A 121,896-nucleotide genomic window follows, 5' to 3' on the forward strand; every position below is an offset into this window, starting at 1 on the left:
TTTCTGTCAACAGTTCAGTGTCTTTACCTGTTAACAAGGACAGTGCTTTTGATGTATACTTAAAATTGTTTCCAACTTTTCAGGTGCACCCTGTGACCCCACCTTCATCCTGGGCTGTGCTCCCTGCAACGTCATCTGCTCCATTATTTTCCAGAATCGTTTTGATTACAAAGATCAGGAATTTCTTAACTTGTTGGAAAAATTAAATGAGAACACCAAGATTTCGAGCTCACCCTGGTTGCAGGTGAAGCCAAGTCCTGTACCTCCTGAAAAATCTTAGAGCCAATTTTTCGCCCAGGTCTAATTCTAATGGTGAGGTGACAGAATAAGGGTCTTTGGAATGGAGGTCTATGCCTTTGCTAAACAAATTGAAAAACAAAGAGCAAATGCTGAGTTAGCTCAAGCTGCTTATCTCCTTATGAGGTGATGTTCTTATTGACCTCCAGATAGCTATTCTCATAAATTACTTCAATTTGAGAAGCACGTGTAGTCACTGATAGAACATTCTTGCACTACCCACAAGTTCCTGTAATGTCAACAATTAAGTCCATCTTCATTACAGTATTGGGCAGAATTATCTTAGCTTTGACAGAGGATATTCTGCTAAAGAATATCTGGGGTAAAGCATCTGCCAGGAAGCACTGAGTTCCTTTAGATGTTTGTTGCTTTTGTTTGGATTCTGGCTCAAAAGGGAACAGGAAGACATCACAGTATGAATGGTTTTATGGTGTGTGGACCAGAAGCATTCTCACAATGTTCTCCTGCGTTGACCTGGCACCTCCTGCTCTCTGCCTAAATAGTGGTTATGGACCACAGAGAAGTCACCAACTGTGCAAGTGGTTTCAAGGTTTCTTTAGAGGTCCACTCACTTCCTCCTACTCACTCCATGTAAGAGGTTGGATGATAGGGAAAAGTCTTCACATACGAGCTTTCTGCAGTAAATCAAGTCATCAACTCCCTTAACCTCTGCTGGTATCTAAAAAGTATAATTTATAGTAATTTATATTATATGACATTTCCAATTTATAGGGCAGAACTGAATAATTCATGAATGTGGAAAAGTCACTTATGAACTGTGATCATCTGGGCAGGGTTTTCTCTCTCAAATCTCCTACTAGCATAGAAAATTTCTTTATAAAAAGTGAATCACCTCCTCTTCAAGTTGGACATTTGTCATATATGGGGTTATAAATTTGAATTGGGCTTGCTATGTTATAGTATGTATGTATTTCTTTATTATGCCTTAGTCATTTAATAAATTCTTCTTCTTTTTTTGTAGTTCTGCCATACTTTCCCTATTCTCTTTGATTATTGCCCAGGAAGTCATAAGAGACTAGTGAAAAATGATCACCATATTAAAAGCTTCCTTCTGGAGAAAATAAAAGAACATCAAGAATCATTGGATGTTACAAATCCTCGGGACTTTATTGATTATTATCTGATTAAATCAAAGCAGGTAAGGTATTGATATATACTCATTTATATAATTTTTCAATTATTTCTTTATTCACTGAATACTCAAATATTTGCCAGAGATCTTTAAGTACTCAGGATGGTATCATTTGAAAACAACTTGAATATATATTTTGTGTGTGTATACAAAATGAACCCAGGAAAACATAAAGCGAATTTGTTAACTAGAACACATTTACCTTTATCTTTTCCTGGGAAAAAGGCAGTCTAAATGAGGAGAAAGGGAATACAAAGGATAGGTAAATGGTAAACTAATTCCTATCATGTCATAGTGTATGATATGTTGTGTTCAATAACTTTTGTATTCTGTGTCTTTAACTGCTTTCCCAAATCTGCCCTCATTATGTGGTTTTAATTTTTTATTTACTTAGCACATTGTGCAAGCATAGTATTTATTTGTAGTTATTGTTTTGTGCTTTTAACATTATGGAACAGAAAGAGGATTTAATAAAAAAAGAAAATGTTAATATTTTTATTCTTCTATGAGTTTATATTTAATAAGTATTTTCAGTTTTAAAAGTGTCATCAATTTATATTTAATTTCTTTAATTACTGAGTGTATGTAACATATCTTTTATGGCAGATATATTGAAAAGGATATTTTTTCTTTTTAAAGAAATTTCCAGTATAATTGAGATATAAAATGAGGCATAGTCATATCCACCTCACATTTCCTCTCCATCTCTCCTGTATCCTTCCTACATCAACCCTCTCCCAAGTTTATTCTCTTCTTTTGTCATTCTTTTTTGTTCATTTGTTTGTTTGTTTGTTTATCCCAATGTCCACTAATTCCAGAAGGTGCTCTCCATATTTGTACAGGAATAAGGGCATGCATTGTATCATGGGAAACCACTCAGTGGCCATACTGTAAAAAAAAAAAAAAAAAAAAAAAAAAAAAGATTTTCTTTGTAACCTGGATAGCCTACCTTCATCACTGCCAGAACTTTGAATGGTCTGATTTTAACCACATTGATTTTAACCACAGACCTAATGAGTTCCTGAGGGCAATATCCTTCTCACCTCCAGAAGGTTGCATTTCACTGCTCTTCTTCCCACCCTCTCGCTCTTACAGCTTTTCTACCACTTCTTGAACAATATTCCTGAAATCTTCAAAGAAATATAGGGTTGATAAAGGTGTTAGATTTAGGACTGAGTACCCGGTATCTTATTTTCAGCATTTTGGCTAGTTACACCTTTCTGAATAGACTAATAACCTCTGCGAAAAGAAGCTTTTCTGACCTAAGTTTATAACATCTCAGGTTTATGGGGATAAACATAAACATTTGGATAGCATCCTGACAATATGATCATTTAGCAAGAAACCATCAGTAAATATTCTAGGATCTCTGACTTCCCCATTATTGGGCCTGTTAATATAAATACATTTCTGGGTATGAAATTCCCTGCTATAGGCTTTGAAACCAACCAGAAAGTACTTAGGTACGTTGTGATAGTCACATTTATAGTGAGCCAGTGCAGACCAAGGATGGAGACTTGGTCTGACCAGAGAGAAGGCTCATAAGGCTCCAGAATCAGAGTAGGGATGAGATCTGATACAGGGTAAGGTCCACAGGTGTGCAAAGATTTTCATAACCCTTGGCAGGTGGAAGCTTTGGACCTGGGAGGAAGTTCAGTCTCTTCTAGGCTAAGGCCAACAGACAAAGGAAGTTTCACAACCTTGGGTAAGCTGCTGTAAGCAGGATTAGTTTTGTATTCACTGAGATAAATCTAATTCAAAGAGGAAACAGGCAGAGTAATAGAGATGTAGAGGACAAATGAACTTGAAACTCACCCAACCAAATTAAGCCAATCAAAAAAAAGTATAAGTCAGTCTTATTATTATTGTCACCAATAGTTTGTATTGAACACCCATGAACAATCACCCAAGCTCATGAGATAATTTTGGTTGGGACAAATACCAAGATAAGAGAGTCCCTTTATTATTTGCTGAAGAAATATACTAATTCTATGGAATATGTTCCCATAATACTGACATTATTTTTATTACATTTTATTATTTATATGTACATACAATCTGCCCTCCCACCCATCTCTTTTTTGGTTGGGAGACATTGATGGCTGCTTCTATTTCCTTAGTGGTTTTAGGGCAGTTTGACTATTTATTAGCTTTTGATTTAACTTTGGTATGTGAAATCTATATTTACTTTAACATAACTGTGAAAGCTTAGTATTATTTAAGAATTTACCTGAAGTGACTGTCTTGAGTTCTAATTCTGGCCTTTATACACCAATATTTTTTCTGTAATGTCAACTGAGAGGAAGATCTTCTAAAGAATGTTTAAGATAAAACCATTTAAGATCACACGGACCATTTAAATAAGATTTGGCTGGCAATGAAATCAGAAGGCAGAGTATGTGATCAGCTTCTACAGTCCACACTTTGAGCCCAACACAATGATTTCTTGCAGAGACTGTGAGGACTTAGAAAACTGTGCATGTAAGGCACATACTTATTGTCTTGTGTACAACATTCAATAGTTAGAATGTTAAATGGGTAATAGAAGAGTTAAAAACAAGACCAAACACTATTACTATGATAGAGCACGAGCTTGTGAAGTTTTCCTGTGCAGGGTCAGCTGGTAGATATTTTCATTTTCATAGGATGTACATCCTGCCACAAATGTTAGGTCCTGTCCTTCTAGCCAGAAAATAGACAATTGGATGTGACCTGGCTTTATAAAATGATATTCATAAAATCAGGTCCTCAGGTCTGATTTTCCTTTCAGGCCATAGTTTTATGTCTGAAATTGAGAATTAGGATTGAAGAAGGCATGTTCTTTCTATTTCCTCCCATCTGTTTTCCCCTGGTCTGGCCTAGTGTATCATAAAAAAGGGGAAAATGAGAATGTATAACTTCTCATGATTTTCTACAACTACCAACCAGAAAAATAATAAATGAAATAAATGAACTTCAGCAATAAAAGTAAATGACATGAAGTTCATATTACATAGGGAGAGGAGTGTGTCTGTCGAGCAGACACTAACATAGTGCTACTTAATTTACTAATATCAGTAGTGTTTATTTCACAGTAGTAGACGCTTTAGTGTTACAAATCCCTAAGTCAGGAAATGTGTCTGAGTGATACCCTGACTAAATGTTCATAGCTGTACTCACGATGACACCCCATTGTGGACTCTCCTCAGCTTCATTCCTTGCTTTGACAAATGCACTATACTTACTCTCTCCTTCATCCCATGAGAGCCATTACTGTGTCTTCATGCTACAGTTTGTATGCTCCATTTATTCTTCCTATCTAGACCATGTTACTAGCAGACTCCCATATGGAATGAGGCCAGGTCACCTCACCTTTGTGAACCTACCCTTGTTCCCTACTTCTTCCAGATATTTGTACTTTTATCTTTTTCACAGAGTCAACTTTGTAGAGTCTCCAATAATATCCATTTCCTATAATTCCCACACCCCCCTTTTTTGCTTGCCCAAAAAGAAATTGGATTTATGGGATCCTCTGCATTTAAATGTGTACAATGCAGGGTCTTTAATTCTTAAAAAATGTAAACAAAAATATTTTGATCATTGATTAAAAACAAAGGTCCATATGATAAATATAGTGAGAAAAAGTCAAAGGCATTTGACTCTAACAATTTGGGGCTTCTCTGTGTAGAAAATGAAATTTAGAATCTCTGTGCCTGTCTCTGCAGTGCTGTGTTAATTTGTTCTGGAACTACACTTTCTAGTTCTGTATTGGCAACAATAGAAAATGGTGTGAGGTTGTAGAGACGTTGTTATCAGATGTGCTAGTAAAGAATTTACCAGCTAACTGCATCAAACAATTCTTAGGAAAACCACAGTCAACACTTGGAATTCACACTTGAAAATTTGGCAAGGACTGTGTCTGATTTGTTTGATGCTGGGACAGAGACAACAAGCACAACACTGAGATATGCTCTCCTGCTCCTGCTGAAGTACCCACACGTCACAGGTGAGAACACAGGTGGTGAGTCGCAGCAATCCTGTGGGATGCTGGAAAGTCAGCATTAGTGTCCTGAGTGTTGTTATTCTTAGAGAAGTCTCAGCCCTTATCTTCTGTGCCACTGGCCATAGTGAGAAGGATGACTGAAAGTCTGTGGATGTAGGAAAAGCAATTAAAATCTGATCAGCAGGGTGCTGGAGAGATGGCTCAGTGGTTAAGAGCACACTCAGCACTTCCAAAGGATGCAGGTCAAATTCCCAGCACCCACATGGCAGTTTACAACTGTCTGTAACTCCAGTTCCAAGTGATCTAACATCCTCACACCATGTACATAAAATAAAATAACACAAAATATTATTTTAAAAGGTGATCGTTGGCCGTGTTACTTGCGAGGTGATCTGTGTCAGGCACCTCTAGCATCCTTCAGCTTGTTGTACCTCTACAACAAATCATTAGAGCAGGCAACTTCTTGAATTTACTTTAGTTTATTCTGATAAATCTAATTCTGGTGTACAGAGGTGAAAACTCACTTCACTGAAGAATAAGCATTACTCCTGAGTCTACCTGAGATAATTTCTAATCTAAGAAGTATTCAGAATGTGCAGTCTTTAGAAAGTTATTTCCATTTAGGCAGAAGTTATAGAAAAAGGAATTTTATTATTTCTAAAGTCCATTCCCATGCAACTTCTGTTGAACACATTTATTATCTATTGTATCAACAATATTTTCTTTTAAAAACATTATTGTAAATTATACTACTTTTTCATGTTTACAGTATTATTAAATTACATGTTATGTTTATAAACATTTCTTCACTCAAAAATTAAGAAATAGCATGCTATTTGTGAAAGCAAGACTTTCATGTGACACTCATGTGATCAGTTAACTTCAGGTATTACATACATATACACGATATGTACACAGTTTTTATGCTTTCCTCAGCATAACAGTGGTTGTTGCACACATAGAAGAAAGAAATCCCATCTAGAGATAGAAAAAAAGAGAATGACAAAGTGGGGGAACTTTTATTCTTATATTATTTTCTTCCTATATTATTTATTCATGTGTCATGAATAAACACAGCATTCACGAGAACTATCTTAATTAACTAAAGGCATAGAGGGTTTCTCTCTTTTTCTTTATCAGAGGGTAAGGAGATTTCAGGAAACAGCAGCTGAATGGGACAAGATGAAACTTAATTTCAAGTACATTCAATGTTTTCGTATATATGAAATTCACTTTTTACTTGTGTTCAGTATACATTGAAGTAACAATAGCGTAAATATGAATTACAATAAGTAATGAAAGGGTAGGAGAAAGCAAAAATTGCATCCAGCCAAGAGGGCTCCACAAAAATCCTGAACTACAACAGTGTAGTGAGGAATGAGGACAAACGGGAGGAAGATGACACTGACACTGAGCTGTCAGAGGAACACATAAGCTGTGTTTCTGTAGTCACAGTCTGGGTCTCAGTTTGAAAACAATGAGGAGTCTATGCAGAGAAAAGCATTATAGAAGGAGGTTCTGTCAGATATAGGGTTGATGAAGATCCTTTCCCAGTCTGCAGGCTGTAGTTTTGTTCTGATGGCAGTGACCTTTACTTTACGGAAGCTTTCATTTTCATGAGGTTCCATTTATTGATTGTGGATCTTAGAGTCTGCTGTTAGTGTTCTGTGCAGGAAATTGTCTCCTGTACTAATGAGTTCAAGGCTCTTCCCCAATTTTTCTTCTAACAGATTTACTGTGTCTGGTTTTATGTTGAAGTCTTTGATCCACTTAGAGGTTAGTTTTGTGCAGAGTGATAAATATGGATCTATATGTATTTTTCTACATGTAGACCTACAGTTAGACTAGCACCACTCATTGACAATGCTCTCTTTTCCATTGATGGTTTTGGCATCTTTTTCAATAATCAATTATCCATAGGTATGTGAGTTTATTTCTGGGTTTTTGATTTGATTCCATTGATCCACCATTCTGTTTCTAGGCAAGTACCATGCAGTTTTTATTACTATTGCTCTTTAGTACAGATTGAGATCAGGGATAAAGATACCTCCAGACGATCTGTTGTTGTACAAAATAGTTTTAGCAAATCTGGGTTTTTTAATTTCTCCATACGAAATTGAGAATTGGTCTTTCAAGTTCTGTAAATATTTGTGTTGGTATGTTGATAGGAATGCAATGAATCTGTAAATTGCCTTTGGCAGGATGTCCATTTTCACCATGTTAATCCTACTGATTCATGAGCATAGGAGATCTTTTGGACTTCTGATAGCTTCTTCAGTTTCTTTCTTCAGAGAATTGACGGTTTTTTCAAAAGAGTCTTTCACTTGCTTGGTTAGAGTCACACCAACAACCCTCTATCTAACAAAGGGCTAACTAATATCCAGAATTTATAAAAACCTCAAGAAGTTACACAGCGACAAATCAAGTAATCCAATTAAAAAATGGGGTGCAGAGATAAACAGGGAATTCTCAATAGAGTATACCTCTATTGAGTATATTGAATGGCAGAAAAACAAAGAAATTCTCAAAATTCTTAGACAACAGGGAAATGCTAATTAAAATGACCCTGAGATTTCATCTTCCATACATCAGAATGGCTAAGATCAAAACTTCAAGTGACCTGCAAATCAATCTGGTGCTTTCTCAGGCAATTAGGAATAGTGCTTCCTCAGCATCCAGCTCTACCATTCTTAGGCATATATCCAAAAGAGGCTCAAGTACACAACAAGGACATTTACTCAGCCATGGTTTCAGCAGCTTTATTTGTAATAGCCAGAATCTGGAAACAGCCCAGATGCCCCTCAAATGAGGAATGGATACAGAAATTGTGGTACATCTACACAATTAAATATTACTCAGCAATAAAAAAAACAAGAAAATCATGAAATTTGCAGGTAAATGGTTGGAACTGGAAAAGATCATCCTGAGTGAGGTATCCCAGAAGCAAAAAGACACACAGGGTATATGCTCATTCATAAGTGGCTATTAGACATATAATATAGGATAAACCTACTAAAATCTGTACACCCAAAGAAACTAATCAAGAAGGAGGACTCTGGCTAAAATGCTCAATCCCCTTTCAAAAAGGCAAAGAGGCTAGACATCAGAAGAAGGAGAAAACAGGGAACAATACAGGAGCCTGCCACAGAGGGCCTCTGTAAGGCTCTACCCTGCAGAGTATCAAAGCAGATGTTAAGACTTATGGCCAACCTTTGGGTAGAATGGAGGGAATCCTTTTTTTTTTTTTTTCTGATGGAAGTTGCCATTTATTCAGTGAATATTAAATGTGAAAACTTTTCACATGAAATATCCATGATATAATAACAAAGAAACAACTTGCATCACATCATTCATTCTTTTTTGTTTGCCTTCTGAGACACAGTCTCATGTAGCCCAGACTGACATAAAACTTGCTATCATAGTTGATGCTGGCATTGAATTCCTGATGCTCCCAAGTGGTGACTTATAGACATACATCACCACACCTGGAGGTCTATATGAACAGTCTTTCATTTTTCTTCTGTGAGTCAGGAGTGTTTTGTTTTGGTGTTAGGTCCAGTGAATGAGATTTATAATTCACAAAGCTGTTCGGTTTTTTTTCCAGCCCCAAACATACTTTTTATTTTTAGTTACATTTTATTAATTCTGTATCCTTCTCCCTAATTTCCTCCCAATCCCACCCTCCCTCATCTCCTCCCTGCCCCTTTCCAAGTCCACTGAGAGGGGAGGACCTCCTCCCCATATGATGTGGAGAGGATAGGAGCTCCACAAGGACCAAATATATCTGGGCACAGGGGTCTTATATGAGACTGTTTCTCCAACCAAGGACTGTGTATGGATATAACCTAGAACCTCTGTTCGGAGTAGCCCGTGGTAGCTCAGTAACCAAGTGGGTTTTGCTAGTAAGGGGAACAGGGACTATTTCTGACATGAACTCAATGGCAGGCTCTTTGACCTCCCAACCCCGCAAGGGAGGAGCATCCCTGCTAAGCCACAGAGGAAGGACTTTACAGCCAGACCTGAAGATACCTGATAAAACAAGAGGGAATCTTATGAAAGAAGTGGGAAATAGTAAGACCAGGAGAGGGGACAGGAGCTTCACAAGGAGAGCAATAGAACCAAAAAATCTGGGCCCAGGTGTCTTTTCTGAGACTGGTACTCCAATCAAGGAACATGCATGGAGATAACCCCAAACCCCTGAGCTGATGTAGCTCATGGAACCTCAGTGTCCAAATGGGTTAGTTAGTGAGGGGAACAGGGACTGTCTCTGACATGAACTCAGTGGCAGGCTCTGTGATCATCCCCCGCTGAGGTGGGAACAGCCTTATCAGGCCACAGAGGAAGGCAATGCAGCCAGTCTTGAAGAGACCCCATAGGCTAGGGTCAGATGGAAGGGGAGGAGGGCAGCCCCATTAGTGGACTGGGGGAGGAATAAGGGACAAGAAGCAGGAGGAAGCATGGGGTTGGGAAGGGCTGAGAGAGGGGGCCTACAGCTGGCATACAAATTAAATAAATTGTAATTAATTAAAAAATAAAAATAATCAAACGAGGTTCTTCTTACTAGAGACCCCTTCCTATCCACATTCCCCAGGTACTCCTGGACCTAAAATGGATTTATATTGCTGTGAGTGCACCTTCTTCATTCACTGTGTAGCCTTGTGTTGTGACAAACATGCCACTTCTCCCCTATTCTTACACATCTCTCTGTGACTAACCAGCTAAAGTCCAGGAAGAGATTGACCGTGTGGTTGGCCGACACCGCAGGCCCTGCATGCAGGACAGGAGCCACATGCCCTACACAGATGCCATGATTCATGAGGTCCAGAGATTCATTGATCTTGTCCCCAACAATGTACCCCATGCAGTGACCTGTGACATTAAATTTAGGAACTACCTCATTCCCAAGGTAAGCTTGTCTCTCCTCTGCTGTTCTTCTGTGCTCTCCCTGCTGCCAGGTTCACAGTGAGGTCCAGTCCTGAGTCACACTCTGCTGAGGGCAGCATCTGCTGTTTCAGGAGTGAGAGGGGCTCTTCCCCAAGTAGGGACAGGGGAAGGACAGCTCCACATTTGCTGAGCCTTCCAAATCCTGTTCTGAAAAGCTCAGGTATTCCTGTGGGAATGTGTCAACCCATTGTCAATTTCCCAAAACTCTTTTCATGAATGTCTACCATTTTGAAAGTAAATCTGGAGATAACTGGAGAAATCCTGAATTCTTTGACTCACCACTAATCTCAGACTCTTATTATTATTATTATTATTTTAATTTTGCTTTGCTTTTTTGTGATGTTTTCATTCCAGCAATGCATCTTCAAAATACTTTCTTGGAAATTTCTTAAATAGCAATCTTCTCATATTATGATTTTTTTTTTGTTCCTGTGACCTTCTTTGTAACCTGGTTTATGAAAATAATTGACTTAACAAATTTATTTGATTTCAACCATGCTAATTTTAGTACTTACTACTAATGATTTGTCTATGAATGTATGTGTATCTCTGGTATTATCTGGATTAGTGCTTTTGTATATACTTTTCCAGTTCTGGGATATTAATTTGTGTTCATGATGTCATTCCATGATTTGAAAAATTTCAGGATATGATTGAATGGAACTGATTGCAATAGGCATTGACTTGTTTTAGTCCTGAGAAACACAAAGGAGTACAACTTTAATACTTACTTGTCAAGTTTGATATCTTTTTTCTCATTTTTCATTTTTTAAAATTTATTACTTAATTTTTTGCTTTTTAACTTCTTTAGTTCTTTATATATACTGGATATTAGCCCTCTGTCAGATATAGGGTTAGTGAAGATCCTTTCCCAATCTGTAGGTAGTCATTTTGTTCTGACAACAGTGTCCTTTGCTTTACAGAAGCTTTTCAGTTTCATGAGATCCCATTTATTGATTGCTGCTCTTAGAGTCTGTGCTGTTGCTGTTCTGTTCATGAGGAGATTGCAGGGAATCTTATGAAAGAAGTGAGATTAAGACCTGGAGGGGATAAGAGCTCCACAAGGAGAGCAACAAAACCAAAAAATCTGGGCACATGGGTCTTCCCTGAGACTGATAGTCCAGCCAAATAGCCTGCATGGAGATAACCCAGAACCCCTGCACAGATGTAGCCCATGGCAGTTCATTCAGTCTCCTAGTGGGTTCCATAGCAATGGGAACAGGGACTGTCTCTGAGATGAACTGATTGGCCTGCTCTTTGTTCACCTCCCCCTGAGGGGGGAGCAGCCTTACCAGGCCACAGAGGAAGACAATGCAGCCACCCCTGAAGAGATCTAACAGACTAGTATCAGAAGGAAGGAAAAGAAGACCTCCCCTACCAGTGGACTTGGGGAGGAGCATTCCTGGAGAAGGAAGAGGAAGGAAGGAATAAGGAGGGGAGGAGAGAGGGAACTATAGGAGAGGGATACAAAGTAAAGTGTAATTAATAAAAAAAATAAAATAAAAGGTAAAAAATAAAATTTATTTAGTTTTTATTAATTACAGTTTATTCACTTTTATAGTCCCCTCCTTCATCACCTCCCAATATCACCTTCTTTCCATCTTCTCCACCCATGTCCCTCCCCCAGTCCACTGATAGGGGAGGTCCTCTGCCTCTTCCATCTGATCCTAGCCTATCAGGTTTCATCAGGAGTGGCTGCTTTCTCTTCCTCATCTGAAGATTTGGAAAGAGTTATAGATAAAGGCTAGGAACACTTGGCATGAATTTGACCAAGAAAACATGCACTTTCTTTTCAGATTCTGCACCCATTTTAATGATTTTATATATTAATTATATTTTATCAGTGAATGTACGTATTATACACATATGTATTCATTTAGATTTACTTGGCCACACATTTGAGTTCATGACTTCTCTGTTTTAAAAGCTTTTTTCTTTTATAAAATTTGTAATTTATTTATGGGTACAATGTATCTTGATTATATCAAGTCCTCCAGCCTTGCTTGCAACACCTTGCCAGGACACCTTAATTACATTTACCTTCCAATGTCACATTTTAATAGAATCCATTGAGTCTAGATATGTATGTACATGGGTGTTTTCTCATATGTACATTGGTGTGGGTCATTCGTTGGGGCATGGGGAACTTACCAATTGCCACACACCTAAAGGAAAGTAACCTTTGTTGAGCTTCTTTGGTAGGGGTAGGTTCTCCAGAGCACTTCCACAATCTATGTTGGAATTTTACTTGGCTTAATCTTGTGTTGACCTTGTGTACCTAGGCACAGTTGCTATGAATCCAAGTCTGCAACAGCTATATGCTATCTATGGGACATCATTTCACACCACCTTTTCTTGTTTCATACATTCATTTTGTTCACTCTTTCTTCATGTTCCTTGAGGATTGACAATATGGTTGAGCATACACCCCTTACTTCTTTTTTTCCCCTACTGTTCTCTATCCATGCTTAAACCTTTAGTTCCTAGTATCATCTCCCTGTTGTTTGATATCACACATGTCCTATTATCCTCCTTTATTGTATATATATTTTTTTAACCTGGACTGCAAAACCACAGGTTCCCACACAGCTTCTTCCTGTACAATGCATTTTGTTTAAGCCTTCATCTTGCTGCTTACTTCCCCCATTCATATCACTCCACTACCCATTGGATCCTGCCCCCCAGTGTTCTCTTTCTACTTTCATTTCACCCATATTCTACTACCTGCCCCAATGCATCCTCCACTGACAATCATCTGCAGTTAACTTCCTAGATCCACATAAACCCCAAGTTAAATACAGAAAACAGACATATAGTGTAAGCTCATACTCTCAAATGAGAGAAGACTTGCAGCATTTGTGTCTTTGATCTGGGTGACCTCACTAGATATAATTTTCTTCTCACAAGTAAAACAAGACTTTACATCATATATGTTGAACCATCCCTGCATTTCTGGAATTAAACCAGGTTGGTTGTGATGAAAGTTATTTTTGATATGGTCTTGAATTCAACTTTCCAGTACTGACTTAAAATTGCACTTAAGGAAATTTAACAACCACTGTGACTGACCCCACACTCTAATCCCCTCATACCCATGTTCTCTAAATGCTTTTCAGTTAGAAATGTTCCTGCTCTTCTTTTAGGCAATCCTTTCTATGGATCAGAACACTGAACTATGATGTTTTTCTTCTGTGCCACCATTACTTTAAAATCTTTCTCTGTGTGTTTTTCCAGGGAACAACGGTAATGACATCACTCTCATCCGTGCTGCATGACAGCAAGGAATTCCCCAATCCAGAGACATTTGACCCTGGCCACTTTCTAGATGGGAATGGAAACTTTAAGAAAAGTGACTATTTCATGCCTTTCTCAGCAGGTAATAAAACTCATTACCTTGATTCCAGTGGCACACAGATCTGTGGGGATTTCCACGATGATTCCATAGGGGGCTGATAGATTTGCAGTTTGTGCAGGACCAGGAGCTTGACTTCCAGGGCTCATGCTCTGTCCGTGGTGAGGAGCACACTCTTTGTCAGGCCATGAAATGGAGGCTTTTGATTGTTCATCCATTGTTCAAAATTGGGAAAGCTGGAGTGTAGGGAATTTGTGTTCTTCCTTTAGATACATCCCAGAGGTACCAAAGATACCATCCTAGAAACCAAACTTCATTTCTGCTTTACTCTCTCACCATAAAAATGGAGACTTCTCCATAATTTAAGTTCAAGTCACTTTGCTGTGTTACTCACATCCAGGCTGAACTATGCAACTGTGGCTCTAAAAATACACAAAAGCACCAAAGAGCCTGAAGCATGCTTGGGAAACAGATGAGTGAATAATTCCTGCTAATACAGCTGGACCAGTGCATGGGAGATCACCACACAGCTTAGGGCCAGAAGGTTGCTGGGGAAAAATACATACTTTGCTCTTTCATGTGTCACATTTTGAGCATAAAATAGAGCAATATTTTCATAAAAGTTTTTCTAGCTGCTTCAAATGGCATAAGTCATAGAGACTACACAAGAGAAAATGCAGATCATTTCACAGAAGCCAAGCACTGGAGCAGGACGTTTCCTCTCAGTTTAGAATCTTCCACATCACCATGGGATGATGGAGACCTTGTAGATATGCCATCATGTCCTGCAGTGGCTACATGGCTCTCCTCCTCCAAATTCAGGGTGTGAGCCATGGATATTGGGTCCATACTTGCAACATGTGTGCTACCTTGAGACAGAGCTCCCTTCACTAGTTTTATGAGCTTCATGAAAAATTCACAATCCCCACTCCCATTCACCTTTGTGCTTTGAATACAGGTATAAACAAACACATCTACTTGACAAATAGTTTTCAATGATATGTTTCTGAAGACAATATGATAGATGGAAATATGTCCTTCTTTGTCTATTTGCTAATTTCTTTCCCCTTTACCCATCCATTTATCTAACCACCCACCTATCAAATCAGCAGTTATTAACCTTTTCTTATATCTCTACCAGTACAGTGCATCTCAGATTAATGTTTGTTGGGTATGGGAATAATTACCTTCTTTGGTATTTTTTCCTCCCAGGAAAACGGATATGTGCAGGAGAGGGCCTGGCCCGCATGGAGCTGTTTCTTTTCCTGACCACTGTTTTACAAAACTTTAAGCTGAAGCCTTTGGTTCACCCAAAGGACATCGATACCACCCCAGTTCTCAATGGATTTGTCTCTGTGCCACCCTCTTACCAGCTCTGCTTCATTCCTGTCTAAAGAGATCAGGTTAACTGCCTCCTGATGTATTGTCTTCTGCAATCCCTTTTAGCCCATCATATACTTCTCTCACTATCAGGGAACTCATGTCCTTTATTCCTTCAAATGCTCCTAAAGTCCTCAAAATTCAGGAAACACACATATTCCATTTTGTAGTATCTGGAGTCACTGGATCTGCCATTAAATTCAAGGCTCACAACCATAAATATAAGAAAAATTTTCTTATAATAATTCACAATAATGTATCTTTTGCATATTCTTAATAAAAATATCTTTGAATCATTATGTCTTTGGTCAAATTCTCATTATAGTTAAGGCTAGAAACAAAAGAAGATAAGTTTTTAAAGTTCATGCTGGTCCACATAATAAGAACAGGGCATGTAAAGAGTGAGTGCTGTGTAGAGAGCATGATCTCTGATGTCCTTGTCACACAAGCCTGAAGATCCAAATTTCATCTCCAGTGTACATCTCAACATCTAGGCATGGGGGCATATACTGGTTACATCAGCATTTAGGGGGCAGAGACAAAAGGATCCCTTGGGCTTCCTGGTCACCCATCCTAGCTTAATAGGCAAGCCTCAGGTCTCAGGGGGACACCCTGTGTCACAAAGCATAATGCACAATTCCTCAGAAACAACACCCAATCCTTACTTCTGGCCTCTACATTGATATGCACCTATTCTCAAACATGTACCTAATTACTCACACCTTATCTCCCACTTCCCCAACACAAAGGAGAATGTGGAGAGGAGGATGGTAAGAAAGCTCTTTGGTTGAGTGTGAACTAGAGTCACTGTCAGTATTTGTATTTGAAACAGATAAACAGTGACCAGAAACAGGAGCATAGTGTAGAGAAAGAGAGTGATGACAAGTCACAGGGAGGAATAGACATGCAGGGATGGGGCTGTGCCCTGCTTTGCTGCCAGGAGCCTTTGGTGCAGAAAGAGCCTTTGGCAAGCAAGTGATCTTCCCGGAAACACTGCATCATATATGCACAGCTGACTAATGGGTTTGTCCTGGTGAGGCACAGCCCCAGGGACTTTGTCTCCAGGTTGTTTCCTGCTGCTCATATGCCTTTCCAAGCTTGTCATTGTTGTATTTCTCATATAAATGGCACAGATAAATCCTTACTACATGTGGTCTGCTCTAACTGTTTCCCTCTGTTGGGCAGATTTCCTGCAGAATCAATATAAATATGATTTTATAGTTACTGATTACATTGTCCTGTGAGCTCCATGATCTGGGTCATGGCACTGTTGGCCTTCTAGAAGAGGCCTGCTGACCCCACAAATATCCATGTAACACCACTACCCCCTATATCCTGCATGCCAAGTAGCCGTAAAACACAGTCAATAGTAGTAAACTACATCTGCTCCCCTGTGCTACATTTTCTTGCCCACAACTCTACATGCACCCCCAGTGGCTAGCCCACTCTAGGTAGGGACTACCAGATGCCTAAAGGCAGCATAGCAGTAAACTCAAGAAGAGCCAGAGTAGGAGTCAACTTCTTGAACAGAACACCAACAGCACAGGCTCTAAGATTAACAATCAATAAATGGGACCTCATGAAAATGAAAAGCTTCTATAAAGCAAAGGACACTGTTGTCAAAACAAAACGACTGCCTACAGACTGGGAAAGGATCTTCACCAACCCTGTATCTGACAGAGGGCTAATATCCAGAATATATAAAGAACTAAAGAAGTTAAACAGCAGCAACAAATCAAGTAATCCAATTAAAAAATGGGGTACAAAGTTAAACAGAGAATTCTCTGTAGAGGAATGTAGAATGGCAGAGAAACACTTTAAGAAATGCTAAATGTCCTTAGTCATCAGAGAGATGCAAATCAAAATGACCCTGTGATTTCACCTTACAGCCATCAGAATGGCTAACATCAAAAACTCAAGTGACAACACATGCTGGAGAGGTTGTGGAGAAAGGGGAACCTTCCTCCTCTATTGGTAGAAATGTAAACTTGTACAACCACTTTGGAAATCAATCTGGCTCTTTCTCAGACAATTAGGATGAAGATCCAGCTATATCACTCCTATGCAAAATATGCTCAAGTACACAACCAGGGAGGGAGGGTGGGATTGTGAGGGAATGAGGGAAAGATATAAAAGAAAATTAAATGTAAGTAATATAAAAAATAAAAATTTGATTAAAAAATGAATAAAATACTTGTAAACGACTCAAGAAAGAAAGAAAGACAGAAAGACAGAAAGACTTTCAGTGGTCACTGTGTTACTTTTTTTTTTAATGAGAAGAAAAGATAAGGGTTTATTTTCTAGATTCATGTGGGCTATTAGGATTTAGACAGAGTTGTGGGGCTCTTCTACCAACACCAAGGAGTAGCCCTGGACAGAAGATGTCAGTTGTCCTTTTAATATGTCTGTACCCATTGTGATGGCATTAACTGAAAACAAAGAATTAAAAGATAGACTGCCAACCTTCAGAATGGGGAGGCTTAGGACTTTGGGCTAATGTCAAAGACCCAGGGTAGGGGACACTCACCTTTCCCCTACTCGTTCTAGAGATGCTGGCACATCCACATGAGGTGTCAGTGGCTGCCCATTTCTCCTTCTCTCCTTGGGGTATCCAGGCTCATTTTGTTCTTAGCTGCTCTGGAGGGAAGGAAGTTTAGCCAGGATGGGTGGTTGCAGTCCCGAATCTCCATCTGCTCCTAGTCTTCTAGGGAGACAGCTTTTTAAATTTGGGTGTGGGGTGGGTGGAGCAAGAGGTAACTAAATTTGGGGAATGGTTAGAGGCTTTTAGGGTGAATATACATCATTGGTTAGTTTGCAACTGCTGGGAATGCCTGATTTGCATGAAGAGGAATCCCAGTTGCTTGATGGACATGGCCTTATGAGAGAAGTAATTTAACCTGTAATCTGGCTGCCAGGCTATGTGACTACCTCTCATGTGCAGAGGTGAAGGCTGCAAGACTACATGTTCCCAGACTTGCAAGCCCAGGACTAGTGGGTTACAATCCTAATCCTACAATTCCCAACAGGAGATTTTTTTTTTTCAATGCAGTTTATTCAGGAACCTTGAACAATCCTCGGACCCTGGGGAAAGCCAGCCCACAGCTTAAATAGCCTCTGGGTAGCCAACCCAGGCGTGCCACGTGGGCAATGCAGATAGGTCCACATACATGGAAGCAAGCCAGATCCTCAGCCTTAGCCAAATGTGGAATTGTTCGTGACAGACCCAACAGGAGATTTTAGGGGTTAGGGCATAACTCAACTTCACTCTTGTTCCAGACCAGCTCCTCTGGTCCCACCCTCCCTGGTCCCACAGCATTTCCCATTTACAGGTTTTGAACACTTTTATTCACTTCTTTCAATTTTTTTCTGTCTTTAGCTTTCTTTAATGGATTTAGAAATTTCCTACAATTTATTGTTTGTCTTTCCATGAACTTTTTAAAAGGATTTATTAATATCCCCTTTAAGGACCTCTATTACCTTCTAAGTTAGTTTCAAGGTCTTTTTCTTGTGCTTCAGCTGCGTTGGATTATTCAAGTCTTGCTCTGGTAGACAGCGGGGCTCTGGTGGTGGCATATTGCCCTGGCTGTTGTTTATGTTCTTACACTGGCATCTAGGCATCTGGGTTTCAGATGATTATGAGTCTAGGTGCAGATTAGTGGTTTTTCCTTTGTTGGATGGGGGTTTTGTTCCTTGGTTCATGCTTCCTCTCTGGTCTTCTGACTTGTGTAGTCTGTGCTTAATCAAGATGTCTCCTCCAGATTTGGGAGCAGAAGTTTGGAGTCCTGCATGGTATCTGAACCAGTAAATCCTCCTGGATTGTAGGCTAATAGAGAGCAATGGTGATGGGAAGGGGGGTTGTGGATAGTATTGTTTGTGTTTGGGTAGGGCACAGAGAGAAAGTGAGATCTGTAGGTGGGTGGCTTGCATGGAGTTCTGGTGGTCAGTGCAGCCTCTGGTCTAGCAGCAAGTCTTTGCCTACAGACATATGCATCAATAACAGAGATGAGATGGATGATAGAATCTCAGGTGTAGAAGATATCATGAGAAAGTTGATGCATCTGTCAAAGGAAAAGTTAAATCTAAAAAGTTTCTGACATGAAACATACAAGAAATCTGGGACAATATGAAAAACCAAACTTAAGAATAATAGGAATAGGATGGAGGGGAGGGGCAAGATGGCGGCACTGGGAGGACTCTCATTCTGAGCAGCAGCACAGCAGGATCAGCACAGTGACCAGCAATCAGAACACACAGTCATTGTGTTTCCCAGGTGAGAGGATACCCCACAGTGGGGGTTTCAATCAGCTTTTAACTCACCCGGCTAAACCGCGGAAGAGATCCCGGTTCCGCCAGACGCTTGGCTGCCGGCCGCCAGCCCCAGCCCCAGCCCAGAGCCACAAGCCAGTGTCTCTGGTCACGGTCCCAGACTGAACCTTGGGCACTACACTATCAGAGACTGGAATTTTCAGTCGAGAGATAACCCCAGGGTACAGGAAACGATTGGGACCGGCCTTAGGTCACCCAGACATCCCCTGGAAAAGACTCGGGCGGGTTCCACGGGCACCCTAGGAGCCAGCCCGGAGCCAGAGCCGGGGACCCAGGTTCCAGCACAGAGCCCTGCCTGCCTGCGCGCCTGATTCGCTGCCGGAGGTAGAAACGGCGGGTTTGATCTCAGAGCACTCAGCTCACCCCCAACCTGAAAAGGTCCCCGGAAAATTACCCAGCTTAGGGAGCCACTCGGGCTCCCAAAAGCCGCAAAGGCAGACACAGGCAGTTTCTGTGCACCAGACAGCTGGCAGAGACTGAGCCGCCATCACACAGCTGTGCTCCAGGCACAGGCAAATTTCTGTGGCCAGCCAGCTGGCGGACACTGAGCAGTGTGCACCAGGGCAAAAAAAGACACTAGGAGTCCATGTCTCCAGAGAATCCACGGGGAAGGAAGGAAACTGTACTGATCTAAATCACCCAATCCTTCCCTAGAAAAAGTCTAGCAGTCTAGTGGGGCCGAGGCACCAGCACTCAGCTGTGCTCCAGACACAAGCACAAACAGTTGAGGCGCGCCTGATGTCCAACTGGGTCACAGCAGCTGATCATTAAATTTGCAACAAGAAACCCAGAAACAGGGCAGCTGCCCTCAGGACTTCCCTGGGTGAGAGGAGAACCCTCTCGACTAACAAAGACCACAGTTACCACTCAGGTCTATATCCCTGAGGTGAGCAACTCCTGAAAAAACACCAGCCATCCAGGGACTATACCCAAAAAGCTGAGAAGACATCCTTCAGGAAAAAACAGCTTTCTGCAAAGGGGATTCTCTCCACCACAGGATCCCCAGGAACCACCAGAAAATAACCCCAAACTCCGAAGATAACACAATGGGTAGAGGCCAGCGTAAAAGCTCAAGCAACAAAAGACAGAGCAATATGGCATCTCCAGAACCCAGTTACCCAGGGGCAAGTAGCCCTGGACACCCCACCATAACTGAAATCCAAGAAGATGACCTAACAAGTATGCTCATGAAGATGATAACAGAGGAAACAAATAAGATACGTAAAGACATAGAGGAAGATAAACTCAAACAGAATATTGCCATCCGTAAAGAAATAGAGGAAGCTGCAGCCAAACAGTTTATGGCCTTTAGAAAGGAAATGCTTAAAACACTGAATGAAATGATAGAAACAGAGTTGAAGGAACTAAAAGAAAAACAGGAAAGTAAAATCAGACAGGTGAAGGAAGTAAACAAAACAACTCAAGACCTGAAGATAGAATTGGAAAAATTAAAGAAAACACAAATGGAAGAAATAATGGAAAGGAAGAATCTAGGGAAGAAAACAGGAACTACAGAGGTAAGCATAACCAACAGACTAAAAGAGATGGAAGAAAGAATCTCAGGTGTAGAAGATACAATGGAAGAAATCGATGTATCTGTCAAAGAAAATGTTAAATCCGAAAAATTCCTGACACAGACCATCCAAGAAATGCAAGACAATATGAAAAGACAAAACCTAAGAATAATAGGTATAGAGGAAAAAGAAGACTCCCTTCTCCAAGGCCCAGAAAATATTTTCAACAAAATCATTGAAGAAAATTTCCCCAAGCTAAAGGAGAGGCCAATTAGAATACATGAGGCCTACAGAACACCCAACAAATTTGACCAGAAAAGAAAATCCTCCCGCCACATAATAATCAAAACAGTAAGTATACAGAACAAAGAAAAAATACTAAAAGCTGCAAGGGAAAAAGGCCAAGTAACATATAATGGCAAACCCATTAGAATCACACCTGACTTTTCAACAGAGACTATGAAAGCCAGAAGGGCCTGGACGGATATCATGCAGACCCTAAGAGAACACAGATGTCAGCCCAGGCTACTATACCCAGCAAAACTCTCAGTCCTCATAGATGAAGAAAACAAGATATTCAATGACAAAAACAAATTTCAACAATACCTACAAACAAATCCAGCATTACAGAAGACACTGGAAGGGAAAATACAACCCAAGAAAGCTAGCTACATTCAAGAAAACACAGGAAATAAATAACCTCACTTCAGTAAAACAAAAAGCAACCAAGCACACAACCTGATGACCACAGCCAACATCAAAATCAAGAGATCGAACAGCCACTGGTCATTAATCTCTCTCAACATCAATGGACTCAACTCTCCAATAAAAAGACACAGATTAACAGAATGGATACGTAAACAAAACCCAGCAATCTGTTGCATACAAGAAACATACCTAAGACACAAAGATAGACATTACCTGAGGGTAAAGGGTTGGAAGACGACTTTCCAAGCAAACAGACCCAAGAAGCAAGCAGGAGTAGCCATTCTAATATCTGATAAAATAGACTTTCAACCAAAATTAATCGAAAGAGATGGGGAAGGACACTTCATACTCATCAAGGGAAAATTCCACCAGGAAGACATCACAATCCTGAACATCTATGCCCCAAATACAAGGGCACCCACATTTGTGAAAGAAACATTGATAAAATTTAAAGCACATATAGATCCACACACATTAATAGTGGGAGACTTCAACACCCCACTCTCAACAAAGGACAGGTCCACCAAACAGAAATTAAACAAAGAAACAATGTCTCTGACAGAGGTCATGAATCAAATGGACCTAACAGACATTTACAGAACTTTACACCCAAACACAAAAGAATTTACCTTCTTCTCAGCACCTCATGGAACCTTCTCCAAAATAGACCACATAGTGGGTCACAAAGCGAGCCTCAACAGATACAAGAAGATTGAAATAATCCCATGTATCTTGTCTGATCACCATGGCATAAAGCTGGACCTCAACAATAACAGAAATAACAAAAAGCCTACACACACATGGAAACTGAACAACTTGTTACTAAATGACAGCTGGGTCAGGGAAGAAATAAAGAAAGAAATTAAAGTCTTTCTAGAAATCAATGAAAATGAAGACACAACATACCCGAACTTGTGGGACACAATGAAAGCAGTGCTAAGAGGAAAGTTCATAGCACTAAGTGCCTTCAAGAAGAAATTCGAGACAGCTCATTCAAGCACCCTAATGGCTCACTTAAAAACCCTAGAAAAAGAAGAAGCAGACACACCAAGAAGGAGTAGATGGCTGGAAATAATCAAACTCAGGGCTGAAATCAATCAATTGGAAACAAATAAAACAATTCAAAGAATCAATGAAACCAAGAGCTGGTTCTTTGAGAAAATCAACAAGATCGACAAACCCTTAGCCAGGCTAACTAAAAGGCAGAGAGACATCACCCAAATCAACAAAATCAGAAATGAAAAGGGGGATATAACTACAGACACTGAGGAAATCCAAACAATCATTAGGACTTACTTCAAAAGTCTATATGCCACAAAATTTGAAAATCTAAATGAAATGGACAATTTTCTTGATCGATTTGACTTACCAAAGCTGAACCAGGACCAGGTAAATCAACTAAATAAACCTATATCCCCCAAAGAAATAGAAGCGGTCATCAAAAGTCTCCCATCCAAAAAAAGCCCAGGACCAGATGGCTTCAGCGCAGAATTCTACCAGACCTTCAAAGAAGAGCTAACACCAATTCTCTTCAAACTATTCCACAAAATAGAAACAGAAGGAATATTACCAAATTCATTCTATGAAGCCACAGTCACCTTGGTACCTAAACCTCACAAAGACTCAACAAAGAAAGAGAATTTCCGGCCAATCTCCCTTATGAACATTGATGCAAAAATACTTAATAAAATACTTGCAAACCGAATCCAAGAACACATCAAAGATATTATCCACTATGACCAAGTAGGCTTCATCCCAGGTATGCAGGGGTGGTTCAATATACGGAAATCCATCAATGTGATCCACCATATTAACAAACTGAAAGAAAAAAACCACATGATAATCTCCCTAGATGCTGAAAAAGCCTTTGACAAAATCCAGCATCCATTCATGTTCAAAGTATTGGAGAGATCAGGGATACAAGGCACATATCTAAACATAATAAAGGCGATATACAGCAAGCCTATAGCCAACATCAAACTGAATGGAGAGAAACTTAAAGCAATCCCACTGAAATCAGGGACAAGACAAGGCTGCCCACTCTCTCCCTATCTCTTCAACATAGTGTTGGAAGTCCTTGCTAGAGCAATAAGACAGTTGAAGGAGATCAAGGGGATACAAATTGGAAAGGAAGAAGTCAAATTATCACTATTTGCAGATGATATGATAGTATACGTGAGTGACCCCAAAAACTCTACCAGGGAACTCCTACAGCTGATAAACACCTTCAGCAAAGTGGCAGGATACAAAATTAACTCAAAAAAATCAGTAGCCCTCCTGTATACAAAAGACAAAAGGGCTGAGAAAGAAATTAAGGAAACAACACCCTTCACAATAGCCACAAATGACATAAGGTACCTCGGAGTAACCCTAACCAAGGAAGTGAAAGACGTGTATGAAAAAAATTTCAAATCTCTGAAGAAAGAATTAGAAGAAGATATGAGAAGATGGAAAGATCTCCCATGCTCATGGCTTGGTAGGATTAACATAGTAAAAATGGCCATCTTACCAAAAGCAATCTACAGATTCAATGCAATGCCCATGAAATTACCAACACAATTCTTTACAGACCTGGAAAGGAAAATTCTCAACTTCGTATGGAATAACAAGAAACCCAGAATTGCTAAAACAATCCTCTACAATAAAAGATCTTCTGGAGGTATCTTCATCCCTGATCTTAAGTTGTACTATAGAGCAACAGTTTTAAAAACTGCATGGTACTGGCATAGAAACAGAATGGTAGATCAATGGAACCGAACAGAGGACCCAGAAATAAACCCACACACTTATGGACACCTGATCTTTGACAAAGACGCCAAAACCATACAACGGAAAAAAGATAGCATCTTCAACAAATGGTGCTGGTCTAACTGGATGTCTACATGTAGAATAATGAAAATAGATCCATACTTGTCACCCTGCACAAAACTGCAGTCCAAGTGGATCAAAGACCTCAACATAAAACCAGACACATTAAATCGGCTTGAAAAAAAAGTGGGAAATACCCTAGAACTCATTGGTACAGGGGGAAACTTCCTGAACAGAACACCAACAGCACAGGCTCTAAGAGCAACAACCAATAAATGGGACCTCATGAAACTGAAAAGCTTCTGTAAAGCAAAGGACACTGTCATCAAAACAAAGCGACCACCTACAGATTGGGAAAGAATCTTCACCAACCCTTTATCTGACAGAGGACTCATATCCAGTATATATAAAGAACTAAAGAAGCTGAAAAGCAGCAAACCAAGTAATCCACTTAAAAAATGGGGAACAGAGCTAAACAGAGAATTCTCTGTAAAGGAATACCGAATGGCAGAGAAGCACTTAAAGAAATGGTCAACCTCACTAGCCATTAGGGAAATGCAAATCAAAACAACCCTGAGATTTCACCTTACACCCATGAGAATGGCCAAGATCAAAAACTCAAGTGACAACACATGCTGGAGAGGTTGTGGAGAAAGGGGAACCCTTCTCCACTGCTGGTGGGAATGTAAACTTGTACAACCACTCTGGAAATCAATCTGGCGCTTTCTCAGACAACTAGGAATAGCGCTTCCTCAAGATCCAGCCATACCACTACTGGGCATATATCCAAAAGAGGCTCAAGTACACAAAAAGGACATATGCTCAACCATGTTTGTAGCAATTTTTAGTTTATTTGTAATAGCCAGAAGCTGGAAACAACCCAGATGCCCCTCAACTGAAGAATGGATGCAGAAATTGTGGTACATCTACACAATGGAATATTACTCAGCAATGAAAAATAAGGAAATCATGAAATTTGCAGGTAAATGGTGGGATCTGGAAAGGATCATCCTGAGTGAGTTGTCCCAGAAGCAAAAAGACACACATGGTATATACTCACTCATATAGACATACAACATAGGACAAACCCACTAAAACCTGTGCATCTAAAGAAACTAAGCAAGAGAGAGGACCCTAACTAAAACGTCCAATCCCCATCCAGAAAGGCAAAGAGGATGGACATCAGAAGAAGAAGAAAACAGGAAACAACCTAGGAATCTACCACAGAGGGCCTCTGAAAGCCTCTGCCCTTCAGACTATCAAAGCAGATGCTAAGCTGGATGGGCAACTGTTGGGCAGGAGAACGGAATTTTAGGTAAGAACTGGGAAATAGTAAGAGCTGGAGAGGACAGGGTCTCCACAAGGAGAGCAACAGAACAAGAAAATTTGAACATAGGGAACTTCCCAGAGACTCATACTCCAACCAAGGACTATTCATGGAGATAACCTAGAACCCCTGCACAGATGTAGCCCAGGGCAGTTCAGAGTCCAATTGGGTTACATAGTAATGTGAAGAGGGACTGCCTCTGACATAATCTGATTGGCCTGCTCTTTGTTCACCTCCCTCTGGGGGGGGGGAGCAGCCTTACCAGGCCACAGTAGAGGACAATATAGCCACTTTTGATGTGAACTGACAGACTAAGATCAGAAAGGAGAGGAGAACCTCCCCTATTAGTGGACTTGGGGAGTGGCATGCAAGCAGAGGGAGGAGGGAGGGTGGGATTGGGAGAAGAGGAGGGAGGGGCTTATGGGGGGATGCAGAATGAATAAAGTGTAATTGATGAAAAATTTAAGAAAAAAGGGAAAAAATAATTTAAGAACCTTAAATGACTTTCAAAATTGGAGGAAAACATGGAGTTAGTCAATTGGCATGGAGCACGTCTCGCCCCTGGGGGCAATGGTCTCCTGAACCTACTCAGACCTCAGACACCACCACTGCTAGTTCTAGAACTGATGCAGGATGTTCCAACGAGGGGTTAAGGCTTCTCATAATATTTCCTATAAGCCCACACCTGTTTGTCTATATCCCCCATTTTTATTCATTATTAGCCAGATAGAGCCAAGTAATTGTGGCAATGATACTTGCTTTTTTGCCCAATGCTGGAATGCTAGTAAATTTAGGTATGCCCTGGTTACTCGCATGCCTCACTGGGTGCCTGTGCCCATTGATGCCCCTCACACTATGACTCTCTTCAGACAGAAAAGGGATCTTGGAACTACAGCCACCATTGTTACTACCATCTCATTGACGGCTGTTGGAGCTACCACCAGGGCATTAGCCATGAGTCATACTGGGCAGACTGCTCAGACCCTGAATAATCATTTAGCCAATGTAGCTCATGCCTTAGTTGTACATAAAGGAATTAATGCTCAACTAAAAGGAAGCTTGATGGTGTTCAATCAGAGGATTGACCTCTTGCAGGAGCAAATTGATACCCTATGGCAAATCGCTCAACCTGGCTGTCAATGAAAGTATGCTGGACTTTGTGTCATTAGCACACAACATGAGAATTTTTCCTGTGCTGCAAATCTGTCTAAACAATTGTCGAGCTATATTTTAGGTAATTGGACTGGAGAATTCGATACTACGATGGAGCAGCTGAGAGTGGCCATTGTCACAGTAAATTCTACCAGAGTGGACGCAGGACTAGCCACAGGATTATCAACATGGATTGCTGCAGCCATGAATCATCTGAAGGAATGGGCGGGCATGGGAGTGTTAGCAGGCCTTCTGGTGTTGGTCTCCTTGGTTTGCCTGTGGTATATATGCAAGATTAGAGTCTCACAACAGTGTGATGCAGCCATGATCATTCAGGCCTTTACAGCCATTGAAGCAGGACATTCTCCCCAAGCATGGTTGGATACCATAAAAAGCTAAAATGATACACTCAGGATGCGAGGCTAAGCACTGCACTCAGGGTCAGCCGCTTTGGACCCAGAGAAGAGCATGTCTGATTGCATGCGGGTTGATGCCCCAGGTCCCGCCTCTGAGAAAAAGGTATCGGACGGGTCTGATGCTCTTTGGGTGGATGACACCTAAATGAACATCTGTACAAAGTCCCAATTTATTTCTAATATCAGAGATCAGACCTCTACTCTTGCCTGATGCGTCTAAAACAAAAAGGGGGAACTGTAGAGAGCTGCGGAATGCTATGCCTTAAAGATGGAGCTGGTTTCCGCCTTCCACCTTCCCGATGGTGAGTGCTCTCTGTCACGAACAACTCCATATTTGGCTAAGGCCGAGGATCTGGCTTGCTTCCATGTATGTGGAGCTATCTTCATTGCCCCCGTGGCACGCCTGGGTTGGCTACCCAGAGGCTATTTAAGCTGTGGACTGGCTTTCCCCGGGGTCCGAGGATTGTTCAATGTTCCTGAATAAACTGAATTGAAAAAGAAAAGAATAATAGGAATAGAAGAAGAGAAGGAGGAAGAGGAGGAGAGAGAAGAAGAAGAAGAAGAAGAAGAAGAAGAAGACAATGCCTCCAAGCTTCAATACCCAGAAAATATATTCAACAAAATCATAGAAGAAAACTTCTGCAACCTAAAGAAAGAAATGCCTATAAACATACAAAAACATACAACCCACCAAATAGATTGGACCAGAAAACAAAATCCTACCATCACATAATAATCAAAACACCAAATGTACAGAAGAGATAAAGGCCTTTAACAGAAAAAGGCCGAGTAACATGAAGGTAATCTTATCAGAATTAAACCTGACTTCTCAACAGAGACTATGAAAGCCAGAAGGGCCAGGTCAGATGTCATGAAGACACTAAGAGAACACAATTGTCAGCCCAGACTACTATACCCAGCAAAACTTTCAATCACCATAGATGGAGAAAACAAGACATTCCATGACATAACCAATCTTAGACAGTATCTAGCCACAAACCCAACCCTACAGAAGATACTAGAAGAAAAATGTCAACCCAAAGAGGCTCATTACACTCAGGAAAACACAAGAAACAAATAACCCCACAGCCACAAAACCAAAAGAAAGGAAGCTTACACACACATTCTACCACCACCAACATCAAAATAACATGAAGTAACAACAACTGGTCATTAATCTCTCTCAACAACAATGTCCTCAACTCCACAATAAAAAGGCACAGGCTAGCAGAATGGATGTCTAAACAGGACTCTTCACTGTGTTGCACACAAGAAACAAACCTCAGCAATAATGGTAGACATTGCCTTGAATAAAGGGCTGGCACAAGGTTTTCCAAGCAAAAAGACACAAGAAACAAGCTGGAGTATTTATTCTAATATTTAATAAAATAGAGTTTCGACCAAAATTAACCAAAAGGGAAGGGGAAGGACAATTCATACTCATCAAAGGAAAAATTGCCCATGATGATGTCTCAATTCTGAACATATATGCCTCAAATGCACAGGTACCCACATTTGTAAAAGAGACATTATTAAAGCTTAACTCACATGTTAATAGTAGGAGACTTCAACATACCTCTCTCACCAATAAATGGATCATTGAGACAGACACTAAACAGAGAAATAAGGAAATGATCTTATGTTATGAGTGAATTGGACTTAAAAGATCTCTACAGAACATTCTATCCAAACACAAAAGAATGTAGCTTCTTCTCAGTATCTCATGCAGCTTCTCCAAATTCCACATACTCAGACAGAAAGCAAGCCTCAGCAAATACAAGACAAATGAAACAATGCCTTGTATTATATCAAACCACCAAGGATTAAAGATAGACATCAACAACAACAAAAACAATACAAACTCATGGAAATTGAACAATATTCTACTTAATGACCACTGGTTCAGGGAGGAAATAAAGAAAGAAATTGAAGACTTCCTAGAATTTAATGAAATAATGAAAATAAAGACACAACATACCAACTTAAGGGACACAATGAAAGCAGTGTTAAGAGGAATGTTCATAGTATTAAGTGCCTTCTTAAAGAAAGTGGAGAGAGCTCGTACTAGCAACTCACAGCTCACCTGAAAGCTCTAAAAAAAGGAAGCAAATATACCCAGGATCCAATATTCATCTGCATCCAAGAAACACACCTCTGGAAAAAGATAGACACTCCTTGATAATAAAGGACTGGAAAAAAAGTTTTCCAAGCAAATGGACTCAAGAAGCAAGATAGAGTAGATATCATAGTATCTAATAAAATAGACTTTCAACCAAAATTAATCAAAGAGATGGAGAGGGACACTTCATTCTCATCAAAGAAAAAAATCGATCAGCAGGACGTCACAATCGTGAACATCTATGCCCCAAACACAAGGGTTCCTGCATTTGTAAAACAAACACTATTTAAAGCTTGGATAACACATCGATCCCAACATCTTAATAGTGGGAGACTTCAATACTACACTCTCTCCAAGGGACAGATCATCAAGACAGAAGCTAAATAGAGAAATAATTACTCTTACAGAGGTCTTAAATCAAATGGACCTAAAAGGTGTCTACAAAACTTTTCATCCTAACACAAAAGAGTATATCTTCCTATCAGCACCTCATTGAACCTTCTCAAAAACTGACCATATAATTGGTCACAGAGCAATCCTCAACAGATACAAGATTGAAACAATCCCCTATCTCATATTGAAACAATATGAGACCATCAGGGTCTAAAGCTAGATCTTAAATATAACAGAAATAGCAAAAAGCCAACACACATGGAAACTAAACAACTCTCTACTCAATGATAGTTGGGCCATGAAAGAAATAAAGAAAGAAATTGAATGCTTTCTAGAATTCAATGAAAATGAAGACACAACTTACTCAAACTTATGGGAAACAAAAAAGCAATGCTAAGAGGAAAGTTCATAGCACAAAGTGGCTTCATAAAGAAATAGAACAGATCTCACACAAGCAACTTAACAGCATGCCAGAAAATGCACAAGCACACACACACACACAAACACCCACACACACACGAAATAGACAAACCCAAGAGGAGTAGAGCACTGGAAATAATCAAACTCAGAGCTGAAATCAATAAATTAGAAACAAAGAGCAATTCAAAGAATCAAAGAAACCAAGACCTGGTTCTTTGAGAAAATCAACAAGATAAACAAACCCTTAGCCAAACTAACTTACAGGCAGAGAGAAATTACCTAAGTCAGCAAAATCAGAAATTAAAAAGGGGACATAACAATATATAGAAAAGAAATTAAAAATATTTTTAAGTCTTAATTCAAAAGCCTATATGCCACAAAATCTGAAAATGTAAATGAAATGAACAATTTTCTTCAAAGATTTCATCAAAGCCAAAGCAAGATCAGGTAAATAGGTTAAACAGTCCTATATCCCCCAAGGAAATAGAAGTATTTATCAAAAATCTCCCTGCCAAAAATAGCCCAGGGCTGGATGTTTTCAGGGCAGAATTTTACCAGACCTTCAAAGAAGAGCTGACACCAACATTTTCCAAAATATTCCACAAAACTGAAATAGAAGGAACATTACCAAACTCATTCTACAAGGCCACAGTAACCTTGATAATTAAACCACACAAAGACCCAATGTAAAGGAGAATCTCAGAACTATCTGTCTTATGAACACTTACACAAAAATACTCAATAAAATACTCACAAACCGAATCCAAGAATGCATAAAAGATATTACCCACCATGACTCAAGTAGGCTTCATCCCAGGCATGCAAGGGTGGTTCAATATATGGAAATCCATCAATTTAATACACCACATAAACAAACAAAAGAAAAAAAAAGCACATGATCATCTCCTCAGATGCTGAAAAAGCAGTTGACAAAATCCAACACCCATTCATGTTTAAAGTTTTGGAGAGAGGTCAGGGATACAAGGCACATACCTGAACATAGTAAAGGCAATATACAGCAAGCCTATCTCCAACATCAAACTAAACAGAGAGAAACTTAAATCAATCCCACTGAAATCAGGGACAAGGCAAGACTGCCTGTTCTCTCCATATCTCTTCAACATAGTTCTTGAAATCCTAGCTAGAGCAATAAGACAATAAAATGAGATCAACGGGATACAAATTGGAAAGGAAGAAATCAAAGTATCACTATTTGCAGATGACATGATAGTATACCTGAGTGACCCCAGAAATTCTACCAGAGAGCTCTTACAGCTGATAAATACCTTCAGCAAAGTGGCTGGATACAAAATCAACCCAAAAAAAATCAGTAGCCCTCCTGTATACAAAAAAAACAAAAGGGCTGAAAAAGAAATTAGGGAAACAACACTGTTCACAATAGCCACAAAGGGTATAAAGTACCTTGGTGTGACCCTAACCAAGAAAGTCAAAGACTTGTATGAAAGAAATTTCCAGTCTCTGAAGAATGAATTAGAAGAAAATATCAGAAGATGGAAAGATCTCTCATGCTTGGCTTGAGAGATTAACATAGTAAAAAGGGCCATCTTACCAAAAGCAATCTACAGATTCAATGCAAAACCCATCAAAATACCAACAAATCTTTACAGACTTTGAAAGAAAAGTTCTCAACTTCATATGGAATAACAAGAAACCTAGAAATCCTAAAACAATCCTCTATAATAAAAGATCTCCATCCCTGATCTCAAGCTGTATTATAGAGCAAGTGCATGGTACTGGTATAGAAACCGACTGGTGGATCAATGGAATAAAATAGAAGACCCAGAAAAAAACCCATACACTTATAGACAGCTGATCTTTGATGCAGACGCAGATGCCAAAACCATACAATGGAAAAAAGATAGCATCTTCAACAAATGGTTAGTTTGGCTAAGGGTTTGTCTATCTTGGTGATTTTCTCAAAGATCCACTCTTCGTTTCATTGATTCTTTGATTTATTTGTTTTTAATTGAAAGACTTCAGCCCTGAGTTTGATTATTTCCAGCCATCCACTCCTCTTTGGTGTGTCTGCTTCTTTTTTTTTTCTAGGGCTTTTAGGTGAGCCATTACGTTGCTTGAATGAGTTGTTTTGAATTTCTTCTTGAAGGCACTTAATGCTATGAACTTTCCTCTTAGCACTGCTTTCATTGTGTCCTGTAAGTTTGGGTATGTTGTGGTTTCATTTTCATTGAATTCTAGGAAGACTTTAATTTCTTTGTTTATTTCTTTTCTGACCCAGCTCTAATTGAGTAGCAAGTTGTTCAGTTTCCATGTGTGTAGGTTTTTGCTATTTCTGTTGTCGTTGAGGTCCAGCTTTAGTCCATGGTGGTCAGATAGAACGCATGGGATTATTTCAATCTTTTTGTTTCTGTTGAGGCTTGTTTTGTGACCAACTATTTTGGAGAAAGTTCCATGAGGTGCTGAGAAGAAGGTAAATTCTTTTGTGTTTGGGTGAAAGGTTCTGTAGATGTCTGTTATGTCCATTTGATTCATGACTTCTGTCAGAGTTATTGTTTCTTTGTTTAATTTCTGTTTTGTTTTTCTGTCCTTTGTTGAGAGTGGAGTGCTGAAGTCTCCCACTATTAATGTGTGGGGATCTATGTGTGGTATAAGTATTTTTAATGTTTCTTTTAAAAATGTGGATGCCCTTGTACTTGGGGCATGGATGTTGAGAATTGTCATGTCTTCTTGGTGGAATTTTCCTTTGATGAGTATGAAATGACCTTCCCCAACCCTTTGATTAATTTTGGTTGAAAATCTTTTTTATTAGATATTAGAATGGCTACTCCTGCTTCCTTCTTGGGTCCATTTGCTTGTAAACATTCTTCCAATCACTTACACTCAGGTAATGTCTATCTTTGTGACTTAGGTAAGTTTCTTGTATGCAGCAGACTGTTGGCTCTTGTTTACATATCCATTCTGTTAGTCTGTGTCTTTTTATTGGAGAATTGAGTCCATTGATGTTGAGGGAGATTAATGACCAGTGGATGTTAGATGCTTTGATTTTGCTGTTGGCTGTGGTAGTGTGTTTGTGTGCTTGGCTACTTTTAGTTTTGCTATAGTAAAGTTAATTGTTTCCTGTGTTTTCCTGAATGTAGTTAGTTTTCCTGGGTTGTATTTTTCCTTCTAGTATCTTCTGTAACATTGGATTTGTGGGTAGGTATTGTTTAAATTCGTTTTGTCATTGAATATCTTGCTTTCTCTATCTATAATGACTAAGAGTTTTGCTAGATATATTAGCCTGGGTGAACATCTGTGTTCTCTTAGGCTCTGCATGATATCCATCCAGGCCCTTCTGCCTATCATAGTCTCTGTTGAGAAGTCAGGTGTGATTCTGATGTATTTGCCATTATATGTTACTTGTCCTTTTTTCCTTGCAGCTTTTATTATTTTTAATTTGTTCTGTATACTTACTGTTTTGATTATTATGTGGCGGGAGGATTATCTTTTCTAGTCTCATTTATTGGATGTTCTGTAGGCCTCTTGTATTCTTATTGGCCTCTTCTTTAAGTTGGGCCAATTTTCTTCAATGATTTTGTTGAAAATATTTTCTGGGCCTTGGAGCAGGGAATCTTCTTTTTCTTTTATTCCTATTATTCTTAGGTTTATCTTTTTACATTGTCTTGGAATTCTTGGATGCTCTATGTCAGGAATTTTTTTGGATTTAATATTTGCTTTGATGGATACATCAATTTCTTCTCTTCCATTGTATCTTCCACACCTTAGATTCTTTCTTCCATCTCTCGTAGTCTATTGGTAATGTTTACTTCTGTAGTTCTTGTTTTCTTCCCTAAATTCTTCCTCTCCATACTTTCATCTGTTTGTGTTTTCTTTAATTTTTTTCAATTCTATCTTAAGATCTTGAGTTGTTTTGTGGATTTCCTTCACCTGTCTGATTGTATTTTTCTGTTTTTCTTTTAGTTCCTTCAGCTGTTTGTATGAACATTCCTCTGGTTTTTTTTTTTTAATTTCTTTCAGTGATTTAATTATTTCCTCTCTGAAGGCCACAAACTGGCTGCATCTTCCCATATTTCTTCACAGATGGCCATATTCTGTTTGTCTTTATCTTCCTGTATTTCTTTATGGATGGCCATAATCTGTTTGTCTTTAGCTTTCTCCATTTCTTTACAGATGGCCATAATCTGTTTGACTTTATCTTCCTATAATTTTTTATTTATTTTATCTGTTTCCTCTATAATCCTCTTCATCAGCATAGATGTAAGGTCATCTTTTTGAATTTAATTATATTGGGGTGTCCAGGGTTGCTTGCCCCTGGGTGACTGGAGATGCCATATTGCTCTGCCTTTTGTTGGTTGAGCTTTTACAATGGCTTCTACCCATTGGGTTATTTTAGGTGTTGGGTGTTAGTTTCTGGTGCTTCCTGGAATGCTTGGGTAGGGAGCATCCCCTTGGCAAGAAGATGATTTTTCCTGAAGGAGGTCTCCTTCACTTTTTGGGTATGGTCACTGAATGGCAGGTGTTTCTCAGGAACTACCACTGCTCTCCTCAGGTGTATAGATCTGAATTGTTAGGCAGGGGGGCTCTCCCCTCACCTGTAGAAGTCCTGGAGACAGCTGCCCTACTGCTGGGTTTCTTGCTCTGAGTTTAGTGAGCTGCTGCTGTTGTTACACTGTTTTCCTGGCACAGCCCTCTTGAAGAAGCTGCTGATTCCCTAGCTGTGGGGTTTTCTCCCAGTAGGGAAACTCAGTCTCTGGTGCCCTGGGGCCCATAGTTCTGTCTGGGACAGTGAGTCAGATGTGCAGCAGGTCTCTGGGCTGGCAGCTGGGTGCTCTGTTCTGGGCGTGAGGTTGTGCACCCCACTCTGGGCCAGAAGCTGAAGGTCCCAGGCTGGAGGCTGTGTGCCCTACTATGGGTGGGCAGCTGAAGGCCCCGCTCTGGGCTGGAGGCTCACACCATGCTCTGGGCTGGCAATTGTGCACATGTTGGTCCCCAGGACCTTTTCCAGGGATTGGCTGCGAGACCTGAGGTCAGTCCCAATTGATTCCCACACCATAAGATTTCCTCTCACCTGGGAGTCACAATTGCTGGCCCAGAGTTCAGTATCCTGATTGCTGTGTTGACACTGCTGTCCTGCTCCTCAGAAATAGTGTTCTCCCAGCGCCTCCATCTTGGATCCCCCCCATACACCCCAGGTCTTTCTATCTTCCCCTTTTCCATAAGATTCCCTGAACTCTGCCTAAAATTTGACTATGCATCTCAGCATCTGCTTTGATACCCTGGTGAGTAGAGTGTTTCAGAGGCCCTCTGTGGAAGGCTCTTGTTATGTTATCTGTACTTTTAAGAAGTTTTTTGAGATTAAAATATAATTACATCATTTGCACTGTTTCCTTCTATTGTGTCAACCCTCCTGTGTATTAACATGCCCACATTCTTACTCTTTCAACTTTAAAATTTATATTCCACAAGAGAGTAGTTATGGCAATTGTTTTCTATGACTTTCTTTTAGCATAACACTTCACAGTTCCACTCACAGAATGAGTGAAATCAAAGTTGAATTATAGCACAGCGTTGAATCACATGTGTGTACCACATTTCCTTTATCTCTCAGTAGTAGAAGCCCACTTATGTCTCTACCATTCCTGGTCTATAGTGAAAGTGCCATAATACATACAGGTGTGCAGAGTCTCTTCCATACACAGAAGCTGTTTTCTGTGGCTACAGCAGCGTTGGGATTATTGACCATAAGTAGCTGGAGGTCCTGGATAAACTGGGAAGAAAGCTGATAATACAAAGTTAGTAAAGTGTCTAGTTCTGCTGTCCCAGCTGCCGTAATTCTTGCAACAGCCAAGAGGAGCAAGATTTGAATTGCTTTCTTATCCTGCTGGGCAGCTATTGAGTCCACAACTGGGAATGGTAGTTTATCACCCCCCAGCTCAGGGAAGAGTAACACAAGAGGGCAAACTGCTGACCAACCAGCAGGCAGGCAATGGTAGACCTGAGTGCCACAAAGAATTGAGGTAGTATTAGCAGTAGGGCATTGGGGTTGAGATGAGGTATCAAAGATTATAGTTTTATTACACTCTAAGGAACTTAGCATTCCTACAGAGTGTGTCCCGGATGCCTTGAAATAGCTTGCCACCCCGAAGAGTGTGATATGAAAACAGGTAGGGGGTTGAAGCAACATCAGAGTCAGGGAAGTTAATGAATGGTAAAGTAAGGTTACTTGACAAAGTCACTGAAGAAGCTGTCAAGCAGTAGTTCTTCGTTGTCCCAGGTGGGATACACAGCCAGCAAGCTTTGCAAGGGCCTTGCTGGATCACATTAAGCAGCTTGTAGGCTGAGGTCAGAGTCTGAAATAGGAGATGAAATGGCAGGTTTGTATTATTTAGGAGGGGGGTGTCAGAGAGGCAATGACCTTAGATGCTGGAGCCCCCTGGCAGAATTGAACAGTTCCTGAGTGGAGAGTGAGGATTGAAATAATTAAAGGGAGTCATATCAATACAAGAAAGAAGTTTGTGTAACTGCCAAACTTGTTTTCTAGAACTATTTCCTAATACCAGATATGGTCCAAGGTCACACAAGTTTTAAGGAACTTGGTGAAACTTCCTCTTTTCTCTGTTTCAAGGTGAAGGCCAGGGTGAAAACTTTTTTTTGATAAATAACAAAGCAGCTTGACAAACAAGTAGCTCTCCGCACTTAGAGGAGTGTTTAATTATCTTCTCTACTTCTCTCATCCCCAGTGATTGGGTAGTATACCAGATAGGATCCTGTAGCTGAATGACCACAGGGGATTGGTCCCTAGGGACAGAGGGGTTTTGGATATTCCAAACTTGGAGGTCCACTTGAGAGGCTAGTAAAGGAAGCGATATGTTACTACTAGTAGGTAGGGTAGCTAGGAAAAGAAGGAGAGAGGACACTGTCCAGCTTGGGGTCAGGCGAATGGATAGAGTAAAGGAGATAAAGGCTCCCACTTTGGCTAAAAAGTCCTTTCCCAGTAAGGGAACTGGACAGGTTGGCATCACTAAAAAGAAATGAGTCAAGGGAACACCAGTGAAAATACAATTGAGTGGTAGAGTCCAACAAGGATGGCAAGGCTCTCCACCTACCCTGACAATAGGGGAACTAGAAGAGGTTAGTCCTAATACTTTGTCAGAACTGAGTAAGTTGTTCCGGTGTCCACAAGGAAGGAGATGGGCCATCCGGATATCGTGATAATTACCTGTGGCTCTGTACTAGTGATGGCAGTGGTTGGGTCAAGGGAACCTGGGTACCTTCAGTTGTCTATAGCCAGGCCTAAGATATCTGCCTGAGGGAGATCTGGGAGCAATGCCTTCATATCATGGGAGAAACGGTTGTGGTCAACAACCCAATGTGGTGGCATTTTGGACATGGCCCTGGTATCTCGTAGGGGTTAGGACAAAATGGGGCCCAGTGACCTTCTTGACCACATTTGAAACAGGGACCCCCCCCATGGTCCTCTTGCCTTAGAAGGCAAGGGAGCCTGAGTAGTAGGATGACCTTGGCCAGCATTTTGTATTTTTGCTTGTGGGCTTTCTCATCTCTCCCATGGTATACTTTAAAGGCCAGAGCTAAAGGCCAGACTCCACAGACTCTACCTGTGGAGTCAGAGGTCCTCTCTCCAAGCATTTAAGCTTAGCCCTGATGTTGGGGTAACTGGGAGAAAAGAATAGGTCTCCAGAAGTCACCTACCCTCTGTACTTTCAGGGTCTAGATTAGTTTATTGTATAATGCTCTAGGAATTGAGACACATTTTCAATCTTGTTCTGAATGACCTCCTGGTGATTTTCATAATTAACTGTCTTAAGAACAGCCTTGAGGAGACCAGCCAGGAGGTAGGTCATGATCTGATCTCTAGCTAGAATGCCTTCTGGGGATATTATAATCCCTTTGTGCATCCTGGTAAGACACTGTTTGGTAAACTTCATCTGCATGTTCCCAAACTCACCCGAGTTCCTCGGGTAATAAGTTATTGGTAATAATAATTTACACACGCGCACACGCATGCACGCACACACACACACACATACACACACACACATATAATGGAAGGTAAGACTATAAGGTTTAGTGAGATACTGAAATTCATTAATGAAAATAGAAAGATTAGAGGCATAGGATCCTAGTCTCTTTTCTACTTGAGAAAGTTCAGTTAATGAGAAGAGAACATGCACCCTAACTAAGCCATCCATACCAGCCACCTCCCACAAGGGAAGAATTGAGGCTGGTTCATGCTGACTAGAAGAAGGGGGCTTCGCTATAGAGCAAAAGTAGGTAGCAGGGGGGAATAATAGCTGTTGGTGGGGTGAAAGTGGGTCCCAAAGTAGGACAACCTGTTACTGGGGAGGGGGTGAAGGTGTGGGAGAAGCTAAAGAGGAAGAGGAGGAAGCAGAGGAGTTTGAGAAGAAACCAGAGGTTGAGAATGGTGAGGTGGAGGATCATCTGTGGGGTCAAAGATAGAGAACTCTTGAAGTTGAGACTTTATAGCTAGAAAAAATTGGGTAAGAGAACAGGAAGAACAGAGAGAACATTTGGAACAGAGAAGAGACAACGCTTGAACATATGATAGCTTTTTCCATTTACCAGATTGCTGATAGTAATTAAAAAAATCCCGTAAAATATTGGGATTTAATATGCCATTAATCGGTCAATTTGAACCATTATCTAAGGAATATGTAGGCCAAGTTTTATTACAGAGGTATATGAGCTAAGAGGTCTTTTACTCAGACTCCATGCATACCTTTTTAATATTCTGCAGAAGACATCCCAGTGGGGATGCTGGAGGATCAGATGAAAAGGGCAGTTCCCATGAGGAGGGTAGGAGTCAGTGACCTTCTAGAGGTGTCCCAAAGGCAAGGTTTGACCTGGTAAAGTATTGTCCTACCTGTTCTAAGAGCTCGTCAGCATTGGCCAGAAACCAAGGGTACAGCTACCCATAGGAACCACAGTTTACTTAGCACTAGGATTTTCATAGCAAGTGGGAGAGGGGTAAAACCGTGCACATAGAAGGGGGAAATCTCTCCCAAGGGAAAAGGGAAGCTCTAAATGGAGGTCAGCAAAAAGTCAAGCCTAGCCAATCAACACCATGATTGGGGGTTCCTCCACCTCAAAGGGTGGTGGGAAGTAGCCAGATGCTCAATGGTCAATTTTCCCCTACCAAGAGAAGCCTTTATGCTGACCAATGAGGGGAACTCACCAGTCCATCCAATATTGCGTGCAGAAGACAGCAACCTGGTTGCCGGGAAGTGGGTTGCGGGTGGATTTGGAATGAAATAGGTTTCCAGCAGTTCCGGTGTGGTGCTGACAACCATCATGTGAAGTGTCCAGTGGAGGCACCTATTCCTGGCTAATGAACCAAAGTTACACAATAGGTATACAAATCATGACATGTGGCTGGTTTCATGTGGGGGGTTTATTAAGGAAAGGGAGAAGGGGTCACAGAGAATGTCTCTTGGCAGGGAAGGAGAGACAGAGCAATATGTGGTTAAGCATGCATGGGCTGGAAGAATATGTGCTGGGTTCAGGTGGTGAGGGAGTCTGTCTTCTGTGGTGTGCTAGTCCCACATATATTTTCTACATCCATCGGCTTCTGGTCAGGCTCTGAAGGACTCTTTGTGACTCTTGGAGTAATAACCACAAAGGGATCAGTTCCATGCTTTTATAGTACAAACTGTGGCCACCTGCTACTTCTTTCTGCACAAAGGATACCAGTGATAAATTGTGCTTCTTAGCTTTGGAGGCTGAATGGTGTGGAAAGTCCTGTGAGGAGTCTGTTCTCCACAAAGACAAAGTTCAGGCATATTGTGGTTTTGTATCCACAGGTACTTCAAAGCTGCCAATAATGTATATATCTGTTCTATGACTTTTCAGGTTCCCACCTGAACTTGTGACAGTGATAAAGGCTCCATCTAGAGGCTCTGACTTAAGCACAGGACACATTGGTCCCTGCCTGTTGTGTCTCACTGAACTGTAGCAAACAGTGAGACCAAGGCAGGATTCTGTGCTAGCACCACCCAACAGGTGAGTCTAATCCTTTCCCTTCAGATCACAGGGAATGGGGAAGGGAGGTCACCAGGTCATCCTTTATGGCTGGCAGGTTAATGTCCTTCCAGAGATCAATATGCAGGCACACAAAGGGAACAGGAAAGTTGAGGTTGTTGCGACTGGTTTAATACTGGTTCAGAGTCCAAGACATTGATTTTCTTTTTCTTTTTCCTTTTATCAAATGTATCCCCTGCTCCTGGCCAACTGTAGGGAAGTAGATGTGATAGAGACAAACCTTGATTCTAACATTCCTTAATGTCACAATTTTTATTATACTAAGCTCAAGTATTATAGATTCTCAATTGGTTTTCTTAGCTCTTGAACTTGCTCTAAAATAGCACCTAAAATACTGTATCTGTGGAAATATGACCATGGAGACATTATTCATCACTTTTTGAAAAATTTTCTCAATAATTTACCATAGGAAGCAACCATAGTAGCACATATTAGTAAACTGATAATATTAATTAAAAAAATAACAAACATACCCAATTCAGATCATAACCATAAAAGATTTAACCACGTCTTTGCATTCCATTTATTCTGCCCTCTTCTCTTCATTCTTAAAATGTTGGATTCAAATTATTTTATGGGTTAAATCAAGTTAGGTAGTGATTGATGATAGTGGCAACACAACATTTTTTTCAAATGTCAGAACCCATCATGTAAAAACAAAACAAAAAAAAGAAGAAAAGAAAAGAACTTTTTAGAGGGCTCTTCTTGTGAATAGCACTTCCTTGATAGAAGAGGTACCTGTAAAGACAGACTGGCTCACTAGAGCTTACATGTTCCCTTCAAACAGTCCTTAGAAACCTCACAGCCTTGCATCCAACCACACACACTCATTTCAGGGAGGACATCTTCTGGTTATGCAATAGGTGTATTACCTATGTGACTGAGGGGAAGTGAGCAGGAGCCTCTCCATTCACCTTAGTCGTCATACATCAGGCTCAAGCACACTTGCAAACCTCAGTACTTTTTAGAGTATGGGACCTCAACACTTGATGTGGTAAAAGTGCCATGGGCAGGGTGCAGGTGCATCCCGCCCTGCCCCCTGCCCTTCTGCTGGACACATGGCAGCTGGCCTGAGATTATCCTGTGAAATGAAAAAGCCTGTTCTCTTTCTTATTTTTTTTTAATTCTGTTACACAAAAAGAAAACCATTTGTATTTGAGTATACACCCCCCACATATATATGGATACAAGAAAAAATTTGCTGTCAAGAGAGTAGAATGTTTCAAGTCTAGAAGAAAATGGCCACAGCCTAAATTAGCTCCCATTGTAGATATTTATTTTCCAAATATTTGTGACTGCTGGATAAACTTTTTGAATACATAGATTCCTACTTTCTACCAACCAAAATGCTAAGAATGTCTGAACGCATCTGGAACCTGTACCTGAGATTTCTCCACATTTTATAACTATGTAACTTAATGAATTTTCACAATGATTTATGGTTCTCTCTTTCCTTTTGCTGCAATACTTTAATAAAATTGTTCCCACACTGGACAAGCTATTGAAGCAAACATGATTCCAGCTTTCTCAGCCAAGGGCCCTCACATTTGGCTCAGGAATAAACTATTCTTTTTTTTTTTTAATCACTTTGAGCTATTTCTGAAATTGATAGTGTATGCTATGACATGGAATTGGGACTATTTCAGAAGAGGAAGATGACTAATAGTCACAATGAAGAGGAGCCACAGGATAAATAAAGGGTGTTTATCATGTGAAAGTTATGATATGCTTGAGTAAAATGTCATAATGAAATCTAATCCACTGTGTAATGAATAAGCATTAGTAAATGTTTCATGAAAACATTAAAATATTTTTAAAAATTATATGATGACGAAACAAGGGACAAGCTAATAAATGAAATGAAATAAAGGGTCAAAAGAGTTTTTCTCAACCATGTTGAGCTTTATTCAAAATGTAGCATGCTCAACCATGTAGCAGCTTTATTCAAAATATCGAGAACCTGCAAACAACTCAAATGTCCCTCAATAGAGGAATGGATACAGAAATTGTGGTACCGTTACACAATGGAATACTTCTCAGTAATTAAAAACAAGGAAATCATGAAATTTGCAGGCAAATGGTGGGGTCTAGAAAAGGTCATCCTGAGTGAGGTATCTCAGAAGCAGAAAGACACACACAGTATGTACTCACTTACAAGTGGATATTAGGCATATAATATATGATAAGCATCCGAAAATCTGCCCACCTAAAAATGCTAAGCAAGAAGAAAGACCCTGGGTGAGATGATTAATCCTCATTCAGAAAGGCTAATGGAATGGACATCGGGAGAGGGAGAAAAAAGAAAACAGCACAGGAGCCTACCACAAAGGTCCTCTGAAGGACTCTGCCCAGCAGGATATCAAAGCAGATGCTGAGACTCATAGCCAAACTTGGGCAGAGTGCAGGGAATCTTATTAAAGAAGGGAGAGCTAGAATGAACTGGAGGGGACAGGAGCAGCACAAGGAGAGCAACAGAACCAAAATATCTGGGCACAGGAGTCTTTTCTGAGACTGATACTCCAACCAACGACAATGCATGGAGATAAGCTAGAACCCCTGCACAGACATAGCCCATGGCAGCTTAGTCTCCAAATGATTCCTTGGTAATGGGAACAATGGTTGTCTCTGACATGAATTCAGTTGCTGGCTTTTTGATTACCTCCCCCTGAGGGGGGAAGCAGGCCACAAAGGAAGGCATGCATCAAGTCCAGATGAGACATGATAGGCTAGGGTCAGATGGAAGGGGAGGAGGACCTCCCCTATCAGTGGGCTTGGACAGGTGCATGATCAGAGATGAGGGAGGGAGGCTGGGATTGGGAGGGAATAAGGGAGGCAGCTACAGCTGGGATACAAAGTGAGTAAATTGCAATTAATATAACAATTAAAATAAAAATAAATAATTTTCTCAAGAGAAACTTTATCTTTGATAGGGTTATGCTGATCGGTGATTCTCCATCTACCAACACCAACTCCTTCCATAAAAAGCAAAGCAAAAGGTAGACTAGTTGAGCTCAGAGGCCCAACTCTCTTTAATTGTCCTATAATATAAAGAAGAAGTTGATCCAAGGCATCATACTGACTTATAAATCAGGGAAATTGCACTTGAACAAGTATCTCTCCAGGCATAAAAAGAAATCTACTGAGATTCTTTTATCAAAATGTTTTCTATAGGATTTTAGAGCAATGCAATCTGAAAGCAACAAGTTACTCTTTACTTTGTTGTAAATAATGAGGATAATATGACATTGGGTCACTAAAGTTCTAGAGATTACAAAACAAACACACTTCTCTGACTTCTTGGTTAAAGTGATAATTCTTTTTATTTTTTTTATTTATTTATTTTTTCAATGCAGTTTATTCAGGAACCTTGAACAATCATCTGACCCTGGGGAAAGCCAGCCCACAGCTTAAATAGCCTCTGGGTAGCCAACCCCAGCATGCCATGTGGGCAATGCAGATAGGTCCACATACATGGAAGCAAGCGAGATCCTCAGCCTTAGCCAAATGTGGAGTTGTTTGTGACAGAGAGCACTCACCATCGGGAAGGTGGAAGGCGGAAACCAGCTCCATCCTTAAGGCGTAGCATTCCGCAGCTCTCTACAGTTCCCCCTTTTTGTTTTAGATGCATCAGGCAAGAGTAGAGGTTTGATCTCTGATATTAGAAACAAATTGGGACTTTGTACTGATGTTCATTTAGGTATCATCCACCCAAAGAGCATCAGACCTCTCTGATACCTTTTTCTCTGAGGCGGGACCTAGGGAATCAACACACATACAATCAGACATGCTCTTCTCTGGGTCCAAAGCTGCTGACCCTGAGTGCAGTGCTTAGCCTCGCATCCTGAGTGTAACATTTTAGCTTTTTATGGTAGCCAACCATGCTTGGGGAGACTGTTCTGCTTCAATGGCTGTAAAGGCCTAAATGGTCATGGCTGCATTACGCTGTTGTGAGACTCTAATCTTGCATATATACCACAGGCAAACCAAGGAAACCAACACAAGAAGGCCTGCTAACACTCCCATGCCCGCCCATTCCTTCAGATGATTCATGGCTGCAGCAATCCATGATGATAATCCTGTGGCTAGTCCTGCATCCACTCTGGTAGAATTTACCGTGACAATGGCCACTCTCAGCTGCTCCATCATAGTATCGAATTCTCCAGTCCAATTACCTAAAATATAGCTAGATAATTGTTTAGACAGATTTGCAGCACAGGGAAAATTCTCATGTTGTGTGCTAGTGACTCAAAGTCCAGCATACTTTCATTGACAGCCAAGTTGAGCGATTTGCCATAGGGTATCAATTTGCTCCTGCACGAGGTCAATCCTCTGATTGAACACCATCAAACCTCCTTTTAGTTGAGCATTAATTCCTTTTTGTACATCTAAGGCATGAGCTACATTGGCTAAAAGATTATTCAGGGTCTGAGCAGTCTGCACAGTATGACTCCTGGCTAATGCCGTGGTGGTAGCTCCAACAGCCGCCAATGAGATGGCAGTAACAATGGCGGCTGTAATTCCAAGATCCCTTTTCTGTCTGAAGAGAGTCATAGCGTGAGAGGCATCAACGGGCACAGGCACCCAGCAAGGCATGCGAGTAACCAGCTAGTAAATTTACTAGCATTCCAGCATTGGGCAAAAAAGCAAGTATCATTACAATTACTTGGCTCTATCTGGCTAATAATGAATAAAAATGGGGGATATAAACAAACAGGTGTGGGCTTATAGGAAATATTATGAGAAGCCTTAACCCCCCTCGTTGGAACATCCTGCATCAGTTCTAGAACTAGCAGTGGTGGTGTCCAAGGTCTGAGTAGGTTCAGGAGACCATTGCCCCCAGGGGCGAGACGTGCTCCATGTAAATTGACTAACTCCATGTTTTCCTCCACTTTTGAAAGTCATTTAAGGTTCTTAAATTATTTTTTCCCTTTTTTAAAATTTTTCATCAATTACACTTTATTCATTCTGCATCCCCCCATAAGCCCCTCCATCCTCCCCTCCCAATCCCACCCTCCCTCCTCCCTCTGCATGCATGCCACTCCCCAAGTCCACTGATAGGGGAAGTTCTCCTCTCCTTTCTGATCTTAGTCCATCAGTTCACATCAAAAGTGGCTGCATTGTCCTCTACTATGGCCTGGTAAGGCTGCTCCCCCTCAGGAGGAGGTGACTAAAGAGCAGGCCAGTCAGTTCATGTCAGAGGCAGTCCCTCTTCACATTACTATGTAACCCAATTGGACTCTGAACTGCCCTGGGCTCCATCTGTGCAGGCGTTCTGGGTTATCTCTATGAATAGTCCTTGGTTGGAGTATGAGTCTCTGGGAAGTTCCCTGTGTTCAAATTTTCTTGTTCTGTTGCTCTCCTTGTGGAGACCCTGTCCTCTCCAGCTCTTACTATTTCCCACTTCTTACATAAAATTCCATTCACTCTGCCCAACAGTTGCCCATCAGGCTCAACATCTGCTTTGATAGTCTGTAGGGCAAAGGCTTTCAGAGGCCCTCTGTGGTAGGTTCCTAGGTTGTTTCCTGTTTTCTTCTTCTGATGTCCATCCTCTTTGCCTTTCAGGATGGGGATTGGACATTTTAGTTAGGGTCCTCTCTCTTGCTTAGTTTCTGTAGATGCACAGGTTTTAGTGGGTTTGTCCTATGTTGTATGTCTATATGAGTGAGTATATACCATGTGTGTCTTTTTGCTTCTGGGACAACTCACTCAGGATGATCCTTTCCAGATCCCACCATTTACCAGCAAATTTCATGATTTCCTTATTTTTCATTGCTGAGTAATATTCCATTGTGTAGATGTACCACATTTTCTGCATGCATTCTTCAGTTGAGGGGCAGCTGGGTTGTTTCCAGCTTCTGGCTATTACAAATAAAGCTGCTACAAACATGGTTGAGCAAATTTCCTTTTTGTGTGCTTGTGCCTCTTTTGGATATATGCCTAGGAGTGGTATGGCTGGATCTTGGGGAAGCACTATTCCTAGTTGTCTGAGAAAACGCCAGATTGATTTCCAAAGTGGTTGTACAAGTTTACATTCCCACCAGCAGTGGAGAAGGGTTCCTCTTTCTCCACAACCTCTCCAGCATGTGTTGTCACTTGAGTTTTTGATCTTGGCCATTCTCATGGGTGTAAGGTGAAATCTCAGGTTTGTTTTGATTTGCATTTCCCTAATGGCTAGTGAGGCTGAACATTTCTTTAAGTGCTTCTCTGCCATTCGATATTCCTCTACAGAGAATTCTCTGTTTAGCTCTGTTCCCCATTTTTTAAGTGGATTACTTGGTTTGCTGCTTTTCACCTTCTTTAGTTCTTTATATATACTTGATATGAGTCCTCTGTCAGATAAAGGGTTGGTGAAGATTTTTTCCCAATCTGTAGGCGGTCGCTTTGTTTTGATGACGGTGTCCTTTGCTTTGCAGAAGCTTTTCAGTTTCATGAGGTCCCATTTATTGATTGTTGCTCTTAGAGCCTGTGCTGCTGGTGTTCTGTTCACGAAGTTTTCCCCTGTACCAATGAGTTCTAGGGTATTCCCCACTTTTCTTTTCAAGCCGATTAAATGTGTCAGGTATTTTGTTGAGGTCTTTGATCTACTTGGACTTCAGTTTTGTGCAGGGTGATAAGTATGGATCTATTTTCATTTTTCTACATGTAGACATCCAGTTAGACCAGCACCATTTGTTGAAGATGCTATCTTTTTTCCATTGTATGGTTTTGGTGTCTTTGTCAAAGATCAGGTGTCCATAAGTGTGTGGGTTTATTTCTGGGTCCTCTGTTCGGTTCCCTTGATCCACCATTCTGTTTCTATGCCAGTACCATGCAGTTTTTAAAACTGTTGCTCTATAGTACAACTTAAGATCAGGGATAGAGATACCTCCAGAAGATCTTCTATTGTAGAGGATTGTTTTAGCAATTCTGGGTTTCTTGTTGTTCCATATGAAGTTGAGAATTTTTCTTTCCAGGTCTGTAAAGAATTGTGTTGGCAATTTGATGGGCATTGCATTGAATCTGTAGATTGCTTTTGGTAAGATGGCCGTTTTTACTATGTTAATCCTGCCAAGCCATGAGCATGGGAGATCTTTCCATCTTCTCATATCTTCTTCTAGTTCTTTCTTCAGAGATTTGAAATTTTTTTCATACAAGTCTTTGACTTCCTTGGTTAGGTTTACTCCGAGGTACCTTATGTTATTTGTGGCTATTGTGAAGGGTTTTGTTTTCCTAATTTCTTTCTCAGCCTTTTTGTATTTTGTATATAGGAGGGCTACTGATTTTTTTGAGTTAATTTTGTATCCAGCCACTTTGCTGAAGGTGTTTATCAGCTGTAGGAGTTCCCTGGTAGAGTTTTTGGGGTCATTCACGTATACTATCATATCATCTGCAAATAGTGATAATTTGACTTCTTCCTTTCCAATTCGTATCCCCTTGATCTCCTTCAACTGTCTTATTGCTCTAGCAAGGACTTCCAGAACTATGTTGAAGAGATATGGAGAGAGTGGGCAGCCTTGTCTTGTCCCTGATTTCAGTGGGATTGCTTTAAGTTTCTCTCCATTCAGTTTGATGTTGGCTATAGGTTTGCTGTATATTGCCTTTACTATGTTTAGATATGTGCCTTGTATCCCTGATCTCTCCAATACTTTAAACATGAATGGATGTTGGATTTTGTCAAAGGCTTTTTCAGCATCTAGGAAGATTATCATGTGTTTTTTTCTTTCAATTTGTTAATATGGTGGATCACATTGATGGATTTCCGTATATTGAACCACCCCTGCATACCTGGGATGAAGCCTACTTGGTCATGGTGGATGATATCTTTGATGTGTTCTTGTATTCGGTTTATGAGTATTTTGTTGAGTATTTTTGCATCAATGTTCATAAGGGAGATTGGCCTGAAGTTCTCTTTTTTGGTTGGGTCTTTGTGAGGTTTAGGTACCAAGGTGACTGTGGCTTCATAGAATGATTTTGGTAATGTTTCTGTTTCTATTTTGTGGAATAGTTTGAAGAGAATTGGAGGTAGCTCTTTTTTGAATGTCTGGTAGAATTCTGCGCTGAAACCATCAGGTCCTGGGCTTTTTTTGGATGGGAGACTTTCGATGACTGCTTTTATTTCCTTGGGGGATATAGGACTATTTAATTGATTTACCTGGTCCTGATTTAGCTTTGGTAAGTGGAATCGATCAAGAAAATTGTCCATTTCATTTAAATTTTCAATTTTTGTTCCGTATAGACTTTTGAAGTAAGTCCTAATGATTGCTTGGATTTCCTCAGTGTCTGTAGTTATGTCCCCCTTTTCATTTCTGATTTTGTTGATTTGGATGGTGTCTCGCTGCCTTTTAGTTATCTTGGCTAAGGGTTTGTCTATCTTGTTGATTTTCTCAAAGAACCAGCTCTTGGTTTCATTGATTCTTTGAATTGTTTTATTTGTTTCTAATTGATTGATTTCACCCCTGAGTTTGATTATTTCCAGCCGTTTACTCCTTTTTGGTGTGTCTGCTTCTTCTTTTTCTAGGGTTTTTAAGTGAGCCATTAAGTTGCTTGAATGCGCTGTCTCAAGTTTCTTCTTGAAGGCACTTAGTGCTATGAACTTTCCTCTTAGCACTGCTTTCATTGTGTCCCACAATTTTGGGTATGTTGTGTCTTCATTTTCATTGAGTTCTAGGAAGATTTTAATTTCTTTCTTTATTTCTTCCCTGACCCAGCTGTCTTTTAGTAGCAAGTTGTTCAGTTTCCATGTATGTGTAGGCTTTTTGCCTGTTGTTACTGAGGTCCAGCTTTATTCAATGGTGATCAGACAGGATACAAGGGATTATTTTAATCTTCCTGTAGTTGTTGAGGCTTGCTTTGTGACCAACTATGTGGTCTATTTTGGAGAAGGTTCCATGAGGTGCTGAGAAGAAGGTAAATTCTTTTGTGTTTGGGTGTAAGGTTCTGTAAATGTCTGTTAGGTCCATTTGATTCATGACCTCTGTTAGAGATATTGTTTCTTTGTTTAATTTCTGTTTTGTTGACCTGTCCTTTGTTGAGAGTGGGGTGTTGAAGTCTCCCACTATTAGTGGCTGGGGATCTATATGTGGTTTAAGTTTTATCAATGTTTCTTTCACAAATGTGATTGCCCTTGTATTTGGGGCATAGATGTTCAGGATTGTGTTGTCTTCTTGGAATTTTCCCTTGATGAGTATGAAGTGTCCTTCTCCATCTCTTTTGATTAATTTTGGTTGAAAGACTATTTTATCAGATATTAGAATGGCTACTCCTGCTTGCTTCTTGCGTCCATTTGCTTGAAAAGCCATCTTCCATCCCTTTACCCTCAGGTAATGTCTACCTTTGTGACTTAGGTGTGTTTCTTGTATACAACAGATTGCTGGGTTTTGTTTATGCATCCATTCTGTTAGTCTGTGTCTTTTTATTGGAGAATTAAGTCCATTGATATTGAGAGAGAGTAATGACCAGTGGCTGTTATATCCTTTGAATTTGATGTTGGCTGTGGTCATACGGTTGTGTCCTTTGTTGCTTTTTGTTTTACTGTAGTGGGGTTATTTATTTCCTGTGTTTTCTTGAATGTAGCTAGCTTTCTTGGGTTGTATTTTCCCTTCCAGTGTCTTCTGTAACACTGGATTTGTGTGTAGGTATTGTTGAAATTTGTTTTTGTCATTGAATATCTTGGTTTCTCCATCTATGAGGACTGAGAGTTTTGCTGGGTATAGTAGCCTGGGCTGACATCTGTGTTCTCTTAGGGTCTGCATGATATCCGTCCAGGCCCTTCTGGCTTTCATAGTCTCTGTTGAAATGTCAGGTGTGATTCTAATGGGTTTGCCATTATATGTTACTTGGCCTTTTCCTCTTGCAGCTTTTAGTATTTTTTCTTTGTTCTGTAAACTTACAGTTTTGATTATTATGTGGCAGGAGGATTTTCTTTTCTGGTCTAATTTATTTGGTGTTCTGTAGGCCACTTGTATTCTTATTGGCCTCTCCTTTAAGTTGGGGAAATTTTCTTCAATGATTTAGTTGAAAATATTTTCTGGGCCTTGGTACAGGGAATCTTCTTTTTCCTCAATTCCTATTATTCTTAGGTTTTATCTTTTTATGTTGTCTTGAATTTCTTGGACGGTCTGTGTCAGGAATTTTTTAGATTTGACATTTTCTTTGACAGATACATCTATTTCTTCCATTGTATCTTCCACACCTGAGATTCTTTCTTCCATTTCTTGTAGCCTATTGGTTATGCTAACCTCTGTAGTTCCTGCTTTCTTCACTAAGTTCTTTCTCTCTACAATTTCTTCCATTTGTGTTTTTTTTTAATTTGTCCAATTCTATCTTCAGGTCTTGAGCTATTTTGTTGGTTTCCTTCCCCTGTCTGACTGTATTTTCATGTTTTTCTGTCAATTCCTTCAGCTGTTTGTTTGAACAATCCACCGTTTCTTTTATTTCATTCAGTGATTTAAGCATTTCCTCTCTAAAGGCCACAGACTGTTTGGCTGTGTGTTTGGCTGCAGCTTCCCGTATTTCTTCACGGATGGCCATAATCTCCTTGTCTTTAATTTCCTCCATTTCTTTACGGATAGCCATGATCTGTTTGTTTTTATCTTCCTCTAATTCTTTTCATATTTTATTTGTTTCCTCTGTTCTCTTCTTCATGAGCATAGATGTTAGGTCATCTCCTTGAATTTCATTTATGCTGGGGTGTCTAGGGCTATTTGCCCCTGGATAACTGGGTTCTGGAGATGCCATATTGCTCTGGCTTTTGTTGGTTGAACTTTTATGCTGTCCTCTACCCATTGGGCTATCTTAGTTGTTTGAATTTAGTTTCTGGTTGTTCCTGGACTGTTGTAGTGGAGAGAATCCCTTTGGCAGGAAGATGGTTTTTCCTCAAGGAAGCCTTCCCAGCTTTTTGGGTATAGTCCCTGGATGTCTGGTGTTTTTCAGGAGTTGCTACAGCTCACCTCAGGCATAGAGACCTGGATGGTAACTGTGGTCCTGATTAGTCCAGAGGGCTCTCCTCTCACCGGGAGAAGTCCTGGAGACAGCTGCCCTCCTTCTGGGTTTCTTGCTGTAAATTTAGTGATCAGCTGCTGTAACCTGTGTGTCCCGTGGTTTGGTCGGTTTTGTTAGGGATAACTGGTTGCCCCTTGGAGCAGTATCTGGGGGTTGATTTCAGGGTTCCCGGTCTTTTGTAGGTCTGAGGCTGGGGCTCTGTGCCCCAGAACCCAAGAGGTAATCTGTAATCTGTGGCGGGTGAGTACTGTTCTGGTGTCTTGGGGCACTCAGTTCTGTCTGTAAGGAATAGTTGGTACAAGCAGGCCTCTGAGCTGGCGGAGCATGCGCCCACCTGCTAGTCTGCGGGAGCTGAGTTTCCAATCACTCTGTGCTCCCTGTTTGGGCCCAGATCTATGATGGCTGTGCGTACTCACCTGTTTGCGATCTGCAGTCTGCTAGATTTTCCCTCGGTGACCCCAGCAGCACGGTTTCTTCCTTCTCTGTGGGGTCCTCTTTGGACAGGGGTTCCCAGTCCCTGTTGTACTGGGGCACGCAGCTTGTCTGTACTGCTGAGCTGAGCGCAAAGCTCTCCGTGCGCGGCAGGAGCTCGGCTGTGATGGCGGCAGAGACCTTCCGGGGAAAGACTGGGTGACCTGCGATCAGACCTGCAACCCTGGTTCCCCGTGGGATCCCCCCCGCGACTGGGACTCCCAGTCTCAGGTACCCTTGTGCCCACGGATCAGCCTGGGAAAGTGACTGGGACACGTCTGCTTGCGGCTCCAGCCCAGAGACCCAAAGCCTGCGTTACCCAGGATTTCTTCCGGGTTCTGGCTGGGTAGCCGTGAGTGGACCCGACCGATTCCCATACTGTGGGAGCCTCCCCTCACCTGGGAAACACAATCGATGTAGTTTCAGGGCCCCGAGTTCAGTCTCCTGGTCTCTGCACGGAGAGTGCTGTCCTGCTTCTCAGACACGCTGTTCTCCCGGCGCCGCCATCTTGGCTCCTCCCTCCCCAGTTTTTTCTAAAGTGATAATTATTAACTAGATTCATGTTTACTGTTAGTGATTATAACCAATTTAGTACATAGTAAAGAGTCAAGAAATTGCAGTGAATATAATCGTATTGAATGCTTTCAGGCATGAAAGTGGTCAAGACACAGAAGTGTGGGTTAAGTTATAAATGCCCCCCTTAAGCTCAGACATTTAAACACCTGATTCCCAGGGAGTGGTGCTGTTTGTGGAGGTGGAGGTGCTGTCAACTATCGTTATTGTCTCTGTACACAATTGTGGTTGACCAGTTTTACATCTACACTGATGGGAAGAGAAGAATTCTAAGACTTTTCTTTAAGAATCTATGGTAATTCCAGATGAGTACATATATATGCCCATTAGATAGTCACATTGAATTCTAAATTCTTCCAGCTATGAGCTGTGACACACTGACTGTTCCTTTTTGACCTATAACATTTAGAAAAAAATAATGGTCTTCATGGTTCAGCTACACAATAGTGAGGAATATAAACTTTCTTTAGCTAATAATTTATGATATGTGTTTGGAATCAAGATGTGTTACTGATAGGCATGTTTTGTTATCTTAGTTTTATAATGACCAAGGAGTGAAATAAGGCACTATAAGGCTTACATTATTGAATAAAACATGTCCAAATGTTTAATATAGCAAGGAAATATTTTAAGTATTCATGACCATAAGTACATTTCTAGATATAGGGACAACATAGCAGAAGAGCTGTCAGTTTGGGGACCAACTAAGTTACATAGTAACTTTGTTGAAAAATAAATATATTTTGTAGAATATACAAATATTCAAGTCATAAATTCCTACCTGATCAGTAACCTGAGAATGTAAATGTTGAGCCATTTGCTTACATCTCAAAATTCATCTATTGCTTCTTAAGAATAAGTGCACATTAGAAATACATTTACTTTTACTAGCAGTATTGGAAACCAGTCAGTATCGTTAAACCAGAAATTCAAATCGGCACCCTGTAAAGAAGAACAAGGGTAAAGACCATCTTGTGTTTATCTCTATCAAAGGGGAAAGTCTACTTGAGACAGTGAGAGAGAGAGAGAGAGAGAGAGAGAGAGAGGCCCAGTTGCCCTGAGCTGCACACTGACCCCTGAGCTTCATTGTCCAGCCCACAGCTGCCTTCCCAAGGCCTGCTTCATCAGCAATATCCAGGGACAAGCAGATGGCTGAAGTCCAGCTTAAGAACTCAATCAATAAGAACTAGGACAATATGGTACCACCAAAGCCTATCTATCCTACTAGAGCAAGCCCCAGATATTATAACACAACCAAAGCACAAGAAAATGACTTTAAATTCAATCTATAAAGATGATAGGGGCCATTAAGGAGGAAATTAATAAATCCAAAGAATAATAGTTAATAATAGAATAATAGTTAAGGCCCACATAATATTCAATATGATTGCATTTAAATAAATAGGGATACAGATGAAGATACTGAATATCAGTGAATGAAGAATTTTACAATGATATTTTTGCTACAAATCTGGAAGAAAATACATTTTAAGCTATCAAGGGGAAAAGCATATTGAAAATGAAGGGTCAAAATTCAGTAGGAAATATAATTCCCCAAAAGCAACACACCACATTAAAATTTATTTATAATGTCTGAAGAATACAAAAAAATTATTTACATTCTATAAATATATGCCTGGCAAACTTCAAGACAGATGATAAAACAATGTAAGAAATTTACTTCTTTAATTGCTCAGTTTCTCTTTTTAATTTATATATTTTTTGTAAATACAATTATTTTACTTTGTATCCCCACTGTATCCCCTCCCTCATCCCCTCCTAATCCCAACTCCCTTCCTCATCTCTTCCCATGCCCCTCCACAACTCCACTGGAAAAGGAGGTTCTCCTTCCCTTCCCTTTGACCCTAGCCTATCAGGTCTCATCAGGACTGGCTGCATTCTCTTCCTCTGTGGCCTGGTAAGGCTGCTTCCTCATCAGGGGTTGGTGATCAAAGAGCCAGCCATTGAGTTCATGTCAGAGACAGTCCCTGTTCCCATTACTAGAAAACTCCTTTGGAGACAGATCCTGCTGTGCTGCTGGTCAGAAAGAGTGTCCTCCTAGTGCCGCCATCTTGGATCCTGTGCTGGGTTTTTATCTGGTGAAGTTTTTACAGTTTTGTGCATGGTGTTATAGACATAGTAAGTTCATATGTTCATGTGTCATTTGTGCCCATAAATCACTGCTTTCTTGATGGTATTGTTTACATGCAGGATCATGGTACAATCACAAGAAGGAGAATACCATACTTAATTATCCTATGAGTAGGGGAAAAGCTTCAGGTAAGGTCAAATGCCATGGACCGGCCCAGTCAGGTTCGCTGCATCCGCGGCAAAAATCAGAGGTTTGGATGTCAGGAAGGTACAGTTTCAGGCAAATGACAGTCAGAGGCCACACTGAGATGGTTTTGATCGTGCTGCAACTTTACTGAAGTCAGACTAATAATTTTATAGTAATTACATAAGGAAACACCTTAAAGTTGATGTATTTCCCAGAACACTTAGATTTTTACCAAGAATGCAAAGTTTACATTTTGACTCAAAAATGTAGTCAAACATAAAGCAGTGCCCACAAGAAATCTTGGCCTGAAAACTTTTTGATCAAAGCAAACAAAGAAAAAGAAACCTCAAACTGCCATTTCATTATTGCTAACCAATGAAGAGGAAAGTCAGGAGCTAAGTCAGATGCCTGCCAAAATCTTTTTCTGTATTAAAATCTAAATACTCCTTTGTTAACCATCCTCCCATATGTCTGTAAAAGATTTATGATCTTCCCTAGAAACAAGACAATAAGGGGGGCAAGCTCAAGCCAGATGTGACCTCCAGGGAGTGAATTTCCAAAGAAAGCGAGTCTCCTGCCCTGTAGCACAATCTATTGATATGCTACACTGGCGATGCTGGAGTGGGTTTGGCAGTTAAGGTTAATTTGGGAAGTCAAGGCACCAAGGCATCTTATTAACATTAGGTATGTAGCTCCAGAAATCCCTAGCTGAACCTGTTCTCTTATCAGGAAAGGTGAACTTTGTCTGAGGGCTATATGATCCTCCTTACAGATGGGTGGGGACCCCGCTGACAAAAGGGAATCTACCATAATAGACCTAGCACAGGTTGGTTATCTGGATACAGCAGACTTCAATCTAATCCACCAAAGCTTCACATCTTCCCCTTTCTTTTATTTTTGTTTTATTTTTTTTTATATGAAAGATTTTTTTTTTGGGTGGAGATAGAGAGAGAGAGGGAAAGAGATGGTAGGGGAGGGTGCCCCAACAGAGAGAGGGGAAGATTAAGAGAACAAGAGATTAAGAGAGAAGGGGAGTTACTATGTACCTGGCCTGGATGATGTCATAGGATGCAGGCACTGATATAGGACGTTGTCAGGACCCTAAAAGTCCCTAAGGGAAGGCCAGTTGAATTGCCTGCACCATGTAACATTCCTCCCTTTCTGTTTAATTAAAAATTAAGGAGCTTGGGCTGCTTCTCATGTAAGGCAAGTTTAAAGTATATAAATGTAGGTTCATTGGAAGCAGCTCTTGGTTGCCATGCAAGGGGGTAAGTGAGCATGAGAAAAAATTTAAAAGCTATGGATGTCCTAGATTGATAAAGCTCTCCTCAGAGGTCCTCGGGTTTGTTCTGGCCATTGGCTGCTTTTGTTCTCTGCATGTCGAAGGGGGAACAGCAGATCTGGGGTGGGGAGGATCTCTTGTGTCTCTCTGGGGTGTAGTAGCTTTTTCTTCCTCATAGACATATGCCCTTTTTTGCTCTAACCTGAGGTCTGTTTCCCCCATGTTGCTCACCGAACATCTCTCCTGACTGGGATGTCCTGAGGATGACACCAGACCTGCCAGATTCCACTCAACACAATGCTGTTGTGGAAGCCTAGGCTTCTAGATGGGAGGAGGTCACTGGTCCTGGAGCTTTAGGGCAGGGCCCATGAACTAGGCCAGGGTATGGGAAGCATTTTCCACAGCCTTACAATTTAGCTCTTTTAGAATGAGATAGAAAGTATCACAGGCAGTGGAAACTCCGGCATTCCAAAGCCCATATTGATACCAAAGTGTTACAGCTCTTTATTAAGCTGGTGTGCTGAGTACAGCAGAGGTGAGGGTGAAAGCTCATGCCTGATGGGCTTGCAGCCAAGACACAGGCCTGGGAAGGCCCAAGCCCAGGCTGCCAGAAGGCATGCCTGGTGAGTTGCATGTCAATGTTTGGCTGCCAAAGCAGGGCCGCAAATGTAGGTGAGCTGAGTGTTGGAAGCCATCAGCATGTGACTGGCCGAAGTGGCAGTCAAGCCTCTGGTGGTGTGGAAGCTCCACCAAGAGGATATTACAATTCTAAGCCTTTATGCACCAAGTACATGGACAACTTCTCATAAGACAAACATTATTAGATACAAAATCACAGACTTAACCTAGCATTAGTGACAGGGAATAAGTTAAATACCCCACTTCTATCAATAGATAAGTCATCCAGGAAAAAAAATAAAGAAACTATGGAACTAAATGACATCTCAAATCAAATAAACCTAACACATCTACAGAACCTTCATCCAAGAACAAAAGAATATGCTTTCTTCTCCAAAGTCCATAGGCCTTTCTCTAGGATCAGCTACATTCACTTATGAGTGAGTATATACCCTGTGTGTCTCTCTGCCCAGGGCACCAGAGACTGGGAGTCCCAGTAGGGAGAAAACACCACAGGGAGGGAGACAGCTTAGAGCACTCAGCTGACCCCCACCGCCAGCACACAACGGGAAAGTTCCCAGGAAAAGGTCTCTGACTCCTGTCCAGTCACCAGCTTGGAGCCACCACCTGCCAGCACCTGTGCATTCTATGCGCCAACCCAAACACCACAGACTGGGCCTTCCTGGTGGTAGAAACTCCACAGTAGGGGAAACACCTGGCCCTACCTTGGGACACATAGCTCTGGAAAAGTTTCTGGCTATCCACAGGCTCCTGACTCTAGCCTCCAGCTGCATGAATGAGAGCAGAGCACACCTGCCACTGACTACCGCTTAGGTACTGGGGCACAGAGCCCCAAATTCAGACCTACAGAAGCCCGGGATCCCAGAGATCAACCCCCAGAACTACTCCAAGGGGCAACCAGTTATCGCTAATTTAACTGACTAAATCATGGGGCACCCAGGTTACAGCTGCAGCTCACTAAATTTACAGCAAGAAACCCAGAAGCAGGGCAGCTGTCTCCAGGACTTCTCTGCCTGAGAGGAGAGCCCTCTTGACTAACAAGGACCACAGTTAGCACTCAGGTATATACGCCTGAGGTGAGCTATGGCAATTCCTGAAAAACATCGGCCATTCAGTGACCATACCCAAAAAGCTGAGGAGGCTTCCTTCAGGAAAAATCATCTTCCTGCCAAGGAGATTTTCTCCACCACAGGATTCCAGGAACCACCAGAAACTAACACCCAACACCAAAGATAGCCCAATGAGTAGAGGCCAGCATAAAACCTCAACCAGCAAAAGACAGAGCAATATGGCATCTCCAGAACCCAGCTATCCATGGGCAAGCAGCCCTGGACACCCCAGCATAAATGAAATTCAAGAAGATGACCTAACATTTATGCTTATGAAGAGGATAACAAAGGAAACAAATAAAATGTGTAAAGAATTAGAGGAAGATAAAGTCAAACAGATTATGGCCATCCGTAAGGAAATACAGGAAGTTGCAGCCAAACAGTTTGTGGCCTTTAGAGAGGAAAAACTTAAACCACTGAAAGAAATAAAAGAAACAAAGGAATGTTCAAATAAACAGCTGAAGGAAAAACAGGAAAATAAAGTCAGACAGGTGAAGGAAATAAAAAAAAAAAAGACTCAAGATCTGAAGATAGAATTAGAAAAATTAAAAAAACACAAATGGAGGAAATTGTGGAGAGAAAGAACTTAGGGAAGAAAATAGGAGCTACAGAGGTAAGCATAACCAATAGACTCCAAGAGATGGAAGAAAGAATCTGAGGTGTGGAAGATACAATGGAAGAAATTGATATATCCGTCAAAGAAAATAATAAATCTAAAAACTTCCTGACACAGACAGTCCAAGAAATTCAAGACAACATGAAAAGACAAAACCTAGTAATAGGAATAGAGGAAAAAGAAGATTCCCTCCTCCAAGGCCCAGAAAATATTTTCAGCAAAATCATTGAAGAAAATTTCCCCAACTTAAAGGAGAGGCATATAAGAATACAAGTACACCCTGTAGGCATATAAGGCCTACAGAATAAATTAGACCAATAAAGAAAATCCTCCCATCACATAATGATCAAAACAAAAAGTATACAGAACAAAGAAAAAAATACTAAAAGCTGCAAGGGAAAAAGGACAAGTAACATATAATGGCAAACCCATCAGAATCACACCTGACTTCTCAACAGAGACTATGAGGCCAGAAGGGCCTGGGTGGATATCATGCAGACCCTAAGAGAACACAGATGTCAGCCTAGGCTACTATACCCAGCACAACTCTCAGTCATCATAGATGGAGAAAACAAGATATTCAAAGACAAAACAAAAAAAATTCAACAATACCATCACAAAAATCCAGCATTACAGAAGACACTAGAAAGGAAAATACAACCCAAGAAAACTACTTTCAAGAAAACACAGGAAATAATTAACCTCACTACAGTAAAACAAAAAGTAACCAAGCAGACAAATGTACTACCACAGCCAACATCAAAATCAAACAATCTAACAGCCACTGGTCATTAATCTCCCTCAACATCAGTGGACTCAATTCTCCAATAAAAAAACACAGACTAACCGAATGGATGCATAAACAAGACCCAGCAATCTGATGCATACAAGAAACACACCTAAGTCACAAAGATAGACATTACCTGAGAGTAAAGGGCTGGAAGATGGTTTTCTAAGCAAATGGACTCAAGAAGCATGTAAGAGTACCCATTCTAATATCTGATAAAATAGACTTTCGACCAAAAGTAATAAAAAGAGATGGGGAAGGACCCTTCATACTCATCAAGGGAAAATTCCACGAGGAAAATATCACAATCTTGAACATCTATGCCCCAAATACAAGGACACCCACATTTATAAAAGAAACATTGATTAAAATATGTTTTGGTTGATAAATTCTTGGTAAAATTCTCATTACAGTTCAGGGTAGAAACAAAAGATCAGTTTTCAAAGTTCATGCTGATCCACATAATAAGAGTAGGGCATGTAAAGAGTGAGTGCTGAGTAGGAGCTTGATCTCTATTGTCTTTGTCATTTAAGCCTGAAGACCCAAAGTTCATCTCCAATGTATATTTCCACATTGAGGCATTAGGGTATATACTGGTTATATCAGTGTTTAGGAGGCAGAGACAAAAGGATCTTGTAGCCAAGCCTCAGGTCTCAGGGAGACAACCTGTTTCACAAAACAAGATGCACAATTCCTGAGAAACAGCACTCAAAGTTTACTTCTGGCCTCTACATCCATATTCACCTGTTCTCAAACATTTACCTAGTCATGCACACCTTATCTTCCACTTCCCCAACACAAAGGAGAATGTGGAGAGGAGGAAGCTAAGAAAGCTCTTTGGTTGAGTGTGAACTAGAGTCACTGCCTGTATTTGTATTTGAAACAGATGAACAGTGACCAGAAGCAGGAGCATAGCGCAGAGAAACAGAGTGATGACAAGTCTCAGGGAGGAATAGACATGCAGGGATGGGGCTGTGCCCTGCTTTGCTGCCAGGAGCCTTTGGTGCAGAAAGGGCCTGTGGTAAACAGGTGAACTTCCTGGATGCAGCCCACCAATTTTGCACAGCTGACAAATGTGTTTGTCCTGGTGAGGCACAGCCCCAGGGACTTTGTCTCCAGGTTGTTCATGCTGCTGATAGGCCTTTCCATGCTTGTCACTGCTGTATTTCTCATATAAATTGCATAGAGAAATCTTCATTGCGTATGCTCTAGTGTAACTGTTTCACTCTGTTGGGCAGATTTCCTGCTGATTGAATATGAATATGATATGATTTTATAATTCCTGAAGCCTGTATTGCAGACTGTGTTTATCTGTCTCTGGAATCTGGAGTATTCTTTAGGAAGATGAGAGTGGTCCACATGTATGAGAGTGGGCATTGTCGTTTCAGATACAGCTAAGTAAGTAAAGTCGCAGGTGTGTGTGTGCAAGCGCAAGAGTGTGGGTGGAAGTGTGCATGCTGGAATGGTTGAGTGTGAGGGAGGAGCTCAAGGGCAGGTTGAGGTACAGTCGTGGTTTGCAGTTGCAGTGCATGTATGCAGGAACCTGAATGGCTCAGTGATCCACAGGCCTGCACTGTGCTCCCAGCACTCAGATATGTCTGGGCTGCACCATCTTGGCTCCAGGAATTGTTTGGCTCGACTACATTGGGAGACCCACAGCACAGTGCCTTAAATGTTAAGAACACTGTTCCAGGGATCGCTGTATTACCCAGAGTGGGGGTGTGGGTGGAAGGGATCCAATATCTGGAGGGTACTGTAGAAGTACCCCGGATCTGGGGCTCTGTAAGCACTCTCCTGCAGACCTACTCACTGCAGGTGTGTGCTAAAAGGGAACTTACTTGGCAGGTGTATGTAGTAAACTCAGGGGGTCCACAGTTTTCTACTCTCCGATTTGGGTCCCCTTTTGGCCTTTAGAGTGAGGAGGCCCCTAAACTGGGGTTATGCACTCCCCAAACCCCTGCTGCCACAGGCACCACCATTGCTGGCAGAGCCAGGGAATGTGCCGCCTAGAGTGCAGGGGGTTGAGAGTTTGCCACTCTCAGTCTCTGGAGACATCCATGTGGGGGAGGGGAGGGCTCTGGATCCAATCTGTCCCAGCTCATGGGTAGTTCCTTTTACCCTGGGAAGCCTCAAAGTGAATGTTCTGGTTCCAGACAGCCATCCATTCACCAGTTTTGGAGGTTCAGATAGGGTGTGCACTGGTCACTGCCATCATCGAGTCCAGGATTTTATAACTCTTGATAATGATTTTATAGAATTCCTGATTTGAATCAGGTAACATTAAACCCCCTTCAGAATATCAAAACTGATAGTAACTCTGAGAACTTTCTTGCGTCAAGCATATAAATTGCTTGAGACAGATTTATGACCAAAAGTAAACATTTGCTTTAGGATGGAAATGAGATCATTGAGTCTTGGTATATACCATAATAGATAATCCATGAATAGAAAATAGATAATTAATTATTTTATCTACACAAAGCATCAAAAATAGGACTAAAGGATAGAAAGCATGTTTCTTGGGAAACACAGATTGTAACTAGCTAGTATAGGAAAACAAAATACTATAGGCTTATCTTGCTTAAACCTTGTAACCTTGTGAAGTAAAAAAACAGCCCAGTCTTCATGAGGGTTCCCTAGCATGAGGAGAAGAGACAGGCTCTGAAGTGAATTCAGTTACCTGCCCCTTGATCCCTTCAACCTGGTGGGGACACCTAGCCAGCCCACAGAAAAAGAGGATCCAAGGAGGCCTGATGGGACCTGATAGGCTAGGGTCAAACAGTAGGGCAGGAGGACTTTCCTTATCAGTGTACAAAGTAGTGGAATAGGGGAGGGAGAGGGAGGAAAGGTTCGACTGGGAGGAGATGAGGAATGGGGCTACAACTGGCATTCAAAGTATAAAATTGATAATAATAGTAATCATGATCATCATGATCATCATGCTCATCATGATCATCATCATCAAGCTTAGGCAAAAGTAAAAAAAAAAAAAAGATAAATAATTAAATAGCCACAACAATGAGTATGCTCAGGATAAGGAAGAGGCTTGCCTCTAGTGCCCACTGTGGCAAAAAGAAGGTCTGGCTGGACCCCAATGAGATCAACCAGATCACCAATGCCAACTCTCCTCAGGAAATCAGCGAACAGATCAAAGACAGGCTGATCTGGAAGACTGTGATAGTCCATCCGGGCATGATGCCAGAAAAACACCGTGGCTAGATCGAAGGGCAGGCATGTGGGCATATAGAGGCAGAAGGGTACTGCTAACACTCAGGTGGCTGAGAAGGTGGCCTGGATGAGAAGAATAAGGATCCCGCCCCTCCTCCTCAGGAGAGATCATGAATCTAAGAAGACATACCACCGTATGTATCACAACCTGTACCTGAATGTCAAAGGGAATGTGATCCAAAACAAGCGGATTCTCATGGAACACATCCACAAGCTCAAGGCAGACCAGGCCTACGAGGAGCTCCTCCTGGCTGACCAGGCTGAGGCTCACTTGTCTAAGAGTAAGAAAGCACTGACACACCAGGATGAGGGGCTCCAGGCCCAGAAGGAAGAGATTACCCATATTCTGTCCAAGGAGGAAGGGCGAAGAAATAAAGCTGCCTGTGTCTGCATATAGTGTTTTGGCTGTTGCCTTGCGTGGATCAGTCATTAAAACACAACTACAGCAACAACAGAATAAAATAACATACTCCCTAAAGAACATAATCTTTTAGGAAACAACCACACAGAAAATATGAATATATTTCATAGAGGACTGAAGGTGGACTTTTTTTGACTGCATATCAATTTCTATAGTAATTGTACCATTACTTTTAAGCACTTGAAGTTAGTTCAAGGTTTAAAAATTCCTTTATGGACTTTGGGCAGAGTGCAGGGAATCTTACGAAAGAAGGGGAAGATAGAAAGACTTGGAGGGGACTGGAGCTCCACAAGGTGAGGGACAGAACTAAAAAAAAAAAAAAAATCTGAGCCCGGGGGGTATTTTCTGACACTGATAGTCCAACCAAGGACCATTCGTGGAGATAACCTAGAGATGCACAGATGTAGCCCATTGCAGCTTATTCTCCCAATGGTCACCATAGTAATGGGAACAGAGACTGTCTCTGACATGAACTCAGTGGCTGTCTCTTTGAGCACCTCCTCCTGAGTGGGGAGCAGCCCTACCAGAATACAGAGGAGACAATGTAGCTAGTCCTGATGAAACTTGATAGGCTAGGGTCAGATGGAAGGGGAGAAGGACCTCCACTATCAGTGGACTTGGGAAGGGGCATGGGAATAGAAATAGGAAGGCGGGCAGGATTGGGAGGTGATAAAGAGGGGGCTACAGCTGGGATACAAAGTAAATAAATTATAATAAATAAAAATAAATAAATAAATAATAAACTTCAAAAAATTTCCTGATAATGGAAGTGCACTGTTACCTCATGAACACTGCCCTCCTTGTCCCACTTCACAAATGGAAATAAAATTAACAATCAACTGCCTCTATACCATCTGCTTGAAATCCCAAATCAAGAATATTCAAACTGTATGCTGTTAGCTCCAGAGGACCTGGCTATTCCTCTGGAGTTACAGCCTGACCAGGGAGTTGTGAATCCTGACTGTCTTCTGGAGATGAGTGCAAAGAGTAAGGTGGTTGGCATCCTCTGTTTTGGATTATGTTTCTAGATGCATGGAAAGAGATGCATACTGGTCTTACAAAAGTGTTCTTCCCCAAATGTACCCAAGAAGAAATTGTTCTGAAAGTTTCATGATAGCATGAAAATATAGGGTGATGATTTCAGCAATGATCTAATACTGACTATCCAGGTAAGCCCACAGGTAGGGGATAGCAGTTAAATTGATTCTCTCTATATTTTTTTGAAGTAATGAACAAAAAACAACAAAAAAGCAAACAAAAAAGAAACCCCCAAAACACTGACACATGTGATACACAATTCTTAGAAGAAAAAGCAAAAGTCGGTTCTGCTTCTGGAGTGGACCAAGGCATTCTGTGCACAAAACAGTTTGGGAGGGCAGACCAGAGCAGTCAGTATTGATTTGACACTGCACTGACCCTAAAACGAAGACTATTACAAGACATAGAGAAGGAAGACAGGTGGTCCCACTACAAGTCATGGTCCCATGCTCATAATCACCTGTCAGGTATCAGAACACCAGTGGCATCCTGCCTGCAGTCCAAAGAGACCATCAAAGATGAGTATGAGTGTTTTGCCTCTTATACCACACCACCCAATCACCCAATACAGCAAGCTGCTCCATTTTGAGTTTTTATGAGGACTAACCACGTGTTTTTTAAATGAGAGAGTCAGTCAAAAAGAAAAGCTGTCTAAACTGGAAAGCTTTTTCCAAAACTGAAAACAATAAAGCTGAGGGTTAGCAATGTGAACAGTGCACGATCTATTGTTTCTGGCCTAAAGATGAGAGTCCAGATTTCTATAATGACTAAAGAAGATACTTTGTGAGAGGTGAATGCAGACACTATCCAGGTAGAAACTTAACAACGTAAACACAGTCATTAACTTTGAGACGTGGGGGCATGTACACACCCACTTGCACATTCACACATACACAAACACACTCACACGCATACACACATATGCACACATTCACACATATACACACATACACATGCATATACAGAGAGAAAAGGAAACAGATGGACAGAACAACAGAAAGAGAAAGAGAGAGACCAGTAGTTTACCCTTAAAAGAAAAACCACCAGAAAGGAATGTGTGTCATTAATTACACTCAGTGATTTCACAGAGAGCAGCAGGCTGCTTCTAAATCTAAAAATGGCCCCTGAACATCAAGCCCTGGGCTTGTTTTTTCACTCTCCCCCATTTTGTTGCATGTCCATTTGCAACTGAATAGTTCCAATTAATCAATAGGATCTTTCAAGATAACATGTGCTTCAGGAAGCAGAGAAATGTGCCTGAGCATGGCAGGCACTCTCAACCACTAACAGGACCAGAGCTAATTCTGAAAATGCTGAGCAGGTCTATGATGGAAGAAAATCACACAGGCAGTCACAGAACTAAGCGGGGACAAAAAGCTCATATTTTAAAAAAGACTTACTGCACATTTTCCCCTTCAGAATTTTTATGATTATCACATCCTAAACCTTATCTAAATTCATGTAATATTTTTATCTACAGGAACAACGTATCCTTCTGTCTTCTGCTCTGCTTTTGACTATGTCTAAAGCAGTAGCACCCATGAACCACAGAGCTTGCTGCATATTAAATAGTGTTGGCAGCTCTACAACCCACATACTGCTAGCTATAAGAATTAAAGAGATACCTTTTATCAGAACCAATATAGCATTCCACAGACATATCAGTACCAAAATTATGCAGCTAAATCTTCCCTATATGCAGGGAGGGGCTAGACATTCCTATCTCCAGGGGAGGAGGAGCTCCATGGTGGATGCTTATTAAGCTGTTCTCTAGAGACCTATCTGAGGAAACATCAGAATCTGAAGAGGCTGTCCTCATTGGTGCTCTCTCTGAGAGAGGTTGTGTGAAGGTGGGTTGTCTGAATGTCCTGAACATGACACTATCACTGATGCCTTCATGGTCACTGCAGTCTTCTCCCTCTATTTTGTTCTTCCCTCTTCTAGGCTGAAGAACATGGGGTGTTTAATAAAAACAGAAGAATCAAAACAAACAAAAAAAACTGTTCTTTTGAACTTTCAATGAACTCATGGATAGCTGAGAGGGGAGGAGGGAGAGGTTTATGGGGGGATACAAAGTGAATAAAGTAATTAATAAAAATTAAAATTAAAAAATAAAATAGAAAAAAATGCTGTATGTTGTACACTATCCTAACGATATAGCTCAGATAAGTTCTGAGGCCAGCTCAGCATTGGGGAAGGACCAAGGATATGCTGAATATTATACTGATTACCTCTGTGGGTGAAGTATAGTTCAAGATTTGAGCAGCCACACAGAGATGGGAAATACAACAGGTTAGGACATATGTCTCAAACCATTCCTACAGGTCTGTCTTCATCTAGTACTCTTGGCAAAATAGCCATTTGGATGTCACCAATTTAAGAGTTTACCAACATTCAATACAAATTCCAATATAAAGTTCTGTGCTTTTTAGTCTAGCCTATGTTCAGTAAAAGGAACTTTGCTTTCCTGGAAATGTTGATCAACAGGTATGGAGCAACAAATTCTGTTTACCCTGCTAAGATAACAAGGCAAGAATACTTTGGGTCACCAAAGGTTGAAAGATTACTAAAAGAGAACTTTTTTAACCTTTGTGACAAAAGATGATGATCTACCTATTAAATAGATTCTAAAGATTATTAAAATAGAACTTACCTGACCTTTAGGTGGACAAATGATGATATAATTATTACCTAGATTCTAAAGATCATTAAAATGAAACTTTCATGAACTTCATGTCCTAAATGATCATGTAATTATTAACTCATGTTCTTTTTGAATGTGACTGAGTAAGGTTGACATTGAATCACAGTATCCAGCCAATAAAGATTGGTGGAGGCCATGGAACTGAATGTTTTTGTGGAGAAAAAAAATGTAGAATTAGAGCTCAAATTCTAGATCTACTACCTGTAATCTCTGTCTGGACAAAGCACCAAATCTCTAATGCTCACCTGTAAATCCCCATTGGGAAAATTTTTTGCTTAGACAAGAAAAGTAGAAAGAATTGGAAGAAATATTGCTGTGAACATTTAAAAAAATTCACAGAATCTGTGTAATATAATTTATGAAATACTGTGAAAAAATATTTAAATACAATTTTCTGTGCCAAGAGAGCACAGGGATATCTGCTTAGTCAATTTAAAGCAAACATGATGAAATTTTTATAAATCAATCATTTGATTGAACTTTGCTATTATTATTATAATAATTCATATAATTCCACTTATATTTGAATCTTTATGATCCTGTGTCCTCACCTTCCATAAAGGTCACTCTGGTCATTTTTTTTTAATTTTTTATTAATTACACTTTATTCATTTTGTATGCCCCCATAAGCCCCTCCATCCTCCCCTCCCGATCCCACCCTCGCTCCCCTTTCTGCATGCATGCCACTCCCCAAGTCCACTGATAGGGGAGGTTCTCCTCTCCTTTCTGATCATAGTCTATCAGTTCTCATCAAAAGTGGCTGCATTGTCCTCTACTGTGGCCTGGTAAGGCTGCTCCCCCCTCAGGGGGAGGTGATCAAAGAGCAGGCCAATCAGATTATGTCAGAGGCAGTCCCTTTTGCCATTACTCTGGTCATTTTATACTATGATTTCAAGCATCTCTGAGTACCCATGAGTTGTTAAAGTCACAGAAACTGCTCTGTATTCCACCTCCCTTACTGTATAGCAATTTTTTTCTTCTTAACAATTAGAGAATTGTGATGAGAATTGTGTCATGAGAAAAGAATCTATTTTCAATGGAAAAGTATTTGCTATAAAGCCACAGTGAATAACTAAGGCCATCAGAAAATCTCACTGAATTTTACTTGTTTCTTTCAGTGAGCTGTGCAATACTGACAATTCCTCTGTTTCTCTTTTCACCATTAGTACAAATAACATCAGTCTTGTCTTTCCATGACTTGTGTTATATGGGGTTCTGGGACAGAATAATGTATGGTCTTTCAGTCAAGATGTCCAGGAACACAAGCCAAACTTTATTTAGTTGTATTTCTCTGAGTCTATTATGTACTGATAAGGCTATTCTTATTGAGAATGCATGTGCAAATGTTTAAGATAACTAATAAATATTTTAAATATCCAGGTAAGCATGGGCATGGTGTTGTGTACATAGATTTGTAACCTCAGGGAGATAAAGCACATGATTAGTAAGGTACATTATGAGACTTTGCTTGAAAACAAACATATTTCATAGCATGCAAAATATCCATAATGTCAAAAATCCTTACCTGGTAACTAATCTCAGAATCATTGGAATCAATGTAATAGAATTTTAAGAATATTCTTCTACTCAATTATCAACCTTAACACTTTCAAGAATAGTGACACCATCTAAACATCAGCTTTGCTTTTTAAATTACAATACTTGGTTTGTATTACAAAGAATCCCTTATGTGTACCTATTAACAAGAACAGGCATGAAGAACATCTTATTTTTGTCTTTGTCACTAGGATAAAGTTCACTCAAAAGAGAGATTAAAGAACGTTTATCTGATTAGTCAGTTAATTTGTCATATTGATTCTGTAGCCACATGATAAAAGCTCCGTGCTGCCTGATCTCAGTCGTGTTAGTGAGAAGAGGCTCCATGGATCTGCTCACGTTCCTGGTGCTCACTCTCTCCTGTCTGCTTCTCTTCTCACTCTGGAGACAGAGCTCAGGGAGAGGGAAGCTCCCTCCTGGCCCCACACCTCTCCCAATTATTGGCAATATTCTCCAGATAGATGTGAAGGACATCAGACAATCCTTAACCAACGTAAGTATGCCTTATGCTTCTCCAGTATTTTGCAAAGATACATTGAGCTATTCTTTATTTTTAAAAATTTGAGATTAGAATACAATGACATTATTATTTTGATATTGTATATATTCCCTCTTGTCTTTAGTCTTTCCAAACACTCCCATATGCTGCTCCTTTTTCTTCTTCAAATTCATGGCTTCTTTTTTTATTGTTGTTACATGCATATATATATATATATATATATATGTGTGTGTGTGTGTGTGTGTGTGTGTGTGTGTGTGTGTTTGTGTGTATGTATATATTCTTAAGTATAACCTGTATAGTCTATATAATGTTATTTGTATTCACATTTTCATGAATGGTCAAAATAATGTTGTAATCAATGATCTTAAGAAGCCCGTTGTAGCTCAGTAACCAATTGCTTTCCCATAGTAAGGGGAACAGGGACGATTTCTGACAGGAACTCAATGGCAGGCTCTTTAGCCTCCCCACCTCCCAAGGGAGGAGCAGTCCTGCTAGGCCACAGAGGAGGACTTTGCAGTCCTGAAAATACCTGATAAAACAGGGTCAGATGAAAGGGGAGGAGGACCTCCCCCATCAGTGGACTTGGAAAGGGGCAGGGAGGAGATGAAGGAGGGAGGGAGGGCTTGGGAGGGAATGAGGGAGTGGTTACAGCTGGGACACAGAGTTAATGAAATGTAACTAATTAAAAACACCTTAAAATTGCGTGCACCTTCAGGGTTTTCAGGTTCGTCCCCATCAGAAATTTAGCAATTTCTATTGTGAATTAGAGAACTTTTGCATCTTTGTGTATTATAATAAAATTTGCAAAATTGCAAAAGTTGTGCATACCTCTTCCCATCTTTGAAATTTTATTTCAATTTCCCATAATTCATTGCTAAAATTTTCTGGTAAAGAACACATCATATCATTTAACAATTCAGGCAACATTTTAGACATGTATCTTTGTTGACATTTGTCAGTGGTACTGAAGTTCTGTAAATAATATTTTATCAACAGAAAATATCTATATATGTGTAGTAACACAGGAAAAGGAAACCAATCAATGTCCACAGCATATCTGATACTCTCCAAATTGACTTTTATTCTTTGGTGCCTGGGAACATGAATGCCCCAGGGTAAGAAACTGTTCTCTTAGCTATGCTCATGCTGAGTGTTGCTTTAGTGGTACCCAGTCTCCGCGTCTGTAGTAATGACGGAGTGAACCTCAGTTGCTTGGTATGGATTTCTACTCTTCATTGTGTGATGAAGTTCTGCAGGAGAAGCTTTACAGGTGTTCCTGAAGCAGTTATCTGGGCATTCATACTTATTTTACTATTGAGCAAATATGGAATTAAATCTCCCAGGCATCAAGTGCTTAAAAAAATAATAACAACAACATCAAACAGCCCCCAATGCTGAGTCTTTTATTCATTAGCAAATCAGGCCAAAAATTAATGTGGAAAACTCTTTCCTCAGTTTCTCTTTGAAAAATGATCCAGAAACCAGCTAACTATTTTGATGTGACAATTTACTATAATCTAAGCATCAACTACCTGGGCCATCACATGACACACTTACAAGTAATAATTACCCATTGCTTTGCTTTCCAATTCCCAGTTCTCAAAAGTCTATGGCCCTGTGTTCACTCTGTACTTTGGGATGAAGCCCACTGTGGTGTTGCATGGCTATGAGGCAGTGAAGGAAGCCCTGATTGATCATGGGGAGGAGTTTTCTGGAAGAGGAAGCTTCCCTGTGGCTGAAAATATTAATAAAGGCCTTGGTAAGTAAATGTGTACATTCATGTGTGAGCTGGGTAGTAGTTATGGTGAGGAAGAAAATATAAAGAAAACGCCAGACTTGCTTCTGGAGCTCAGGTTGGGCCTCTGTGTTATTGTGTGTTCTCAGATGGTCCTTCTCTTCTGGAAATCACTTTGTAGTTTTTGTTCTCATTTGTTTAGGAATCATTTTCAGCCATGGAAACAGATGGAAAGAAATAAGGCGCTTCTCTCTGATGACCCTGCGGAATTTAGGCATGGGCAAAAGAACCATTGAGGACCGAGTTCAAGAAGAGGCCCAGTGCCTTGTGGAGGAACTGAGAAGAACCAATGGTGAGGAAAGCTTTGTGCTTTGCCTCTTTCATCCTGTTCTAGGTTTGGGTATAGAAGAGTTATTGATATTATACTATTTCAAATGTTTTCCTTTTGTTTTTGAATCAGATATCATGAACACAGCTTTCATTTTAATTTTCTGATGAGTTACATCCTTGGTACAACTATTACTTGTATATTGTTAATCATTTCATCAGAGAAAAATTGCTACTGATAATGGTGGTAGTGATTTCATCTACACTTATGGGGCCCAAACCAGATGAATTTCTTTTCATTTTGTTGAACTACATTGGTCTCCCTAACTTCACTGATGTTCCAAGGTATCCTGAAGGATCATGTCCACAGTTTTGAGTAGTAGTTATTCAATACATTTTTTAATTATTTAGGCGAGTGTAATAGAGTTTTATCATGATTTCAAAAATTATCATGATTTCTTCTTATGTTGTGATTTATGTATTTAAGGAATTACATGTGACATCAATCTGCTAAAAACACAAACCTAATGAAATCAGTAGTTTAACTGAACTTGAACTATTTTCATTAACACTTTATCTCATCGTTCTCAAAGTGTATTACAGTTCTGCCTTCTGTCCTGTCAATAAATTCTCTCCACAGTCATTATTTGGATTTAGGGGATGGAGAGATATTACTTTGCGGCCATTGAAAATGCTACTTACACTGCACTCAGGGTCAGCCGCTTTGGACCCAGAGAAGAGCATGTCTGGTTGCATGCGGGTTGATGCCCCAGGTCCCGCCTCTGAGAAAAAGGTATCAGACGGGTCTGATGCTCTTTGGGTGGATGACACCCAAACGAACATCGGTACAAAGTCCCAATTTATTTCTAATATCAGAGATCAGACCTCTACTCTTGCCTGATGCATCTAAAACAAAAAGGGGGAACTGTAGAGAGCTGCAGAATGCTATGCCTTAAAGATGGAGCTGGTTTCCGCCTTCCACCTTCCGGATGGTGAGTGCTCTCTGTCACGAACAATTCCACATTTGGCTAAGGCTGAGGATCTGGCTTGCTTCCATGTATGTGGACCTATCTGCATTGCCCACATGGCATGCCTGGGTTGGCTACCCAGAGGCTATTTAAGCTGTGGGCTGGCTTTCCCCAGGGTCCGAGGATTGTTCAAGGTTCCTGAATAAACTGCATTGAAAAAAAAAAAAAAAGAAAATGCTACTTACTTAGGAAGTACCTGTCAGGGGAGACTCAGTTTATTTGCTTAAATTCTGAAGGACTGTTTCTTTAAGTTCTTTTCTCAAAATAAAGTGAAGAAAAGACTGAAAATCAGATTTTATCTGTGAATGACGTGCATACCAAGAAAAATCCCAAAAGATTACCCATTATCTTCTTTGCTAAAAAGAATACATTTCTGAAAGATTATAATATGGTAATGTTTAAAAGCTTGGCATACCACCAACATATTCTGGAATTTCTCTTTAATTACAAATGTAACAATTTGCTAAGCATATTAAAATTAAAGTGATTTTTATTTGGAAACTATAGTTATAATTTTGTAATCTCCTTACATATAAACAATACTAATATTTAATTACAGAAATTTCTATAGAAAGCACATAAAAAAGAAATGTTCTTCTATTTTCTTATTTGTAAAAAGCATAGACATGGCCAATGTGAAACAAAAAATTCAGACATCATTGCAATTTTATCACATTACTTTGATGATAATTTAAAAATATTCCCAAACCTATGGATATCAACTTTACCCAAATATATTAATGGGGAATTTTGATTGACCACGATGACCAGTTACATCTTTTACATTACATGCTGTTGATGTCTACTCATGGTACCCAATGAGGACTTCTTAAACACTATTTCACACTACTGTGTCATGTACTTTGACTATGATCATCCCCCATCTTTTCTTTTCTGGCCTTTTTATTCCCATCATTCTTCTTTCTCTAGTCTCACATACATTGTATTTGGGGTTCAGTGTCATGTAGAGTGTTCACATCTTAAGGAGCAACATTCATTCTTTGAAACATTGTAATGAGAATAGGGGAGTCTGCATTTTTTTTTTTACATTCTGCCCTCCTGAAATTTTATTTTAAAATAAGAAGGTTTTATTCATTTTATTCATTAGTGCAAACAAATACACAAGGCACTGTCTGTTCTTGATGTCTTCTCATGTAAAATAAAGGAATTCTCCTCCTCATGTTTGTTCTAATATCCATATATACAGAATGTTTAGCTGTTAGAAGAAATTGCAGGTAGAATAGTGCTTAGAATATTTTTAAAAATTTAAATTTCAGTTTATTTAGTATACATCCCACAGTTTGACCCCTTTCTCCTCTCCTCCAAGTCCCCTCTCCCCTGCAACCTCTCTTCCCCCACGCAGTCCAGTCCCCTTTTTACTCCTCCCTTCTCCTTTTCTCACCTAGAAAAGGAAAGTCCCTTCCCCCCATATCAACCCTCTCCAGCATATCAAGTCAAATCAGGACTGAACATATACTCACTCCCTGAGTCTGCAAGGCAGCCCTGCCAGGGGAAAGTGATCTAAAACAGGCAATAGTGTCCATGTGAGAAACAGCCCCTTCACTTGCCACACAGTCCATTTGATGATCAAACTTCCCATTGGCCACATATGTGCAGGAGTCCTAAGTCCAGACCATCCATGCTCCTTAGTTGATGTCTGAGTCTCTGAGAGCTGCCTTGGGCTTGGGTTAGTTGTCTCTGTTGGTCTTGTTGGGAGGTTTCTGTTCCTCCAAATCCTTCCATTGTTCCCTCAACAGTTCAGTGTCTTTACATGTTAACAAGGACAGTGCTTTTGATATGTACTTAAAATTGTTTCCAACTTTTCAGGTGCACCCTGTGACCCCACCTTCATCCTGGGCTGTGCTCCCTGCAACGTCATATGCTCCATTATTTTCCAGAATCGTTTTGATTACAAAGATCAGGATTTTCTTAACTTCCTGGAAAAAACAAATGAAAATGTCAAGATTCTGAGCTCCCCCTGGTTGCAGGTAAAGCCAAGTTCTGGTCCTCCTAAGGAAAAAACAAACAAACAACAACAACAACAACAACAACGAAAACAAAACAAAACAAAACAAAAACTTTTGGCCAATTTTTTCCTCATGTAAATTACTAATGGTGAGATGACAGAATAAGGATCTTTGGAATGGAGGTCTATGTCCTTTGCTAAACAAATAGAAAAACAAAGAGCAAATGCTAGGTTAGCTCAAATTGTTTAGCTCCCTATCAGATGATTTCCTTATTGACCTACAGAGAGCTGTTTAAGTAAATTACTTCATTTTGAGAAGACAAGTAGTCACTCATAAAACATTCTTGCACTACCCACAAGTACTAGTACTGTGAACAATTAAGTCCATCTTCCTTACAGTATTTGGCATAAATATCTTAGCTTTGACAGAGGACCTTCTGCTAAAGAATTTTTGGGGTAATGACGTACCAGGAAGCACTGAATTCCTCCAGATATTTGTTGCTTCTGTTTGGATCCTGGCTCACAAGGGAACAGGAAGACATTACGAGATGAATGGTTTTATGGTGTGTGCACCAGAAACATTCACTAACTGTGCAAGTGGTTTCAAGGCTTCTTTAGAGGTCTACTCACTTCCTCCTACTCATTCCATGTAAGAGGTTAGATGATAGGAAAAAGGCTGCAGATACTACCTTTCTGCAGTGAATCAAGTTGTCAATTATATTAACTTCTACTGGCACCTAAAACGCATAAAATACAATAATATATATTATATGACATTTCTAATTTATAGGGCAGAATTGAATTATTCTTGAATGTGGAGAAGTCAGTTATGAACTTTGATCATTTGGGCAGGGTTTTCTTCCTCAAATCTAACTACCAGCATAGAAAATTTCTATATAAAAATGAATCACCTCCTATTCAAGGTGGACATCTGTCACATATGGGATTATAAATCTGAATTGCTCTATTTTAGTCTGTATGTATTTCTTTATAACACCCTATTCACTTAATAATTTTTTGGATTTTGGCTTTTTTTTTTTTTTTTGTAGTTCTGCAATGCTTTCCCTATTCTCCTTGATTATTGCCCAGGAAGTCATAACACAGTAGCTAAAAATCTTGACCATATTAAAAGCTACCTTTTGGAGAAAATAAAAGAACATCAAGAATCATTGGATGTCACAAATCCTCGGGACTTTATTGATTATTACCTGATTAAATCAAAGCAGGTAAAGAATTTATATAAACTTATTTCTTCTATTTTTCAATTATTTCTTTATTCTATGAATACTCAAATATTTGCCAGAGATCTTCAAATACTCAGGGCAGTACCATTTGAAAAACAACTTGAATATTTATTATGTGTGTGTGTGCAAACAATACAAACCCAAGAAAACATAAGGGGGATTTGTTAACTAGAACACATTGACATTTATCTTCTAATGGAAAAAAAAAGCAATCTAGCTGTGAAGGAAGAGAATACAAAGGACAGGTAAATGGGAAACTAATTCCAATCATGTCATAGTGTATGACATATTGTGTTCAATAAGTTTTGTATTTTATGTTTTTAACTGCTTTCCCAAATTCACCCTCATAATGTGGTTTTAAGTTTTTATTTACATAACACATTGTACAGGCATAGTATTTATTTTTGGTAAGATGGCCATTTTTACTGTTAGTCTTGCCATGCCTTGGGCATTAGAGGTCTTTCCATCTTCTTATATCTTCTTCTATTTCTTTCTTCAGAGACTGGAAGTTATTTCACACAAATCTTTGACTTGCTTCATTTAAGTCACACCAAGGTACTTTATGTTTTTGTGGATATTGTGAAGGGTGTTGTTTCCCTAATTTCTTTCTCAGCCCATTTGTCTTTTTTATATAGGAGGGCTACTGATCTTTTTAAGAGTTCCATTTTTTACATTAATTACAGTTTATTCACTTTGTATCCCAGCTGTAGTCCCCTCCCTCTACAGCTCCGAATCCTCCTCTCCCTCCCTCATCTCCTATGCACCTCTCCAGGTCCATAGATAGAGGAGGTTTTTTGTGTTTTTTTTTTTTTTTTGAGTTAATTTTGTATCCAGCCACTTTGCTGAAGGTGTTTATCAGCTATAGGAGTTTCCTAGTAGAATTTTGGGGTCACTCAGGTATACTATCGTATCATCTGCAAATAGCGATACTTTGACTTCTTTTTTTCTGATCTGAATCCCGTTGATCTCTTTTAATTCTCTTATTGCTTTAGCTAGGACTTTAAGTACTATGTTGAAGAGATACAGAGAGAGTGGGCAGCCTTGTCTTGTTTCAGTTTCAATTTCAGTGGGATTGATTTAAGTTTCTCTCTGTTCAGTTTGATGTTGGCTATAGGCTTGCTGTATATCGCCTTTACACTGATTAGGTAAGTGCCATGTGTCCCTGATCTCTTCAAGACTTTAAGCATGAATGGGTGTTGGATTTTTGTCAAATGCATTTTCAGCATCTAAGGAAATTATCATGTGGGTTTTCTCCTTCAGTTTGTTTATATGATGGATTACATTGATGGATTTCTGGATATTGAACCACCCCTGCCTACCTGAGATGAGGCCTACTTGGTCATAGTGGATGATATCTTTGATGTGTTCTTGGATTCAGTTTGCAAGTGTTTAGTTGAATATTTTTGCATCAATGTATATAAGGGATATTGGCCTGAAATACTTTTTTTTTTTTTTCGGGTCTTTGTTAGGTTTAAGTATCAAGGTGACTACGACTTCATAGAATGAGCTTGGTAATGTTTCTTCTGTTTCTATTTTGTGGAATAGTTTGAAAGATATTGGTGTTAGCTCTTCTTTGAAGGTCTGTTAGAATTCTGCACTGAAACCATCTGGCCCTGGGGGTTTTTTTGGAGGGGAGTCTTTTAATGACAGCTTCTAATTCCTTAGGGAATGTAGGACTATTTAATTGATTAACCTGGTCTGATTCAGCTTTGATAAATGGAATTGATCAAGAAAATAATCCATTTAATTTACATTTTCAAATTTTGTGGAGTATAGGTTTTTGAAGTAATGATCGTTTGGATTTCCTCAGTGTCTGTTGTTATGTTCCCTTTTTCATTTCTGATTTTGTCGATTTGGATAGTGTCTCTCTGCCTTTTCGTTAGTATGGCTAAGGGTTTGTCTATCTTATTGATTTTCTCAATGAAACAGCTCTTGATTTCATAGATTCTTTGAATTGTTTTATTTGTTTCTAATTTATTGATTTCAGTCCTGAGTTTGATTATTTCCACCTGTCTACTTATCTTTGGAGTATCTGCTTCTTTATTTTTTTCTAGGGCTTTCAGGTGAGCTATTAAATTACTTGTATGAGATACTTCGAATTTTTTTCCTGAAGGCACTTAGCGCTATGAACTTTCCTCTTAGCACTGCTTTCATTGTGTTCCATAAGTTTTGATATGTTGTGCCTTCATTTTCATTGAGTTCTAGGAAGTCTTTAATTTCCTTCTTTATTTCTTCCCAGACCCAGCTGTCACTGAGTAACGAGTTGTTCAGTTTCCATGTGATTGTAGGCTTTTTGCCATTTCTGTTGTTGTTGAGGTCCAGCTTTAGTCCATGGTGTTCAGATAGGATACAAGGGACTATTTCAATCTTCTTGTATCTGTTGAGGCTTGCTTTATGACCAGCTATATGGTCTATTTTGGAGAAGGGTCCATGTGGTGCTGAGAAGAAGGTAAATTCTTTTGTGTATGGGTGAAAGGTTCTGTAGATATCTGTTAGGTCCATTTGATTCATGACTTCTGTCAGAGTCATTGTTTCTTTGTTTAATTTCTGTTTTGTTGACCTGTCCTTTGTTGAGAGTGGGGTGTTGAAGTCTCCCAAATTAATGTGTGGGAATGTATGTGTGGTTTTAGTTTTATTTATGTTTCTTTTACAAATATGGGTGCTCTTGTATTTGGGGCATAGATGTTCAGAATTGTCATGTGTTCTTGGTGGAATTTTTTTTGATGAGTATGAAATGACTTTCCCCATCTCTTTTGATTAATTTTGGTTGAAAATCTACTTTGATAGTTATTAGAATGTTTATTTCTGCTTGTTTCTCGGGTCTAATTGCTTGGACAACCAACTTCCAGCCCTTTACTCTCAGGTAATGTCTATCTTTGTGACTTAGGTTTGTTTCTTGTATGCATCAGATTGCTGGGTCTTATTTATTCATCCATTCTGTTAGTTTGTATCTTTTTATTCTTTTTATTGGAGAGCTGAGTCCATTGATATTGAGAGAGATTAATGGCTGGTGGCTGTTAAATACTTTGATTTTGCTGTTGGCTATGTTGGTGTGTTTGTGTGCTTGGCTACTTTTAGCAAAGCTGTAGTGAAATTATTCATTTCTTGTGTTTTCCTGACTGTAGCTAGCTTTCCTGGGTTGTATTTTTCTTTTTATTATCTTCTGTAACACTGGATTTGTAGGTAGGTACTCTTTAAATTTTCTTTTGTCGTTGAATGTTGAATATCTTGTTTTCTCCATCTATGACTATCTTGCTGTGTATAATAGCCTGGGCTGACATCTGTGATTTTTTTTTTTTTTTTTTTTTTTTTTTTTTTTTTTTTTTTTTAGTTTCTCCATGATATCTGTCCAGGCCCTTCTGGCTTTCATAGTCTCTGTTGAGAAGTCAGGTGTGATTCTGATGGGTTTGCCATTATATGTTACTTGGCTTTTTTCCCTCTCAGCTTTTAGTGTTTTTTCTTTGTTCTGTGTACTTACTGTTTTGATTATTATGTGGTGGGAGAATTTTCTTTTCTGGTCTAATTTATTAGGTCTTCTGTAGGCCTCTTGTATTCTTATAGGCTTCTCCTTTATGTTGGGGAAATTTCCTTCTATGATTTTGTTGAAAATATTTTCTGGGCCTTGGCAACAAGAATCTTCTTTTTCTCAATTCTAATTATTCTTAGGTTTTGTCTTTTCGTGTTGTCTTGGATTATTTAAGCAGTTTGTGTCCGGAATGTTTTAGATTTAACATCTTTGATGGATTCATTTATTTCTTCCATTCTATCTTCCACACCTCAGATTCTTTCTTCTATCTCTTGTAGTCTATTGGTTATGCTTACCTCTGTAGTTCCTGTTTTCTTCCCTAAGTTCTTCCTCTCCATAGTTTCCTCCATTTGTGTTTCTTTAATTTTTCCAATTCTATCTTCAGATCTTGAGCTGTTTTGTTGATTTCCTTTACCTATCTGAGTGCATTTTCCTGTTTTTCCTGCAGTTCCTTCACCTGTTTATTTGAACATTACTCTGTTTCTTTTATTTCTTTTAGTACTTAATTATTTCCTCTCTGAAGGCCACAAACTGTTTGGCTATATTTCCTTAAGAATGGCAATAATCTGTTTAACTTTATCTTCCTACACATTTTATTTGTTTCCTCCATTAATCTCTTAATAAGCATAGATATAAGGTCATCTCCTTCAATTTCACTTATGAAAGGTGTCCAGGGCTGCTTGCCCCTTCATAACTGGGTTCTGGAGAGACCATGTGGCTTTGGCTTTTGTTGGTTGTGCTTTTACACTTGCTTCTACCCATCTACTGGTTTCAGGTATTGGCTGTTAGTTTCTGGTACCTGGAATCCTTGCATGGGGAGAATCCCCTTGGCAGGAAGATGGTGATTCCTGAAGGAGGCCTCCTCAGCTTTTTGGGTATGGTTAACTGAATGGCTATGTTTTTCAGGAATTGTCACAGCTCACCTCAGGCTTATGGACCTGTGTGGTAATTGTAGTCATTGGTAGCTAGGGGCACTCTTCTCTCACCAGGAAAAGTCCTGGAAACAGCTGCCCTGCCACTTTGTTTCTTGCTCTGAGTTCAGTGGGCTGCTGCTGCTGCTCTTACACTATGTTTGCTGGGTGCAGCTCTCTTGGAGAATCAGGGAACCCAGCAGTTTGGTCATTTTAGCTAGGGCGACAGGTTGTGCCTTGTTTCAGTGTATGGGACTGATCCCATGGATCCCAGGATTTTGTAGGTCTGAGGTTGGAGTTCTGTGCTCCAGTACCCAAGTGTAAATCAGTGGGAGGTGAATGCAGTAGGAGGCTAGAGCCTGGAGCTTGCAGGAGCCCAGAAACTTTTCCAGAGTTGGGTGTCCTGAGGCAGACCATATGTTTGCCTCAATGTGTGGTTTCCTCCCCAAAGGGAGACCCAGTCTGTGGTGTTTTAGAGTACACAGTCTGGACTAGTGTTTTAGAGTCTCGGATGGTGAGTAGAGCACGCTGGTGCATGTGAGTAGCCATGCTGGTGACTGCGGGCCTGCAGGAACCTGGGAACTTTTCCCTGAGAACATTCTTTTTGGGGGACAGGTAGATCAACTGAGTGCCCTGTGGTCGAATCTTTTGTTTCCTTCACTGTGGGGTCTCCACCTGACAGAGACACCCATCTCTGGTGCCCTGTGGCCCACAGTTACATCTGGGAAGGTGAGTTGTCACACGGGAAGTCTGCCGGACCCCAGGAACTTTTCCAGGGATTGTCCGGGTGATCTGAAGTCAATCCAATTGCTTCCTTCACCATGGGGTTTTTTTCTCTACTGGAAATCCCTGTGTCTGATGTTATGGTGCCCACAGTTCACTCTGGGAGGGTGAACAGAGCATGTAGGCATGTGGCTCTGGACTGGCAACTGAGCACCTACCGGGACTGGGGAACTCTTCTGGGGCTTAATTGGGTGACCTGAACCCGATCGCTTCTTGCACTATGGGGTTTCCTCTCACCTGGGAAACACAATCACGGTTTTTTAGGGCCCAGAGTTCTGTCTCTTGGTCACAGTGTAGTCACTCACTGCTGTCCTGCTCATCAGGCACAGTATCCTCTTAGCGCTGCCATCTTGGATCATCCCATAGTATTTATTTTTAGTTATTGTTTTATGCATTAAACATTTTGGAACAGAAAAAAGTATTTAATATAAAAAGATAATGTTAACATTTTTTATTCTTCCATAAGTTTATACTTAATGAGGATTTTTATTTTTTAATGTGTCATTAATTTATTGTTTAATTCCTTAATCACTGAGTGTACGCAACATATCTTTTATGGCAGATATATTTAAAAGGACCGTTTTTTTTCTTTTTAAAGAAATTTTCTTTAACGAATATTCTTGAGAATTTCATACAGATATAAAATGAGACATAGTTATATTCACCCCACATTTCCTCTCCATCTCTCCTGTATCAACTCTCTCCAAAGTTCATGCTCTCCTTCTGTTCTTCTTCTTCTTCTTTAAATCCCAATAGCCCACTAATTCCAGGAGGTGCTCTGTATATTTGCTTAGGAATAATGGCAAGCACTGTATCATGGGAAACCTCTCAGGAGCCATGCCTTCCAAAGAAAGATTTCCTTTCTTCAGGGGTTTACATTTGCTAATAGATTTTTAGTATAAAGGATGACCTGGGTAGCCTTCCTCCATCGCTGCTGGAAGTTGGAATAGGCTGATTTTATTCAGGTCCTGTGTAGATAACCACAGCTGCAGTGAGTTCATTAGGGAAAGAGCCTGCTCCTCTCCAGAAGGTTGCGGTTCACAGCTCTTCTTCTCACCCTCTCGCTCTTACATGTTTTCTACCTCTTCTTGCACATTGTTCCATAAACCTTAAAAGAAAGATAAGGCTAATAAAGGTGTTAAATTTAGGGCTGAATACCCGGTCTCTTATTTTCAGCATTTTGACCAGTTACACCTCTCTGGATAGACTTTTAATCTCTGAAAAATGAAGCTTCTCTGACCTAAGTTTATTACAGCTCAGGTTTATGGGGATAAACATAAACATTTAGATAGCAGGTTGACAATATTATCATTTAGCAAAATAACATCAATAAATTGTATCCTAGGGTCTATGACTTCTCTGTCCTTGGGCCTGTTAATACAAATACATTTTTGGGTATGAAATTCCCTGCTATAGACTTTGAAACCAACCAGAAAGTACTTCAGTACCTTGTGATCGTCACATTTTTATTGACCCAGGATGGTAACTTGATCTGACCAGAGATAAGGCCCTTAAGGATCCAGAGTCAGAGTAGGGATGAGATCTGACACAGGGTGAGGTCCAAAGGTGAGGGGGGATTAATAACATTGGGGTGTGGAAGCTATGGGCCTGGGAGGAAGTTCAGGCTCTTCTAGACTAAGGGTAACAGACAGAGGAGGAAGTTTCACAGCCCAGGACAAGCTGCTGTGAGCAAGATTATTTTTGCATTCAGTGAAATAAATCTGACTCAAACAGGAAAGGGGTTTCCTTTGCAAGATGGCAAATGAACTAGAAAGTTACACAACCAAATTAAGCCAATCAAAAAGCAAATATAAATCAGTCTTAATATTATTGTCACCAATACCTCATATTGAATACCCATGAACAATCACTAAAGATAATTATATAATTTTGTTTGGCACAAATGAGAAGGTAAGAGAGTCCCTTTATTATTTGCTGAAGAAAAGTACTAATTATGTGAAATATGTGCCCGTAATACTGACATTGTGCATATTATATTTTATTATATATAAGGTTATATAATATGGCCCTGGTCTTTTATTTTGTTTGGGAGACATTTGATGGCTGCTTCTATTTCCTTAGGGGTTTTAAGGCAGTTTATAGTGTTTATCGGCTCTTGATTTAACTTTGTTACTCTTTATCTATATTCACTTTAACATAACTGTAAAAGCTTAGTATCGTTTAAGAATTTACCTGAAATGACTGTCTTGAGTTCTAATTCTGGCCTTTATACACCAAAATTTTTTCTGTAATGTCGACTGAGAGGAAGATCTTCTAAAGAATGTTTAAGATAAAACCTTTCAAGATCACACGGATCATTTAAATAAGATTTGGCTGGCAATGAATCAGAAGGCAGAGTATGTGATAAGCTTCTAGAGTCCATACTTTGAGTCCAACACAATGATTTCTTGCACAGACTGTGAAGACTTAGAAAACTGTGCATATAAGGCACGTGGTTATTGTCTTGTGTACAACATTCAATGATTAGAATGTTAAATGGGTAATAGAAGAGTTAAAAACAAGACCAAACACTATTACTATGATAGAGCACGAGCTTGTGAAGTTTTCCTGTGCAGGGTCAACTGGTGGATATTTTCATTTTCATAGAATGTACATCCTGCCACAAATGTTAGGTCCTGTCCTTCTAGCCAGAAAATAGACAATTGGATGTGACCTGGCTTTATAAAATGATATTCATAAAATCATGTCCTCAGGTCTGATTTTCCTTTCAGGCCATAGTTTTGTGTCTGAAATTGAGAATTAGGATTGAAGAAGGCATGTTCTTTCTATTTCCTCCCATCTGTTTTCCCCTGGTCTGGCCTAGTGTATCATAAGAAAGGGGAAAATGAGAATGTATAACTTCTCATGATTTTCTACAACTATCAACCAGAAAAATAATAAATGAAATAAATGAATTTCAGCAATAAAAGTAAATGACATGAAGTTCATGTTACAGAGGGAGAGGAGTGTGTCTGTCGAGCAGAGACAAAATAGTACTACTTAATTTACTAATATTAGTAGTGTTTATTTCACAGCAGTAGACACTTTTGTGTTACAAATTCATAAGTCAGGAAATGTGTCTGAGTGATACCCTGACTGAATGTCCATAGCTGTATCCACGATGACACCCCATTTTGGACTCTCCTCAGCTTTATTCATTGCTTTGACAAATGCATTATACTTACTCTCTCCTTTATCCCATGAGAGCCATTACTTTGTCTTCATGCTATAGTTTGTATGCTCCATTTATTCTTCCCTATCTAGACCATGTTACTAGCAGACTCCCATATGGAATGAGGCCAGGTCACCTCACCTTTGTGAACCTACCCTTGTTCCCTATTTTTTTCTAGATATTTGTACTTTTAATCTTTTCAGGTTCAACTTTATTGGGAGTCTGCAGTAGTATTCCTTTCTGATAATCCTTGTTTTTTGTTTGCCAAAAATTTGGATTTATGGGAGCGTCTACATTTAAATGTGTACAATGTAAAATCTTTAATTCTTAAAATGATGTAAACCAAAAATTTTTGATTATTCATTAAAAACAAAGGTCCATATATTAAGGGTAGTGTGAAAAAGTCAAAGGCATTTGACTCTATCAATTTGGGGCTTCTCTGTGTAGAAAATGAAATTTAGAATCTCTGTGCCTGTCTCTGCAGGACAGTGTTAATTTGTTCTCGAACTATACTTTCTAGTTCTTTATTGGCAACAATAGAAAACGGTGTGAGGTTGTAGAGACATTGTTATCAGATGTGCTAGTAAAGAATTTACCAGCTAACTGCATCAAACAATTCTTAGGAAAACCACAATCAGCACTCGATATTTACAGCTGACAATTTGGCAACGACTGTGACTGATTTATTTGGTGCTGGGACAGAGACAACAAGCACAACACTGAGATATGCTCTCCTGCTCCTGCTGAAGCACCCACACGTCACAGGTGAGAACACAGGTGGTGAGTCACAGCAATCCTGTGGGATGCTGGAAAGTCAGTGTTAGTGTCCTGAGTGTTGTTATTCTTAGAGAAGTCTCAGTCCTTATCTTCTGTGCCACTGGCCATAGTGAGAAGGATGACTGAAAGTCTGTGGATGTAGGAAAAGCAATTAAAATCTGATTAGTGGGGTTCTGGAGAGATGGCTCAGTGGTTAAGAGCACACTCTGCTCTTCTAAAGGATGCAGGTTCAATTCCCAGCACCCATATGGCAGCCTACAACTGTCTGTAACTCCAGTTCCAAGTGATACGACATCCTCACAGCAATATACATAAAATAAAATAACACAAAATATTATTTTAAAAGGTGATCACTGACTGTGTTACTTGGGAGGTGATCTGTGTCAGGCACCTCTAGCATCTTTTGCCTTGTTGTACCTCTATGTTGTCATGCTATTAGAGCAGGCAACTTCTTGAATTTACTTTAGTTTATTCTGATAAATCTAATTCTGGTGTACAGAGGTGTAAACTCACCTCACTGAAGAATAAGCATTACTCCTGAGTCTACCTGAGATAATTTTTAATCTAGGAAGTATTTAGAATTTGTAGTCTTTAGAAACTTATTTCTATTTAGGCAGGCAGTTGTAGAAAAAGGAATTTTACTATTTCAAAAGTCCATTTCCATGCAATTTCTGTTAACCCATTTATTTTCCATTATACCAACTATATTCTTTTAAAAACAACATTATTGTAAATTATACTACTTTTTCATGTTTACAGGATTTATTTATTAATTACATGTTATGTTTGCAATCATTTCTTCACTTAACAGTTAAGAAATTTTTTACTATTTGTGAAAACAAGACTTTCACTATGACACTCATGTGATCAATTAATTTCAGATATTAAATACAAATACATGATATGTACAGTTTTTTTGCTTTCCTCAGCATAACAATGGTCCTTGCATACTTAGAAGAAAGAAATTCCATCTGGAGATAGAAATAAAGAGAATAACAAAGTGGGGAAACTGTTAATTCTTATATTATTATCACCAGAATAAATACAGCATTCATGAGAACTATCTTAATTACCTTAAGGCATAGGGGGTTCCCCTCATTTTCCTCATCAGAGGGGAGGGAGACTTCAGGAGACAGCAGCTGAATGGGACAAGATGAAACTTAATTTTAAGTACATTAAATGTTTTGGTATATATGAAATTCACTTTTCACTTGTGTTCAATACACATTGAAGTAACAATACCATAAATATGAATGACAATTAGTATTGAAAGGGGAGGAAAGAAAAATGGCAGCCAGCCAAGAGGGCTTCACAAAAATCCTGAGCTACAATAGCTTAGTGAGGAATGAGGACAAACAGGAGGAAGATGACACTGACACTGAGGTGTTGGAGGAACACGTAAGCTGTGTTTCTGCAGTCACAGTTTGGGTCTCTGTTTGAAAACAGTGAGGAGTCTATGCAGAGAAAAGCATTATAGAAGGAGGTTCTGTTAGATATAGGGTTGATGAAGATCCTTTCCCATGTATGCTGTCATTTTGTTCTGATGACAGCGTCCTTTACTTTACAGAAAATTTTCATTTTCATAAGGTTCCATTTATTGTTGCTCTTAGAGCCTGTGCTGTTGATGTTCAGGGAGTTATCCCTTGTGCTAATGCGTTCAACATCTTCCTCACTTTTTCTTCTATAGATTTAGTGTGTCTGGTTTTATGTTGAGGTCTTTGATCCACTCAGAGTTTAGTTTTGTGCAGGGTGATAAATATGAATCTATATGCATTTTTATACATGTAGACCTACAGTTAGATCAGCACCATTTGTTGATGATGCTCTCTCTTTTCTATTATATGGTTTTGGCATCTTTGTCAATAAACAAGTATTCCTAGGTGTGTGGGTTTATTTCTGGGTTTTTGATTCAATTCCATTGATCCACCATTCTGTTTCTAAGCCACTACCATGCAGTTTGTTAATATTGCTCTTTAGTACAGATTGAGATCAGTGACAGAGATACCTCCAGACAATCTGTTATTGTACAAGATAGTTTTAGCAATTCTGGTTTTTTTATTTTTCCATAAGAAATTGAGAACTATTCTTTCAAGTTCTGTAAATAATTTTGTTTGTATTTTGATAGGAATTGCAAAGAATCTGTATTGCTTTTGGCAGGATGGCCAATTTCACTATGTTAATCCTAGCGATCCAAGAGCATAGGAGACTTTTGATCTTCTGATAGGTTCTTCAATTTCTTCAGAGAATTGAAGATTTTTTTTAAAATAAATCTTTCACTTGCTTGGTTAGAGTCACAACCAACAACATTATATCTGACAAAGGGCTAATACCTAGAATTTATAAAGAACTCAAGGAGTTTCACACCAACAAATCAAGTAATCCAATTAAAAATGGGGTACAGAGATAAACAGAGAATTTTCAATAGTGGTATATTGAATGCCAGAGAAACACTTAAAGAAATGCTCAACATTGTTAGTTAACAGTGAAATGCAAATTAAAATGACCCTGAGATTTCACCTTACACACATCATAATGGCTAAGATGAAAAACTCAAGTGACAATACATGCTCAAGAGAATGTGGAGAAAGATGAACACTACTCCTTTCTGGTGGGAATGTAATATTGTACAACCACTTTGAAAATCAATCAGGTGCTTTCTCAGACAATTAGGAAGAGTACTTCCTAAAGATCCAGCTATACCACTCCTAGGCATATATCCAAAATATGCTCAAGTACACAACAAGAACATTTGTTCAACCATGTTCATAGCAGCTTTATTTGTAATAGCTAGAATCCGTATACAACCCAGATATTCCTCAGCTGAGGAATGGATACAGAAATTGTGGTACAAAGCCAAACTTTGGAGATAGTGCAGGGAATGTTATGAAAGAAGGGGAAGATAGAAAGACATGGAGGGAATAGGAGTGTCACAAGAAGCAACAGAACAAAAAAATTGGGCGCAGGGGTCTTTTCTGAGACTGATACTCCAAACAAAGACCATGATTGGAGATAACCTAGAACTCCTGAGCTGATGAAGCCCATGGCAGCTCAGTGTCAAAGTGGGTACCTTAGTTAGGGGAACAGGGGCTGTCTCTGACATGAACTAATGGCAGGCTCTCTGACCATCTCCCCCTGAGGTGGGAATAGCTTTACTAGGCCACAGAGGAAGATAATGCAGCCAGTCTTGATAAGACCTGATAGGCTAGGGTCAGATGGAAAGGGAGGAGGGCCTCCCCTTCAGTGGATTGCCAAAGGAATAAGGGATGAGAAGTGAAAGGAGTATGGGTTGGGAGGGACTGAAAGAGGAGGCTATAGCTCCAATACAAATTTAATAAATTATAATTAATAAAAATAAAGATAATGAAACAAAGTTCTTCTTACCAGAGACCCCTTCCTATCCACATTCTCCAGGAGCTCTTGAACATAAAATGGATTTATAATCCTGTGAGGACACCTTCTTCATTCACTGTGTAGCTTGTGTTGTGACAAACATGCCACTTCTCCCCTATTCTTACATATCTCTGTGTGACTAACCAGCTAAAGTCCAGGAAGAGATTGACCGTGTGGTTGGCCGACACCGCAGGCCCTGCATGCAGGACAGGAGTCACATGCCCTACACGGATGCCATGATTCATGAGGTCCAGAGATTCATTGACTTCATCCCGACCAGCCTGCCTCATGCAGTGACCTGTGACATTAAATTTAGGAACTACCTCATTCCCAAGGTAAGCTTGTCTCTCCTCTGCTGTTCCTCTGTGCTCTCCATGCTGCCAGGTTCACAGTGAGGTTCCAGTCCTGAGTCACACTGCTGAGGGCAGCTTCTGCTGTTTCAGTAGTGGGAGAGGCTCTTCCCCAGGTAGGGACAGGGTAATGACAGCTCCTTGTTTGCTGAGCCTTCCAAATCCTCTTCAGAGAAGCTCAGGTATTCCTATGGGAATGTGTCAAACCTTTGCAAATCTTTGTCAATTTCCCAAAACTCTTTTCAGGACTGTCTACCATTCTGAGAGTAAATCTAGAGATAACTGGAGAAAGCCTGTATCCTGAATCCTTTGAATCATTGCTCAGCTCAGACTCTTAAGTTCTGTGCTTTGCTTTGTTTTCTTCATGATGTCTTCATTCCTGCCATGGATTGTCAAATCATTTTCTTAGAAATTTCCTAAAAACAATATTCTCATACTACAGTTTTTTGTTCCTATCACCTTTTTTTAAATCTGTTTTATGAAAACAATTGACTTAATAACTTTGTTTATCTGATTTTAACCAACCATGCGAATTTTAGTACTTACTGCTAATGATTTTTCTGTGAATGTACGTGGACTTTCTAGATGTAATCTGGATCAATGCTTTTGTATATGCTTTTCCAATTCTGTGTTTTAATTTGTGTTCATGATGTCATTCTATGACTTGAAAATTTCCAGGATAGGACTACAATGAGCTGATTGCAATGGACATTGACTTGTTTTATTCCTGAGAAACACAAAAGAATACAACTTTAACACTTGCTTGTCAAGTCTGATATCTTTTTTTATTTTTCATTTTAAAAATTAATTTATTTTTTATTAATTAGTGTTATCACTTTGTATGTCAACTCTTGCCCCCTCCCTCATCCTCTTCCAATCTCACCCTCCCTCTCTCTTCTCAACCCATGCCCCTCCCCCACTGAAAGTGGAGGTTCTCCTCCCCTTCCACCTAATCCTAGTCTATCAGGTCTCATCATGAGTGGCTGCATTGTCTTCCTCATCTTAAGAATATTTGGAAAGAGTTATTGATAAGACAAGGAACCCTTGGTGTTTTACTTTGACATGAATTTGACCAAGAAAGCATGCACCTTCTTTTCAGATATGTTTTCACACTTATTTTGATTATATATATATATATATATATATATATATATACTTATATCTGTGAGAGTACATATTATAAACATGTGTACTCATTTAGATTTATTTAGTCAAACATTCATTGTTCATGACTTCTCTGTTTTAAAAGGCTTTGTTCTTTTATAAATTTTAAAGTTTGTACATGGGTACAATGCATCTTTATTACATCTAGTCCTTTCTCCTTGCTTGCAACACCTTAATCACATTTCTCTTCCAACTTCACATCTTACATTCATTCATATAATCCATTGAGTCCAGACAGTTTTTTCTCATATTTACATGGTGTGGGTCATTTGTTGGGGTATGGGGAACTTACCAAGTGCCACATACCTAAAGAAAAGGAACCCTCTTTGACCTGCATTGGTAAGGGTAGATCTCCAGAGCCCTTCACAATCTATATTGGAATTTTACTTGACTTAATCTGTGTTAACCTAATCTACCTAAGCACAATTGCTGTGAATTCAAGTGTGCAACAACTTGTGCTATCTATGCTGTTAAAGATCATTTAACAGCATCTTTTCTTGTTTCATACATTCATTTTATTCACTCTTTCTTGATGTTACTTGAGGATTGACAATATGGTTGAGCATACACCCCTTAATTATTTTTTCCTTTACTATTCTCTATCCATGATTAAACCTTTAGCTCCCAGTATCATCTCTCTGTTCTTTGTTATTACACATGTTCTATTATCCCTTTATTGTATATCTTTTAACCTGGACTGCAAGATCACAGGTTCCCATACAGCTTCTTCCTGTACAATGCATTTTGTTTAAGCCTTTATCTTGCTGCTCACTTCCCCCATTCATATCACTCCATTACCCATTGTATCCTGCCCCCAGTGTCCTATTTCTACTTTCATTTCACCCATATTCTACTACCTGCCCCAGTGCATCCTCCACTGACATCTGCGGTTAACTTCCTAGATCCACATAAACCCCAAGTTAAATACAGAAAACAGACATATACTGTAAGCTAATACTCTCAATTGAAAGACAATATGCAGCACTTGTGTCTTTGATCTGGGTGACCTCACTAGGTATGATTTTTTTTCCCCATGAGTAAAAGAAGACTTTTCATCTTGTATGTTAAACCATCCCAGCATTTCTGGAATTAAACCAGCTTGGTTGTGATGAACGGTATTTTTAATATGGTCTTGAGTTCAACATTCCAATACTGACTTCAAATTGCACTTACGGAAATTTAACAACCACTGTGACTGACCCATTCTCTAATTCCCACTCCTTAAATGCTCTGTCAGAAATATTCCTGCTGTTCTTTATAGGCAATCCATTCTATGGATCAGAACTCTGAACTATGTAATTTTCCTTATGTGACACCATTACTTATAACTTTTCACTGTATGTTGTTCCAGGGAACAACGGTAATGACATCACTCTCATCCGTGCTGCATGACAGCAAGGAATTCCAGAACCCAGAGACCTTTGACCCTGGCCACTTTCTAGATGGGAATGGAAAATTTAAGAAAAGTGACTACTTCATGCCTTTCTCAGCAGGTAATGGAGTCTCATTACCATGATTCAGTGGCATAGAGATCTGTGGGGATTTCCACAATGATTCCATAGGGGGCTGATAGATTTGCAGTTTGTGCATGATCAGGAGCATGACTTCCAGGGCTCATGCTCTGTCCTTGGTGAGGAGCACCCTCTTTGTCAGACCTTGAAATTGAGGCTATTGATTGTTCATCCATTGTTCAAAATAGAGGAAGCCAAAGTGTAGGGAATTTGTGTTCTTCTTTTAGATACATCACAGAGGTACCAAAGATACCACCTAGATATCAAACTTCATTTCTGCTTTACTCTCGCACCATAAAAATGGAGACTTCTCCATAATTCAAATTCATGTCACTTTGCTGTGTTACTCACCTCCAGGCTCAACTACGCAGCTGTGGCTTTATACACACACACACACACACACACACACACACACACACACACACAAAACCAACCAACCAAACAAACAAACAAAAAAAAACAAAGGTCCTGAAGCATGCTTGGGAAACAGATCATATGACTGAATAATTCCCGCTAATGCATCTGGACCAGTGCATGTGAAATCACCACACAGCTTAGGGCCAGAAGGTTGCTGGGGAGAAATCCATACCTTGCTCTTTCATATGTCACATTCTGAACACAAAATAGAGCAATATTTTCATAAAAGGTTTTCTAGCTGCCTCAAAGGGTATAGGTCATAGAGACTATTCAAGAGAAAATGCAGACCATTGCACAGAAGGACATGAAGCACTGGAGCAGGTTGATTCCTCTCAGTTCAGAATCTTTCAGATCACCTTGGGATGATGGAGACCTTATAGATATGCCATCATGTCCTGCAGTGGCTCCAGGGTTCCCCTCCTCCAAATTCAGGGTGTGAGCCATGGATATTGGGTCCATACCTGCAACATGTGTGCTACGTGCAGACAGAGCTCCTTTTACTGGTTTTATGAGTTTCATAAAACATTCACAATCATCACTCCACATTCCCCCTGGTGCTTTGAATACAGGTTTGAACAAACACATCTACTTGACAAATAGTTTTGAATGATATATTTTTGAAGACAATATGTTAAATGGAAATATGTCCTTCTTTGTCTATTTGCTAATTTCTTTTGCCTTCACCTATCCATTTATCTAAACACCCACCCATCAACTCAGCAGTTATTACCCTTTTCTTATATGTCTACCAGTACAGTGCATCTCAGATTAATGCTTGTGGTGTATAGGAATGATTATCTTCTTTGGTATTTTTTCCTCTCAGGAAAACGGATGTGTGCAGGAGAGGGCCTGGCCCGCATGGAGCTCTTTCTATTCCTGACCACTGTTTTACAAAACTTTAAGTTGAAGCCTTTGGTTCACCCAAAGGACATCGATACCACCCCAGTTCTCAATGGATTAGTCTCTGTGCCACCCCCTTACCAGCTCTGCTTCATTCCTGTCTAAAGAGATCAGGTTAACTGCCTCCTGATGTATTGTCTTCTGCAATTCCTTTTAGCCCATTGTATACTTTCCTCACCATAAAAGAACTCAGGTCCTTTCTCCTTTCAAATGCTCCCAAATACCTCTAAATTCAGGAAACACACATATTCTATTTTGTAGTTTCTGGAGTCACTTCACTAATATATGTGTACTTCACTATCCTCTGAAACACTGTTCCTTCCCATCCCTTGTGCCCACATATATCTAGGCTTGAGCTATTAATGTGATTTAACTGTAGCACCAAGAAGTTTCTTCTTATAATAATTCACAGTAATTTAACTTCTGGGTGTTCTTAATAAAAATATCTTTTGATTGATATGTCTTGGTCAAATTGTCATTATAGTTCAGGCTAAAAACAAAAGAAGATATATTTTCAAAGTTTATGCTGGTCCACATAATAAGAACAGGGCATGTAAAGAGTGAGTGCTGAATAGAGAGCTTGATCTTTGATGTCCTTGTCATGCAAGCCTGAAGACTGAAATTTCATCTCCAGTGTACATCTCAACGTCTAGGCATGGGGGTTATACCAGTGTTTATGAGGCAAAGACAAAAGGATCCCTTGGGCTTCCTGCTCACCCATCCTAGCTAAATAGGCAAGCCTCAGGTCTCAGGGAGACATCCTGTGTCACAAAACATAATGCACAATTCCTGAGAAACAGCACCCAAAGTTTACTTCTGGCCTCTACATCCATATTCATCTGTTCTCAAACATGTACCTAATCATGCACAGCTTAACTCCCACTTCCCCAACACAAAGGAGAATGTGGAGAGGAGGATGTTAAGAAAGCTCTTTGGTTAAGTCAACTAGAGTCACTGGCAGTATTTGTATTTGAAACAAATGAACAGTGAACATAAGCAGGAGCATAGTGCAGAGAAACAGAGTGATGACAAGTCACAGGGAGAAATAGACATGCAGGGATGGGGCTGTGCCCTGCTTTGCTGCCAGGAGCCTTTGGTGCAGAAAGGGCCTGTGGTAAGCAGGTGAGCTTCCTGGATGCAGCCCATCAATTTTGCACAGCTGACCAATGGTTTGTCCTGGAGAGGCACAGCCCCAGGGAGTTTGTCTCCAGGTTGTTTCCTGCTGCTGATATGCCTTTCCATGTGTGTCATTCTTGTATATCTCATGTAAGTGGCAAAGAGAAATCCTTTCTGCATGTAGTCTGGTGTAACTGCTTCACTCTGTCGGGCAGATTTCCTGACACGTCAATATGAAGATGATTTTATAATTCCTTGAGCCTGTACTGCAGACTGTGTCTAATTATCTCTGGCTTCTGGAGTATTCTTTAGGAAGATGAGAGTGGTCCACAGGTTTGAGAGTGGGTGTTGGTGTTTCAGATACAACTAACAGAGGAAGGTGGCAGGTGCGTGTGTACAAACCTAAGAATGTGGGTGGAAGTGTGCTTGCTGGAATGGTGGAGTGTGAAGGAAGAGCTCAAGGGGGTACAGGCATGGTTTGTGGTTGCAGTGTATGTGTGCAGGAACCTGAATGCCTCAGAAACCCACAGGCCTGTACTGTGCTCCAAGCACTCAGATCTATCTTGGCTGCACCATCTTGGTTCCAGGAATTGTTTCCAGGAATTGTTTGGCTGGACTACACTGAGAGATCCACAGAACAGGGGCTTCAATGTTTAGAACACTGTCCCAGGGATCCCTATGTTGCCCACAGTAAGGGTAGAAGTGGGAAGGATCTGATGTCTGGTGGCCAGTGTAGAGGGACCCTGGATTTGGGGCTCAATAAGCACTCTCTTGCAGATTTACTCACTTGCAGGTGTTTGTGGAAAGGGCAGAGGGCCTGGGGACTCACTGTGTGTGATAAGCTCAGAGGGCCCACAGTTTTCTACTCTCAGATTTGGGTCTCCTGTTTGGCCTTTAGAGGGAAGAGGCCCCTAAACTGGGGTTATGCATTCCCCACACCCTGTTGCCACAGGCACCACCACTGCAAGCAGAACCAGTGAATGTGCAGCCCAGAGTGCAGAGGTCAATAATTCCCCACTCTCAGAATCAGGGGACATCCCCGGGGAAGACCTGGATCCAAACTGTCCCTGCTAATGTGTAGTACCCTCTAGCCTCAAAGTCAATGTTTTGCCTTCAGCCACCCATCCACTCACCAGTTTTGAAGGTTCAGATAGGGTGTGCACTGGTCGCTGCCATCTTGGAGTCCAGGATTTTATAATTCCTGATATTGATTTTATAGAATTCCTGATTTGATTCCGGTAACTTTAAACCCCCTTCAGAATATCAAAACTGATAGTAACTCTGAGAAACCTTCTGGCATCAAGCATATAAATTTTACTAGGATGAACAGGTTTGGAACAGATTTATGACCACAGTAAATATTTCTTTTAGGTTGGAAATGAGATCATTGAGTCTTGGTATATATCATACTAGATAAGCCACGAATAGAAAATAGATAGTTAACTATTTTATCTACATAAAGCATAAAAAATAAGACAAAAGATAGAAAGCCTGTTTCTTTGGAAATACAGATTGTAACTAGCTAGTATAGAAAAAAAAATTAATACAATAGGCTTGTCCTGCTTAAACCTTGTTAAGTTGTGAAGTAACAAACAGTTCAGTCTTCATGAGGGTTCCCTAGCATGGGCAGAAGAGACAGTCTCTGACATGAATTCAGTTACCTGTCCATTGATCCCTTCACCCTGGTGGGGACACCTAGGCAGCCCACAGGAAAAGAGGATCCAAGGAGGCCTGGTGGGACCTGATAGGCTAGGGTCAGACAGTAGGGGATTGGGACTTCCCTTATCAGTGGACAGGGGAGACAGAGAGGGAAGGAAGAGGGAGGAAGGGTTCAACTGGGAAGAGATGAGGGATGGGACTAAAACTGGGATCTGAGTTAAAAATTAATAATAACAGTAGCCATCATCATCATCATAAATCTTAGGCCACAGTAAGAAAAAAGAAAAAGAATTAAATAGCCACAACCATTAGTATTCTCAGGTTACAGAACAGGCTTGCCTCTAGTGCCCACTGCAGCAAAAAGAAGGTCTGGATGGACCCCAATGAGACCAAGGAGATCACCAATGCCAACTCTCCTCAGCAAAACAGGGAACTGATCAAAGACAGGTTGATCATCCAGAAGCCTGTGACAGTCCATAGCATATTTTTGACATGTATGTTTTAGAACTATATATTTTAAGACAAATAGGCAAACTTTATAGTTACCCATCCTAGGCTTAACCTTAAAAAAACCTACACAAAGACACTAGGTAAAGCCCAACACCTTAACCAACTGCAGTCGTTAGCGTAGCTTTAAGTCTGCTCTTTCTGAACTAAAATCAAAGCAAACATTTTAATCAGATACAGTTTATAGAGGGGCTAGCAAATCTTGCTGATCCTACCACTTTGTATTAAAATTGAACAGTAAAAAGCTTTGCACTTAACACTAATCAGAGGACTGAACATAACTGAGAGACCTAAACAAAATGGTGGTAAACTCATGCCTCCACCCTCTTTATCTCCAGACCAGCATGGTGGCTGGCCACATATAACTGAACTCAGCTGAAAGCCCTAAACAAATATGGCAGCAAAACTACAGCTTCATGTGCTCTCTATCCCTGAACCATCATGGCAGCTAGCCATGTGTTAGCACAGGCTGTGACTGACAATACCAAACATAGCCATTAGGTGCTGTTGATGACACAGCAAACACTGTGGAGCATCCATAATCCCCCACAACCAAAAGTTTTAACATAGTGATTAAATAAGTTTTAAAACCAACTGTATAACAGAACAGTACAGAACACTTTTAAACTGTATGAATTATTTTAGCCATACCAAACCTATCAGCCAGAATTTTTTCCCCTTAAAAGAGCATAAAAAAACATTTTGTAATGAAGAATCACTAGCCTTTTAAATGAATTATAACATATTTAAATACGTTTTTTTTTTTTTTTCTCAAATCATATTAACTCTCTGGCTTTTTATAATACATCCACTAACCTTCTGCAACATCCTATATACCTTTAGGTTTCTAGCTTTGTTTTTCTGGCTTAACCGACATTTTTGCTTTAGACAAGCTATTTTTTTTAATATCTCTTGCTCACTCTCTCTTTCTTTTCAGACAACAGAAAAACTCCCAGTAATTTTTTTTCCAAGGGTTGGGAAACTGTTTTAAGTTTGTTGTTAGACTGCCCAAGAGTTATTGCTTAAAAAATCTGATAAACTGTAAATGTTTTATCCTCTTAAACATCTAAACAATTTTTAAAACTCGTCCCTGCAATATCAAAGCAAAGTATCTTCTTTAGGAGTGAATTTACAAAGCATAACCATAATTTAAAAGTCGAAACCAGGTTTTAAGACCAAAATTTATCAGTGAAAACAATCCAATCTTCAGAACCAATATTAACTTAGAATAAGACTTTCTTCTTATCCTAAAAGGAAACAAAATCATTTTGACTCAGAGATTTTGCAACCTTTGTTCTTTTCCTGAGCCACACCATGTGGCAATTTACATTGTTGTTATTTAAACATATGCATTTATATACCCTACAAACACATAGTCACATATACGTGTTTAAAACAAGAATTTGAATTTAACCTTAAAACATACCCAATTATTTTTTTATCATATCAAACATTTAAGACCAGTTGAAAACAATCGTATAATGGCCATATATTTAAACAGACAGACTCAGCTGTAATTCTAAACATTACAGCAAGTGCAGTTTTTTTCCTAAATTACTGTTTGATCTGTAAGTTGCAAGCCCCCTAGGTGGGAGGAGGGAAGAGAGGAGCAAGAGGGCTTGGTGAGCTCTTGCTGCTCACTTCCCTGCTGAGCTGGCATGAAGGCAAGGGGGAGGAGTTTTTCCTCACTCTCGGCAGCCAGAGCAGCTCCTGTCTTGGAGCAGCTAAGGTGCCAATCCCCGCCTAGCCATGTCTAAGGACTTCCACCCAGCAAGCCCATGAGCTTTGCCTGCTCCCTTGGCTCCCTTGTGAGGTTTACTCTAGCTTACCTCCCCCGAAGGTCCTGAACCTGCTTCCTGGCTGGGCCTCTCCCCTTCCCTGTGCTCTTTAGCTGTCCATCTCAACAAGGGGCCGCATCAAGCCCATGCCCTGCTGGGTGTGCATTGTTATTCCACAGATGCTCAAGTGCCTGCCCAAGCTCCAGCCCCAGCTCCACATGTCTCCCCAGCCACCCGAAAGCATTCCCTCCTTGGCTCCCTCGGGAGGGAGAGCACACTGTTTGGTGTCCTGCCATGCAGCCATGTGCACTCCAGGGCTGAGAACTAGTTCTAATTTTAACTATCCTCTGTCCAAATTTTCATCAGTCCAAGTCTACAAAGAAACAGACACAGAAAAATACATACATACATGAGAAACACAGGATTTAAATTGTTGGGGGAGCAGAATCTCTCTGCTCCTCCCTGTTCACAGAAAGGGGCAAGCTGAGTGTCCTACAGGATGTCCCATGGACTTGGCATTAATGACATGTCTGTCTGCCTTAATGAAACCGTTCCAGGCGAGTGGCCTCGAACCACTCAGGAGACTCGAACCCCTTCTACAGATGCTCTCGAGCTAGACCATCTCCCTGTCAAAAGAGTCAGAGAGGCAACAACAACATAAACACAAAGAATCAGGCAAGTAATCAAACAAGGACTCCCTTGTGAGTGGTACCAGAGTGCTCTGATAAAATGGCTGCCTGGTGGCAGTCGTTCTCTACGAAAATCAGACGGGAGGAGGACCGTCTCAGATCCAACCTCCCAAACGGAAAGTGGGGCGTCCCCCAGTTCCCAGTCAAGCGATATTCTGACACATCTGTCAATCGCAATGACTGATCGGATGACCAAAAAGTCCAGATAGGCACCTAAACTGAAACAGATTGGTACCACAGAAATCTAATTGAGAGGCTGCCTCATGGCAGCCATCTCTGACAAGAAACAGATTGGTAAGACAGAAACAGACTAACCTGTTCCGAGCTTGACCTCCGAGTTCAGTCTGATGAGGGTTGGGGAAGGGGCACGCCCTTTCCCGGCCAATGCACCAAAAATGTAAGATCTGGGGTCTCACAGCTCAGGAGTTCAATCGTGTCCTTCCCAGAAACTCCCCCAGACCAAGACTCGTTGCAAAAGCAAGAGGTTTATTAACCATTGTACAACGGGGTCACCCCTCCCGGTCAGCAAAGAGTGGCACTGGGAGACAAAGGCTTTTAGGTTTTTAAAAGAAAAATTGCGGGAAATTTGAAGTTGCAGTTTTGGCAATTTAGGATTGGATGAGGAAGTTATAAAGTAAGATAATTGGTTAGTCTTAGGTGTTCAAGCGTGGCCAGTCCTGCCAAGTGTGGATGCAGCTGCAATTTAAGGTGGGGGTGGTTAGCTCATCCTTGAAGATTAGGGCTGCGGGCTCTTGGCTGGAGGTCAAAAGCTACTCAGAAGAAGTCTAGGTTCGTTGCTAAGAAACGCTATCTCAAGGACAAGGGTCTGATCCTTCTTTTGCTGAGTGAAGGTCATTGCTTGCTTGCCCCTTTTTTAATATCTGTCCTCACAGAGAGGGTCACATTCCTTCACTCTCTGGAAAGGTACTAAGAGGCTTTAGCTTAACCTGGACCTAAAACTCAAAACTATAGGCTTTAGAAGACATATAGGTTACAGAGTTAGCCTAACCCTTTCAAATCCTCTGTGGGGCTGGGTTACTGTGTAGATATTGCTTAAATTTTGTTTTGTCATGGAATGTTTTGTTTCTTCATCTATGTTGATTGAAAGCTTTCCAAGGTATAGTAGTCTGGGTTGGCATCTGTGGCCCCTTAAAGTCTGCATGACATTTGCTCAGGCCCTTCTGGCTTTCATAGTTTCTGATGAGAAGTCTGGTGTGATTCTAATAGGTCTACATTTATATGTTACATGGCCTTTTTCCCTTGTTGCTTTTAATATCTTTTCTTTGTTCTGTAGATTTAGTGTTTTGACTATGATGTGACATTAGGAGTTTCTCTTCTGGTCTACTCTATTTGGTGTTCTGTAGGCCTCTTGTATATTTATGAACATCTCTTTTTTTATGTTTGGAAACTTTTCTTCTATGATTTTCTTGAAGGTATTTTCTGGACCTTGGAGCCTGGAATCTTCTATTTCATCAATTCTTATTATTCTTAGATTTCACCTTTTCATGGTGTCCTTGATTTCTTGGATGTTTTGTGTTTGGGACTTTTCTGATTTTACTTTTTCTTTGAGAGAAGTATCAATTTCTGCAAGTGTATCTTCAGCCCCAGAGATTCTTTTTTACATCTCTTGCATTCTATTGTTGATGCTTACCTTTGTGGTTCCTGGTCTTTTTTTCTAAGTTCGCCTGTTCCAAGGTTTTCTCTGCTTATATTTTCTTTATTGATTCTAATTCTGTTTTACATAATTAATTCTTGAAAAGAATATAAAGAACCATTGAAGAACAGTTATATAAGTTCAAAATAGTACAATTTTCCAGATCATAGTAGGCTTGTGAGATGGCTCAGTGTTTAAGAACACTAGATGTTTTTACATAGGTCTTGAGTTCAATTCCTAGCAACCAAATGGTGGCTCACTATAAAGGGATCTGATACCCTTTTCTAGCATGTAGGTATACATACAGAAAGTTTTCAAGATCATTATGTGATCACTGAATCACTGTAGATATGGCAGAATACCCTGAGGATACCATAAGGATCCTTGCTGATCCATCAGACCTGTACTTGTCATGAATATTGGATTTTCACATTTGCAGTGTGTGGTAAAACCATTGAGTGGACGACCCTTCACTGATTAAATGTTTCTGATTACAGACTCATAACACAGTCTTTCACTCTCCCAGGTACTTTGATGACAAGTGTGACAACCACACATAGCTAAAAACATTTTTAGATAGTATATTAATTTTTTATTGAAAGTAGACTTTTTTCATACTATATATTCCAATAATGGTTTCCTTTCCCCCAAGTCCTCCCTTTTAGTTAAACAGTAGTTATTTCTAAACCAGCTGTATACCCAAATCACCACACAGAGACTAAGATTTATTTAATTAATCTAGAGCACAATGCTGGGCAATAATTTCCTACCATTCATATTTCCCACATTTTACTTGGTTTTAGTCATATTTAGGTACGGTTCATCTCCCTCCTGGTTCGAAGTCCTGTCCTGCAAACCTCTGCTCTCCTCCTCCTCCCATTTGCTTCCTTCTTCTCCCCTCTAGACCAGCATGTCCCACCCTATTCACTCCATTGCACAGCACTGGCTGGTTATTTTATTGACAATACAAAGAACAAATGGTGGCATGTTTACACAAACTTGAGACAGGTGATGCTTAGACTAATGATCACAGTGCAATGTCTGGACTGAAACCAGATAGTGGTTTCAATCAATATAGAGAAATCAGCATTTGAATAAACAATGGTACATTCCACAAGAATATTATACCAACATTTTCCCATTTAAGTCCAATAAAAGGCTCCTTTTATATATAATTTCTCACAAGCATTATGCTGTCCTAAACTTATAAATGTATGAGATGTGCAGGATGAAACTAAACTGTAAACCAATTTTATCCATGCCAATTAAAAGAATGGCATAATAAATTTTGAGGTTATTGTAGCCAAGTATTTATTGGCCATGTGCTACTGAAGCTTTGGGTGGAGACATTTTTTATGTCTCAGTCAGTTTTAGAGTTGTTCCTAAAGGAATTGAGGATGGCAGGGGTGGCTCCATTTTGTTTCTTAGACTCTATCTTAAGTTGACTGACCTTGGAGTGACTTGACCCCCACCTTTGGGTTCCAAGAAGGGCCACATGGCCCTCCACGCTGCAGGTTGTCATGGATACCACAGAATGTGTAAATAGATAACTATAAACAGGCCTCCACCCCACAGATTGTCAGGTTGTCATAAATCCCACAGAATACGTTAGTGGGTCCTCCACTCCACCCAGCAGGCTCTCATACAGATATCTTAGATATCTGTTGGTTTGGCCAGGTGGCTTGGAACAATTAGCCTAAAGGTCATTGCTTAACCCCCCACCCAAAACTTACCCTTGCCTGCAATGCTAAGGCTTGGAATTTTTCCCTTTAAAACATGCATTTTTCCCTTTAAAAACTCTGCCTCCTTGAGACTCTGGGCCTCACTTTCTAACCTGCTATGTCAGGGAAGATTGGTGGCCCAAGCTTAATAAATATCCTCGTGTGATTTGCAATGGACTCTACTCCTAGTGGTCTTTTGGGGTCTCTTGAATCGGGCACAACATTCCCATGTGCATGGATCAGCAATTTATGTTACCTTTTTGTTTAATCTCTTGACTTCTCTCTTCTTGTGTGTTGCCAAGATCTTTAGGAGGTCTTCCTCTTTCATTTCTAACCTTCATCAGTCTAGATAGGACCCATAATCTCTCTTCTCCTGTATTAACATATGCAAAACCTCTTCCCCAGCATGACATATTCCCTGTTTTCCATTTTGGAATTAGGACCTCTATATGCCGCTTTAATTCATGCCTTTTTAAATTCCACTGTGTCTTAGCAGGTGTGCTATTTATTTCATTTAAACATTTTTAAAATCAGTAAATCATCATTTAATCTATTTTGGGGTGATATATTTTCTTCCTGTTTTATGACCGTATTTTTAAAATTACTATTAGATATTTTCATAATTGTTTGACCTATAAGATTATAAATTATATTGCAAAACCTGCACTCCCGGTGCAGGGTCCATACTGCTCCCTCCCCCAAAGAGACTCACAGACCGCGGTTCAATGCAAAAGCAAGAGGCAGTTTATTCTGATCGCAATGGGGGTCGTCCCTTCAAAGCAGGAGACGACCCCGAGCATACAAAGCACAGAGTTTTTATACCTAAAAAATCAGGCCTTTACATTGATTAGTCAGCAGAAAAGATAGCAGTAGTGTGTCTGGCAGCTGTAGCGGGGAGCTCACAGCTCCAAGGACAGTCCTCCCATCTTTTCCCATAGCGGGCCTGGGCCGCTTACAGCTTCAAGGACAGTCCTCCCATCTTTTCCCATCTCTGGGATCTGTAGCGGGCCTAAATCGCCTGACTTGTTCTTCTTTCTTAGCTGGCCCTTATTCAAGGTCCAGTTGTTTTTCTTTCTAATTTGGGATGGTCCCATTTCTCAATATCTGTAACAGTTTTCATGTCATAATGTCTAAAATATTGTTGCATTCCAATGGATATACATGCTGAAGTACCATCAGCCCCAATTTGCAAGGGCATCTCCAAAACTTTCACAATCTCTAACAAATGTGTATCCTTAGGATTATGCTCTCTAGAATTTAAGGCAAAAGCCCATTGGAATTCTGAATATGAATCTATGGCATGGTGTATGTATTTCAGTACTCCAAACTCCTCTATAAAATGGAGCACACTAGCCACTGTATTACCTTCTTCCAAGACAAAACTAAACACTAAGCATTTCTACTTTAGCATATAAATCTTCCTGCAGTAATTTAACCTTGACAAAACACATAATAACCGTCTGATCAAGAAGCCTCTCCAGCATCTCAGTGGGCTACCATTTTGCAGTATTTCCAAGCTTCTATGGACTTTTCTCATCTAGAACCACCTCTTTTGGTGTTATTTTAAGTACCAGATTGGATAGCTGTGAAGGCTCTCTATTTTGATTCAAAGATTCCCTCAACGTCTGTTCTATGGCCTTTAATTTAGCATCTATTTTCTCAGTCTCTTCTTTCTCCAAGTCTTTCTTATCCTAATCTCTCCCAAAGAGAACATATAAAACTGAAATTGTCACTGAAAAAATTATTTGTATGCTAAGAGAAACAAACTCAAATACTATCCAGAATTATTGTGTCATTGTGTCTTCCTCCATTTTCAACATAGAAATTTATCCTTTTGAATCTCAAAACCTCTCCCTAAGGAACTTTACTTATTTAGACCCAGCTTCCCTTTCAGACTTTACCAGTTCAGATGCTTGAAGCTTCTCTGTCTCTGGCTTCTGCTTCCAGGGAAAGGTATTATTTTTGCCTACATCAATGGATCCTGACCCCTTCCTCATTTTTCGAAGTTATTGGGTCCATACATGTTTGCTCCTCAGACTGGCAAGAACCTCTTCTCAACGGGATTTTGCTTTTTGCCTTGGCTAGCAAAGTCTTGCTTTTAGAAGCTTCCTTGTAAAGAGCCATATTTTTCTCTTCTTAAAGGAATTGCCTCTCTGGGGTTTGTATGTAACAATTTTTGTTTTTCTGCAGCCTGCTGGAGGCCTTGCTGCTCTGCAAGGGGGTCTGTCTAGTCAGGAATCTGTGAACTCCTTGTTTAGGGACTTCCTTTGCTTTGTTTTTAAAGACAGAACTAAAAACAAAAAACAAGAAAAAAAAACCCTACAGTTTTAACTTCTATGTAAGTTCTTGCTAGAATACTGTAAATTCTGACCCACATTTGCCGCCATTTGTTGTCAATTATTAATAGTTAGTATTTAGTTAAGCAGCGCTTATTCCTAAGCCAGCTGTGTACCCAAATCACCACACAGAGACAAAGATTTATTTAATTAACCTAGAGCACAATGCTGGGCAATAGTTACTCCATCCTAAACCTCCAAGCCCTCATAGTTTTCTCCCATTTAGATTTTCCACATTATAGGTGCTTTCAGTCATATCTTAGGTCCGGTTCATCTCTCCTCCTGGTTCCAAGTCCTGTCTTGACTTTCTTTTCTCTCCCACCTCTTCCCACTCACTTCTATCTCCTCCCCATCCAGACCAGGATGTCCTACCCTATTCTCTCCATTGCTCAGCATCATGGATGGTTGTTTTATTAACAATACAGAGAACAAAAGATGGCATGTTTACACGAACTTGAGACAGGTGATGCAGGACTCCTTGCAGAGGCAGGCAGAGCCTTGTGTATGACACCCCTACTGGCTATGCCCTGATGTACGGGAAATGTTTCTGGGTCCGGCAGGCCTCCTCTGGAAGGGAGGCAGAAGTGTGAGACTGACAATGGAGTTCAGGAGACAGAGTGCAGCTCGCCTCTGTTGGCTGTGCTCCAGGAGGATCAGGCTGGCGGGAATTGGCAGGGAAGAAGGCCCTGGTGCTTAGGGAGAGCCTGCTGCTCACTTTTACTGGCTGTGCCCCAGATGGACCCAGAAGGCAGGGGTCTGGCTAGGTGGAGCAGGGGTGGGGTACAGTGTCTAGGCTGGATATTACTGGGGCACTAAAGGCCTCTTCAGGAAGGTAGGCAATCCAAACTCAATTTATAGTGAGTAGAGTGTTCAGGGACCTAACTGTGGCTGCAAGTGTCCACAACATGTGCATTTTAAAGGCAGAACCCTTGTCCAGGTAGCTTGTTTAGCAACTGGGAGATTTTATGGCCCCAGGGTTATAGTTCCCACCACTGTGCTGTTGATTCGTATCTTTCTTAGGGCACCTTGCACCACACCTGTTTTTACAAGAAATTTTCTCCTCCTTCTAGAGAGGCCTGTGTCCTCCATCCTGGATTCTGGATCTCACAGCTCACAAAATAATATATTTCTTATGACCATCTGTTAGCAGGGAAAAAATTGTTCCACCTTTGTCTATTCCCGTAAGCATCCATGCATGTATACCCCACCTAATACCGCTCTCAGTCTTACTCTCTTATGCCAGTTACAAGCACAAGGCATCTCACATTCACTTATGTGCATGTCATAGTTACTTTTTTTTCTCTCTTTTTTCCCCCACAGGAAAATGGATGTGTGTAAGAGAGGGCCAGGCTCTCATGCAGCTGTTTCTATTTCTCACCAGCATTTTACAGAATTTCAAACTGAAATCTCTGGTTCACCCAAAAGACATTGATACAGCCCCAATTCTGTGTAGATTCTTTTCCATGCCTCTCCCCCATTTCCAGATCTGCTTTATTCCTGTCTAATGAAGATAGAAGCCTGGCTCCTGGTGTGTTGTTCTTTAAAATCACCCCCAAAGCCTACATTTACCACTTTCCCATCAAGGCCACTATGTCATTCCTGCTTCTCACAACTTCTTTCATTACTGAGGAATATCAGTTCATTAGTATGCTCTCTCTAAAGTCACTGCAAAATATCCTGTAAAAGAGTCACTGCAAATATGAGTCTTAGGAGATACCCTGTTCCAAAACAAATCTTAGGAGATTTTTTATTTTAATTTTAATTTTTTATATTAATTACAGTTTATTCACTTTGTATCCCAGCTGTAGAGCCCTTCCTCATCCCCTCCCAACCCAATCCCCCCTCCCTCATCTCCTCCCATGCCCCTCTCCAAGTCCACTGATAGGGGACGACCTCCTCCCCCTCCATCTGACCTTAGCCTATCAGGTCATATCAGAACTGGCTGCATTGTCTTCCTCTGTGCCCTGGAAAGGCTGCTCCCCCATCAGGGAAAGGTGATCAAAGAGCTGGCCACTGAGTTCATGTAAGAGACAGCCCCTATTCTCCTTACTAGGGAACCCATTTTAATACTGAGCTGCCATGGGCTACATCTGAGCAGAGGTTAGAGGTTGTCTCTATGAATACTCCTTGGTTGGAGTATCAGTCTCAGAAAAGATCCCTATGACCAAATTTTTTGGTTCTGTTGCTCTCCTTGTGGAGCTCCTGTCCCTTCCAGGTCTTTCTATCTCATCCTTCTTTCATAAGATTCCCTGCACTCTGCCCAAAGTTTGGCTATGAACCTCAGCATCTGCTTTGATACACTGCTGGATAAGTCTTTCAGAGGCCCTCTGTGGTAGGCTCCTGTCCTGTTTCCTGTTTTCTCCCTCTCTCAATGTCTGTCCTGTTTGCCTTTCTGAGTGAGGATTGATCATCTTACCCAGGGTCCACCTTCTCACTTAAAGAAATGTTCAATGTCCTTAGTCATCAGGGAAATGCAAATCAAAATGACACTGAGATTTCATCTTACATCTGCAAAACCTGCACTCCCGGTGCAGGGTCCGTACTGCTCCCTCCCCCAAAGTGACTCACAGACCACGGTTCAATGCAAAAGCAAGAGGCAGTTTATTCCGATCGCGATGGGGGTCGTCCCTTCAAAGCAGGAGACGACCCCGAACATACAAAGCACAGAGTTTTTATTTCAGGCCTTTACATTGATTAGTTAGCAGAAAAGATAGCAGTTATGCGGTTGGCAGCTGTAGTGGGGAACTCATAGCTCCAAGGACAGTCCTCCCCTCTTCTCCCATCTCTAGGTTCTGTAGCAGGCCGCTTACAGCTTCAAGGACAGTCCTCCCCTAAATTGCCTGACTTGCTCTTTCTTTTTAGCTGGCCCTTATTCAAGGTCCAGTTGTTTTTCTTTCTAATTTGGGATGGTCCCATTTTTCATTCCCCCCTTTTTCTTTGGCATAATTTTAACCCTAAAATTACAGGCTAGATTTAGCTTGCATCTCTAATTGCTGATACTGCTGTCGAAGCATAAGGACCTGAACAGTACTGATCCATTCTCTCACAAAATTGACTAGCTTATTAAGAATGCAGGGGCCAAGAGTTACAATCAGGAGAAGAATTAGCAAAGGGCCTAGCAAGGTGGAGATTAAAGTGGTCATCCATGGAGAGGAATTAAACCATCCTTCAAACCATCCTAGGCTTTGGGCTCGTTCTCACTTTTTCTTTTTTAAGCCCCCTTTGACCTTATCTAGGGTCTCAGTGACAACTCCAGTATGGTTGATATAGAAACAGCATTTTTCTTTTAGGGCCGCGCATAAACCTCCTTGTTGCAAAAACAATAAATCTAAGCCCCTTCTGTTTTGTAACACCATCTCTGATAATGACTGTAAGGAATCTTTGAGCTCTCTAATTGTGCTTTTTAATCTTTTTATGTCCTCATCAACAGCTGCCCTAAGCTCATTTAACCTGCTATGTCGGAGGGCTATAGCCGACCCTCCAGCTGCTGTCCCTACTGCTCCTAGCCCGACCCCAAGCATTATGGCTAAGGAAATTCCCAGGTCTCATTTTGTTCGTATCAGCGGTTCCCCCACAGAGTCCCAGTATTGGAAGGGCTTTTCATACGGGTGATAGGTGACTCGGGGGATTACCTGGACCAGGACACAGTAGTCAGATGAATTGACAAGCACCTGAGTACTGACACAAGTAGTGATCCCTGTTGCACAGGCCCACCATCCATCGATTGGTGGTATGAGGTACCCAGACAGACCTGCAACATCATAGGTTTGGTTGCATAAAAACTGATGACTGGGGGGAACTTTACCTACACAGAGTCCTTGCCCTGAAACGGCAGACAGGGAAAGTCTAACCTCCCTTTGCGTCCAACGGCAGGCTGTTGCCTCTTGGGAGGTACTTATCTCATCTGTAAAGGCAATTCCTTCATAATATGGGGGAGCAATTCCAAAGCATAACCAACAAGACTCAGTAACCTTGGGGTTGGTATTATTTAGGGCCTGAAAGGCCCCCTGTGCTAGGGAAGTAATGTATGGTCCAGGAGGCTTAGGGGAAGAAGAATCTTTATTCATTTTTGAGTTAGGAGTCAGTGAGGGGGTTGTTGGACGTGGGGCTATAGTCTGGGGGTCCACTTTCACTGGAGGAACCAGGTGAGGGCCAGCTTTATTTGGCCCTACTTCAGCAGATGGGGCTGTTATTTTTAATTTGATGGTGAAAAGTAACCCATCATCATATCTTTCCTTATATATTTGTAGGCCCCAAGTGAACCCCGTCACCCAGTTAGTTGAAATCTGTTTTCCAGCGTCTGTGAACCGGATTAGCAGGGGGTGGCACCAGGTGGTACATATTGGCTGATTAGTCCACCTATTGTTTGGTCCCCAGTCTGGGGGCTGGGTATGACTGTAATTAGCTTTAACAACAATGTAATCCCAACTGGAGGTAGGCTTCCAGTAAGTATCGCCAGTGGTTTCACACCCCCAATTCTTGCAGTAGAAGTCATTTTTCCCCCCACATTTGTTTACCATTTTAGGTTGCTGGTGAGGTCCTGGACATACATAAAAGGTTAGGACTCGCAGCATACTGCGGTGGTTGGTGGTCCCGCAGCCCCCCCAGGGATCTAAGCCCCTTCTCTCACTAAAAGACCCACGTCTATGGTCCCCAGGAACCACGTTGGGGTCTAGGTGGCTTTGCAAATCCCAGTTAGCAGGTGCTCCTAGAGCCATTTTACAAAGGTCAGGGTACAAGTCCGGCCACCATGTGAAGGGTGGGGCTATCTTTGAAACAGACCAAATTATAATATGTCTCTGATTAGTTACTTCCCAAGTCAAAAGTTTGGGCTGGTGAGGACTGGAGCCCAAGCAAGTATTGTAAGTGCTTAACAGAGCCAAAAGCACCAGCAGTTTGTGGATATCACCCACGGCTAACATTCTTAACAAGTTTAAGTTTTAAGGGATTGTCACTGGGCTGGATTTTCCAGTCAGAAGTGGAGTCCTCTGGAGCGGGTTTGACGTGTGATGCGTGGATCCAAGCAGCAATGCCTTCTACCTTCACAGCTGTTGGGGTGGTGAGCAGAATGCAGTAAGGACCTTTCCACCGGGGTTCCAAATTTTGACTACGGTGTCGCCGAACATAAACCAAGTCTCCAACTTGGAACTGATGTGGCACCTCTAAGGATCCTGGCGCATATGCACTGCCAACCTTGTTTTAGATTTCTTTTTGAATAAGCTGCAGTCCCTTTAACCTGGACAACAAGTCAGAGTTACCACTAGTTATGTCAAGAGGGTCTCCCAGGAGAGTCAAGGGAGCAGGAACTCCATACAATAGTTCAAAAGGCGTGAGATTCAACAAGGAACCTAAAAAGAGCCAGAGGGAGGAGTACCACCCAGTCACCGCCAGTCTCCATGGTCAATTTAGTAAGGGTCTCGTTTAGAGTTCTATTCATTCTTTCTACCTGTCCTGAACTTTGGGGTCTATATGCACAATGTAATTTCCAATTAGTCCCCAAAAATCTGGCCACCTCCTGACTTACCTGAGCAACGAAGGCCGGCCCATTGTCTGACCCGATTACCTTTGGAACTCCAAACTGGGGAAAAATGTCTTCTAAAATCTTCTTGGCTACAACCAGAGCAGTCTCTTTCTTGGTGGGAAAAGCTTCCACCCATCCTGAGAAGGTATCTACAAAGACTAGAAGATATTTATTTCCATACCTGGCCGGCTTGATCTCGGTAAAGTCCACTTCCCAATGCATTCCAGGTCTAGTTCCCCTTAACCGTTTTCCCGAGCTTTGGAAATTCTTCCCTATGTTTACCTTTTGGCAAGGGATACATGTCTGAGTCACTTTTTCGGTTAGAGCAGTGAGGTTTAGTATTCGGTAAGGAGATTGGAGAACAATTTCAGTCAATTTTCTTGCCCCTAAATGAGTCCATTGATGCATTTGTGCTATTAGTCTCTTAGCATCTTCCTGTGGCAAAATGACCTTACCTTTGGAGTCAATCCATGCTCCCACATTAGCATCAAATGTCCCTTGTTTTCTCTGTATTTGCTCCAGGTCATCCTCCGAGTATTTTAGCTGTTCCTTCTCTGGCAATTTAGTAATTAATATCATTGGAGCAGGACTTCCTCTAGCAGCTGCTTTAGCCTCCTGATCAGCCATGTTATTTCCCTTTGCTGCCTTGGAATTTCCCTTTTGATGTCCCAGGCAGTGAATTATGCTTACCTTGGTGGGCAGTAGTAAGGCATTGAGCAAGGCCAAGATTTTATTTTTATTTTTAATTTCTTTACCGGCTGACGTCAATAGGCCTCTCTGCTGGTAGATGGCCCCGTGCACATGGGCCGTAGCAAAGGCATACCTGCTGTCAGTGTAGAAGTTTATCTTTTTGTCTTTCCCCAAAGTTAATGCTTGAGTTAAGGCAATTAGTTCTGCTCGTTGAGCAGAGGTGCCTTCAGGCAGCGCTTGGGCCCATATTACCTTGTATCCATCCACCACCGCTGCTCCTGCTTTTCTTTTTTTATTTTTTAAAAAGCTACTCCCATCTGTGTAATATGTCACCTCAGCATCTGGCAGAGGCTGGTCCTTTAAGTCCTTTTGCCATCCCTGTTCTTCTGCCAACACCTGCAAGCAATCATGCTCTGGGGGCTGAATCCCTGGATCTGGTAACAGGGTGGCAGGGTTTAGCCCCGTTGCTGGGGCAAAAGTAATCCTGTCATTATTCAAAAGCAAAGTTTGATAATGAGTCATGCGTGCATTTGTGAGCCAGCGATCAGGTGGCTGTCTGACAACACTCTCAAGGGCATGAGGGGCATAAACAGTAAGATCTTGTCCCAAGGTCAGCTTGTCAGCATCCTTTACCAATGCGGCGACTGCTGCTATTATCCGAAGGCAGGTCGGCCATCCTGCTGCTACTGGATCAAGCTTTTTAGATAGATAAGCTACCGGTCTCTTCCAGGGTCCAATCTTTTGAGTTAACACCCCTTTAGCCATTCCCTGGTTCTCGGCCACATAGAGATGAAAAGGTTTAGTGACATCAGGAAGTCCCAAGGCTGGAGCCGACATTAAAGCCTGTTTAATATTATTAAATGCAGCCTGTTCATCTTTTCCCCAGGAAAAAGAGTCATTGCCCTTTGTAAGGGCATACAGAGGGGCTGCCATTTCAGCGAACCCAGGAATCCATAATCGGCAAAACCCCGCTGTACCAAGAAATTCCCTCAGTTGTTTTGTAGTTTGCGGAGGGGGAATATGAAACACAGTCTCTTTTCTAGCCTCCGATAACCATCTTTTTCCTTCCTTCAGTATATACCCCAGGTAACTGACCTGTTTCCGGCATATCTGGGCCTTCTTTGCTGATGCTCTATAGCCGAGTTCGCCCAATTCTTGTAACAGTTGGCCAGTGGCTTTGAGACAGGTTTTCTGACAATCTGCAGCTAGTAAGATGTCATCCACGTACTGGAGAAGAGTTACCTGAGTATTTGTGGCCCGGAAGTGTGCCAGGTCTCGGTGCAGGGCTTCATCAAATATGGTAGGAGAATTCTTAAATCCTTGGGGAAGTCGAGTCCATGTTAGTTGGCCCGAGACCCCGGAGTCAGGATCTTTCCATTCAAAAGCAAAAATGTCTTGGCTGGCAGGGCTAAGTTGAAGACAAAATAATGCATCTTTAAGGTCTAGAACAGTATACCAGGCTCTGTCAGGGGGAAGGGAGCTCAGCAGGTTATACGGGTTGGGGACTGTTGGATGTAAGTCCATAACCTGTTTGTTAACTTCCCTCAGGTCTTGCACAGGCCGATAATCGTTGCTCCCAGGCTTCCGGACCGGCAGTAATGGAGTATTCCAAGCAGATTGACACCTTTTTAAAACCCCTAGGTCAAGGAGTCGCTGTATATGAGGGCGAATCCCATCATGGGCTTCCTTAGACATTGGATACTGCTGCACTGCAACTGGGGCTGCCTGAGGTTTTAGCTCTATCTGGACTGGTGGTTGCTTTCTTGCTTTCCTTAAGCCAGCTGTTTCAGCCCAGGCCTCAGGGTATTTTTTTACCCACCAGTCAATGTCTTTTTTCCCCTCTTTTAAATTTTCAAATAGCCGGTATTCATCTTCCAAGTGAATTGTAAGCACGTGAATAGGATCCCCTCTTTTATCTGTAACCTGTGGGCCTTCTGGGTTAAAATAGATGTGGGCTCCTATTTTGGTCAGGATATCCCGTCCCAGCAATGGGTATGGGCAGTCAGGCATGACTAAGAACGAGTGGGATACCCGGCCCACTCCAAGGTCCACTGTTTTTCGGGTAGTCCATGTATATTGCTTACATCCAGTGGCCCCTTGAACCCATGATTTTTTTTTCTTAGCCCCTGAGTCTTGCAACAGAACTGAATGCTGAGCGCCAGTATCCACTAGAAAATGGACTGGCTTCCCCTCCACCTTGAGGGTTACCCTGGGTTCGGGGAGGGGAACCGAACCCTGTCCTCCCTAATCGCTGTCATTGTTTAAGGTCAGGACCCTGGTCCCTGTGGCTCGAGAATTCAGCTGCTTCTTCTTCCTTTTGGGGCAATCCCTCCTCCAGTGTCTCGTCTCCTTGCAGTAGGCACACTGGTCCTTAGACAAAGGGCCCTTACGGTTGCCAGGAACTCTCTCCCTTTCAGTACGACTTTCCTGAACTACGGTGGCCAGAATCTTAGTCATTTTTTTATCCTGCCTCTTGTCTCTCTCTCTCTCTCTCTCTCTTATCTCCTGTTCTTTATGTTTCCTTTCTTCTTTTTCTTCTTCTGTTTCTCGACTATAGAAGACTTTTTCTGCTACTTGCACTAAATCCTTCAATGACTTATCCTGCAGACCTTCTAATTTCTGAAGTTTCCTACGAATATCCCTAGCTGACTGATCTATGAAAGATACAGCTACTGTTGCCCTGTGTTTATCTGAAGCAGGGTCATAGGGAGTAAACCGGCGGAATGCATCCATCAGCCGTTCTAAGTAGGCTGCAGGAGATTCCTCCGGCCCCTGGACCACTTCTCTTACTCTAGTCAAGTTGGTGGGTCTTCGAGCAGCCCCACGGAGACCCGCCATTAGAGTCTGGAGGTAAACCTTCAAGTGCTGCCTACCCTCTGGTGTATTGTAATCCCAATCAGGACGAGAGAGAGGAAACCCATTATTAATCTCGTCGGGGAGAACTGTAGGCCTCCCATCTGCCCCCGGGACATTCTTCCTTGCTTCTAAAAGAACTCGTCCCCTTTCCTCAGTAGTCAGGAGTGTCTGTAAAAGCTGTTGGCAATCATCCCAAGTGGGCTGGTGAGAGAAAAGGACAGATTCAAACAAGTAAGTCAAGGCTTGGGGGTTCTCAGAAAAAGGGGGATTGTGAGCCTTCCAATTGTAGAGATCAGCTGTGGAAAAAGGCCATTACTGAAGGGGGTATTGCCCATCCCCCTCTGGAAATCCATAGGCTCTCAACGGGAGAGCCACCGAGTCCAGCTGGGTTGCTCTGTAGCTTCATGTTCCAGCTGCTGGGCCCCTTTCATTCTGAGCAGGGTCAGCTGGTGAGTGCAGCGGAACCTCTGGCGGTGTCTGCGGCGCCGATGGTGTCTGCAGCGCTGAGGGACCGACAGCTCCTGCGGAGGGAGGAGGGACGTGAGAGGGGACTAGGAAAGTTACATGCTAGCCCCGCCTTAGGCCCCGAGGGAGAACTGACAGCCTCCAGGAAACTGACAGGGGAAACGGTCGGAGGTCTGGCAGGAGAACCAGCCAGGGAACTGGCAGGGGTAGGGGCCATGGCTGGCGGATAAGGGGGCGGAAGGTCAAGAAGGAGGAGGTCTGCTTCTGGAGAAGTGAGCACTTTCTTTTTCTCCTCTTCCTTAACGGCACAAACAGTTGTCGACTGAGTCTCTGTGGGGAGAACAAAGGGTTGCACCTAGGGGGGTGGATGGCGAACAATATCCTCCCAGGTTAGGACATAAGGTACCTGATCAGGATGGCCCCCCTCCGCTTGGAGAGTCTTAGTCTTAACAGCAAGAATCGTGTCAAGGTGAAAGGTGCCCTCCGGTGGCCATCCAACCTGAAAAGCAGGCCATTCCGAGGAGCAAAAGGCTTGCCACTTTGCTTTTCTAACTTCCACTGAGAGATTATGTGCCCTATATTTCACTTCTGAGAAGTGGTCAAGGGTGAGAGATAAGGGTGTAGCCACCGTCTGTCCCATAATGAAATCGTCCGTCAGAAAAGTCAGAGAGGCAACAAGAACAGAGACAAAAAGAACCAAACAAGCAATCAGACAAGGACGCCCTTGTGGGTGATACCACAGTGCCCTAACGGAACGGCTCCCCGGCTGGTCCCTACGAAAATCAGACTCAGACGGGAGGAGGACCATCTCTGATCCAACCTCCCAACAAACGGAACCTGGAGCGTCCTCCAGCTTCCCGGCTTTTCGACTATCTGATGCGCCCGTCAATCGAAATAGCCTAATCAGACAACCAAGACGGTTCAGACAGGCGCCTAACCAGAAAAACGGAACAAAACAGAATCTGCAGAAACCTGAGGTCAAACAAACAAAATGACTAACCTGTTTCAACCTGACCTCCGAACTCGGTCTGGTGAGGGGCGGGGAAGGGTTCTGTCGGTTTCCCGGGTGACGCACCACATGCAAAACCTGCACTCCCGGTGCAGGGTCCGTACCGCTCCCTCCCCCAAAGTGACTCACAGACCACGGTTCAATGCAAAAGCAAGAGGCAGTTTATTCCGATCGCGATGGGGGTCGTCCCTTCAAAGCAGGAGATGACCCCGAACATACAAAGCACAGAGTTTTTATTTCAGGCCTTTACATTGATTAGTTAGCAGAAAAGATAGCAGTTATGCGGTTGGCAGCTGTGGCGGGGAACTCATAGCTCCAAGGACAGTCCTCCCCTCTTCTCCCATCTCTAGGTTCTGTAGCAGGCCACTTACAGCTTCAAGGACAGTCCTCCCCTAAATTGCCTGACTTGCTCTTTCTTTTTAGCTGGCCCTTATTCAAAGTCCAGTTGTTTTTCTTTCTAATTTGGGATGGTCCCATTTTTCACATCCATCAGAACGGCTAAGATATTGGGAGCTTTGATGGAACAAAACCAGAGATTGAACTCTGACCTCCACATGTGCCTATACACAAACACACATATACATACATACACATGCACACATACTAGTGTTCAAACACACATGCATACAGACCTATAATCTTCCCTTATAAACACATATGGAAAAGACTGGATTGGAAAGGATGCTATAAGACAGCTCTTTGGCTGGGCATTGCCTGAAGTTACTGGAAGTATTTATATTTGAAATAGATAGGCAGTGTTCAAGAGTACATGCACACTCTGTAGAAACAAGGGCATAATACACTGGCAAGATAAAGGCTTTGATGTTATCCAGAACAAAACAAAAACATTATAAATCTGTTTAAAATTTTTAAAACATTTTAGATTTATCTTCCATATTAATCATGAGCATATACTGTGCTTACTCTGTCTCTAAGCTCCTCTTTTCTTTCCAGTAAGAATAACAGTCAAAGGAAGCATTACCATTTTATTATTCTTTAGTTGCTATATTGCCTTTCCACTGCATTGAAAATTATTAAGTAAGAAATTATATCACACATGAGTCCTTGCTGTCAGTCTCAACAGAAGCCACATTGCCTGTTCTCTCTTAGCCACTATAGTAGTGGCAAAGGCATTACATGTCTTTAACATGAGAGTATCAGTGGCGGGCATATATTCATGCAAGCTATGCAATTTATGCACAGATGAAAATGGTATAAAATATGGTTCTTTGTAAAAATTGGATTGAAATATTTACATTTTGTACTAAAGGACATGACACTAAGGAAGTCAAGATATTTAAAAGATAAAATAGTGTTTTATTTAATTTAATTTTGGGAAAATGAATAAAAATTTAGAACAAGAGGAATCAGTAGATAGTCAAGAGGCCTTACTGCTCTTATAGAGGGCTGCAATAAGGTTTCAGCATCAACAGCTGGCAGCTCACAACTTCCTACAACTGCAGCTACAGACTTCCAACATTCTCTTCAGGACTCTTCGGACATCTGCTCAGAAGTGCACATACAAACACAGACACAAAAAATAAATAAAAATAAATCTTTAAAAACACATAATGTTACTTATAAACATACATATATGTATCCCTATACAAACTGAGCAGATTATATTTCTGTATTAGGAGTATTGTGTAAATACACTTACACATGTGTATATATAACAGCAATTAATTTTAAAAAAGGAAAGAAACAGTATATGTGACACTTTTGAGGGAGCAAAAGGAAGAGGCAAATGATGAAATTATATCCTGAAAAAGTAAGAGAAATAATTTCTGAAAATATATTTAAAATGAAATCAGGTTACATATAATTATATCTTTAAACATTTAATATTTTATGGATAAACACTGAAAATCTTTCTTGTTTTTAGATATATATCATATTAAATATATTAAAACTTATGTTTCATGTATTGGGGTCAGTGTAATGCTTGTATTTTAACGCTAATTAGAGGCCCTCAAGATCTGGTTACTGTCTTTTTCATGTGTAAACCTGCCTAAGACATTTTTCCTAGCTGGTTAATAAAAAAAAGACCTGTACCTGGGTATGGCAGAAGAAGGTAGATGTGGCTAATATTCCTTGGCTTTGGAGACAGGAGAATCATGGAAGAAGACAGATAGATGGGAAGAGAGGAGGAAGGAGGACAATAGGATGATTTAGTGTGGACAAGGAACCACATGAGCCAGGAGGAAGGACACCAAGGATGGCATGGCTGGAGAAAGCAACCTACATTAAGGATAAGCAACTGTTTATAGAATTATGGGTAGGAGATATGTCAAATAGAAATAGTTAAGGTGGATGGCATTGGATAGGGAAGTTATTGAGTTAGTGTAGGTAGAATTATATGCTCAGCTCAAGGTGTTATAAGGCAATTATAAAATCTAACAGTTGTCTGTGTCTTATTGATTGTGATACCAGGTTAAATAATACTGCCATAATAATTATAGGACTAATAATAACAAATGATAGTTAGCCCAACACCATATTATTTCCAATAGCAAATGGCACCCAAATAATTTAATGTATCCACAACCTTAAAATCATACTTTATTATAGTTTGGGTCGGAGATAAGCTCTGAGTGAGACAACCCAAACTTAAAGCCTAAAAACTCTCAGGTCAAATACTGTCTTTTTAAGAGGGACTCTTAAACACACCCACAAGTAATTTCTACTTTGGGCAAAGGGGACACAAAGGGGAATGCAAAACCTGCACTCCCGGTGCAGGGTCCATACTGCTCCCTCCCCCAAAGTGACTCACAGACCACGGTTCAATGCAAAAGCAAGAGGCAGTTTATTCCGATCGCGATGGGGGTCGTCCCTTCAAAGCAGGAGACGACCCCGAGCATACTAAGCACAGAGTTTTTATTCCTAAAAAATCAGGCCTTTACATTGATTAGTCAGCAGAAAAGATAGCAGTAATGCGGGCTGGCAGCTGTAGTGGGGAGCTCACAGCTCCAAGGACAGTCCTCCCCTCTTCTCCCATCTCTCGGTTCTGTAGCAGGCCCCTTACAGCTTCAAGGACAGTCCTCCCCTAAATCGCCCGACTTGTTCTTCTTTCTTCTTAGCTGGCCCTTATTCAAGGTCCAGTTGTTTTTCTTTCTAATTTGGGATGGTCCCATTTCTCAGGAAAAACTTAACACATAAAAGCTGGTTTGCCACTGCGTCTACCTTCTCCTGCCAACACACAAGCCATTTTCAAACTTTAACAGCTATAAAAAGGGAGGGAGAGGAATGATTCCTTAGCAAAGATGTTTGTTTTTTCCACAAACCTTACGGGTCGCAGGCATGCTAGCTTAGCACACTTGCTGCCTCAGATATCACAGAAGCAGTTGTTGCCTTCACATTCTTAACAAAAGAAAATCACCACAGAGAGAGGATTTCTGATGAGCAGATGGGAATGTCTTAATCAGCTCACACAGCGGCACCCTGACCTTCCCAGAGATAACCTAGTTTGGGTTCATATAAGGAATAAACCACAAAAAACTCAGACTAACACAAAATCAATAATCAATTTTATTCTGAATAGCCTAACAATTTTCTAGTGTGGAACTGAAAGGTAATTTAATCAACACTAAATAAATAGTGCAAAATAATTAATGCACAGAACAGCCCCACAGTTCACAGAAACTGATAGGAACTATAACCAACATAAAATAATTAATACCTTTAACCCCGCCACTCGGGAAAGAGGCAAAGCATAGGAAAACCCTGTCTCCATAAAAATAATAGCATATCTATAAAATAATATATTTTAACTCCTTATAATCTTCTAATTAATCCACATAAAGGTGTTTATATATTCAATCATAGTGTAATTTATCCTCATTGGGTAAAATCAAAATTAGGCTAAATAAAAATCAGGCTGCTAACAAAAGAAGCAGAGACAGATGATACTGGATCCAACCCACAGGATTCCTCCTTCCAGCATGCCGAAAAAGTGACACATCTATTCCAGCATCCTGCCTGTCCCAGCATTCTGTTTGTTCCAGCCTCAGCTGCTTCAGTTGCTGTTCATGATCAAAGGTTGCTCCCAAAACAGCTACAAAGACTGCTACTGATCTCAATTGGTCCAGCATTTCAGACTGTTCCAAACAGGATTTGTAGAACATGAAATTTCTCAACACCTAGACACTGAACCACAGATGTTAATCATTTTTTTCAATTTCCTTTGTGCCCTCAAATAGGATTTCTTTGCCCCCCCCCAAATCAGCATTAAGAAACCCATGAGAATGATCCCATATTTCCCTTAGAGGGAGTTGGATAGGTTTTTGGTTGTTTTAATGGGCTATGAATATTTGTCATCAACTAGGATAATTGTTTGTAAATTATTAATAGAAAAAAGCAAGGTATAAAAACTTAGATTCAGGGATTGTCCTTTTCTTTTCTCTTTCTTTCTTTCTTTCTTTCTTTCTTTCTTTCTTTCTTTGGTACAGAGAATGGGATTGTAATGAAAATATGGGCAATATAGGGATATTTTTTAGGAATGATAAGACAAAAGGTAGATTATTGAATCTATTCCTCAAGTTAAGGCTTTATTTGCTAGTCACAAATAAGTTTATTTTTAACTAATTGGAATAGAATTTTGTACATTGATGCAAAAATAAGTCTATTCTTGATACATTGGTATAAATTTTGGTATATTGATACAAATTCAAGGTTACTTCCAATACTTTTAAACTGCCATTACAAATAATGCAAGTTAATTTTTAGTTAATAAACTCTTGGTCATGCCAGATACTAGTGTAATATATCACAGGAATTATACCCTAAGTTAAGAGATAGATATGATTCTATAGATAGATAGGTAATATAAAGATAAATAGATAAAATCTCCAAACATTTAGAGATCTATAGAATATGCCATTTAAAAAAATGTTTTTATTATTTCAAGGATATTTTTGACAATGAGATATGTTAACTCCTGGCAGCAGCCCCAGACTACACATGAGCATCAAAAACCTCTATATGGAGATGGCTTTAAATGTGGTGAAAACAGCCATCAGGACAATGAAAATGACTTTCCTTTACGACAGACAGAATTCTACTTAAAATGTGCAAGCTTGATTGCAAGCAAAGTCAACTGCCAAATGCGCCAAGACAGGGTAAGCAAGTCCCAAATAGTTACTGCTTCAGGATGAAGATGATGCTCCATCATAATGGAGAGCTTTCAGTAGCCTTTCAGGCAGCAAACTGCCGCTGCCATTTTTTAATATTTGGAAGAAGGCGCTTCCTCTTCACTCAGGTAATTAATTATATTCCTTTTCAAGTCTCTGATGGTGTTAAAGATTAGTTAGTCATAGTTTTACAATTAGCTTAGTTGCTTAAGAATTAAAAGATGCTTTAGGCCTAGAAAGGTGTTTTAAGTTGATAGATACAAACTGTAATAAAAATAAGTTAGGTTCAAAATTTTGATCCTCCAAGAGAGATATTTTCTTCAAGATCACCAAATACATTTAGACTAGATATTATATAGAGAGTCTTACCTATTAGTTTTTATAATTGTTTCATAATTATTCTTAATATATAAAAATGGCCTTTTATTTAGACAGAAAAGGAGAATTGTTAGGAGTTGGGCTAATGCTTGTATTTTGATGCTAATTACTGGCCCTCAAGATCAGGCTACTGCCCTATCTTTGTTGTATAAACCTGCCTAAAACATTATTCCTCATAGATTAGTTTTAAAAAGGCCTGTACTTGGGCAAAGCAGAAAAAGGTAGATGGGGCTAAGATTCCTGGGCTTTGAGGACAGAAGAATCATGGGAAGGAGTGTACAAATGGGTAGAGAGGCTGAAGGAGGGCAATAGAGTGGGTTAGTGTGGAGAAGAAACCACAGTGGCTGGGAAGAACTCTGAAAAAGGTGTGAATGGAGAAAGCAACCCAAATGAAGGATAAGCAAGTACTTATAGAATTATGTGTTAGAGATAGGCCAAATAGGAATAGTTAAGGTGGATGGCATCAGATGGGGGCTGAGGTAGATATGAAGGTTATTGAGAGAATGTAGGTAGAATTATCTGCCGAGCCCAAGGTGTTATAAGACAGTCATAAAATTTAACAGGTTTCTGTGTGATAACGAGATAATAGTTAATCAGAACTGTGATGTCTGGTTACCTCACTACTTGGTCCCTATTGATTTTGACCTGTGAGAAAGAAAGACTGTAACTATGTTTTCAAAAAGAACAGATTGGGACTTCACCTGCAACTAGGGGGAGCTCAGAATCTTGGAGTTCTCATTCAGTTTTTCCAGGATTTTTAAGAAAATCCTGATATTTATAATGGATATTATTCTGGAAAATAATGGAGCAGATGACATTACAAGGAGCAAAATCCAGAATGAAGGTGGGGTCACAGGGTGAGCCTGAAGAACTGTGAACAATTGTAAAATGCCATTAAAATTTACATGGAAGACACTTTTTTCTTGGTAACCTGTCAAGGCACTTGAGAAGTTTTAAGCTACGTTTGTGTTAAGGGAAATGCATGGATTGTTAATGCTTTGGAACCTGAACATGAGACCTATGAAAATTAGAAAAATGCTTAGAATAGATAGGAACAACATGACTCATACATCCACACCTAGATCAAGAAGTAAACGTCAGATTCTAAACCTGCACTTACCTTTGGTTTTTCTCAGTTCCTCCACAAGGCCCTCTGCTTCCTCTTGAACATGGTCCTCAATACCCCTTTTCTCCATGTCCAAATTCCTCAGGGTCATGAGTGAGAAGCACCTTGTATCTTTCCATATATTTTCATTGCTAAAAACAATGCCTAAAACAATGGAAGCAGACAATAGCGAGTACATCCCAGAGACAGAAGAAGGAGATGGCTGGTGGCAGCCATAATGTCCCCAAGTGTATTTAGGGAGCAAGCACAGTCTCTGCTTTCCATGCTCCAGCTGACAATGGATACTGCCAAGCACACACATAAGCACACGTACTCTTACCCAGGCTGTTACTAACTTTATCTAAAATGGGAACCCTTCCTCTTACAAAAAACTCCTCTGAATGGTCAGTCAGAGCTTCTTTCACTGGCTCATAGCCATGCAACACCACAGTGGGCTTCATGCCCAACTACAGTGTGAACACAGGGCCATAGACTTTTGATAACTGAAAGAGAAAGAAAATTCGCATATTAGAAAAATATCACCTTATTCTGCATGGTTTCAAACACTTGTAGACTACTGATAGTGTTGTGTTATTTTATTTTTATGCAGAAAAAAAACCTCAGTTTGAAGTATATTTGCCTTGATTTTTGAGGATATTACATGGGGATGACCCATACTGTGAGAGGAAATTAAACAAGTCGTTTGCACATTGAGAACAATAAAATATCATACTAAGTACTTAGCAGGTCTCTTGGTCTTATTTCACAAAGGAAATGAAGGAACAGAGTCCTACAAGTAAAGACTCCTAATTGGCACTCTCCTTATTCACTATCAGATGCTTGAGCATAACACTCATGCATCATTCAAACTGAAATAGACATCAGTAGTCATATGACTATTGCAGGATCAGATTTGAAACTCCTCTGTGGAAACTACAGAGCCCTGTGATGAAGAATAGATATCTAAAATCTTTGGTCATCACAAATGAATGCATCTTTTTTTTTTTTTTGTCAGTTGTTACAAAATTACAGAGAGCAGGTATCATAGGAACTGCACCACAGAATGCAGCATTTTTGAAGAACACATCACAATGAAGTATTCTAGGATCAAGGGACAGGCTTTGCAAATGATAAAAGTCAACTGGGAAGCCAGCATACATACTCTGAACACACTGTTTGTTGCTTTAATTACCTGTGTGACCAACACCAGAAGGCCTGCTAACGCTCCCATGCCTGCCCATTCCTTCAGATGATTCATGGCTGCAGCAATCCATGATGATAATCCTGTGGCTAGTCCTGCGTCCACTCTGGTAGAATTTACCGTGACAATGGCCACTCTCAGCTGCTCCATCCTAGTATCGAATTCTCCAGTCCAATTACCTAAAATATAGCTAGACAATTGTTTAGACAGATTTGCAGCACAGGGAAAATTCTCATGTGTATGCTAGTGACTCAAAGTCCAGCATACTTTCATTGACAGCCAAGTTGAGCGATTTGCCATAGGGTATCAATTTGCTCCTGCACGAGGTCAATCCTCTGATTGAACACCA

The 121,896-nt window shown here is 40.6% G+C and overlaps 3 protein-coding genes, 1 long non-coding RNA gene and 1 pseudogene across 5 annotated transcripts in view; 4 read left to right on the top strand and 1 right to left on the bottom strand.

Moving 5' to 3' along the window:
* LOC110541031 (cytochrome P450 2C29-like) overlaps positions 1-15,407 on the top strand; it is a 21,479-nt gene extending 6,072 nt beyond the window's left edge. Inside the window, exons 4-9 of the mRNA XM_021627825.2 lie at positions 84-244; positions 1,280-1,456; positions 5,294-5,435; positions 10,151-10,338; positions 13,611-13,752; positions 14,941-15,407. Of these exons, the coding sequence (XP_021483500.1) occupies positions 84-244; positions 1,280-1,456; positions 5,294-5,435; positions 10,151-10,338; positions 13,611-13,752; positions 14,941-15,122 (992 nt within the window). The 3' untranslated portion in view covers positions 15,123-15,407. The remainder of the gene's footprint in view (positions 1-83; positions 245-1,279; positions 1,457-5,293; positions 5,436-10,150; positions 10,339-13,610; positions 13,753-14,940) is intronic.
* Positions 15,408-62,100: 46,693 nt separating this feature from the next.
* Positions 62,101-62,707, top strand: LOC110541450 (large ribosomal subunit protein eL19-like; annotated as a pseudogene).
* A 5,610-nt stretch (positions 62,708-68,317) lies between these two features.
* On the top strand, positions 68,318-104,714 carry LOC110541449 (cytochrome P450 2C26). Of its 2 annotated transcripts, none has more exons than XM_060389068.1 (9): positions 68,318-68,523; positions 70,129-70,291; positions 70,470-70,619; positions 73,450-73,610; positions 74,638-74,814; positions 83,848-83,989; positions 87,539-87,726; positions 90,257-90,398; positions 104,514-104,714. In XM_060389068.1, exons 1-9 carry the CDS (start codon positions 68,356-68,358, stop codon positions 104,696-104,698), a joined length of 1,476 nt encoding a protein of 491 aa, XP_060245051.1. In that variant the 5' UTR covers positions 68,318-68,355; the 3' UTR covers positions 104,699-104,714. The 2 variants fall into 2 exon arrangements, with proteins under 2 accessions (XP_060245051.1, XP_060245057.1); XM_060389074.1 differs by lacking the exon at positions 104,514-104,714 and adding an exon at positions 91,657-92,192 and having other exon boundaries at positions 68,319-68,523.
* LOC132655805 (uncharacterized) lies at positions 70,626-72,123 on the top strand. Its single transcript, XR_009593664.1, has 2 exons — positions 70,626-71,387; positions 71,471-72,123. It is a non-coding gene; the product is annotated as an uncharacterized LOC132655805 (long non-coding RNA).
* Positions 104,715-105,770: 1,056 nt separating the features above from the next.
* Positions 105,771-113,650, bottom strand: LOC132655804 (uncharacterized). The gene is given in 3 exon segments (XM_060389117.1): positions 105,771-108,540; positions 108,542-112,737; positions 112,889-113,650. Coding segments are annotated over 3 exon segments (5,283 nt in total). The 5' UTR covers positions 113,534-113,650; the 3' UTR covers positions 105,771-108,098.
* Positions 113,651-121,896: the final 8,246 nt, after the last annotated feature.

Source organism: Meriones unguiculatus, chromosome 1, assembly GCF_030254825.1.
Source record: "Meriones unguiculatus strain TT.TT164.6M chromosome 1, Bangor_MerUng_6.1, whole genome shotgun sequence".
NCBI lineage: Eukaryota > Metazoa > Chordata > Mammalia > Rodentia > Muridae > Meriones > Meriones unguiculatus.

What these genes read in the sequence shown, in the direction of transcription:
- LOC110541449 (XM_060389068.1), top strand. Translation starts at nt 68,356, where the DNA reads ATGGATCTGCTCACGTTCCTGGTGCTCACTCTCTCCTGTCTGCTTCTC. An exon ending in GAAGCACCCACACGTCACAG is followed by an intron (nt 83,990 to 87,538) that starts GTGAGAACACAG and finishes GTGACTAACCAG; the next exon opens with CTAAAGTCCAGGAAGAGATT. An exon ending in GGAACTACCTCATTCCCAAG is followed by an intron (nt 87,727 to 90,256) that starts GTAAGCTTGTCT and finishes ATGTTGTTCCAG; the next exon opens with GGAACAACGGTAATGACATC.